The 116,782-nt window shown below is 40.0% G+C and overlaps 1 protein-coding gene, 2 long non-coding RNA genes and 2 pseudogenes across 6 annotated transcripts; all 5 read right to left on the bottom strand.

The window, feature by feature from the left end:
* Nucleotides 1-5,169: 5,169 nt before the first annotated feature.
* Nucleotides 5,170-30,451, bottom strand: LOC308630929 (aldehyde oxidase 3-like; annotated as a pseudogene). Its single transcript has 6 exons — nt 30,415-30,451; nt 28,245-28,351; nt 23,627-23,691; nt 21,626-21,810; nt 10,077-10,295; nt 5,170-5,591 (listed from the first exon to the last, which is right to left on the bottom strand). The product of its transcript is annotated as an aldehyde oxidase 3-like (transcript).
* A 7,409-nt stretch (nt 30,452-37,860) lies between these two features.
* On the bottom strand, nt 37,861-45,357 carry LOC308630928 (aldehyde oxidase 3-like; annotated as a pseudogene). Its single transcript has 5 exons — nt 45,210-45,357; nt 43,469-43,644; nt 43,045-43,274; nt 38,831-38,926; nt 37,861-38,034 (listed from the first exon to the last, which is right to left on the bottom strand). The product of its transcript is annotated as an aldehyde oxidase 3-like (transcript).
* A 30,656-nt stretch (nt 45,358-76,013) lies between these two features.
* On the bottom strand, nt 76,014-77,185 carry LOC308630787 (26S proteasome non-ATPase regulatory subunit 4-like; the record flags this gene model as incomplete). Its single annotated transcript, XM_081261429.1, is given in 2 exon segments — nt 76,014-77,113; nt 77,116-77,185. Coding segments are annotated over 2 exon segments (1,056 nt in total). The 3' UTR covers nt 76,014-76,127.
* Nucleotides 77,186-79,739: 2,554 nt separating this feature from the next.
* Nucleotides 79,740-85,142, bottom strand: LOC308630789. The gene is made up of 3 exons (XR_014018028.1): nt 83,629-85,142; nt 82,693-82,781; nt 79,740-80,828 (listed from the first exon to the last, which is right to left on the bottom strand). It is a non-coding gene; the product is annotated as an uncharacterized lncRNA (long non-coding RNA).
* Nucleotides 85,143-86,000: 858 nt separating this feature from the next.
* LOC308630788 lies at nt 86,001-114,452 on the bottom strand. Of its 2 annotated transcripts, XR_014018026.1 has the most exons (10): nt 114,218-114,452; nt 112,246-112,467; nt 111,088-111,242; nt 109,653-109,783; nt 108,648-108,807; nt 100,136-100,216; nt 92,220-92,312; nt 88,958-89,106; nt 87,756-87,833; nt 86,001-86,079 (listed from the first exon to the last, which is right to left on the bottom strand). It is a non-coding gene; the product is annotated as an uncharacterized lncRNA (long non-coding RNA). The 2 variants fall into 2 exon arrangements; XR_014018027.1 differs by lacking the exon at nt 111,088-111,242 and having other exon boundaries at nt 86,008-86,079.
* Nucleotides 114,453-116,782: the final 2,330 nt, after the last annotated feature.

Raw genomic sequence — 116,782 nt, 5'->3', positions numbered from 1 at the left:
GTATTGAGCTGACCGTGATAGGATTGGATTCAAGTTTTAAGAAGACTGCTTTGGCTGTCGGTGGGGAATAAAGGGTGGGGTAAGTGTGAGACAGACACGAAGTTGTGACCCTGGAGGAATTAAGGGATGAGAAGGCATGGACTAGGAGGAGGGGGGGGGGAGGCAGAAAGGGGCCAGACTGCTGGCAGATTGCCTGTGGTATGGTAGGGGAGTCAAGCAGCTGGATTTTCTCTGAGGAGTCTCTCTGGTGCTTATTTCTTCCATTACTCTGTCCTTTTCTCCCTGCCCTGCATCTTTCTGGTTTCCAGACACTGCCTGGCACAGGGAGCGCTATCAACAATCCAACCTGCTGCCAGGCCAATGAGCAAGACTAGAGACTCTCCTTTGTCCAGGCACAGGTCCTTTTACTTCCTCTTTTCATTTGTTTTCATTATTTTATTTTACTCTTATTAATGTCATGTCACCTTTATATATATATATATATTCCTATGCCCTTTATATATATATTCCCAGTTCATTTCTTATATCATCTTCTCCTTATTTTCCCCTTTAAACAAATCATGTATGATCACAATGAAATTGCACTGGAAATTAATGATAAAAAGATAAACAAAGGATATACTACCATGGCTAAGTTTTAAAATAAGATTTCTAATTTGTTAGGCTCAAGAAAGGAATAAAAAGAAAAAATATAAAATATAGAAAATAAAGACAGTACTATGTATATATCAAAGAAATCTATGAGATGCAACTAAAAGTATATTTGGGGTGAAATTTCATAGCTCTAAATGTTTTGACTAAACTAGAATGATTTAAAATAAAAGCCCCTCAAAAAGGTAGTAGGAAAAAAACAAATCAAGAAAAATTAGAATATGTACAAAACGAAGACAAAAGTAGAAAAAAAATTAATAAAATGGGGAAAAGAGTAGTATTGAAGAACAAAATAAAAATTTCTTGAAAGTTTAATAATAAAAATAACAAATGTGATTAAGCAAAAATAAAATTAAAATAAAATTAGACTAAGAACTAAGATGTAATTATAACGTTCTACTTTATGCCTATAAAAATCATTTCACATATACTACCAACTTTGTAATAGGATAAATGCGCTTCAACAGAAAAAAATAATTGAATGTCATATATAGGTACCATGGAAAGCAAGTTTGCCCCTAAGGTAATGAGGACTTCCTCAAAGTATGTCTCAGAGGGCTCTGGCCCTGGAGGCATCTTCTTAGGGGGGATCCCTCAGTGTTACTTCCCTCATCTCCCTGTTTAGACATCTTCCTTTGACCCATCCACCTTGGACTTTTTCCAATCCTCTCTGTCAGTGTTATTGGTCTCCTTTCAGTCTTAATATTTTTGTTTTTTCGAATCATCAAATCCAGGGATTCTTCCATTGAAAGCTCTTGACCACTTGGCAGTCAGTTTAAGAAGGTTAATTTCTATGTGGTTTACATATGTGCATATGTTCATGAAATATAAAACACAGTTCCTGCCTTCAAGAAACTGACAAGTGTGTTTGATGATTCAGTAAAAAAATGCAAAGCAAGATTAAATGCACAGACATAAAGCTGAAGGTCTACTGTGTGAGGCTCCAAGGGAACAGAGGATGTGGAAATGGAAACTGGAAAGATGCCACAGTCTGGCTGGGCACAGAATCACGAGCCACTCACAGCTTTGTAGATTCAAACAGCAATTCTTTATTCCCGAACTCACACCGGCCCTCTACAAACACGTTCTGGGGAAAATTACGTTCTGCCGCAAAATTCACTTACTCCACCAGGATTTGAATCCCAAATACTTTCTGAATCCCGTGAGAACTCAAGGGAACTCAGGCAGCAGGATATGCCCTATTCCCAGCAGGAATAACCTTAAACCTGGAACCGCCCTAAACCCAAGGAGCAGGATACTCCCTAAACCCTGATCTGCCCTAATCCAGTAGGATTCTCCTTAAACCCGGATCCACCCTGGTCCTTGAGCAGGGTCACCTTTCTCAAACACACATGCAATGTCACTTCAAATGTCCATTTCCACGAGTCCTTCCTCTAAGCAACATGGGGTACGCTGGCAAGGAAATTTCGATGCGTCATTCCTACTTGGCAATGGCTCTCAGCAGAAAGAGACATGCAAATATTGACTATTATTATGTACTATTTTTATTGCTGTAGTTCCAACAGAATGTGCTGAGAGCCTGGATGATATAAAAATTACCTCCCTGATTTCCTATTCCTGCTTAGCATGACATCCTTTATTTTCTTCACTTGTCACACAAGTTGTTCCTACACTGAAATGTCAGGGATGAGAGGGAGAGACACCCCAAAAGGGAAAGGTGAGAGGGAACAAGTGGGAATCCAAAAAAGGATTTATTGAAGTGAGTGGACTTGTGCTGCCATGTGCAAAAGCAGCTTGTTGACATTCATGGCCCCTAAAAAGTTTATATATTTATCAGTTGGACAAAAAGAAGTCTCTATTGTGCATCATTCAGTATTTAAACATGTATATTAGAGTACTCCAGACCAGATAAGTAGGTTTTGAACACTGAAAATATTGAGTGTTTATGTCTTTAGAACCTAATCGGTAGGCATATTGAGTACAGTTACTTGGTCATTTTTACCTGAGCAGATTTATTTGGGTCATTAAAGACAATCAATCCTCATTTTGAATATTGTCATAGAGGAAAAAAATTCAATGAAGAGAAAGAGGCTAAACATTGCTTTGTTGGCATTACAGTGGCAAATCTTAGAATCAGTCTGTGAAACCTAAAAGAAAACTTCAGAAAAAGATTAAGAAAAAAGGTTTAAAAATATTTTAAACTACTCAAATAATTAGCAACAAAATGGTTTATTTTTTAATAAGATTTAAACTATTCTTCAACGATTATTTCACTTGTATAAATGATTCCTCTTTCTAAACAGGAATTATTAATTTTTTGATAAATAAAAAAGAATTTCTAATTCTTTAACAAACTAAAACAAACTAAATTTCCACAACAGTCTGGAAAAAAATTAAATATGTAATAAAAAAAGAAAAGCTAAATACACCAAGTAAAATAGAATTTATATTTAGACTGTCAAAATTTTCTTTTAACAATCTTTCATTTAATAAATTAAAAAGAAACAAGAAGATTTTTTAAAAAAAAATTTAAATGTTCAAATCATGAAAAATATTCTGATTTGAAAATGTTTCTTCATGTTTAATCTTCCATTTTAGATCTTCTGTTTTCTGTGTGGTCTTATAAGCATGCATAAACTGCAACCAGCTCAGAAGTAAAAGTTCTTGAGCATAAGTGGGAAGTGAACTTTAATCAAAATTGAAACAAAGAATGGTTGGAGGGGAAGTAAGGGGACATGGGGTAATTAATGATGGTGAAATGTGATGATCTTTACAATCCAAAGTACATGTATGAAGACACGGAAAAAAAAATGAAACAAAGAAATAATTAGGGGCATAGAATAATCCTCAGGTGCATCATATTTATGCATAATGATTATTCAAAAATTTGTAGAGTCTGTTTAAAAATGGTATATAAAACAACAAGGAAATAACTCATAAAAATCAATGTGAAGTTGTTGTTTTTTTAAGTTCAAAATTGAGTTTTTGCTGCTAAGGAAAGCTAAAACAAAGTTAAATTATCATAAAGTCATAGTAAGTTTAAAATGAGTCTTTTTTTAGTTTCAAAGAACCAAAAAGTATGTTATCATTGAAAATAGGCACCCACTGGCATATGGAAACTGGAAAAAAATTAAATGTGTAATAAAAAAAGTAAAGCTAAATACACCAAGTAAAATAGAATTTATATTTAGACTATCAAAATTCTCTTTTAGCAATCTTTCATTTAATAAGAGAAAATTTAAAGATGGATAATTTTGTTTCACTAATATTCAGGAGGTAAAAATTTATCTAAGAAGTAAATTCATATCTATTGCATAAAATAGAATTTCCCATTTTTTCTCAGTTCGTAGTCAGTTCTGACAAACCAAAAAGCATGACACATTCATAGCATAATTAGTTTAAAAGACATTTTCTTTCTTTAAATGTTTTTCTTACACATGTAAAGAAACATGAGAAGAATCATTCAGAGGGTGTTTTGCATTACTAGTCATCTCAGTTTAGTTGTTTTAGTTGGAGGGGTCATTTAATTTAAAGCAAGCATAATAAGTTTGCAAAATTCCAGTAATGAAATACTGTCTTCTGTATTTTGTGGCTGAGAATCACTGGTAGTTTTCCTTTCTGGTGATAAATTCAAGCAGTTACACACAAAGATCACAATTTTTCTATCCAAGGCCAACATTGCTTATAACACAGCTTGCTTTTGATACTTTTCAGAGTGAGGATTTGATTTCTAATTTTCTAAATTCATTTTCGGCTGCAAGGGAAAGAGGGTGAATATAATCTGAACACCGATTATTTTATGTGGCAAGCAAACAGATGAGTCATTGGGCTCATTCAGTTTCTTGCTAGTAAAAGAATTCTAACAATGTGTGAAATTAATTCCATCCACATCGGCAGCACTCACCACCCCGAGCAGCTCAGCTCCTCATGCCATATACTCTTTAAGTTCTTTGTTGGTTTCCTAGATCCAGCCCTGCTGCTTTGTTCTATCCAGAGCAGTACTTTAAAACACAGGACACCCTTGTGCAGTAATGAAATACTGCACCCAATATTCTCAGAGAGGTTAGGCTGCTGGTGATATAGTCCTCAATTGAACCCTGGCACATTTTTGCTCTGCGTTAGTTTCAAGGGCAAAAATATCATATTGTTCCCACACTTGAGAAACCAGGTGTCTGCTTCGGTGAAACTCTTTTACCTGCATACAGCAGGCACTAAAGGAGGATGTATCCATTTCTTAAAATCACAATATACATCCCTTTGTACTTGCATCATGTCAAGACAGATGACTTGTATAATGCTATTTACTGAGGTTTTTGAAACTCATCAAGTTCTTTGAAGCCATTTTTATAAAGGGCACTTTCCAGAATGATTCCTTAACTTTGCATCTTTCTTTACCAGTTTTCCACACTGGAGCAACTGGAGAAAACAGCCAGAATGACCTGAACATATTTTGTTTGAATTCTTCTGTTCGTCCGGAGAGCCCAAGAATAAACGCCATCACTTTCGCCTTGCAAGGATCCCCTGCAAGGAGAAATTCATGCTGCTGGGCTTTGTCGGTCACTGCCACCAGCGTCCCTGGATTGCGGGGGTAGCTGCGCTGGGACATGGATATTGCAGGCCTGTGGTGCCCTCAACCACCGCCGTGTCCCCGCGAGTTCCTTTGGGCCACCCTGTGCTGAGGGGCCGCGTTGACTTCCGCGAGAGCCGCGACCTGGGCGCAGGACCCTTCCCACCTGCGGTTTCCCCCAAACTCAGTTTGGGGCTGATAGTGGCGGCAGGGGTGGTCACAGTCTGTCTTTGTGAAAGCGAAAATTCTGAATCTCCCGAGTCTCGCACTGTGAGCAGCGCGCGTGGCTTGCGGGAGCCGCTATTGAAGTTCAGGGCAAACCCGACTCTCAGTTGGTGGCGAAATGCAGGGTGCGTGATGCTCTGACGGGCTTGCGTTCTTGGCTGGGGTTTGGAGGGCAGCTTCTGAGTGGCTGAGTGAAAAAGGCCGTTTGCATCAGGCCAGAGCTATTATTTGCGGTTCTCCAGGTTTGGGCACAGTGGTTTCTCAGGCAGGCAAACAATTTTAATCTGTGCACATTTTTTTTTTCCTTGATGGTCATCAAGATGTATCCACCGCCCACTCACCCATTTCTTGTGACCTCCGTTTCCTTATGTTTAGAAAACCTTCTATCTCTGCTGTACCGTCCAGGATGTGGAAGCCAGCAAGGGAGGGAGCGGGGAAAGGGGCTTCTGGGCACCAGGTGGCCCCTGAGCACTGCTAGATCTGGGGGCAGAGTAACTAGAGGCCTCTTATTTGCTATCTTCGCGCCCATCAGGGTGATAATGGTGTGATTTTCAGGCCAGTTAATTTTTAAGTAGGTGTGCAGGGGATTGAGGTGGGGGTAGGGTTCAGGACCTTTAAAATCGCTGACCAAAGGGAACCTCCTTGCAATACAGGTGGCTTGCTCTGTCTGAAGGTACCCAGAGTGCACGGAGTCCAGGGACCCCTAACTCACTTTCAAGGTGTTCTGTGCCTGATGCCTCCCATTCGGCTCAGATCTTTCTTCCCATTTCATGTTCCCCACCCTCCTGGCCTTGCCTCACCCCTTCCTCTCTTTCTGCTCTTCATTTTTTCTTTCTTCTCTCTCTCCCTTTCTCTCATCCCCTGCTATATTTTCCTCTTTCTTTCCTCTGTGTAATTTCACCCTCTGGTGAGTTTTATCCAGTTTCATGTCTCTAATTACCAATTTAATTCATGAATCATAATCTGCAGTGCAGACCTCTTGCCAATCTGGAATTAACTCCTTGCTGGATAAATCCCTTGGCTGATTACCAGGCTAAAGTGAATTTGCCACCTTCCCTCAGAAACAGCTCCACCTTTTTGGTAGCCTTTTTCTGTTGTCACCATCCTCCTGCTCTGCCTGAGCACAACCTTGGGTTTATCTTGACTCTTTGTCCTCACCCCATCTTCTCCAGCCCATCCAATCAGGTAGCACATGCTGTGGCTTAAATCTGTCTTTCCTCTTCATTGCTACTAGCATGGTCTTGCTCAATCCTTTGCCATCTCTTGACTATTACAGAGGCTTCCCAACTCTTCTGTCTCAAGCTAATTCACCTTATGCAATCTGCCAGATTAAGCTTCTTGATTATGCCATTTCTATGATCAAATTACCTCCAAAGACCTGCCCGGTGTGCAGAATAAAACCTGAAGGCTTTAATATACGTTTTTGTCTAATATGTTCTAGTCCAGGCTAGTTTCCTAGTTTAATCCCCAGATTTTCCTCTTTGGTTTGCTTTGCAGACAAACCAAATTATCTGTGTTCCAAGATGCACCCCGTGATTCTTTAACACCCACCTTTGCATTAGCTTTTTCCTCTCTCTGGCATTCCTTCTCCCTCATGTCCACTTGTCTACATCTCAACCATCAACTAGAGGTCATCTTCTCTCCTCCTCACCTTCTGTAGGCCTGCATTTGTGCTATATCCACTAGAATACTTTCTACTTGTGTTGCTCTAATTAATAGTCATTGCTAACATTTATTCAGCTGTTCCCATGTGCCAGCACTGTTAAATAGTTTTAGAGCTAAGCTTATTTAGCATTCACAAAGACACAACTGGATAGGTGTTATCACTATTTTAAAGGCATACAATAATGGATCAAAACTTGCCCAAGGTCACACTTAGAGCTAGTTAAGTGGCAGTGCTGGGACTGATTCAAACCTAACCATCTGATTTCAAAGGTAGCACATCACTCTGACCTTTTCTAATTGGTTAGCATTTTGTGAGTGTTCAAAGATGAAGCAGAAATATAACATGCTAACTATTCTAAAGAAGTCAGCCACCCAGCTGGGGAAACACTTTGGATGTGTAAACAGCTCTCAGTTCTTGGTGCTGTCTCAGTGTGCTGGTCCCTGCACTGGGTGGTTTGTATAGTAACCACCTGTTTCCATTGTCTGTCTCTGCACCAGACTTTGAACTCCTTGGGGCAGGAACTGTTGTTGTTTACTGTGTTTCGGCCTCAGCCCAATATAATGCCTTGTACCAGGTACATAAAACCTACTTAAACTGAGCTAAACAAATAAACAGATGGGGGTGGCCAGAAGACAAATATAACAATATCAGGACAGATGTGAGCTGCTCAGTTGGACTGGGGACATTAAAAGGGTTCAGGGAGGAAGAGCCACTTGAAGGATGAATCAAGTTCAGGAGTACTTCCTCTTACCCCCTTCCCCTTCCTCATCTCTCCTCATCCTCTCCTCTTCATTTCTCCCTGGTATGGACTTTTAATTCTCAAGCTTGTGAAAGCTTATTTTTTAAGCAATGAGAGGATTGATCACCTGCCCTGGCTTCCCACAGCCCCTAAATCACTTCCAACTGCCAATACCTCTAAGTCTAGTCATTTTGTTCTCAGGTCAAGATACAAAAGGGATTGTCCATAGTTTCAGTAGTCTAATAGAAATGCAATGCAAGGCACAGATAAAAGTCACACATAAGTTTTAAAATTTTCTGGTAGCCACTTGAAAAAAGTAAAATATGTTGCCATGGTTTTGTTGTGGTTTGCCCTTTAAAGTTTCAAACTGTGTTTGAAGCTTGATGCCCAGTGTAGAAGTGGAAGATGGTGTAGAACTTTTAAAAGGAGGGGCTTAGTTGGGGGTACTTAGGTCATTAAACTAAAAAGTTTTTTCTCAGCAAGAGAAACAATAAAAGAAGTAAATAGAGAGCCTACATCCTGGGAACAAATTTTTACCCCTCACACCTCAGATAGAGCCCTAATATCCAGAATATACAAAGAACTCAAAAAATTAAACAATAAGATAACAAATAACCCAATCAACAAATGGGCCAAGGACCTGAACAGACACTTCTCAGAGGAGGACATACAATCAATCAAAAAGTACATGAAAAAATGCTCACCATCTCTAGCAATCAGAGAAATGCAAATCAAAACCACCCTAAGATACCATCTCACTCCAGTAAGATTGGCAGCCATTATGAAGTCAAACAACAAGAAGTGTTGGCGAGGATGTGGGGAAAAGGGTACACTTGTACACTGCTGGTGGGACTGCAAATTGGTGAGGCCAATTTGGAAAGCAGTATGGAGATTCCTGGGAAAGCTGGGAATGGATCCACCATTTGACCCAGCTATTGCCCTTCTCGGACTATTCCCTGAGGACCTTAAAAGAGCGCACTATAGGGATACAGCCACATCAATGATTATAGTGGCACAATTCACAATAGCTAGACTGTGGAACCAACCTAGATGCCCTTCAATAGATGAATGGATAAAAAAATGTGGCATCTATATACAATGGAGTATTATGCAGCACTAAGAAATGACAAAATCATAGAATTTGCAGGGAAATGGATGGCATTAGAGCAAATTATGCTAAGTGAAGCTAGCCAAGCCCTAAAAAACAAATGCCGAATGTCTTCTTTGATATAAAGAGAGCAACTAAGAACAGAACAGGAAGGAAGAGCATGAGGAAAAGACTAACAGTAAACAAAGGCGAATGGGGGGAGAGAAAGGGAGAGAGAAGGGAAAGCATATGGAAATGGTAGGAGACCTTCAATGATACACAAAATTATAAGAGGTTGTGAGGGGCAAGGGGGAGGGAAAAAAAAGGGGAGAGAATTGAACAACAGCAGAGGAGGTAGAGAGGGAAGATGGGGGAGGGGAGGGGGGATAGTAGGGGATAGGAATGGTAGCAGAATACAACAGTCACTAATATGCCATTATGTAAAAATGTGAGTGTGTAACAAATGTGATTCTGCAATCTGTATTTGGGGTAAAAATGGGAGTTCAAAACCCAATTGAGTCAAATGTATGAAAGATGATATATCATGAGCTCTGTAATGTTTTGAACAATCAATAAAAAACCCATCAATACACATATAAAATTAATTTATAATGAGTTAACTTCAACTCAATATATCAAAATATTATTTCACCATCTTATCAATATGAAATCATTAAGGAGGAATATTATAATCTTTCTCTTTGGTAATGCAGCTTCAAAGTGAAGTGTGAATTTAGCATTTAGCACTGTGACACATCTCAATGTGAATTAGACTTTTTCCAGTGCTCAGTGGTCACATGTGGCTTGTGGCTATGGTCCTGGACAGCACAGTTGTGGAGCCACAGATGGGGCTGCCCAACCTTCTCCAGGTCATGCCACATGTAGGAAATGACAGTATTGTGCAGCGCACCTGGGGCAATGGAGGAGGTTGGGTTGTGGCTGAAGGTTGCTAGCAGCAGAAAAGATCAATAGTTGGTCTACTACAACCCTTTCAGGCCCCAGATGGGAAGGAACATTACTCAACCCTTAAAATCCATATACCCTATGATAAACATAAAAATCCTATAGCTTTCTATTTGCAAATTCAAAATAGGGAACTTTCATTTTTCTAAGTGAAAATGTTATTCTTGGACTATGAATTTACTTTCAAGTTGACATATGCTCTCTGCCCCACATGTACCAAGAAGCACTGATGGGTTCCAGAGATTTGCAGACAAGGTAGAAGGTCCCATTCTGTCTGTAAACTGATCCATATAGACCATTCGAATCAACTCGGGTGTGGTTGGGCTGTTCATCCCAAAATTGGGGCTAAGCCTGTATCCCTGTGAGCTACAGCCACAGCATCAATTCTGGTGAAGAACACTGAAGACCCCAGGAACATTCTGGATTCCCCTGAACCATGGTGGGAGGGGGAGGAGACAAAATTAAAAGAGAAGATTTTTAGTAAACCTCGCCTAGGACATCTGGCCCATGTGGTGTTGGGCAGGGGTGGGCACAGTGACCAATGGACTAAGCTAATGTAGAAGAGCATCTAGAGGGTCTGGGTCATGCAGGGGATGGTGAATGTTGAACAAACCCACTTATGGTTGAGCATGTGTGGGCTCTGCCTGATAGTCCCTTATCTCTCCCAAATCAGTACCTACCTACCTGGGCTCATTCTCTTTTCAAGATATGGTTTTTCCCAACTGTCCCTTAGGATCTCCAGGACAGCTCTGAGCTCTGCTACAGGACTTGGTTTCCATTTGTATAGGCAACTGGCTGGTCCCTGAAGGAGCTCTGGTTTGGAGGCAGGTAGGCCATGTGGTTACCCACAAAGTTGGTGAAGCTTGCCAAATGGTGAGAGACTGGCAGAGGCCTGGTGTGCTTATGCTTGAGGGAGCCACGTGGGTGCAGGCAGGGAGGCTGGCCATAGTTTCAGGTAATCCCCACAGTTCCACCTGAGTTTCTAAAGGATGAGGAGGACAAAGAAATGTCTTGGGTTTTGGCTGACATTCCCAACTGGGCCTTTGCCAAGGGTCTATCTTTCCTAGTATGAATTTTTTTTAAAATTACAGGTCTTATAAAGCTTTCCCAAGTTATAAACTGAGAGTACCATAGTAGGTCAAAGCTTTTTTAAAGACACTCATGCCCCTTCCAGGAGATTCATGTCCTCTTGGTGTGCGGTGCCTGCCATTGAGTATCTCTGGGTTAAATGCCCCCTAGGGTAAAATCTAAGTTTCCTACCACCCAGGTCCTGTACCATTGTGTCAAGGGCACACTCATACATCCTGTCCTGCATGAAAAGTGTTATGTCACACACTGGCACTCTTCTGACTGGTTGTACAGGCTGATTCCTGCACATGAGCTGTCGGACCATGAGGTGACATTTAGACCACTCGCTACTTACCAGGTTCTGATCTGTGAGGTGCTCATCCACCTGGAGGGAGGAAGTCTTTCTCTTCTTTGCCTCAAGATGCTCTCTAGGCCAGAGAAGCCCTGAAGTGGTGACCAGAGCCTATGTAGTCCTGCTCTGATGAAGTGAGGTCGAGTAGGAGGGGAATGCCAAGAGGAAATGAGCTGAGTCACAGAGGAAAAATCAAAGTGCTATGAGACAGGACAGCCAGGGACATCTACATGACCTGAGGGGCAGAGGAGGTGACATTTACACTGATATCTCAGGGGTGAGAACTGACAGTCAGGTGAGGGTTAATCTCAGGCAGAAGGGCAGGTGGTTATGTGTCAGCTTGATGAGGCTAAGGAACCTCAATGTTTGGTCAAACAGCAGTGTAGGTGTTGCTGTAAAGCTGTTCTGTAGATATGATTAACATTGACCATCAGTTGACTTTAAGGAAAGTTACCCTTGAGCCTGTGGGTGAAGCTCATCCAATCAGCTGGAGGCCTTAAGATCAAACCTGAGGTTTCCCTGAGAAGAAGGAATTATTCTGCCTCAAGGCTTTAACCCAGAAATGTACCTGAATTTTCAGCCCGCTGGTCTGCCCCACAGCTTTTGAACTTGTCACCCCCATAATTGAAAGAAAATAAATCTGTGTTGTATATACTCACACACACATATGTATATATATATAGGTATGTATACACATATGTATGTATCATGCATACATGTACACATAAACATACATGTGTAACTCATTCACATATGTACAGGCATATACACAGGTAGTCCCATTGGTTCTGTTTCTCTCGAGAACCCTGACAGATGCAGGTGACATGGGCAAAGAAAGAGAAAGGCTGAAAGAGAAAGGCTGAAAGAGAAAGGCTGGGCCCATGCAGGGACTGAAGAAGGCCATGTGGCTTGAGTGCAGAAATCATGGCACCAGGAGCCCTGGGAAAGGTCAGTGGGTGGACTATGCAGGATTTGGAAGCCTTGTTGAGGACTCTGTGTGTATCATTATCTCACGGGGAACCAGCAAAGGGCTCTTACTGTGAATGACTTAACTTTCTTCCTCCTTATGTACTTCATAGCTAATCCGTTGCCTTAATCGATCAATCATGTCTTAACTCCATAATTGGCTTATGAAAACCCTCAGACAGTGACTAACCCTGGAAATGAGCAGGAGCTGGTGGAGTTATTTTGGCCCAGAGAAGCTTCAAAGACCTTTGTTGACATTATCAGTGGCTCACTACTGCACCTTTACTGGTTCAATCAGGTCCTGCAGCCCTGCCCTCCCCAGCAGCTGGACTCATCTGAGGTTGGAGGCCTGGATCCACACCCCATGTCTCTGTCGTCAACAGGCCAGAGTGCCAGAGACAGGAGAGAGGGAAGCCATGGCTATAGTTTTTGTATACAGTCATATGTTGCTTAACAATGGGGAACATTGGAAAAAAGCATTGTGAGGCAATTCCCACATTCTCCAACTACACAAACTAAGACAATAATAGGGGATCTAGGTGATATCATCTGATGGGTCCACCTTTGTATATATGGTCTGTCATTAACTGAAACAGCATGTGACTGTACCTGCCTTCTGCCTTCTGCTGCCAGCAATTTTCCACATACATTAGACTCTGAATCCTGTCAATGACCCTGGCAAGTGAGGTCCCTGCATTATAAGTGTCCTACCCAGGATTAGGTGACTAGAGGTGATAGAGTTGGGCTCTGACCCCTGCACCTCAGTTGCTTGCTCCTGAGAGTCCCCTGGGCAGCCTGGGCAGACCTGGAAGGTTTCACAAGGGAAGAGGAGCTGATGATCATTATAGTCTGAGTTTACTCCTTAACCCAGCAGAAACCTACCAGTATCAGGGCTCTGCAGTTGATTGGCCCTAGAAGACTACTCAAGCTCTCAAGAGACTGATATATAAATTTGTTCCATTACATTAACTTACAAGCAGAAACCAGACTGTATAGATGGAGCTGGGCTGGTATCTTCCTGTGGACAAATCTGAAGCGAAAGCAAGCTGCGATCAAAGGCTCCTGAATAGGCTTAGAATCCATCGGTGATAGTCACTCTGTCCATGAGGAATGGCTTGATGAATGATGCCACCAGCTTGGCCTAAAATGGGGTCATGTCAGTCCTATCTGAAGCTGAACTGTCACATACAGGTGCTCAATGTAAATATTTATTGAATGAGTAAGTGAATAAGTCAACACCCATCCAGAAGAGCTTATTGAGCAGTTATAACAATAGCATAAGTAACATCAGCAGAAACCACAATCCTCAGTTAACTCTGCTGAGCCTTGTCAAGCCCTTCACATGGGTTGTGTCCTTCAATTCTCACAATAATTCTGAGGGTTAGGCCTGGCTGTTGTCCCTTTTTTTGTTGTGGAAACTGGGACTCAGAGCAGTTAGGTAACTGCCCAAGGCTGCATAGCTGGGATTGGACCTAACCTGATGGCACTCCTGAACCTTAAATCCACAGCTATTGTGATTCAGCATCACTCTCCTCTGCAGGGTGGTCACATTTACCAACTGCTACAGCTTGAATGTGTCTCCCAAAGTTCATGTGTTGGAAATTTAATCCCCAGTGCAAAAGAGTTGGGAGATAGGACCTTGAAGAAGTGAGTAGGTCTTGGGAGCTCTGCCCCTGCCTCTCAACACTGATGCCTTGGGCATTGCGCCAAATGAGCTAAGGCCATTACTGTGGAAGTGAATTCTTTATTGTGAGGGTGGATTTGTTATAAAAGTGACTTTGGCCCTCTCTTGTTGTCTCTTGCCTTGCAATGCCTTCTGCTATGTTTTAATGCAACAAGAGAGCCCTTCAGTCTTGAACTTTCCAGCCTCCAGAACTATGGGTCAAATAAACTTCTGTTCATTTTAAATATCCCAGTCTCAGGCATTCCAGTATAGCAGAACAAAAGAGAAGACACTGATACCTGTGACTCTTCTGCTGTCCCATCTCTTTTTCTGCCAATTGGCACTGAGCAGTATTATAGGTGTCAACCTGTCCTTATGTAGAGTTTCCTTATTTTACCTTAGAAGAAGTTTCCCCTTTTTCCTGGTTGGCATAGAGCAACTATATAAATACATAATTATATAGAACAACTATGAAATTGTACCTCTGAGTACCGTCATGGGCTGCATAACAATGTTTTGCTCAGTGACAGACAGAATATGTGATTATGGTTCCTTGTGACTAAAATGGAGCTGAAAAATTCCTGTTTCCTGGTGATGTCGTACAGTCTAACATTATAACACAGTGCATTGCTCAGATGTCTGTGGTGATTCTGGTGTAAACAAATGTACTATATGTCAGTTGTATAAAAATATAGCAATACAACTAAGGACAGCACATAAAACTTGGTAATAATAATAAACAACTCTATGGCTAGTTTATGTATTTACTATTTTTAAAAATTATTTTAGAGTGTACTCCTACTTATTTAAAAGAAAGTTGACTGTAAAACAATATTCTGTCTTATGCTGGCAGCATCTCACACACCTCACTTTTCCTGGCCATGTTGAGTGACAGACATACACCATTGAGGTTTCTGTAAGTGCACACTGTGATGTTCATTCAACAATGAAATTGCCTAATGATGCATTTCTCAGAAAAGCAACACTTGGTTGTACTGGACTAGGGAAGAGGCACCCAAGACAAGCAATGAGTCCTGGTCCAACTGCACATAGGAAGTTCCAAAATGCTGCGATATCTGAGAAGATTGAATGCTTCCAGGGCAGAGGACTACGTGACAACTTGATGATCCTAACTCCAGAGAGGTTGTTCCCACTCCCTTAGATATGTGGCCCAGATGAGTATAGTGTGGGGTGAGGAAAAGGGGAAAGCTGGGATACCATGGCATAGTTTGTGCTAGGACAAGTCATTTCTTATAATCTGTGTTTTCATTGAAAATAAGCATCTTAAAAAGGCAACCCATTGAGACAGACTGTGAGGCAACATTATAGTCTTTCCCTGTGTGGTTCTGAAACTGCACAAGGTGATACTTTCCCAAGTAACCGTCAGCTAGACAAGTTGTCCCAGGGTTTCAAAAAGCCACAATCATTGAGAAGGAGATTATACCACCACACATATCCTTAATTCTAGGGTCTGGAATAGGTACCTAACTGTCCCTCTCATCATCCTCTGGAGGAGGTGGAGTGCAAGGAGCTGTGTTTAGAGCCTGAGTAGTGCCCGCTGTAGCTCCCTGGTGGCATGTTCATAGAATTCCATAGGATGGTATCTGTCTAGAGGTCCTGTGGCCCATTCCACAAAGAGCCATGCGTTTCCTGAAATAGATTATTTGATGCTATGAAAATATATTCTGGAAAAATATATGGTGATCTGTCAGAGCACGAATCTCCAGGATATATAAAGAACTTTAAAAACTTAACACCAAAAAAACCCCCCAAAAACAAACAAACAAAAAAACCAAAAAACAACAAACCATCTATCAATAAATTGGCTAAGGAGCTGAACAGACACTTCTCAGAATATATACATTTGATCAGCAAATATATGAAAAAATGTTCAACATCTCTAATCATTAGAGAAATACAAATCAAAACTACTCTAAGATTTCATTTCACTCCATTCAGAATGGTTATTATCAAGAATACAAGCAACAATAAATGTTGTTGAGGATGTGGGGAGAAAGGCACGCTCATCCATTGCTGGTGGAACTGCAAATTGGTGCAACCAATGTGAAAGCAGTATGGAAATTCTTTAGAAAACTTGGAATGGAACTACCATTTGACCCAGCGATCCCACTCCTCCGTCTATACCCTAAAGACTTAAAATTGGCATACTTCAGTGACACAGCCACTTCAACGTTTACAGCAGCAAAATTCACAATTGTTGAACTATGGAAGCAACCTAGATGTCCTTCAATAGATGAATAGATAAAGAAACTGTGGTACATATATACACAATGGAATATTACTCAGCATTAAAAGAGAATAAAATTTTCAGGTAAATGGATGGAATTGGAGAATATCATGCTAAGTGCAATAAGCCCATCTCAAAAAACCAGGGGCTGAATGTTTTCTCTGATTAGTAGATTCTAATCCATATTGGGGGGGGCATGGGATAAGTGAAGGAACTTATGTGGCAAAGGGGAGGGGCAGTGGGGACAAAGGGATAGGAAAGATGGTGGAATGAGATGGACATCATTACCCTAAGTACAAGTATAATTGAACAAATGGTATGATTTTACTTCATATGTATCCAGAAAAGTAAAAAATTCGGCTCCATTTGTGTACAATGAATCGAAGAGCTTTCTATTGTTATTTATAACTGATTAGAGCTAATAAATAATTAAATTTTAAAAAAGAAAGAAAAATATATGGTGACCTACTTATTTTTTATTTTGACAACATCCTGTTGAAATAAGAAAATTTTGAGCTACAACATGAGTCCCTCATTTTTGAGTAGCCCATCATTTTATGAAGTTTTATTAAAATGAAAAAAATAATTATTCTGAAACTTACTCTTAAATGGATTTAAATTCATCATGCTCATTAGGGCTAAGGAGGGCAATATTAACTTACATCATTTATGAGACAGACTATGCCAGGATTATATTTGATCTGGATAGGACATGAACACTTCTAAGCAGTGTCTCTCAAACTTTTTATTTTATTTTTTTTTATCATAATCCACTGTAAGAGCTACATGTCACATTTTTCCCAATACACACATGTGGGCAACATGCACACATATGCAGACATCTAAGAAAAAAATATTTTTCCTTATTACATATAAAACATATTGATATTTTTCTATTATTGCTTAATTAAAATGGTGGTTATGACCTCATAAATTAATTTTATGATCCTTTAATAAGCCATAAACTTCCAATTAGAAAATGATACTCCAGGACTTAACTGAGAAAGTATATACAGCAGGAGAAGGGCAAAAATGACCTCTCTCTCAGAAGTACAGTGTCGTGACCATCACTCTCTTTTAGGGGAAATATATGTGTTGATGGAGTGGGTCTGGGGATTAGCCACAGAGAAAACTAGATTAGAGATGGAAAAAAAATCAATTCAACATGTCAAATATTTTTAAGTATCCCCCAGGTTTATCTACTGTCTTATGTCTGAGGGAGGTTACCTAGGACTTGTCCTCAAAATGCTTACGGCTGTTTACTAGTGGATAAGATCATGTAGGGAACGTTTGTAGAATGAAAACATTGAGGTCCCAGGATGGAGTTCTGAGAACATCAACATTTAAGGACTGGGCAGAGAAATGGGAATCTGCAGTAACAAAAACCCAGAAATAAACAGAGAGGGAGGAGGAATATCAGGAGAGTGAAGCATTGCAGGAACCAAGGAGAGAGATTTGAGGAGGAAGCAATCAGTGGCGGTGAATCTGCTGAGAGGTCAGGAAGGTTAAGGGCTAAAGAGGGCCCATTGTATCCGATAGTAGCACTGAGATCATGGAGACTTTGGGGACACTTGCTTTAGTGCCATGGTGAGAGCAGAGGGCAGATTACAGGGCTGAGAAATGAGTAGGTTATATTCCATATAAACATTTATATCTAAAATGTTTATATCTAAAAAATAAATTTATATCTAAAAAAATAAATTCATATAAACATTTATATGTAGAGACAATAATCTGAAATTGACTGTGGTTTGGAGAACTTTGGCTTATTACCATTTCTTATTTCTATATCCCCTCTCTAAACGTGTGTCAAAGCTTTGCCATAACATGAGCAGTGACCAATTCTGTAGATTGAAAGGGTGTTATTGTTGAACAATGTTGTTATTGAAAGAATAATGTTCAGTTCAGCCTCTTTTACTCAGGTATTCAGAGCATATTTGGGGTCAAGATAATGATGTCCATATGGCCATCTTTAAAACTGGCTAATCATTAACACTTTAAAACTCTAAGTTCCACATATATTAAAAGGAAAGCTCAGGTCTCAATTCCCTCTTGTGACATTTAAGTGACTACATAAAACTTTCTGCTGCCCTTAATTGGAAAATGAATATCACAAAAATTTCTGAGAAATGGAAGTGTAGTTGGCTTTAAGTGGGAGGAAATGGAGTGGGGTCCTGGAAAGTCAGATGAAGTAACAAATCAAATCATCCGCCCACAGGAAGTGTTTATTATTTTGTAGAGTGGGTGAAGATTCATGTATATGACATTGTAGAATTAGACTTGAGATAGGGTGTCCAGGTACACATTGGAGGGGCCAAGGAAGTTCAGGGAATCTTCTTATGACTCTTTTTTTATTGTAGTTGTTTTTGATATTTACTTTTTAGTTGTAGTTGGACACAATACCTTTATTTTATTTATTTATTTATTCAAACCCAGGGTCTTGCATATGCTAGGCAAGCACTCTACCGCTGAGCCACAACCTCAGCCCTTCTTGGGTGTTTTATGGGTGTTGGGAGAGAATGGGAGGAAGAATCGACAAGGATGTTGGGCTAGCTTTCTGCTTTAGCACCTGAGTGTGGCTGGCAAGGATGCCCCGCACTGCTACTTTCTCATGTTTTGGAATGTTGGGGTAGCCCTCTCACTGGTGAGTATGGGTTTGGGAGGGAAGGCTCATGGGAGCAACTGTGTAATGACTAGAACTTACCCACCTTGTGGGTTAGGGGTGGTGTAGTGATGGGGGTGTAGAAAGTTCCTCCATTTCTAACAATGTGAACAAGTTTTACAGGAAACAAGGGCTGAAGGGACTCCTGAGGACTTCTCCTTGCTGCTGGTCTCAAGGTTAAAGGAATTCTCAGAACATCATCTGCTGGTTCACTGGTGTCCCTGTAGGAGATACACAGTCCTAGCTGTCCTGCTGTTAGATGTTCTGGAATCTCCAGAATGAATCAAGACACAGTGACTGTGAAACAAATTCTTGAAGCCTTATTTTGAGATTTTTTTCAGTTTTAGGTGACCTACTGAATCATATACATATGATTCAAGTTCAAGAGTGGAGTGGGATCTTTCAGCCTTTTAGGTATCCTTACAAGTAGGCTGTTAAAATAATAGAGTTTGGGAAATTTTCAAAGGTTTATCATAAAGGGATTTGACAACACTTAAAAGAAAGGGAGACTTAGCTAGGATGTGGAATGGGGAATGTTGGAGTCTTTGATGAGCATCTTTGCCTGACTTCTGGGGACAACTCTGCCCAATCAATGCTTTCCCATCTCCAGAATTGAGGCCTGTCAACCTTTGCTTTCCCAGTATTTCCTCACCTACTAGGCTGAACCATATAAAACTACCATATTTGTAAGTAAAAAATGGTCAAATATATCACCAGTTTTGTATGATTCGACCTAATATCAGCTAAGGACATCTACTGACAAAATCTACTCCAATGTCTAGTAATGTTGTGTCCTCTTTTTCTAGTAGATGCATGGATTTATTTAATTTTGGCATTTGGTAACACCAGTTAGGTGATTTTTGATATTTGTCTTTAACACTTGAGGAAGGACCCGTTTGATATCCTTGGGACCAAGAGGTTAAGTAAAGCTGGAATCCATCTGGAATCCTGCTGGTTCTCATGGTTGGGCTGCTGTTAGCCACAAGAAGGGAGCAAAGGAGATGCAGATGGCATCAGCAGGCCCTCTCCCTTGCCTCTTCTGATCTCAGTCAAGGGATGGAACTGTGAGGGGCAGTGAAGTGAGTCTGTTTTATCTTTTTTAGTTTTTTTAAACCCTTGGTTCCAATGCAGCCCAGTGAGTCAGGCTTGAGAGGAGCATGGGCATGGCTGAGTACTCTGGCAAGGACAGGCATACAGACACCATCCCCTTCCCCAGATTTTGCAAAGGATATTCTATTTTATCTGCCGCAGTCTGGCTGGGCACAATTCAGGAGCCACTTGTCAAAAGAAACTAACTTTATTTTTAGAACTACAAACGCCAAACAAAACAGCTCCTCAGGAAAAAACCCTCAGAGCCCAACTGCCACCACCGGCTTCCCCCAAGCCTCTCACCCCCACACAAACCTCACCACCTCCCACAATCCTCCTGCTCTTGAGGCTGATTGGCTGGGTTGCGTGGGCGGAGCCAAAGAAGTTCCCCAATCAGCAGCTCCGTGGAGGAGCCAATCAGCTAGATGTTGCTGGGGCCTCTGTGAGCCAATCATCAGCTGGCTGTCTGAAGGGCAGGGAAACAGCCAAATGAACATCACCACAGAGGAGCCAATCAGCTAGATGTTGCTGGGGCTGCTGTGAGCCAATCATCAGCTGGCAGTCTGAAGTTTGCTGGCAGCTGGAAGTTTGCTGGGGCCCCTTTGGCTGTGGCTCTCAACATTTATCAAAAGACCCTAAGGGGTTCCAGATATTGAGATAGGTGCTAGAAAACTCTCTGAGTGTCACAAGCCATCTGTGGGCTGTGTATGCGAACTATTACACATAGTAGCCAAGTGAAGGGATAGGCCTGGCACTGTGAAGGGATTGATCCCATGATGCAGGTGCACTTCCCCCTCTAGTTCTGCCTAAGATCCCACACAGCATCTGAGATGGGTGTGACTCTCCAAGATGTCAATCAATCTGCTGACCACAACATCATAAAGCATGACTCCACCCTTGAAACCTTATTCCTCTCTGAGCTCTCTGCTATTAAATAAAGGAATGAGGGCTCATGCTCTCTTTCCAGAGCTATCTTTCTAGTGTGGAAGCTGACCCTTAAGGTCACAAAGCCAGCCTGTCCTTGGTTTAAAAACTACTCTCTGTGTTGTGTGATTTTGCACCGCTTTCTTAGCTTACTGTTGCAGCCAGCTGTTTTAAACCCAGTTCATCTCATCTGTAGGGGTCATGGTGGAGATCTGGGGACTAATTTTTTTTATTGGTTGTTCACAACATTACAAAGCTCTTGACATATCATATTTCATACATTAGAATCAAGTGGGTTATGAACTCCCATTTTTACCCCAAATACAGATTGCAGAATCACATCGGTTACACATCCACATTTTTACATACTGCCATATTAGTGACTGTTGTATTCTGCTACCTTTCCTATCCTCTACTATCCCCCCTCCCCTCCCCTCCCATCTTCTCTCTCTACCCCATCTACTCATTGTTATACAAAATTACATATAAGAGGTTGTGAGGGGAATGGGATAATAAACAAGGAGGGAAATGAATCTGGGGACTAATTATAGCAGAGAGCAGCTGTAAGCCACCCTTTCACCCTTGCATTATCTTAATGCCATCTCTCTTTTGTTCTCACTCATGCTTTTCATTTCTGCGTACCTCTCTGGGCTATATTCTCAGCAAATCCCTCAGTGTGATTTTTAAAAATCCTAATAGATCACAGATTGGGCCACTCATCCATCCACTCATTTGTTAAAAGGAAAAAGGAGCATATACAGGGGTCAAATTAAATAAAGACTGTAGATGCTTACCTTGGAGGAGTAGCTTGCTTTTGGATTTTGTTTGATGTCCTCAGGGACATGTGGAACTCCTCAGGGATGTAAGCAGCCGAAGGAATGTTGTACTCTGGAACAAATGTGTATGGGACTCCTTCAGGAGAATATTTCAGTTCCTCTAAGGCATAAAATCCAAGACCTTGAGTAAATGTCCCCTTGATCTGAGACAAAGAAAGAAATGAATCTCACTTTTTTCATGCTGTTTATGAATTTCCAGTTGATCATCTAAAGCTCTCACTCACTTAAAGTGACTGATTCCCTCTGGAGTCCAGGTCTCTATAGCTCTCCATATTCTACTTACAGATACAAGCAATGACTTCTGAAATTCTTGGGTAGGTTTTGGAAAGATGCCCAGACTTTCTTGAAAACACAATAATACTTATTTTCAATGGTCTGCTAAGTTATTTGCTTAGCAGTGAATTTTAGAAACAGATGCCTCATTCTCCTGGAACAAGATCTCTTCACCCCAAAGACATTTTACCAATGAAAGGATAACTTATAATTTTTTCAAAAAAGTTCTTCAGTCCCTTTTCCAGTTATCAAAGGGTCTTTCCAAAATCTGAGGATGGTGTTCAAGGTCTCGTGTTTGTTCTTTCTCAGGAATGTCCCAGAAAATTTCTAAAGCAGTAGACCCATATCCCAGCATCTTCCCCCTTCTTTCTCTCATTCCAAGGGCTAAATTTTGACATAAGCTGATTATATTTTAAATTTAGCAGCTGTTTAAATAGGAATTTAGGCCTACAAAAATGTGATCCAAAAGAAATCAATGGTAGGCTAAAAGAAATGTTAGGGGGCTGGGGATGTGGCTCAAGTGGTAGCGCGCTCGCCTGGCATGCGTGCGGCCCGGGTTCGATCCTCAGCACCACATACCAACAAAGATGTTGTGTCTGCCGAGAACTAGAAATAAAATATTGAAAATTCTCTCTCTCTCTCTCTCTCTCTCTCTCTCTCTCTCTCTCTCTCTCTCTCCTCTCTCACTCTCTCTTTAAAAAAAAAAAAAAAAGAAATGTTAGGCTAAAAGAAACTTTTGTTTTCTTTGTTCATATTTGTAATGTGCTAAAATATTTGGGTTACATAAAAATGTTAACAAATACAATTGTGTGACTTTTCACTGTGGAGTTAAAGCCTTCAAGCTTCCAAGCTCATATTCTCTCTTTCTCTCTACCCCTCCTTCCCTCTCTGTCATGATCCTAATTCTCATGTGATTTCAACTAATACTTCTACTTGGATCACTCCCAAATACACACCTTCTGCTCTGAGGTTTGGACTTGGACTTTCAATCTTTTCCTTGACATTTCTGCCTGGATCTCTCACAAGCCTACTTGAGGTTAACAAAGCCAAGCTGAGCTCATACTTGTAAGTGTACACCTCTATGCCTCTTTGTATTTTCCATCCTTGGAACTACCATCAACATTGGATCTCCATGCTGGAAATTTGGGATTCCCCCACCACCGTTGTCTTTTTTTCTTCTAGTTCTGGTCAATTGATAATTTTATCTCCTAAGTCTTTGTGAACATCTGTTTCCTCTTCCTTATTCTTCTTCCCATTGCTGGGTACATCTTTTGTCTCATCCCTGTAATGAATTCCTAAATGATTCTTAGGCATTGGTCTGTGGTTCCATTATCCATCATGGGTGTCACAGTCTCTTAGAAATTGTAGAAACACAAGATTTCTGGGACCCTCTTGATTCCCTGGGTCTAGCAGGGCCTGTATCTATGCAATCCATAGACGTTCATGGAATAAAAAAACAGAATTCAAGAATTCTATTCCTATGTTGTTACATGTAAATGAATAGGAGGATGAGAAAGAGGAAATAATTTTAGCCAACAGAACAAACTAGTTAATGATACCCAAAAAATAGAAGAAAGAGATTTGCTTCTTTCAGCCTGTAGTTAGAACAGGTAAAATATTGATTAGTATGTAAAAAATTCATATATTAACTCACTGACAATTTAGATATAAGGTATAAACATATACTTGTCTATATCCACAGCAGGATTTATACTAAAGGAAGCATCCGTGACAACATCAGTTCTAATGTTCTTTAGGGAGTAAAAACCAAACAGATGGTTATAGTACATATTCCACTTTTAAACAGTAAGATTATTTTCTCTTACCAAGGATTTAAAAGGTGATCATAGAATGCCATGGCAAAGTTCTACTTTTGATAAAGATCATAAAAATACCAAATATTGCCAGTTAAAATGTTTCTTGGAATAAAAAAAAAATTAGAGGTTATTGATCCCAGGAAACATTTTGACTGGCAATAGTTGGTATTTTTGTATGGTTTTATTTTTTTATTTGGTATATAATATGTATATGCTATCTATCAGAACTTTAAAAGTTTATTAACATCAAGTACTAGTCTCTCTTCCTATAAAATCAGCATCACAATTTTTACCTTAATCAGTCCCAATATTATATAGCCATTTAAAATAATGGTTATGGAGAGAAATAATAATGTACCAAATGAGTATAATGGTATATAAAGTAAGAAAAATCAGGCTATAAAATTAAATACACAGATGAGAATATGTATGTAAAATTTTGTAGAAAAATACTAGAAGTCAATATGTCTATTTTAAGTTATATGCTATTTTAAGATAATAATATTGTGAAAGAGTTTTAGAAGCTATAACTTTTATAATGAAAATATGTAGCAGGGTTGTCTTGACTCAGGTTTAATGAATAGGCATCACTTATTATTTACTTTGCATAAAGCATGTTGCTAATAAACAGAAGGATATTGAATTTACAAATATGTCAACGTTACAAAGCTTTTAATGCATTTTTTTCTTTCAGAGGTTTGCTTAATTATCTCATTCCTTCTTTCTGTTTATTTTTCCCCCCATGAAGATTGGTGATTGACAAACCCTTTCAGTTTCTGTCAGATAGATATAGATATTTATATATCTATCCCAAGTTCACTGAAACTCTAGGTTGATAGTTATCTCCTCTTAGTCTTTTGAAGATAACACTCCATTGTTTTTTGGAGTCTGAAAAGCTGAAAAGAAGTCTTGTGTCAACCTCTTAAAAATAGTATGTCTTTACACTTTTAGCTTTTTAATATTTTCCTCATCTTTTATCCATTACATAATGTGTCTATATTTGGATTTATTTTTAACTATCTTGCTGGGTATTCTTTGAATTTTGTATCTCTTTCGATTCTAAATAATACTTAGCTACCATTTCTTTGCCATTTCCTGTATTTTATACTTTTTATTCTCACTCTTATTAGAAATATACTAAGGCATTTTAGTTTGTCCTTCATGTCTCCTATTGGTACCGCTGTTGACTGGTGACGAGTCCTTGCTTCCCCAATGTTGAAGTATAACACCAGAGAAGCACGCGGAGGCAAGGTCAGAGTGGAAAATAGAAGTTTATTAAAGAAGAGCAGAACAGACTTCTCCAGGAGAAAGAAGGGGACCCAAGAGATGGAATCTGTGGAAGTGATAGTTCTTTCAGTGATGGAATGTAGGTGGGAAGGCCCAAGGGGTGGGACACAGGTGGGTCAAAGAAGTAATCTAGTCAGGAAGGACTTCTGAGTCAGCACCTTCAAGTTTGCTGGGGGCTGTTCATTAACACTTCTTTGGGATGGGCTATCTTCATGTTTGCTGGGGCTGTTCATTAACACTTCTTTGGGATGGGCTCTGGCCTTGGGCTTTTTCCTGAACTTCATTAACATTCCAAGAGTTGTCCTGCATTTCCTGGAATTCATTCTCAACATGGCCTCCATTTTAGATCTTACTCGATATTAGACCCGATTTACCTAACTACACTGACTACTTAACTTTAAATCTGGCTTCACTATTTCTCCATCATATTTTTTATCTCTGTATCTTGCTAGGCTAAATTCTCAATAAATCCCTCAATGTGAGTTTTCAATTCACTAATTCTCTTTTTGACTAGTTCTGATCTCAAAACTTCTAGGTTTAATAACTGTATTTTTAATTGTCAGGATATTTTATTGGTTCTTTTCATATATACTTATTCTTGATAGTCATCAACTTTTTTCATATCCTCCTGTTTTTGAAAACAACAAAAACAAAACCCAGACATTTCTTTGAGGATCTTAAACATGTTTATCTTAAAGTAATTTCAATTTGTTATATTCATTCCATAGCAATAAATTATCTTATCACATTTCATGGTGTTAGTTTTTCCTTGTGTGCTTTCAAATTTTTAGTTTTCAAGCTCATTCTCTGTGAAGTTTCTTTTATTTTCTCTCCCCAACCATTCATCCCTGGGTTGTGTGATTGCTCCCACCTGGTTCCTTGGTTTAGAATCAGATCTCTGTCAGTAATTCTGGGTTCTTTGCTCATTGGGATAGTGCTTCTGGTTGGACCATTTCCTAGTTTCCAGGCAGCAATTGCAGTTTTCCTCAAACTCAGGATTGGTCAGTTAGGAATCTCTGACTTAGCTGTTATTTTTTCATAGTGAACCAAGCTGCTCTCCCATTGTGGTGAGGATGGATTTCAGTCCCCATTTCACAGAAAGAGTTGAACTCCTGGCTGCTTTTGTTTGTTTTCATCTGGAACCTGGTGGACCTAAGCTTGGCCTTCACTATCTAGGAATTACCATTCCACAGATGAGGGAATTAAGGCTTAGAACCTTCATATATCTATCCCAAGTTCACTTGGCTAGTACACAGCACCTGACAGCAGACCTCTTACTGGATTTCATAGCTTGGGAGAGGGTGTTACCAGTATACAGAGGTGGCAGGGATCTGAGCTAGTAAGACTTGGGTCAAGTTCCAAATTTCCATCAAGACACTCACTTACCAGCCAGATTTTTTCCCTCAGGTCCAGTCTCACTTGTTTCTACTGTGAGCCACAGTTATAAACTTTTCTAGGGGGTTTCCAAGTCTCTGAGTCTAATGCCAGAAGAAATAAGAATAAGAGGTCTGTGGCTTTCTCTCTAGCTGGGATAGAGTGACAAGGAGATTTGTTATATCCAGCTCTTTGGTAACTTGTTCTAATGTACATTAGTATATCAGGGATGAACTGAACAATGATTTGTCATTTGGGATGGTTTATTTTTTCATTTATTTTGAAAAACCTTTATTTCGAAAAGAGTATGAAATTTAAGAGTCAGAAATTTTGCCTGGTGTGGTGGCAAAATCCCAGTGGCTTGGGAGGCTGAGGCAAGAGGATCTCAAGTTTAAAGACAGCCTCAGCAACTTAGCAAGACGCTGTCTCAAAATAAAAAATAAAAAATGGGCTGGGATGTGGCTCAGTGGTTGAATGCCTCTGAGTTCAATTACTGGTATCCACTCCCCCCCCACCAAAAAAAAAAAGAGTCAGAAATTCTGATTATTGAATTTTCACAATGCTATTTAGTAACTGAAACTTTGATCAGATTTCTTAATCTGAGGGCTGGGGATATGGCTCAGTTGGTAGAGTACCTGCCTAGCATGCACAAGTTCCTGGGTTCAATTCCCAGCACCACCGAAAAAAAAATTCTTAATCTGAGTCTCAGATTTCTCATCTGTAAAATGAAAATATCAATAATAATACCTAGCTCATGGAGTTGTTATGTAATTAACTAAGTAATTTCCCAGAAAGATCTTTACTAATTGCAAAGGGGTATACAAACACCAGTGGTATACAAAACAAATTTTTGATATAAAATTAAAATAACAATATAATATTATTATTCTACAAATAAAACTTAAAAATTCACAACTCAATGACCACTAATTGAGCACCTATTATGTGCCAGGCTCTGGGCTAGGCTCTGAGAAAAAGAAAACTGAATGAAACAGGGGTCCAATCACCTAAGGTAGGCCATTGCTTTTTCCTTTTCCCTTCCTCAGTATTCCATCACCAAATGACATCCACCTTCAATGCGGTATGTCTTAGATCTACCCCCTTCTTCTCATTCCTGTGGCTTCTGATACAGATCCTCATCCTCTTTTGTTTAGGTTATTGCAGAAGCCTCCCTGCCTTCTGGTTCTGTGCTAGTCATCTGTTTTCATCTACCCAGTCACCAGACTGACCTATCTAAATTCCAGATTTAACCATGACTTTTTTCCCCCCTGCTAAAAACCCTTGGTTGGATCCTGATTCCTGAAAGACACTGGAAGTGTCAGTGGGTTGCCATATGTCCAAGGTCCCTGACTAGCTCCCCAGCTTCATCTCTTAGAATCACTTGCTGTGGCCCTTCTGAGTGGTACCACCTGTGTGGCCCAGACACAGTATGCCAGCCCTGCTGCTTTCTCTGTAAAACCCACAGTTGTCACCTATTATGCCTTTTTCTGTTGGTAGGACTTATCTGCCTGGTTTCTTGCTTTCCCTGACCACCTTGGTACCTCTTCCCCCACCTGGGGGTGAGTCAGGAAGAATGCCTAATAGTAGTATTACTGACTCAGATTATACGCACAGTGTGAGGATGTTTGATGTATCTTTCAAGAAAGGCTAACCCATTTGAATAAATTGGGACCAACATGGGATGAGAGTACTCATTTTTTTTCGATATACTTGCTGGCACCCAAATTGTTATTTATTAAATATTTGCTAGGCAATGGGCACAAAAGGTCAGTCTCAGCACTTTCATTAAAAATTTACCACGGAGTGATATGGTATCTGCCACTTGCCTTGTGAGCACCTGTCAGACAGTCAATTTTAATCTCAGAACAGGCAGCTCCACAAACAAAATAAGGATAAATGTCAATTTCTCCCTTCTCCCAGTCTATGTGAACTTCTTAGCACCGACAAGACAAAATACTCTCTGTAGTCAGAACACGGATTAGCAGCAGAGTTTTCTCTAAGAAATGAAAATGAGAGAAATCAGACCGTCTTCAGAGTTAACTTACATCACAAACAGAGTGTGGTGCTTCTCGAGGATTCACCAAGTGCCTAGAGCAGACAACAAGAGGCATGATCCTGCTGTGAGGCATATGGTCCACCTCACATGCAGGATTTCAACAAGAGGCTCCACTTTTAACTTTAAGCAAAAGTAAAATTTTGAAGCATCTACTCCATGATACATCCATATTTTTAAAATACTCCCAAAACATTTAAAACATTTGCAACTTGGAAAAGAAGGAAAATCCAGAATAGTTTTCTTTTTTACACTATCTTGTTGGTTGGTGGTAAGGTACAGTGGCACTGAATATGCATTTGTCAGAAAATAAGGCTAAATAAACTCAGATGACACATTTCATGAGATCCAGCACTTAGATGACGGCGATCGCTCCTCTTCCACTTCTTGCTGTGGTACTTTGAGATCCCAGACCCACACACACTTGTGATACAAGTGGCATTTTGCTTGACAAGCCATGTTGGGAAGATGTGGAGCTGAAAGGTTCATAATTAAATGATGCTGTCATTTGATTAGAGGGACTCTTTTTAGCAACATCTTTATACTGTACATCACCAAAATTTCCCTACGATGTGAGTTTCACCTTCCTATGTGATTTTAAAATTGCTCTCAATTTTGAAGTGTTTTCTTTCATTTTGTGCTTCTAGTCAAAATTTCCACTAGTCACAAACATTTTGGTGATTTTTTTCTTTTAAATTGCAAGCTGGGATCACTTGGACAAAGTTTCTCATATAAATAATTGATAATAGTTTTGAGGAATTGACTTCTTACTTCTGACTTGATCAGCTAATAAGTGAGACATCTTTTTTCCATAAACTCTCCATGACCTTCCTTCTTTTCTTCCTCTCTTCTTTTCTATTTCCCTTCTTACTGCCTTCCTTCCTTCCCAGACACTCCAACTCCTCTTCTTCCAACCCACATTATTCATTCATTCTACAATGTTATTATATCTGTATGAATTGTATATATTCTATGATATTAGTGTTATATGTGGATAGTACAGATTATATTTTCTGAGTATGACAAGTCTTCTTTTACCATTTTTCTTGTAGAGAAATTAGTCTTGACCTATATGATTAAAAAAGTTGCACACTATTTGTATACCTGTCAGACAGGTATTTCTGTTAACATATTAATCAGAAGAAGAGTTCTGATTAATACATTAAAACATTAATTATGATATTCATCTCTATGTTAACATATTAATCAGAAGAAAAATTGGGGAAGTCTTATGAGATTGAGAGACAGAAAGAAACAGAGGCCAGTGTTAGCATGCAAGGGAACTCCTGTGAAACTCAGGTATTTTCCAGTGTGGTTGGTAGGAGATGGATGTGAACCTAGCTGGAATATTGCATTGAAAAGCCAGCTCATCAAACCCCCCTTCTGAATTCTATGCCCTTAGGAAAACTTCTGGTTCTGAGTTGACTTCTTGTGTAGACCTGTCATGGAGAGAATGTGTTGGCCATGGAGACTCTGGGTCATCTGTTCCCTCTGCAGTTTTTATGATTTTTCTTCTGCAACTAGGGAGAGTGTAAAAGTAGGAAGGGCTTTTTGCTGATACCCTGGCTTCACATCTCAGTTGAATTTCAGAGAAAAAGCAAAATAGGCCACAGGTCAACAGCAGAGTAGAGTGAATTTGAGAAATAGGATGCTGTGAGTTCATGAGAGGACTAGGAGAAGCAAAGATCAGGAAGCAGTCTCCTGCTGGTGGTATCTTGGGACTCCTGCTGGAGTTTGGAGGAGTGCAGCAAAAGAGTGTCCAAAGAAGAGTAATAAAAATGACTGCAGTACAGGAGAATTGCTCTTTTAAACAAAAAGCAAAAATTCCTGACTAGTTTGGCCAGTTGGAGCCCCTTGCACCCATTCTGTGTCCTTTTGACATGTCCTTGTCCTTCTCAGGACTCTTCCTTGTATTATGGCACAATTCACTATTCTAGGCTCACCTTTTACTTTTCCTGTCCTAGTCCTGGAGTCATCCATTGTGATGACTCAAGCATAAAAATAAATGATAGTAAATAATAGTAAATGAATAATGTGAGCTGGGGATGTGGATCAGTAATACAGCATTTGCCTAGAATACACAAGGCCCTGAGTTCAATCATCTGCACCAAAAAAAAGTAAGTAAATAAATTATCACTCACTGAATAATATAGGAAACCATGAGTCCATACTATTCTAAATAAATAGGAAGTTTTATGAGAGACATATATTTACATAGTTCCAAAGTGTCTCTCCATGCAATAGGTATTAATTACAAAAGGAGAGAAACAGCCTCACAGCAGGGAAGCCTAGTAGATACCATCTTAATCAGGTGGGACACACTGTAATCATGTGTCACCCAATGGGATGCAATGAAAGGAACATGAAATCACTTTTGTAATGTGCTGACAGAAATGCATAACCTTGATTCAATCATGAAGAAACATCAGACAAATTGAAATTAGGAGACATTCACAAGATACCTGGCCATGATCTTCACAAGTTGTAGTCCAAGTTGTAGATGTCTAGGAGAGATGGAAGACCTGATCCCAACTGAAATATACCTCAGAGACAGGACAATTAAATGCAAAGTAAGATTCTGTGTTGGATCTTTTTGCTATATAAGACTTGACTGGGACAACTGGCAAGTCACACATAGGGTCTGATGGTTAGACATTCGTAACATACCATGGATTTTTATGGTTATATTGTATATTGAGTGATACTAAGCACTAATGTGCTCAGGGGCAATAGGGCAATTCATTCTCAAATGATTCTGCAGAAATAAAATTCTCTGTATTGTGCTTCCAACTTTTTAAAAATAAATTTGTGGTTGCTTCAAAATCTAAAAAGGAGTTAAAATTTTGGTGATAAATTATTCTTGAGAAAAGAAAATGAACTGGCCAAGTAATTGTATTCAAATGCATGGTCACTTGCTGTGGAAAGGATCTTTTTCATCTGCTGAGAAATTTAACTCATGAGAGATTCATTTAAATACAAACATTTAATTTAGTTTCACTTATAAGGAGCCTCAAATGAGCCTGTTTATAAAATGATTCCCAACAGATACAGATGCAATAATCAAGACATTAAAATAAGAGTAACCGATGAGAACCAAGAAATGAAATAGAGTGAATCATAAAAGACTAAGGATTTACGCATAATAAAACTAAATTAAGCATAAAATTAACTTCAAGCTTCCTGGTGGCCAAGGCAAAGAAATAAAAAGAAAGTACTTAATATTTATTAAACAACAAAATATAAAGAATAGCAGATCACTAGGAAAAGAAATTTTTCATGCTTGGCTCTCTAAAAAGTAATTTATAATGCAGAAATTTAAATGGACATTGTCAAATAAGTAAGTTGAAATATGCACTTTATAAAAAAAAATTCTGGAACTCTTTAGATAAACCAAGTTCTTATATCTCAGTAAAAATTAAGAGAAGAGCATGGAATTATAGTTCTGTGTATGTATTTCTAATGAGAATGACAGTAACATAATCCAGGCATAAAGTTTGGTTATTTGATTTGATAGCTATGTAAGGCTTAGAGAATTAAACTAGTTTGAAATTATGCAAAGTATAAGAGCTTAGGCTAGTTTAAAATATTGTCTACTGTTTAGTCACTGGAAAGAGGGAGCTCGGTGTAATGATGAGGTGTTGGGTCCCTTAGAGGGGCTTGGCTCTCCCACCCAGAATCCTGGCTTTCTTCTTTTTATCTGTGGACCTCAGGCAAGTATTTGGCTGCACTAAGGCTCGGTTCCTTGCTTCTTATTCCATGCTTTTGTGATGATGTCAAAATGTATCTTAATGGTTCATATATATAAAACTAAAAAGAATCAATGAAAACAACAACAACAAAAAAAAACAAATAAATAAAATGGGAAAGTCACAATGTCTCCTTGTAGAATTTTGAGACATAATTAGGGGTAGTTAGATGATGTCTGGCATATTAAAAGAGCTTGATAAATGTCCTATTTATTGCAGTTAGTTCTTAATATTATCACTTTATTATTAGTTATTATTATTTCTGTATTTTGCTAAAAGAGCATTAACTTCCATTGGCCACAAAAAGAAGGGTTAACAGTGTAATGAGGACATGGGGAAAAAAAAAGTTAACTAGGAGCAATAATCCTGATTGTCAAGTTCTGCTGCTTCTCTTGAGTGCACCACCTCTATTTTGAAAGTAGTTAGAAGGGTGGTGGAATGAAAAAGGCAAGCACATTTGGGTCAGATACATGGGTCCAGGCTTTGCTTATTGCCAGCTGCATGACTTCAGGGAACCACATAACCTATTTGAGTCTCAGTTTCCTCAGTTATGAAAAAGGTCGAGAATCTTCCCCTTGCAGGGTTTGAGGAAAATTAAATGAGATAATATAAGTAAAACCCTGTCCCCAACTGCCTCCCACCTCTCTCCCTGGACACTCATTCACCCAACACAAACATCACTAATCTACCTCATGATTCTTTCTGTATGGCTCAGATCTGGCTCCAAAATGCTTGGCAAGAGTTCTGCAGGCAGTCTTTATCCCAGCTAATCAGAAATGAAATCCATTTGGCGCCCTGTGAATTAACTATACTACATATACAATAGGTTTAACTGCCTACATAATAAGAAACAGCTTAGTAGAAATAATTTTACTTCTTTAACAAGAGCAAGGCGTTAGAGTACTGTGGAGAGGCAGCCATTTGGGATGGATTAAGAAATCAGGGTGCTGAGTGCCCAAGTCAGACTCACCTTGCAAAGTGAGGCCGGGAGAGGAAGCAGAAAGACAAAAATGAAACTATAACTCAGTGCAAGGGTGGGTACAGCATGGGTGAGAGCAGGCTTCTGTTCTTTGTTGTTCTTTAATTTTGTAAAATAGGTTAGGGCAAATTGAGCATATTGATAAAAGGATGTTAATGAATTAAGGGAAAGATGCAGAGGGAAGGGATGATTGATGGGGCGGTTTCAGGGGAGACAGGATAGGACAGGACTGAAAGACAGTTAAAAGGTGTGTCTTGGAAGGAAGAGGAGGAAAGGACGGGAAATGAGGTGGCAATGCAAAATAACTGCAAGTGGAGGGAAGCAAAACATGTGGGCTGGGTTCTTGGCTTACTGCTGTTTCTCCATCAAGAACAACGCCTAGCACATAACAAGCACTCAATAAATATTCATTCAAAGAATAAAGCATGGAAATAAGCATTTTGAGTTAGTGAGAGGAGTTGTCAAAATCTGGATTTTAATGCTTTCTCATGATTTTACTTTTGGATTCAAGATTTTGGGAAATTGCTATTGGAGTCTTGGTTCCATTGACTTTGGTATTTTCTGCAGTAGAATGAAGAGAGTCAACATGAAGAAAAGGAGAAAGCAGAATGAATTCCAACAGCACAGGAGTGAGCTGTCCTAACTCCCTCTCCTGAATTTTCCCATCTTCTCTAGGTGGGAACCTTCACCTTCAACTCCCTTCTTTCTGCTTTGGAACCATCCTGTTCCCTGGCAGGGGAAACACTAGCAGCCCTACTCAACATGTTCCTTATTTGCTCCATGCGATCAGCTTGAATTGTGGTACATATGTGGTACATATGTCTTATTAAATACTAGGACTGAAAAGCATAAATGCTAAATCCATGCTGGCTGGCACTTCAAATTTTACAAATATCCTTCTATCCTGAGCTGTCCACCCTATGCACAGGACTATTAACATGGCAGGTGGGAACTTGTGACTGGTTTATATATAATAAGGCATTGTATGTAGGAAATTTGGGGACTCATCTCAATATTACCTACATTCCTGTCACGATAAACATTTTTTTTCCTAGTGAAAACCTTTCAATGAAAATGAAGTAAAATAAACAAGAATAGACAAAATAAAAAATGTAAACAACCAAGTACCACTTTCCAAAGATCCTTTTATGTTCTAAAAGAAACTAATTTTAGGGCAGCATTAGATATCTCTTACGTAAAATATCCAGTGGCAGAGAGACTAATGCTTTGACAAAAAGCTTCACTGACCAGCAGAAGAGCAATATTTTTAAAGGAAAAATAAATAACTGGATAAAAGAAGCAAAGCATGAGAAAACAGCCATTTTTTGACTGTCATACTCTTCCTTATTATTGGAATATTATTTTGCTGAATGAACAAAAAGCATATTTCCCAAGCAGGTTCTGACATATGCTCAAGAAGTATGACTGCCTGTCTGACTTCCCCTGAGGAGGGCAAGTCATTGCTTTGGTGGATCCTTTTAAAGAAAAAAAAAAAAAGGAAAAATGATTAAGGTAGATGTCTGTGGTGGAAGTTCAAATTCAGGACTGCCAAGCAAAATCTGTCAAAGGATCTCATGTCTTCCTGTTGCCATCCCTGGGGAATTGGGCTGAGGGTGGAGCTATGGCCATGGCATATATATGCACATATATATTTAAGTTTCAGAGAACCCAAGTGAAAACTTTGATAGATCACGTGATCCAGTCACTCAAGCCTGTTCCATCCATTGCTGCATCACAAGGTTTTCTCATGGAACTTCAAAAAAGTCACTTTTCAACAGCGCTAATAAGAGGCTTTGCAGAACCTCTGCTCCTTCACTTTCTGGATCATGTTCTCATATAAAAACCTTCATTCTTAGAGAACAAAAACTACCATCCAGATAATACTTAGCCAGTTTTCCCCAAGAGTGCTTGAATTGACTATGTGGAAAGTGGCAAGTATCTGTAGCCTTCACCAAAGATGCTTTTCAAGACTTGATCCAATATAACAGCTTCTCCAGCAAGAGCCCCCATTAACTGATTGCTATTTTCTTTTCCTGCAACTTTCTAAAAGTGAACTGGATGGCATAGGCTCTACTTTCCTTGGTTAATAACCAGCTACATATGAAGTTATATTCAAATAAGAATGACATTTAGTGCCTCTGATCTACTTCTCCCGTAAACCAGATATTTCTGTCCAATAGGATCTGGTTGCAAGGTACCTTGTTGATCTATATTTGTCCTTTACTCTCTTGCTGCTTAAAGCATGGTCAAGCAGCACAGGAGTTACATGGGAACTTGATAGAAATGCAGACTCTGAGGCCTATCCAAGACCCACTGAGCAGAATCTGCATTTTAACAAGGTGCCCAGGTAATCTGTCTGCTCCTTGACAATTGGGAAGACCTGCCCTGTACTGAACGGTGCTTTAGCCAAGTGACCCCCAGGAGCTGTGTGGCTTTGGCCACATCTGGTATTCACCCACCCTTTCCAGGTGCCATTATAACTCTGGCTGATGATGGGTTCCAGGCATCCCATGAAGGTCTGTCAGGCATTCTACAGGTTGCAAAAGAAGAGCAACAGAGGATTGGAATGTGAGGACTTCCAAACGCAGTACTTCCTACACGGGTCTCCGTAATCTCTGCCTCCCTCAGGTATCTCCCTTGTGGTATGTCTCCAATCTGGAAAAGGGTCAGGGCCTGTTTTACCTTATGGAAATGCTGCTAAGATAGAACCTTGGGGCCACCTTTCATGAGGTGAAAGAGTAGGTCAGAGGGTGGCCAGACAAAATGCAAATCCCACCCACCTAGTTCAGCCTAAAAAGTACTTCCTTTGTTCCATGTGTCAACATTTTATTTACAATTTCCCAAATATTTAGTAAATCTATTGAAACCACTGTCCAAGAAAGTGAACCCAAGAATTCAATGCAGTGTGTAAAGAAATGTGCACGTTGATGCTGTATGTCCCTGGGATTGAATAGCTCCGCTTCTTCTCAGCATTGAAGTGACTTTTATTCTTCAGGCATTGTTGACCTCATCTGTGACATGAAGACCCTAGCACTAGGTGGCCACACAGTCTGCTTTGCCCGGATCAATCTCCATTTATACTCATTGTCTTTGCATTTATGTCATGTTCTCCAAAGTGCTGTGGTGCTGAGGGCCATGGCCAAGTAGGAATGACGCATTGATATTTCCTTGCCAGCGTACCCCATGTTAAATGGACTTGCCTTGGAATTTCGCTGTTGACATTGCATGTGTGTTTGAGAAAGGTGACCCTGCCCAAGGACGTGGGTGGATCCAGGATTAGGGTGTATCCTGCAGTTTGAGGAAGTATCCGGCTCCTTGGGTTTAGGGCGTTCCCGGTTTAAGACAAGTTTAAGGCGTTCCCAGTGGAAGACAATAGGGGTTTTAGGGAAGTTGGAGGTTGAAGATTATTGCTGCCGGGATTAGGGTGTTCCTGCTGCTTGTTCCCCTTGAGATTCAAATGGGATTTGAAAAAAAGCCTCGTGGAGTAGGTGATTTGGGTGGCAGAGAACTGGGATTGCCCCAGAGCGTGTGTGGAGGCCGGTGTGAATTCGGGAATAAAGAATTGCTGTTTGAATCTACAAAGCTGTGTGGTGGCTCGTGATTCTGTGCCAAGCCAAGACTGTGGCACTGTGGTTTGGATGATATCACCCTATCTAGTACCTACCTTGAAGGGTTTTTGAAAATATTAACAAGACCAGGTAACCACAAAACTCACTATTATCTCAGTTAATTTACTCTAGAATCACTCATTAAAGCTGTGTGGAAGAAGAGCCTGGAGCCTGAGTGGCTACACAGTTGTTGGGATTGAGTAAGTTACTCTTGGCATTGGTATCAAGTTCAACTGACCAAACCAGGAAAGTCTGACCCCTCCCTCCCCCCCTTCCCCCCCTCACTCACTTACCTCCTTTCTTCCTTCCTCCCTCCCTCTCTCTCTCCCTCCCTCCCTTCCTTCCTTCTTTTTTCTAATACTAGGGATTAAACCCAGGGATGCTCTTCCACTGAGCTATATCTCCAGCCCTTTTTATTTTTTATTTTGAGACAGGTTCTCTCTAAGTTGCACAGGCTGGCCTTGAACTTGCAATCCTCCTGCCTCAGACTCCCGAGTAGCTGGGATTAAAGTGTCTCCTTTCAAAGTAGCATACTTGCCTTTTTCCAGACACCAGAACCCTTAGCTCAGCAAAACTGCTCTCTATCTGCTGAGAAGGCATCTGAAACTATCTTTGTTCTCATATAAGGAGGTCTTCAATGTAGGGGCTTGTTATAACTTTGTCCTGCTTGGGCATAGAGAGTGGAATGGCAAGGGCATAGGAGTGGTAACAACTACATTCAAAGCCTTCAAAGGGGTAACCTCCTTGCACTTTAATACAGAACTGAATATACAGTGATCTCACCTAAGGATTCTCCCTGAGGCTCTGCCTTCTGTGGGTCTTATTATATTCTGTATTTCAGGTAATGCTTCAGGAAAAGAGGTGATGTTGCCTGCCTTTGTGAAGGTAGGGTCTTAGGGTGTTCTTAAAATATATTAAGGAAAATTAGAATTTATGTTGCTAAGCAGTATTCTGGTGCCTACTACTTTGGGTGGTACTAAGGCACATTAGGAGATGGCGTTTTACTCTCTTATCTCCAGGGCTCATGTGGAAAAGCACCAGGAGAAATTTGCCAGGCTAGAGAAGGCTCCTCTGGCTTTGAGATGGAGAAGGATGGGAGTCAGTGAAATTGTCACTGGCACAGTTTTTCCATTGACGTTGCACCAGGGAAGCCACAGTGCTGATTGTGTTGGACACCATCATTTTGTTCTTCTTGCTAGGGTTCGGTATCTCTAACTCATGGCTGGCCACCTGCCCAGAAAAGCAAACAGAATGTACCAGTCCATGGTGAAACTACAACTAGTAAGTTATTTTTTTTTTTTCGTTTTAAAAAGTTAATAAGGAGATTTCAAAACCTACAATTTGGGTAAACATACAAATCAAAACTTCCAAAGAATTTTTAAAATGGTAAGTGCTTCTTTCTACCCTAAACCCATCAAGTGACTGCAGACAGGAAAGATCCCCTGATGTCATATGGCAGGATTTAAAGCAGGTTTTATTGGGGAAGGGGGACTTTGCAAGACATAGCACAGATCCTCCACCTTTTCATCACCCACAGAGAGGCCTGCTGGACATGTGGCAAGGAGGCTACATTCTAGAAAAGAGATCCCTAGACTTAACCTCAACTCCCTATCTGTAGAGTGAGAAAGTAGACTTGTTGGTAGGAAAATGAACAGGTTCTCTGGCATCAGGAGGTTTGAATTTATTGTGCTAATTACATTCAGTTGTTGTCTGGGAAGCCTGGTTCCCTAGCAGCTGAGTTTGGGGGCCCATGAGAAATTCTAGCTGCTGCAGCCAAGGGTCAAAAGCCACTGATCCCTTGGGACACTGAGTTCTGATGAAGTCCCTCCAACCAGAGAAGGAAGGTGAAGCCCTCTTTCAAAATTCCAGTGGATTCCTTTCCAGGAAGTCCAAAATGAGCTCCTAAGGGTACTGTGTACAGGTGGTCGCTGCATCATGAAGTCCAAAGTTCATATAATACAGAGTATGGGAAAATTTTATAAGGTCTACTTTTGAATGATGGCAAAATTGAAACAATCTCTCTCACCTGTATCATTTTGGTGTTAATAGTTTGTCCTGGTTCAACTTCACCATGAGCAAACCAAACAGATCTATCTGTGTAGATGTGAACCAGAGCAGCAGCCTGACAATAAAGGGAGAAATTTGCTCTTCCTGCCATCTCTCCTTGAATCTTGGACAGTGAGACAGTCACAAATCAAGTACCCAAAGCCAATTGAAATAAAGCCACGGTTTCATTGCTACCTGACCAATGACTTCCTTAAAAATGTTCCACCTGGGGTGGGGGCTGTAGCTCAGTAGCAGAGTGCTTGCTTAGCATGTATGAGGTCCATGAAAACTGTGAAGTAAGGTGAAACCTAAAAGCGTATCTTGTTGTTAGAACACGTCAGGCGCTGTCACTGGATCCTCTCACCATTTCCTGCAGCATTGACTAAGTTACACTTTGCATGCCTGATGGGCATTGTCCTCCCTTTTGCGTCTGTTCTAGTGTGGAGTTGAATTCAACAAGAAGCTGCTCACTCTGCAAAGTAATAACGAACTGACTCAAGTTGTTACCAATCAGAAGAATCTAGAGTTCATTGTTCTTTGTTGGGTTACAGACTTTCTCAACCCTTAGTTGTCACTTGGGGATTGACATTCTATTCTAGTGGATACTTTCTCTTTGTTCCTCCTGGCATATTATTCTCAATTGCTCTTAGGGAGTCAAAAGTACATAGAGAATTATAGAATAAGATACAGCAAAGTATAAAATGTGTCTACAGTCTCACTCTCACATACTGTGTTGTTATAAGAAAAACTGATAAGTGCTAATTTAAGTTCACAATCCTTTACCTGCAATGCTAAATTCCAAAACCCCTGGTGGAGAAATTTCACCAATCTCATCCAGTGGGGTGAGATTCAGAGTCTTTTTTAAAATATCACTTAGCGTGAATAATCAGAAACTTTGCTGCAGAGATATATATCATCACGCCTAAATGGGATGTGTTGCCCAGACTCCACGAAGGATTTCACATAATACATGGAATTCAGATAATGATCTTACATCTGGCCTCAAGGGTTTCATAGGAGGGGTGACAAACATGTACATGTACCTAGTTAAAAATGCAAAAGGTACAAAATAAAGAATGAACACCTCCCTGCCCACTTGTTAGCCCTGTCCCTGTTCTTAAAGGAAACCAATTATCAGTTCCTTACAATTCTTCTTCAGAATTTTTTTTTTTTTTTGTGTGTGTGTGTGACTATACCATCATTTGGTGATGAGCTTTTACAAAAGGTTTAATAGCATAAACACCATTCGGCTCTTGATTTTGTTTACTAATAATCTATCTTGAGTATTTTTCTCTATCAGCGTATATAAGATCCATTTCATTTGCTTTAATATCTGTACAATATTCCATTATAACTTATTTAGGAGGTTTCTAAGTAAGGAATGCTTTGTGCGGGTTTCTGTTTTCTGGTTGCACTCTTGTAGGAATATCTTCCAACAATGAACATCTTTGCATATATATGTTGGAAAACAATTTTTTTGAAAACGAAGCTGATGCCATCTGTGTGTCCTTGGAAACCTTGTCATTTACCCTCTGCTCCGGAACTGAAATGATTCTATCTGTGTCCCTTTCACATCTTTGAATAACATTTCATACTTTCATTAAGGGCTGCCTCATGCTTCCTTTATCTCTCACACTAACATGCTTTGTAACTTAAAAATATATTATCTCATTTAGTCCTCATATCAATCCTACGACATCAGTCCCATTTTACAGATGAGGAAACCAACATGGGAATTAGAGACCTGTCAGGGTCAGTTATTAAACAGTCAGGTACAAAGTCAGACTTCCCCTCAGCAAATCCCCTGACTGCAGCCCATCGCCTGGGTGATGGTGTCGGTTACCCAGGAGGTATCAGCAATGGTGTACCGAGATGACCAGGCTCTGGGTCTTCTTTCTGAACTCAAGATGACTGAGGTGGCTTGACAGGGGATGTGTCAAGTGGAATTTTAAAGGAAGCAAGAGGTTTTACACACCAATCCCACCTCTGCCTCATTAGTTTTCTTGAAGCTACTGCTTTTTCACTTGATGTAAGTTGGTTTCCAGGTGTTTATTCATCAGAAAGGTGGTAAGGGGTAGATGGCAGGAATATTCTCACACAGTGATGTTATGATGCTATCAAACTTTTGTTTATGTGTATGAATGTTTACTCACGATTATAGGCATAGGGAGAAAGAAATGGGAGGACATACCCTATACTGCTAAAGATGGTGACCTGATGACTGGGGTGGAGGGAGAAGGCTGGGGGAGGGGAGGAAGCAACATTCCTGCTAAACTAAAACAAAACAGAAAAATGTTCAAATGTGTCTACAACTAAACATATATAAAATGACCTCAATAGTGTAAAATTATATGGATATGTGTAGGAATGCATAGAGAGGTATAGAAAAGAATATTAATAAAACATTCATAGCAGTTTTCTTGACTTGGTAGACTTCCAGTGGATTTTAATTTTTTTCTGGAATCTTTTTGTATTGTTTAATTTTTTGAAGTAGTTAACATATATTATTTATATAAGTACAATGGAATAAAATTATTTTCATTGAGATAAAATATTTATCTCTAAAAACATATTTAAACAATTTTCTTTGAAAGGAGATGTGTTAGTAGCACCTGGTGGTTGGGTGTAAATGGTGCTTGGAGTTCCTTGTCCAATGGGGCAGTGCTCTTGGTGACATCCCAGGTTCCTACACCAAGAAAACAAGGAGATGTAGACACCACCTCTAGGAATCCCTTATTAAGAGATCGATTTTGCCAAGTGGAAACAATTTGTGATCACAGGTTACCTTCTTTCAAGAGCAGAGCAGAGAATGTTTGAACACAGAATATTGGTCAGGTAAATTTTGAGAGATTTTATAGGAATATTCTGGAAGTCAGGGTATATTAGAGGTAAGCAACTCTTGACATGTTAAAAAATATATATCTATGTATTAATTTGAATTTTAAAAAGCTAAACTAGTCATTGTCTTCCCTGAGGTTCGTGATTGCTTTAAATCGAAATTTAGGGTGTGGCTAATTAAACATCTGAAAGAAACCTGTTTAAAAGGAAGGATGTTTCCAAACCATCCATTGGCAACATATGAACAGCGCTATTGATGGAGGTGCTAAAGTAGACAAACCGCAGCTCCAGCCAACCTAGTTCTTTGGAGTGGCTCCCTCTCCCACAACCATCCATGGGAAGGTGTTTACTAGAATCTTAAGAAGTAGCTTGAAGAGTCTCATCTCTCTTAGACAAGGAGCCCATAAATATTCAGTGTAGGAATGTTTAGATATTTTCATCCATTTTTTCTTCTAATGCAACACTTTATAGTTTTATAACTCCACTCTTGTAAAAAAATGTTCGAAAATCCCAATAAAGATGATTTTCAGGGATCTCTCTGCCTGATTTTGATGGCCCTGATTGAAAAAGACTCATGGTTATCTCTGGCTATTGCAACACTCCCAAGGGAAAAATGTATTCTTTGGGAAATCTACAGAAAGTAACAACGAATCACTGACAAAAACGTTTTCTCTGTACTATCCAATTCCACTGTGGCTTTATAGAAAGGACCACATAACCCCAGTTTATTTTCCTAGAACTTGTAGAGCAAATTTAAGGAAATTATAAAGGAATACTCAATACTCACAAAAATTCTTTCTCATTCATGTAAAACTGCATTCATTCATCTACATCTATTATCCATCTGATCCATTACCCACCCATTCATCCATCCTTCCATGCAGACCTGTATACCTTGTGCTAGGCAAAGAAATAAACAGTGACCAAGATAAGTGTGTGCTTCTGTGTGCCAGGAATGATGAGCCATAAGGTAAATCAATAATCTTAAAATAGTGTGACTGTGTTAGAGTTAAGAATCGAGGATGGGTGGTGCAGGGCAGGTGTTGCAGGTCAGAGATGCTTTCCAGAAGTAATGTTTAAGGGATACACAAAAGCAGGTCAACAAATGTTAAATGAGATTGTGATTTAAGACACTCCCTAAATTATCTGTAAATTAAAACTTGATTTTCTCCTTAAGACCTTCTTTGTTATCAACAATTATTCATCAACCAACAGCCCCATAGCTCTAGCAAAGGGAACTAGTACCAAAACTAGTACCAAACCCTCTGGAGCTGCTGTTATTTTCTAAAAATTGGTATCAATCGGTCTTTTATTCTAAGCCCTTGGAAATTTTTTTTCAGAATTCCTGAAAATTACCTGATGGTAAAATGTCTTTGGATATCCAACTGTGAATTTCATGGGGATAATGGCATTTCCCCTCTTTCTCCAATAACTCTGTTGGTTAAATTCCTCTGCAACTTTTTTTTTTCTTGCTGTAGTGTAAAGAATTTTCCATGCATTTCTCCCAGCATTTTATCAGACTCTTTGGATCAAATTCCTGTGTGTGGGTTGTCCTATCAACTGTTTTGTACATGTTTAATTCTAACCTGGTGACTAAAAATGCCAGACTTCACAACAAGATCCACAGAGAGTGAGTCCCTAACAGAGGTTTGCTGTGGAATATAAAGGAACCAGCATGAAAGAACACATGGAAGATAAATTAAGCATTTCAGAAAATGTGATTTTGAGAACTGAAAGACTGCTTCTATCTAAAGACCTTTTTTGATGATCAGTTTGTTACCTTCTCTGGTGGTACATTGGCTGCCACAGTTGTCATCCAGGTCTCTGTTATATATCCTCCTTGGGAAAACCAAACCCCCAGAAGGATGTATTGGATGGAGAATTGGTGTTGCAGGCTCAGTCTTGGACATACAGTTTGGGGATCTTATAGGCATTTTCAAGTCTGAGCAAAGCATGCTCAGTGTTTGAGTACACTGTAAAAAGTTCATTGAAATAATGAAATATGGATTGATGTCATCCTAAGTAGGCAGTAATCAAATTTCTTGTCAAGGAAGGAGAAGTAATTTCTGAGATATATTTCTTTGATTCTCTGCATCACTGTAGAGAGGAATCTCATAAGTTCCCTAGTCACCTATATCTACGTGAGTGACCATCTACTTAATTTTAAATTACATGCACTTCATACACACACACATACATACATACATACATACACATATACACACACATACACTCACTCACATGTATGTATGCCCATGTTTATATGAATGGATAAAAGATATTTCTGGGGCTGAGGATGTAGCTCAGTGGCAGTGTGGGCTCAGTATGCATAAGGTCCTGCATTTAATCCCCAGCACCAGGAGGGGGAAAAAAAAAGAAAAGAAAAAGGTATTTTTAATTTATGTTCTGAATTTGGTAGGAATGGAAACAACTTAATGCTAGCTTTAAAAAAAATTCTCTGATGCCCCCCAAATGTTATGAGTTTGTGAACCATCAGCCTTTTATTTTTTCTTTAGACTGGAGACTTCAACTTCTTTAATATTTCCTGGGATAATTTCCATTTTTTTTGAATACTTAAAATATGAAATCTTAGCAAATCCTAAGGTTTCTGATAATGACCCAACAAATTATAGTCAGTCCTTCACATCTGTGGGTTCTGCATCTGAGGGGTTTAACCAACCTCAGATCAAAAATATGTAGAAAAAAGAAAAATTGTACTGAACGTGCATAGGCATTTTTTTCTTGCCATCATTCCCTAAACAATATAGTATACAGCATTTATAATGTACTTGGTGTTATGAGTAACGTAGAGATGATTAAAAATAGACAGGAGGATATGTGTAGGTTATAAGCTATTGCTATGCCATTTTATATCTGCATCTGCAGATTTTGGAATCCTCAGCGGAACCAATCTCCCACAGACACTGAGGGACAATTGTGTTTTGATATTTATGGCACAGAATGACTTTCCTGAATCACTGGTTATGACTCCAGGTGGAAAAAAATAATAGAGAGAACAGCTCTGCCAGATGGGTAGAGGAGACACGGGGAAGAGTGTAGATAAGAGGTATCTCTTGGCATAGCAGAGGAGAGACTTGCTCAAGACAGGCCTAATGCTCCCTCCTTCCAGAAGTCAAAGATGTCCTTCCTTGATCCCTTCTGGTCTTGTGTAGGGTCAAGGTGGTAGGAAGGAAGAAAGGGAGGGAGGACTGGGCTCTGCATTGTGGAAGTTTTCTGGGGGGCAACCTTGGCCTTCATCAAAGGGTCACACCCCAACTAGAGCACAGCAAAGGGAAAGTGAATATACTTTCTGGGCATTCTTGGCGGGGTAGCTTCCCAGCTGCCTCGGAGGGCGGCACAGACCTAGAACTTTCTGAGTCATTCTTGCTCTAATTTACATTCCATGCCTAGTAGGCATGGGTGAAGTGACACAGCAGACCTTCTAAGTCTATACTCTAAGAAACCAAGCCTAAATTAAACCTATCAACACAATAAAACAGGATTCCCAGATGTGTTTGCACATCACATACCAGTTCAGAATCTTCTGAGTGCAGCCTCCGTTGATGTGATGTTCAATGTCTGCTGCCTCGATTTCCCATTATTCATAAAGCCAAGCTGTGAGAGATGAACAGTGTGTGCTTCTGAGTATGTGACATGCAAGTACTGCATCCTGATCATTTCAACAATGCAAAGGGAGTTTCCTCTAATCCTGCCTGAGTGTGGACTGGGAAGTGAACCTACCCACGATCAAACTCTGGTTCTACCGCTGACTACCTGAGTGAGGCTGGGCCACCAACACACCTTTCTGTACTTCAGCATCCTCATGTGAAACAGCAGGGACAAAACTATTAATTGACCCTTGGGTTCTCAAAACTACATGTGCATCAATCTCTTGGACAAGTTGGTAAAACAAAAATTACTGGGCCCACCTTGGAGTTTCTGATTCAGTACTTCTGGGCCTGAGAGTCTGCTTTTCCAAAAAACTCCCAGATGCTGCTGATGCTGCTAGTCCACAAACCACACTTTGATTACCACTAACCTCACTCATGGGATTGCTGCCAGCATCAAATGAGAATTCCCATGAAGGCAAGTGTTGAAAGCAATTAAATAAATTAATGTTAGCTATTTATTTTCTTTGTTGTCAGGAAAGACTCTGCAGCCAGAAAATTATTGTCACTCTTGGTTAGGAGGGGTACTGTTCTAATGTGCTACTATGCTTTTTTTCCCCTAGTAACTATAACAATGATAGTGATTTTCTGGCTGCTGAGTCTTCCCTGACTACAACAGCACAGGGGTCCATATCTTCTGAACTCATGGATAGTATGCTTGGCTGGTAATCAAGTGCCACCAGTTAGTTATGAACTGCCATTTGACTTCCTCATGTGCACATGCTGAATCTCCAGCTGGATGGGTGCCAGTGTTTTATATTTCTTCCAAAACTCCTAACATAATGCCTTGCATACACTGATTGGAGTTGGAAAGAAGTTAAGAGGTCATCTGTTTCAAACTCTTCCATGGCAGGGCTTTCTGCAGGAGTTATACCTGTGTCCCAAGCAGTTCCTAGAAGTTCAGATGCAGGGTTTCTGGTTGAGGCACAGGGATCTGCATTTTTACAAACATCTCCAAGGCTTTAACATATGTGCTATTTGGCCACCCTGACAGAAATCCACCTTGTTCAGTGCCTTTCAAACTATTTCATTAATAAGTAATGAAATCAATTGATTCAGTTGGAACTGGCATATTTAAAAGAATAAATGAAAGAGAAGGAGAGTGGAAGAAATAGGGGAATAGAGGAGAGGAGAAGAAGAGAGAAAGATAGAAAGTATCAGAAAGTATTACATTTATTAATTGTAAGTGTGTGTGTGTGTGTGTGTGTGTGTGTGTGTACTGGGTTTCATCATAACATGTATTTTATGAGTCATGGTAAAACAGTTGAGAGGTGGCCTATAACATCCCTCCTGTTGGCCAACAGGAAGAGCATCAGGGAGATAGCTGGTCCAGCACTAGCCAGCTCTCATAGGGGATAGAGCTCTGTCTTCCTCTTATGTCCACTTTTCTGGCTGTTCTTCTATCATAACAGAAAATGGTTCTACACCCTCCTTCCACAGGTCTTCAGAGGAGGAGTTGCATCCTGGTTGTCTGGGCTGTCTAATCAGGCATCAGGAAGTGGAAGAGGGGGCTGCAGTCCCAGTCAGTGTTGTGGAGCTCTGGTGTGTTTACAGCAGCTGTGGAAGGGAGAACCCAACACCCAGTGAACCCCAGCTTAGAGGCTGCAGGGAGTGGGCAGGAAGGGAGAGGAGTCTGTCCTAAGTTGACCAGTGATGTGTTTTCTTTTAGTCACCCACATGTCCAGCCCTCTTTCCCTGGGGTACTTTCTTCTCTGGAGAGGGGCTCACCCTTGCTCCTTAGCTCTTTTCTTCTTCAGACTAAACATACAAATTTCTTCCATTACTTTTAGTGACAGTTGGAAATCCCTTCGTTGTTTTGGCTGACATAACTGATGCTCTCTGATGATCTTATTAAAGGACCCTGCACAGGGTATTTATCTATTGAAAGAATTATCCCTCCAAGGAAAGCAGCTTACTTGACCCTCATCCCGCCTGACCTCCATTCCTTTAAAAGTGTCAGCTGTCACCTGCTTAATTTTGACATGTATTTTTAGAGCATCTTTTATATACTAGATACTAGGAGAATGGAAATGCAAAGACCGAAACCTTCTTTCCATAGAAGAAGACAGTAGTCTAATATGGAGATAGGCTTATCCCTGGTCATTTGATTCAGAATGAGATGTCTAAGGCTAGAGGTCTGTGTCAGGTACCCAGGCAGGAATGAGCCAGATGCAGTGGCACATGGGAAATGTGCTACAGTTTGTGGTGTGGATGGAATTGAATCTGTAAGGACTTGGGGCTTAGCTGAAGAGGGTGATATCTGAGCAGGGGTTTGCTTCTAATCCACAGCAGAGTGAGAAATGACCCAAGCTTCAAGTTAGAGTTGATAAGACTGTGAGAACCAAAGGTCCTCTCTTATGGGCTGAAATCCCTAGGGCTTAGAGTTGGAGCCTTGTGATGTTTATTTTACTGCTTATTTCTTAGCAGTATTTTTTGTTCCCTTCTAGATAACAGGCTATATTTCATGAGATTGAAGCTGCTAGAATACTATCCTTCAAAGATATGGAATCATGTCTATAATTAGATCAATGAATGCACATGATGAACTAAGCTTGGACAAGTTCACCACAAATCCTAACATATTGGTATTCCAGAGGTCCCCAGAAATGAAGAGACCTGTAGCTGCCAGCTTCTGCTCACACTCTCGTCTTGCTTTTGGCCTTTCTCCCAGTCCCTATATTAGTATTCCTCTTTTATGCACAGTGACTCAGCTGTCACACTGCATGGCACCAAGACCTGGTAAAAAGATCCATCAGTTACATTCACAGGACTGCATGTTTCTGAAGCTGCAAGTAAGTGGATTGCTGAATTTGCAAATGTGTCCCATCCAGTGACCTTATATTTCCCCTTAGTGGGTAGTGTCCCCAGTTATCAACATGTCATCCTCACACTTTAGAATAGATTGGGCAGCCAGTCCTAGGGAGAGAGAAAGAGGGTCACAATTTTAAGTGATTTGAGATTTTGAGTTCAGGTTTGTGGAATGTTCCAGAAACCAATGTCACCCATTGGCCACACAAAAAAGACTCAGAGCACAGTCACTCCCAGAAAGAAAAGGAAGCACCAAGTTTATTGCTGCTTCTTGATAAATGAGGCAGTTAGGATGCTCTGTGTATGTTTCAGGGTTTCTTTTCTATTGATCTTTCTTAGGTGCCATGATTGAGCAATCTTTTGTGGTTGTTTGGGGACATGATTCATAGTTTTTAAGAGTAGTCAAGACCTATTCATGGGATTTTCCTCTTGGAGTAATTTGGGACTTTAAAAACCCTCTGAAGTTAGAGCTTTCTGTGATTCCTTAATTAATCTTACTGACCAGATTCCTCATTTTATTAGTGGTGTCAATAATTAGCATATCTGCAAGTTCGGTTTTAAGTCTTAATTTCTCACATTCTTCATCTAATACCAAATCATATTCAAATCCTGCCAATTATTTCTAGGATCTAATTCTCCTCTTGCAACAGCCACCCCCTGGGCTGAGCCTTTATTTCATTATATCCAGATAACTGTAGTGACTGCAATTCCGGAGTCTTCTCTGGACTATTTCCACCTTCAAGAAGCCACCATCTAAGGAAACATTACTTTGATTATGACCTATACAGAAAAACCTGAGGTTGTCCATTCAACAGACTGACTCAACCTTCCCTTCTTTCAATATGTCAGTGACATTACCTCATTTATGAAGCTCTCATGCTCACTATCAACCTGAATTTGGTTGGGACTACCAAAATCAAACACACATCTCATGTCTTTGCATTTGTGTCCTTTTCCAGAACTGTGTGTGTGAGTGTGTGTGTGTGTGTGTGTGTGTGTGTGTGTGTGTGTGTTGGTCCATGACCCCTAGGTAACTATTCCTAGATGCTTGTTACATGAGAACAGATCTGGTCTGCTTCAGAGAGGCAGAATTTATCATCTGATCCCTCCCGCATTATAACAGCACTCTTTACTAGCTGTGTGCATCAGTAATATCTGTAAATAATTTATTTTTTGTGTAAGTAATACATGCACATGTCACACAGTTCAGAAAGTTCAAAGGGTACTTAATGAGAACTGCAGCTCCTGCTCTGGTGGTCTAGTTACCTAGCTCTTCCAGGAAGCACAGCTGTCAGCAGTTTCTCAAGAGTTCTTCCAAATATATTAAATTTTTAATGTATGGTCAGGTGTCCTTGTCCTTAAGAAATAGTAAGCCACCCAAAGGCAAAATATTAATATCCTTTTTTGTCTTACTTTCTATATTGGTGAAGTTTTGCTCATAGCTCAATAAATACTGTCAATGAATCAAATTGTCTCTTTCATTTATTCTTATTTCCTTTGCTGTGCAGAGATAGGAATGAATACAGGAAAATAATTAGATCAGAATCCACCCAGCACTGTGGACTCAGCTGGAAGCACAGAGGGTGTCCAACTCTTCATGCTACAGTGGCCCTCCTTCATTAGTTCTGGAAGGGTAGCAGCCCATTGGCCTTTATCCTCATGTGTTGTTGGGAAAACTCTGGGATTTAATAGGAATGGAGGACTAAGAACTGGAATACAGAGGACCCAGGTTCGTGTGAGCGTGGCTCACAGATAACACTCACTTGTGTGCTCAACTTCCCTCCAAAGGATCCATCAGCCCTTTTCCCATGGCAGCTGATCCTGTTCTTTGGAATGCCCAAGGTACAAACCACTGTTTCCTGTGGGTCTGGAGTTGTTACAGAATGTTACACAGTACACACATGATGAGCAAGAAGTTCATTCACAGGAAAAGAAATTTCCTATCATTTTCCCATTTATTAGAATAAAAATATATTTCTTTATCTATTTGGGGAGATGACTTTAGAAAATGCTATAGATGCCTGCAAAGTCACAATTGAAAGAATAAATTAATATTTCTTTTCAAAATGTATTAGTGATAGATCACAAAAGTGATCATACTGGGCTCCTCATTGTCCTCTGCTCAGCAGCCCCCAGAGTCCCACAAAGGGTCGCTGAGATGCTTAGAGATGAGCATTAATATCTCATATAAATGAGCTGCCAGAAAAGACAGTCAGAGGGAACTCTGCATCACACAGAGAGAAATAATAAAGATGATCCTGAGTCAGTCAGGCAGAGCTGACCAGCCATCCGTGTGACATGGAGATAAATCAAGGCCTGCCACTGACCCAGGGAGAGGCAGAAGTGGAAGCCAGTGGGTTGGAGGAAAGCTGGTAATGACCCCTACCAGCAGGTGAGAAGTGATGATATGAATCCTGCAGCAGCTGGGCAGAAAGAAGTTTACAGAAAGACACTTCAATTCTTTATGTTTATCTATGTTTCTGCTCCATAGAGGATTTATGTTTAACACAGACATCAATCAGGAAATAATTCCTTCTGTCACACTGGGCAGAATGTGGCCACCAGCACAGAATGCTATGGAGAGCTTGTACTTGGAACAGAATGGTGGAAAGTAGGGCTGGAGGGCGGCTGGGAGAGAGGTCATGGGCAAAGCTGGAGACACCCTCTGCAATGAGCAGCAGGGAAGTATCTCTGAGGAAACATGATGATACATAGATTCTGTGTCTGTGGACACTGAGAATAATCTGTGTGCTTGGAGAAGGGCCTGAAATCAAAGATGTGATGTCCACAGAGCTGTGTAGGAGTAAGAAAGATACTGGAAACACAGAAATACCATGGAATGGGGGCAGAGAAAGAAGAAAAAGACCTTAACTACAAAGGGCCAAAGATTCACCAATTCTATTTGCACCACCAGATATAATTTCTATTTTGTTCTCTGTGAGTACCTTTAAGTTATATAAGATTTTAAATGATTTCTAATGGCTCATGAATGCATAACAAATTCTTGATACATTTCTGGGAGAAAATAAAGGTTCTTCTATAGATTTATATCAATAGCCATTTGAATTGGGAGGCAAGCTGAGAATCTTGTGCCCAGGATTTGCAAACCTGATAAGTAAGCTTCTCCTAAAGCCATACATACATATATATGTATGTATGTGTATGTGTATGTGTGTGTGTGTGTATGTGTGTATGTGTATGTGTGTGTATGTGTATGTATATGTATGTATATATATATCTCACAAAATTTTATGTTGGCCCACACCTAGAATTTTGATCTCCTTAGTCTATAAAGGGGAAATAAATATCAGCATTTGAAGAGCTCCTAGGAGATAGATTGCATATGCACCAGGATCAGGACCCCTGGTTCCTTTCCAAAATGGAATTAGCTGAGTCATTTCTGCCTGGAGCTGATGTGAATCACAGGAGCACCCCAAATACCATGGCCAGGGCTAAGGGGAATAGAAATGCAGATTTAAAACCCCTGGATCCCAGCTTGTAGCTCATATTTGGTGTGTGTGGTGGGGGTAGTCACACCTAGATAATTCATGGCAGGTAGGTGGGCAGGAGATGGTACATCACAATCTCCAGTGTGCAAGGATACTAGGGAAGAGCAAATTACTAGTAATATTAGTGAAAACGCTGGGATCCATGAAGAAATCCTTATAAAGTCTGAAGGCAATCACAAATACTTTAGAAGTAAAAGACCAATAACTGAAGCATTATATCCCACCATTAATATTTATGAAGGTGCTTTAGGTAATAAAAATATTGAACTACAATGGGAAAATCATCTCAAATTGAATATAAAGAGAAAAAATGAACTCAGCTGTGTGTAAAGTCGCCACAAAACATTAAGCCAAGTAAACTTTGAATTCAGTGCTCTGTGCACACTGTCTATCCCTGGGAAATGTTATAAGAATATAAAGAAAGCTTAAATGTGACTTATAGTTTGTTGTTTGTAGTATTGGAAGTAGTGATTTTGAAACTATTTTGTGTGTATTATAAGATTGAGCAAATGAATAAATATAAAGTATATTGTTGGAAACCAGGGTTCTTGCTGTGGGTGAAGGGAGACACAAATATGGAAAGGATGAATAACAGAGAGAAACTTGGAGTGTTGGAATGGAATTGTTGGATCAGTATGGTCTTCTCTTTAAAATTTTTTTGTTCTATTTGTGAACACTGAGAGAGCCTAAGAGTACTGATACCCCATGAGCAGTGAACACACTTAGCACCAGATTTGGTTTCTAAATACCATTCTCCCTTAAAAGTAACAAGGAGAAAGTTCTGAAAAGCTGATAGATTCTAGGTCAAAATATTGAAGAAAGAAAGCGTGAAAGTGTTCCTACTGGCCAAATTCAGGGTAATTTGAGGATCAAAAATCATGATAACTGGAATGCATTGTAACATCAATTTTTAAAAAAGAATCTTCAAGTCCACATTGATACAAAAAGGTTTAAAGCTCTTTTTGGAAGAGTGCTGAGTAATAAATGCACATGTATAATGGAATTGGAATCTTCAGAGAAGAATCATTAGTGACATTAGAACCACTGGGGAAGATATATACACTCAGTCTTGAACTAGCAGTCCACAGGTTGCTTCATTACAAAGGGGCAAAGGTACCTGTACTCAAGAAAAACCTGACAGTACCATTTTCAACAAATGACCAAACTTAACATCCCTAGTAATGGGCCACAGCAACATGGTGTGCCTGCCTCCTGATATGACAAGCTCAAAAGACATTCCTGTAATATTCACGCCAAAAATGTTCATCCTGAATCTAATCAGGAAGAAAACACCATCAAGTCCAAATTAAGGAATGTCCTTCTTGACTCTTCAAAAATATCTACTCTGTGAAAGAAAACAGTCTTAGAAATTATTTTAGAGTAAATGAGACTAAAGAAACAGCAATGCATGAACCTGGATTAGATCTTAAATCAGAAGAAGACAAAAAAAAAAAATACAAAAACCAGGACATTAGTGAGTCAATTGTAGAAATTTGAACATGATCCATAGGAAATAAATAGGGCTTGTCAATGTTAAGTTTCCCAAGGATGATTATGAAGGAGACTATTAGAGGAATATATGTATTGTATATCCTCACTATATGTTTAGCATGTTTTATTTCCTTCTTATGTTTTCCTATTTAAATTTTTATTTTGGAAAAGTTCAATCATTCATCATGAAAAGAAACTCGGGAGAGTAGCATCTGAAAAGTCAGGAGCATGAAGAGTGTCAATGCCCAAGTGGTCTTCAGTGTGGAAGGCAGCAGGGACATCCAGGAAGAAGAGAAGAACATCTTTTAGATTTGAGAAGTAATAGGCAACTGGTGACTTTAGCAGAAGCAGTGAATTGAAGCACAAATGAGAAGCAGCAAGTGTAGGCAACTGTTCTAAAAACTTGTTTCAGAAGGGGAAGAGAGAGAAGCAGTAGCCACCAGGTTCCTTGATCAGACTTGAGTTTATGGATTGACAGGGAGAAAGTGGGACCAAAGGTGCAGGTGTAAAGACTGTCCTGGAGGGGAAGGAGGACCTCTCACCTGCAGACTGTGCATGTGATGAGGATGGGGAGAGATGGAGACTGGGACATTCCAGAACTGATGACCTCAATTTTTTTTCTCTAATGAAGTAGGAGGCTGTCATCATCTTAGACAAAGTGGGGGATGGGTAGAATTTTGCAGAACACTAAAGGAAACGTAAAAATTGGGGCTAGGCTTGGCCCCTGTCCTGATGTTCAGCCTTTAATTAAACATTACCTCATTATCTTGGTTATACAGCTATAAATCAGAAAAAAATGACAATGCCTCATTTAGAAGTTCTACAGCTGTGATGCCAGAAGTCGTGACTGGAAAGGAACCCACCTGTGTGAACACTGCATTCTGGCTTGACCCATATATGTCCATTTCTTTGTCCTTTGTCTTTGGTGCCACACATACACTTTGAGTCTCCATATAAAAATGTTCCTGTTCACCAAAGTGCACTTTCCCTTTTAGACACAGCAAAGCACAGAGATGCTTATCTTTAGAGGAACTTAATTTGTATGTATTCAAAACAGAATGTAGTATATTTCACTAAATGTTAATATTATTTTATTTCAGTTCATGGGGACAACATTTTGTGTCCTAATTTGATTTACAGTAATCCTTATAATTTGGCCAACTGTTCATTGGTAATTTATTATATGCAAGATAATTGAGCAATTACATTCAATTTCAAAATCTCCCGTGCATCTGGCTCCATTTGCCTGCCTTCCCACATTAGTATGTTCTCAAGAACTAGAAATTCATTCTTATTGACTTGAGCAACAAATCTTTTTTTTTTTAATTATTTTATTGTTGGTTGTTCAAAACATTACATAGTTCTTAATATACCATATTTCACAGATTGATTCAAGTGGGTTATGAACTCCCATTTTTACCCCGTATACAGATTGCTGTGTCACATCAGTTACATTTCCATTGATTTACAAATTGCCTTTCTAGTGACTGATGTATTCTGCTGTCTATCCCATTCTCAACTGTCTCCCCTCCCCTCCCCTCCCCTCCCCTTCTCTCTCTCCATCCCCTCTACTATAAATCGTTTCTTCCACTTGTATATTTTTCTCCTACTCCTCCTTTCCTCTTATATGTAATTGTGTATAACCCTGAGGCTCACCTTCCAATTCCATGCAATTTCCCTTAACTCTCACTTTCCCTCCCGCCTATCATCCCTGTTTAATGTTATTCTTCTTCTCCAGCTCTTCGTCTCTACCCTGTCCTTGGTTACTCCCCTTATATCAAAGAAGACATTTGACATTTGTTTTTTAAGGATTGGCTAGCTTCACTTAGCATAATCTGCTCTAATGCCATCCATTTCCCTCCAAATTCTATGATTTTGTCATTTCTTATTGCAGAGTAATACTCCATTGTGTATAAATGCCACATTTTTTAATCCATTCATCTATTGAAGGGCTTCTAGGTTGGTTCCACAATCTTGCTATCGTGAATTGTGCTGCTATGAACATCGATATAGCAGTGTCCCTGTAGCATGCTCTTGTTAGGTCTTTAGGGAATAGACCGAGAAGGGGAATAGCTGGGTCAAATGGTGGTTCCATTCCCAGCTTTCCAAGAAATCTCCATACTGCTTTCCAAATTGGCTGCACCATTTTGCAGCCCCACCAACAATGAACAAGTGTACCCATTTCCCCGCATCCTCGCCAGCACTTGTTGTTGTTGGACTTCTTAATGGCTGCCAATCTTATTGGAGTGAGATGGTATCTTAGGGTGGTTTTGATTTGCATTTCTCTGACTGCTAGCGATGTTGAGCATTTTTTCATGTACTTGTTGATTGATTGTATGTCCTCCTCTGAGAAGTGTCTGTTCAGGTCCTTGGCCCATTTGTTGATTGGGTTATTTGTTATCTTATTATCTAATTTTTTGAGTTCTTTGTATACTCTGGATATTAGGGCTATATCTGAAGTGTGTGGGGTAAAGATTTGTTCCCAGGATGTAGGCTCCCTGTTTATCTCTCTTATTGTTTCTTTTGTTGAGAGAAAACTTTTTAGTTTGAGTAAGTCCCATTTGTTGATTCTGGTTGTTAACTCTTGCGCTATGGGTGTCCTATTGAGGAATTTGGGGCCTGACCCCACAGTATGTAGATCATAGCCGACTTTTTCTTCTATCAGACGCCGTGTCTCTGATTTAATATCGAGCTCCTTGATCCATTTTGAGTTAACTTTTGTGCATGGCAAAAGAAAGGGATTCAGTTTCATTTTGATGCAAATAGATTTCCAGTTTTCTCAGCACCATTTGTTGAAGATGCTATCCTTCCTCCATTGCATGCTTTTAGCCCCTTTATCAAATATAAGATAGTTGTAGTTTTGCGGATTGGTTACTGTGTCTTCTATTCTGTACCATTGGTCCACTCGCCTGTTTTGGTACCAGTACCATGCTGTTTTTGTTACTATTGCTCTGTAGTATAGTTTGAAGTCTGGTATCGCTATACCGCCTGATTCACACTTCCTGCTTAGCATTGTTTTTGCTATTCTGGGTCTTTTATTATTCCATATGAATTTCCTGATTGTTTTATCTATTTCTACAAGAAATGCTGTTGGGATTTTGATTGGGATAGCATTGAACTTATAGAGAACTTTTGGTAATATCGCCATTTTGATGATGTTAGTTCTGCCTATCCATGAGCAGGGTATATTTTTCCATCTTCTGAGGTCTTCTTCTATGTCTCTTTTTAGGGTTCTGTAGTTTTCATTGTATAGATCTTTCACCTCTTTTGTTAGGTTGATTCCCAGGTATTTTATTTTTTGGGGGGATATTGTGAATGGAGTAGTTGTCCTCATTTCCGTTTCAGAGGATTTGTCACTGATATACAGGAATGCATTTGATTTATGCATGTTGATTTTATATCCCGCCACTTTGCTGAATTCATTTATTAACTCTAATAGTTTCTTTGTAGACCCTTTTGGGTCTGTTAGGTATAGAATCATATCGTCTGCAAATAGTGATAATTTAAGTTCTTCTTTTCCTATTTTTATGCCTTTAATTTCTTTCATCTGTCTAATTGCTCTGGCCAGTGTTTCGAGGACTATGTTGAACAGAAGTGGTGAGAGAGGGCATCCCTGTCTTGTACCAGATCTTAGAGGGAATGCCTTCAATTTTTCTCCATTCCGAATGATGCTGGCCTGTGGCTTATCATAGATTGCTTTAACAATGTTGAGGTATGATCCTGTTATCCCTAATTTTTCTAGAGTTTTGAACATAAAGGGATGCTGTACTTTGTCGAATGCCTTTTCTGCATCTATCGAGATGATCATATGGTTCTTATTTTTAAGTCTGTTGATGTGGTGAATAACATTTATTGATTTCCGTATATTGAACCAGCCTTGCATCCCAGGGATGAATCCTACTTGATCATGGTGTATAATTTTTTTGATACGATTTTGAATCCGATTCGCCAGGATTTTATTGAGGATTTTTGCATCTAGGTTCATTAGAGATATTGGTCTGTAGTTTTCTTTCTTTGAAGTGTCTCTGTCTGGTTTAGGTATCAGGGTGATGTTGGCCTCGTAGAATGTCTTTGGAAGTTCTCCCTCTTTTTCTATTTCCTGAAATAGCTTGAAAAGTATTGGTGTTAGTTCCTCTTTAAAGGTTTTGTAAAACTCTGCTGTATACCCGTCCGGTCCTGGGCTTTTCTTAGTTGGTAGTCTTTTGATGGTTTCTTCTATTTCCTCTATTGTTATTGGTCTGTTTAGGCTGTCTATATCTTCCTGACTCAATCTGGGCAGATCATATGACTTAAGAAATTTATCGATGCCTTCACTATCTTCTATTTTATTGGAGTATAAGGATTCAAAGTAATTTCTGATTATCTTCTGTATTTCTGAAGTGTCTGTTGTGATATTGCCTTTTTCATCCCGTATGCTAGTAATTTGGGTTCTCTCTCTTCTTCTCTTCGTTAGCATGGCTAAGGGTCTGTCAATTTTATTTATTTTTTCAAAGAACCAACTTTTGGTTTTGTCAATTTTTTCAATTGTTTCTTTTGTTTCGATTTCATTAATTTCTGCTCTGATTTTAATTATTTCTTGCCTTCTACTTCTTTTGCTGTTATTTTGCTCTTCTTTTTCTAGGATTTTGAGATGATATATGAGATCGTTTATTTGTTGGTTTTTTCTTTTTTTAAGGAATGCGCTCCAAGCAATGAATTTTCCTCTTAAAACTGCTTTCAATGTGTCCCATAGATTCCGATATGTTGTGTCAGTGTTTTCATTTATCTCTAAGAATTTTTTAATTTCCTCCTTGATGTCTTCTATGACCCATTGATCATTCAGTAACCTATTGTTCATTCTCCACGTGATGCATGATTTTTCCTTCCTTCTTTTATCGTTGATTTTCAGTTTCATTCCATTATGATCAGATAGGATGCATGGTATTATTTCTACTCCTTTATATTGTCTAAGAGTTGTCCTGTGACATAATATATGATCTATTTTTGTGAAGGATCCATGTGCTGCTGAGAAAAAATTGTAACTACTTGATGTTGGGTGGTATATTCTATATATGTCAATTAAGTCTAGGTTGTTAATTGTGTTGTTGAGTTCTATAATTTCCTTATTTAACTTTTGTTTGGAAGATCTGTCCAGTGGTGAGAGAGGTGTGTTGAAGTCTCCCATGATTATTGTATGGTGGTCTATTAGACTCTTGTACTTAAGAAGAGTTTGCTTGATGAAAGTAGCTGCACCATTGTTTGGGGCATATATATTTATGATTGTTATGTCTTGTTGGTGTATGGTTCCCTTGAGCAGTATGCAGTGTCCCTCTTTATCCTTTTTGATTAACTTTGGCTTGAAATCTATTTTGTTTGATATGAGTATGGACACTCCTGCTTGTTTCCGCAGTCCATATGAGTGGAATGATTTTTCCCAGCCTTTCACCTTCAGTCTATGTATATCTTTTCCTATCAAATGCGTCTCCTGTAGGCAACATATTGTTGGATCTTGTTTTGTGATCCATTCGACTAGCCTGTGTCTCTTAATTGGTGAGTTTAAGCCATTAACATTTAGGGTTATTATTGAGATTTGGTTTGTTCCTCTAGTCATATTTGTTTATTTATGTTACTAAACCTGATTAGTTTTCCTCTTTGATTACTTTCCCCCCTTTACTGTCCTACCTCCCACTGATGGTTTTCAATGTTATTTTCAGTTTCCTCTTCCTGTAATGTTTTGCCAAGAATTTTTTGAAGAGATGGTTTTCTAGCTGCGAATTCTTTTAACTTTTGTTTATCGTGAAAGGTTTTAATTTCATCTTCCATCCTGAAGCTTAATTTCGCCGGATACACGATTCTTGGTTGGAGCCCATTTTCTTTCAGTGTTTGAAAAATGTTATTCCAGGATCTTCTAGCTTTTAGAGTCTGTGTTGAGAGATCAGCTGTTATCCTGATTGGTTTGCCCCTAAATGTAATCTGCTTTCTCTCTCTTGTAGCTTTTAAAATTCTCTCCTTATTCTGTATGTTGGGCATCTTCATTATAATGTGTCTAGGTGTGGATCTCTTATGATTTTGCACTTTTGGCGTCCTGTAGGCTTCTAGGATATGGGATTCTGTTTCATTCTTCAAGTCTGGGAAGTTTTCTCGTATTATTTCATTGAATAGATTGTTCATTCCTCTGGTTTGGAGCTCTGTGCCCTCCTGTATCCCAATGACTCTTAAGTTTGGTCTTTTAATGTTATCCCATATTTCTTGAATGTTCTGCTCATGGTTTCTTAGCAGTCTTGCTGAACTGTCTATGTTCTTCTCAAGTTGAAATACTTTGTCTTCATTGTCTGATGTTCTATCTTCTAAGTGATCTATTCTGCTGGTAGTATTGTCAATTGAGGTTTTAAGTTGGTTTATTGCTTCCTGCATTTCTAGGATTTCTATTTGTTTGTTTTTTATTACTTCTAACTCCCTGTGAAATTGATCTTTTACTTCCTGGATTTGTTTCTGTAGTTCCTTGTCAATGTGATCTTTCATTGTCTGATTTTGCTGTCTCATGTCTTCCTTGAGAGTCCAGATCATCTGAAGCATGTATATCCTGAACTCTTTATCTGACATTCCATCTGTTGCAGCTATTACCTCTTCTAGAGTTGAGTTGACCTGCATTGCTTGTGGTCCTTTCTTTCCTTGTCCTTTCATGTTGCTTGCGTTTCTTTCTGCTTCGTGAAACTGTTGTGTTTTTGAAATTTTTCCCCCTGTTTATTTATGTTGCTCTTGTATATTTGGGATATCTCTCTTGTAGGGCGGGTAGTGGCTGTGATCCTCCTCTAATCAGGGTGATCTATCCACTACGCTGGTTGGTCGTAGGTCTGCCCGCCCTGCGGGCACGGGTGGCTGCTCTACTCTGCCCCCACTCCAATTGCGGTGACGTTCCTACCACGTCCTCGGATCGTTGGTCCTGATCCGGATGTGGGCAGCAGCTCTTCTCCACCCCTACTCCAATTGATGTGACGTGTCTACCACACTGGTCGGCCTCCAAGCCTGTTCCGCTGGTGGGTCTCAGATCTGTCCACCCTGTGGGCCTGGGCGTCAGTTCTGCTCAACCCCCACTCCCAGTGGGGGTACCTAACTGCCTCTCCAACGGGTCTCTGGGCTCCTTCCGGACGCTGGCGGCGGCTCTGTTCAACCCCCACTCCAACCAGTGTGACGTGACTGCCTCGATCCTACTCGTCCACCACACTGGCCGGCTGCCGAGCCTGTCCTGCCAGTGGGACGCAGGACTGCCTACCTTGCAGGGTCAGACGGCAGCTCTTCACGGCCTCCACTCCAAGTGGGTTGACTTGGCTACCCTGCCGTCGGGTCGCTGGTCCTGTTCCAGGCGTGGGCGGCTACTCTCCTCGGCCCCAGCTGCAGTTGGGGTGTCGCGATACCACACCGGCGGGACCCTTAGCCTGCTCTGGGCACAGGAGGCAGCTCCACTCTGCCCCCCAGGCCCCCGCAGCACCCAGCAGGACCCGGACCAAGAAGCCGTCCCTGTAGGATCCCCAACCCTGAGCCAGAGCCGCTTCTGGAGCCAGGAGCCGGTCTCTCCGATCCCCACCACGTTCTGCTAGGAGCAGGCTCCTCAGGGCAACCGCCACGGGTTCCCCAATCCCAGGCCAAAGCCGCCCCGGGAGCCCAAGCCTGGCCGCACCAGACTCTCCCTGCTCGGTGCCCAAGCCTGGCCGCACCAAACTCTCCCTGCTCGGTGCACGCTCCGTTGGGAGCAGAGTCTAAGACGCACTTCCCGCGGGCTCCCCAGCTCCGGGTCAAAACTGTTCCAGGAGACAGAGTCCCGCTGCCCCTTGTCGCAAGTTTCACTTGTGGCTGGCCTCAGCTCGCGGTCCCCGCAGGCTCCACGGCCCTGGGCTCAAGCAGCCACGAGAGCCAGAACCCAGCCTCTCCAATCCCTGTCACACTCTGCTCGGAGCAGGCTCCACAGAGGTACCCCAGTCTCAGGCCCAGGCAGCCCCGGGAGCCCGAGCCTGGCAGCTCCAACCTCTCCCAGCTCAGTGTGTGCTCAGACAGGGGCAGGGTCAAAGACACAGTCGCCGCGGGTTCCCTAGCCCCGGGCCAAAACTGTTCCACTTGTAACTGGCCTCCGCCCGGAGTCCCCAAAGGATCTCCCTCCCTGGGCCAAAGCAACCCGGGGAACTAGAATCTGGCCGCTCAAAGCCCGGCGCCCGCCTTGCCAGGGGTGAGGCCTGAAGAGTATTCTCCTCAGAGTTTCCAATCCCGAGCCTGAGCGATCTGTCTGCGCGACGCAGGCAAATACCAGCCTGGAATCACCTGTTCTGTAGTTGAATGAGCTGAGATCAGTAGAAAACAGGGATGATTGCATCAGCTCTCCATGATGGCGGCTGCTGTCCTCCTCCGTGTTCCGACCGGTGTCGGGAATCGAACTGGACCGATTCTCTCCCCTATTTCAAAGCTGGAATTCAGCACTCAGCGAGGCCAGTGTGCCACTGGCAGGAGCCTGCAGAATCCGCTTCGCTGTAATCCCTCTCTGGTACCTCGCGGCTAATTAACTCGGGCGCGTCCCAGACTCCATCCACGGGGCGGTCCGCTGACCAAGTACTGCTTCCCTCCCTGTGGAGAATCGCCCGCGACCAAGCCCCTGCAGCCGAATCCCGCGCGCTGGAATTCTGTCCTCTAGATTCTGGAGCACCTCAATTTCACTGGGGATTCCCACCAAGGTAGCCTTCAGCCATTTCACCTCGTGTTTCTCCCGCACAGTGGCGCAGCGTACTGGTGTGCTGCACTCCCTTCGCCGCCATCTTCTACCAATCTTCAGCAACAAATCTTGATCATCAGGGAAAAGCAAAGAATGAGATGTTTTCACCTAAGGGTAAAGCCACCTCTTTAATGTAACTGCCTGGGGGCAGAATTGACTTTACACAACAAACAGAAACTTGTACAACAAGTGACATTCTACCCAACATAATTTTTTCATCTGTTTGCTGGAAAGATTAAAACCCAAAACCACAACTCTGCAGCCACTGAGTTGAAATCTCTTTCAACTTCATTAAAACCCACAGCGCAGCTGGGAGTGTAGCTTAGCAATAGAGTTTGCCTAGCAAGTGTGAGGTCCTGGGTTCATCCCCAGCCCCACAAAACAAATAAACAACTCCATAGGACTTGATGTATGAAAAATTAATGGGTGCATGTGAGGGAGGAGAAGGAGAGAAGAAGTAGAGGAAAAGTCTCTCTCCCTCTTTTCAGATTTCTCCCAAGTGGAAAGTAACACTTCAGAGCCTATGATTAATCATAGGTTTTCAAAGATAACATTTGTCTCCATTCAAGAAGGAGGAGGTGGTTTAGAAAAGCATTGAGATAACTTAAAACATTGTTGAAGATTTAGTGAGCAATTCATAGATATAAATTTTGAAATCATTAGTATCAAAATATATATGGGCAGCCTTGATTCTAATCCCCTGTGTCCAGGAGCGACATCCTGGACTTATTGGTTCATCCAATTTTAGTTCTCTAGGTAACAGAAATTTGCAATTTAATAATAACTCTAACTGCAACTGCCAGTAAAGATTCTGTCTTCAGGCATTCTCCGTCTTTCCCCACCCCCTCCTTCTGCTATGAGTTTGGTGGCTGTAATTTTCATTAACCAATCATAGCACTAGGTTACACCAAATTTGGTCTGAGGGTGTCTACATACTTTGAGTCTCTACGTAATGAAATATAACCTAACTTAGTACATCAACTGAAAGACTAACTAGGGATATTTAAATTTGTTCTTCTTTTTGTTTTTTTAACAGGTAAGTCTTAGACAATCACAGAAACTGAAATTCAGCCAATCATAGGCTGCCAATGATTAGGTTGTATCCAAATAAAGACAGCCTGAGATGTAACCAACTGAGCTGTTTCTGGACTGTTTCTGTTTCCTATCTATAAATATCTGCCCACATTGTGGGCACAGCTTTCTGAACCTCTTCCAGTTCTGAGGGCTGCCCAATTGGAGGATCATTCTTTGCCCAATTAAAGTCTGGTAAATTTCGTTCAATTAAATTTATTCTCTCAACAATAGCAATTTTCTCTTCTCTCCTCCCTCTTGATATCAGATTTCAGTATTAGCTTATTAGTCTTTTTATCTGAGAGCCATATATATATATATATATATATATATATATATATATATAATTTTTTATATTTTATATATATATATATATATATATATATATATATATATATATATATAATTTTTTTCTTTTAAGTGGATGTTTGGACATTGTTCTCTTCTTTGGTAACTTCATTCATTTTCATGGGGTCTTCCAAACTCCCATCTCCAGCCCCAGTATTTCTCAAAACTGCCTGTGAATAACACCCATGAACACCTGCTGGCCCCTGGGACCCCCTCATCTCTGCCTGCCTTCAAATATGTTATAATGTCCCCAGGTTGTTAATGATATCGTCTCTCCCCTGTTCATCAAATCCATAATTTCAGAGTCCTCTGAATGCTCCTTTTGCTCTTCATACCTAGTCAGTACCTGACTATCTCTTGCACCTACATTTCCTGCCCAACTGTATTGCAACAAGTATGGCACGCTATAATGACCTTTGACTCTGTTCTCTGATGGGCACTCTCTTCCCATTCAATCCAAACTGCACTTCCAGGTGCATTCAAGGGCAATTTTGACCCTGTCACCTTCTTTTTCAAAATCTCAAATGGCTTCTACAATCTATAGAACCAGTACAAATTATTTCGTAAAACTCCTTCCTTCTCTCTGAGTTTGATTCTGGATTGTTTTTCTTCTAATTTTCATGAGAAGAATTAAGATAAATAAGAATTAAATAAATAAATATAGAAGTAATATCATTAAAGTAGCATCAATATGCCCAAAACTCCCATGATAAAAAGGCGCTTTAGAATTCACCTTCAATGATTTGACTGACACATTGAGATGTTTCCTTGTCATAGTTCCCTCCCGCTCCCCGTGCCCTCTAGGTCCAATGAATGATTTATGTTGTATTGCATCCTCTGAAAGGTAATGAAGAATAGGTATTACCAATGTGGACAAGTTCAAGATTTCTGTCTTTGGGCATCTTCACAACCCTCATGCTGAAAACTACATGTAATGTTAACAATTCCCTAGGACAGTGCAGATTTCAAACATGACTTCCTAGAGCCTCCATGGGTTCTGCACTTTTCAACTATATTTCCTGAGCTGGCACATTTCAGAACATAGGTTCACCATATAATGGAACCTAGTCATATTCATCCTTCATGGATTTGGACTTCTCTTTCTCCTTTATTCTCACAAAACACACCTATTATGGAGGCTTAATATTAGATTAGTCTAAACCCTGTAGGCAAACTTCAGAATTCTCTACCTGTCTCTCATTCCTAGTTAGGATTTTGATAAGTATGTTACAAAGGAATGATTTCAATACGTAGACCTCCACAGAAACATAACCTTTGTTCCTTAGTCAAGTTGTTCTCAAACTCTAGTCTGTTTATGTTCTGCACCTTACGATTAAACGCAGGGTCTCATGTACACTAGGCACGTTCTACCCCTGAACTACACACACCCTTAGCCCAGATTTATCATTTATTTAAGGGATTTTTCAAACTTACATTTAAAACTTCTTTTTCAAAATTAAACAATGCATTCCAGTGGTTTAAAAATGAAACAGAATCTGAACGTATCTGATGAAGAGTCTTTGTCCCTCCATCTGTTTTCCAAAGAAGATCACTATCATTAGTTTCCTGTGCATCTTTTCAGAAATTCTCTATGCAAATGCAAGCAAATGTAAATCTATATTACCACACTCCCTGCTTTATACACCTTTCTGCATTTTTTTCTTTTGCTTATCTGAATAACTTGGAGATCCTTCTATCCCACAGAAGGTAATAAATAACAGATCTTACCAATGTGTCCAAATTCAAGATTTCTGACTTTGGTCTCCTCCTCATCTCTCACATTGAAGTGTGAGAATGTCCTCAATTAAAAAAAATTACATATGCAGCCACATTGAATTCCCTTATATAAATAGATGGACACTCGATTTGTTTCTAGTATTTTCCTATTGCAAACAATGGTACAAAGAAAAACTTTAAAAATATGTTATTTGGCAGGTGAACAAGCTAAGCTGTAGGATAAATTCCCAGAGCAGGGTTGCTGGTTAAATGGCATATACATTTAGAATTTTCATAGATATTGCTAAATCTTTCTTCATAGAAGTTGTTCTAGTTTGTATTTCTATCAGGAAGATAAGAAGGCAACAGAATGTGGTGTCAAACTTAATATACTTTGCCAATTTGTACGCTAAAAATGGCTTAAAAATGTAGCTTTTCATTTAGGAAGGGACTAAGCATCTCTTCCTACCTATAAGGGCCCTTTTTTATAATTTACTCCTGTGATCTGTCTGCTGGCATTCTTTGCTTATTTTTCTAGCCTTTCCTTTTCATTTCTAGGAATTCTTTATATAATTAAGAAATCAGGAACAGTTAAGAAACTGGTGCCTATGGTATGGCAACTATTTTCCACTTGGTATTTATTCTTTGACTGCTTATATTTTTCCTTTGCTGAAGTGTGCTACTTTATATAGTAGAACTGATAAATCTTTTATGAAAGTTAGAATTTGAGTCATACTCAGAAATACTATTGAGGAGTTCCACTGTGATTTTCTTGCTTGCTTTTTGGATTCATTTCACTTTTGACCTTTTAATTTTAATTTTTTTATTTTTTTATTGATTATTTAAAACATTACAGAGCTCATGATATATCATCTTTCATACATTTGACTCAAATTGGGTTTTGAACTCCCATTTTCACCCCAAATACAGATTGCAGAATCACATCTGTTACATATTCACATTTTTACATAATGGCATATTAGTGACTGTTGTATTCTGCTACCTTTCCTATCCCCTACTATCCCCCCTCCCCTCCCCTCCCCTCCCATCTTCCCTCTCTACCTCCTCTGCTGTTGTTCAATTCTCTCCCTTTTTTTCCCTACCTCTTGCCCCTCATAACCTCTTATAAATTTATGTATCATTGAAGGTCTCCTACCATTTCCATATGCTTTCCCTTCTCTCTCCCTTTCTCTCCCCCCATTCGTCTTTGTTTACTGTAGTCTTTTCCTCATGCTCTTCCTTCCTGTTCTGTTCTTAGTTGCTCTCTTTATATCAAAGCAGACATTTGGCATTTGTTTTTTAGGGCTTGGCTAGCTTCACTTAGCATAATCTGCTCTAATGCCATCCATTTTCCTGCAAATTCTATGATTTTGTCATTTCTTAGTGCTGCATAATACTCCATTGTGTATAGATGCCACATTTTTTTTATCCATTCATCTATTGAGGGGCATCTAGGTTGGTTCCACAGTCTAGCTATTGTGAATTGTGCCGCTATAATCATTGATGCAGCCGTATCCCTATAGTGCGCTCTTTTAAGGTCCTCAGGGAATAGTCCGAGAAGTGCGATAGCTGAGTCAAATGGTGGATCCATTCCCAGCTTTCCCAGGAATCTCCATACTGCTTTCCAAATTGGCCTCACCATTTTGTAGCCCCACCAGCAGTGTACAAGTGTACCCTTTTCCCCACATCCCCGCCATCACTTATTGTTGTTTGACTTCATAATGGCTGCCAATCTTACTGGAGTGAGATGGTATCTTAGGTGGTTTTGATTTGCATTTCTCTGATTGCTAGAGATGGTGAGCATTTTTTCATGTACTTGTTGATTGATTGTATGTCCTCCTCTGAGAAGTGTCTGTTCAGGTCATTGGCCCATTTGTTGATTGGGTTATTTGTTATCTTATTGTTTAATTTTTTGAGTTCTTTGTACATTCTGGATATTAGGGCTCTATCTGAGGTGTGGGGGGTAAAAATTTGTTCCCAGGATGTAGGCTCTCTATTTACCACTTTTATTGTTTCTCTTGCTGAGAAAAAAACTTTTTAGTTTAAGTAAGTCCCATTTGTTTATTCTTGTTATTAAATCTTGGGCTATGGGTGTCCTATTAAGGAATTTGGAGCCTGACCCCACAATACGTAGATCGTAGCCAACTTTTTCTTCTATCAGACGCAGTGTCTCTGATTTGATATCTAGCTCCTTGATCCATTTTGAGTTAATTTTTGTGGATGGCGAGAGAAAGGGATTCAATTTCATTTTGTTGCATATGGATTTCCAATTTTCCCAGCACCATTTGTTGAAGATGCTATCCTTCCTCCATTGCATGTTTTTAGCCCCTTTATCAAATATAAGATAGTTGTAACTTTGTGGATTAGTCTCTGTGTCCTCTATTCTGTACCATTGGTCCACCTGCCTGTTTTGGTACCAGTACCATGCTGTTTTTGTTACTATTGGTTTGTAGTACAGTTTGACCTCTGGTATCGCTATACCTCCAGATTCACACTTCCTGCTTAGAATTGCTTTTGGTATTCTGGGTCTTTTGTTTTTCCATATGAATTTCATGATTGCTTTGTCTATTTCTACAAGAAATGCCGTTGGGATTTTGATTGGCATCGCATTAAACCTGTAGAGAACTTTGGGTAATATCGCCATTTTGATGATGTTAGTTCTGCCTATCCATGAACAGGGTACATTTTTCCATCTTCTGAGATCTTCTTCTATCTCTCTCTTTAGGGTTCTGTAGTTTTCATTGTATAAATCTTTCACCTCTTTTGTTAGGTTGATTCCCAAGTATCTTATTTTCTTTGAGGATATTGTGAATGGAGTGGTTTTCCTTATTTCCATTTCAGAGGTTTTGTTGCTGATATACAGGAATGCCTTTGATTTATGCGTGTTGATTTTATATCCTGCCACTTTGCTGAATTCATTTATTAACTCTAGCAGCTTCTTTGTAGACCCTTTTGGGTCTGTTAAGTATATTATCATGTCATCTGCAAATAGCGATAATTTAATTTCTTCTTTTCCTATTTTTATGCCTTTAATTTCTTTTGTCTAATTGCTCTGGCTAGTACTTCGAGAACTAAATTGAATAGAAGTGGTGATAGAGGGCATCCCTGTCTTGTTCCAGATTTTAGAGGGAATGACTTCAGTTTTTCTCCGTTTAGGATGATGCTAGCCTGAGGTTTAGCATAGATAGCTTTTACAATGTTGAGGTAAGTTATTGTTATCCCTAGTTTTTCTAATGTTTTGAACATAAAGGGATGCTGTACTTTGTCAAATGCTTTTTCTGCATCTATCGAGATGATCATATGGTTCTTATCTTTAAGTCTATTGATGTGGTGAATAGCATTTATTGATTTCCATATACTGAACCAGCCTTGCATCCCAGGAATGAATCCTACTTGATCATGGTGCACAAGTTTTCTGATATGTTTTTGTATTCGATTCGCCAGAATTTTATTGAGGATTTTTGCATCTATGTTCATTAGAGATATTGGTCTGTAGTTTTCTTTCTTTGAAATATCTTTGTCTGGTTTGGGGATCAAAGTGATGTTGGCCTCATAGAATGAATTTGGAAGAGCTCCTTCTTTTTCTATTTCTTGAAATAGCTTGAAAAGTATTGGTATTAATTCTTCTTTGAAGGTTTTGTAGAACTCTGCTGTATACCCATCCGGTCCAGGGCTTGTCTTGGTTGGTAGTCTTTTGATGGCTTCTTCTATTTCTTCCTTTGTTATTGGTCTGTTTAAATTGTGTGTGTCTTCCTGTCTCAATCTGGGCAAATCATATGCCTTAAGAAATTTATCGATATCTTCACTATCTTCTATTTTATTGGAATATAGGGTTTCAAAATACTTTCTAATTATCTTCTGTATTTCTGTAGTGTCTGTTGTGATATTGCCTTTTTCATCCCGTATTTTAGTAATTTGAGTTCTCTCTCTTCTTCTTTTCGTTAGCATGGCTAAGGGCTTGTCTATCTTATTTATTTTTTCAAAGAACCAACTTTTAGTTTTATCAATTTTTTCAATGGTTTCTTTTGTTTCAATTTCGTTGATTTCTGCTCTAATTTTAATTATTTCTTGTCTTCTACTACATTTGCTGTTGTTTTGCTCTTCCTTTTCTAGGTTTTTGAGGTGTTGTGTGAGTTCATTTATTTGTTGGTTTTTTCTTTTATTGAGGAATGAACTCCAAGAAATGAATTTCCCTCTTAAAACTGCTTTCATTGTGTCCCATAGATTCCGGTATGTTGTGTCTGTATTATCATTTGACTCTAAGAATTTTTTCATCTCCTCCTTTATGTCTTCTATAACCCATTGATCATTCAATAACATATTGTTCATTTTCCATGTGATGTAGGATTTTTCCTTCCTTCTTTTATCATTGATTTACAATTTCATTCCATTATGATCAGATATGGTGCATGGTATTATCTCTACGCCTTTATATTTACTAAGAGTTGCCTTATGGCATAATATATGGTCTATCTTTGAGTAGGATCCATGTGCTGCTGAGAAGAATGTGTATCCACTTGATGATGGTTGATATATTCTATATATGTCGGTTAAGTCTAGGTTATTGATTGTGCTGTTGAGTTCTATAGTTTCTTTATTCAGTTTTTGTCTAGAGGATCTGTCTAATGGCGAGAGCGGTGTGTTGAAGTCACCCATAATTATTGTGTTGTGGTCTATTTGACTCTTGAACTTGAGGAGAGTTTGTTTTATGAACGTTGCAGCTCCATTGTTTGGTGCATACAAATTGATGATTGTTATGTCTTGTTGGTGGATGGTTCCTTTTAACAGTATATAGTGTCCTTCTTTATCCTTCTTGATTAACTTAGGTTTGAAGTTGATTTTATTCGATATGAGTATGGCCACTCATGCTTGCTTCCAAGGGCCATGTGAGTGGTATGATTTTTCCCAACCTTTTACCTTCAGCCTGTGTATGTCTTTTCCTATCATATGAGTCTCCTGAAGGCAGCATATTGTTGGATTTGTTTTTTTGATCCAAGTTACTAGCCTATGTCTCTTGATTGGTGAGTTTAGGCCATTAACATTTAAGGTTACAATTGAGATATGATTTGTACTTCCAGTCATGCTTCTTTATTTATTTATTTTAGTATGGCTAGGTTTACTTTTTGGTTATTTTCCTCCCCCTTTACTGAGATACCTCCTGCTGTTAGTTTTGGGCACTATTTTTCAATTCCTCTTCTTGTGGTGTTTTGCTCAAAATGCTTTACAGAGCTGGTTTTCTTGCTGCGAATTCTTTTAGCTTTTGTTTATCGTGAAAGATCTTAATTTCATTGTCAAATTTGAAGCTCAATTTTGCTGGTTACAGCATTCTTGGTTGGAATCCATTATTTTTCAGCGTTTGAAATACATTGTTCCAGGATCTTCTCACTTTCAAAGTCTATGATGGGAAATCGGTCGTTAACCTAATTGGTTTACCCCTGAATGTAATCTGCCTCTTTTCTCTCGTAGCTTTTAATATTCTCTCCTTGTTCTGTACATTGGCTATCTTCATAATTATATGTCTTGGAGTTGGTCTATTATGGTTTTGAATGTTTGGGGTCCTGTAGGCTTCCAGGATTTGGCAATCCATTCCATCTTTCATCTCTGGGAAGTTTTCTAGAATTATTTCATTTAATATGCTGTCCATTCCTTTGGTTTGAATCTCTGTGCCTTCTTCTATCCCTATGACTCTCAAATTTGGGTTTTTTTATGACATCCCATATCTCTTGAATAGATTGCTCGTGGGATTTAAGCATTTTTTCTGTGTTGACTATATTCTTTTCAAGTTGATAAACCTTGTCTTCATTATCTGATGTTCTGACTTCTACTTGATCAAGTCTATTTGCAATATTCTCGTTTGAGTTTTAATTTGGTTTATAGTTTCCTGCAATTCTAGGATTATTGTTTGATTTTTTTTAAAGATCTCTATCTCCTGGTAGAGCTCGTTCTTTGCCATTTGAATTTGTTTGTTTAATTCATTTTCAAAATATACTTTTATTTCTTGGACTTGCTGTCTCATGTCTTCTCTAATATTCCTTTCCATTCGAGTTAGGAATGCCTTGAGTTCTTTCCCTATCCCTGCTTCTGATGTTTCTATGTCCTCCTGTAGAATTGAGTTGTCTTGCATTGTTTGTAATCCTTTTTTCCCTTGTTTTCTCATGTTGTCCACGTTACTTTCCAGCTCTATTTGATTGTCGTGTTTCTGCTCTCTTCTATAGATTTGTTTTGTTTCTGTATTACTCTGATGTCTCTCCTTTGTGTTGTTAAACTATGCCTGCTAACGTGGATTCCACTGGGAAGGAATTCCGACGTCCGAGCTCCAGTGACGACACTACTCTGCTATGACGGGCCCCAGTCTCCTTGCTGGGGTGTCCTAATGGGGGGGTGTGACTGGACTGTCTCTGGTTTCAGCTCCCGGTCGCGGCAGGCGGGCGGTCTCCAGCCGCCCAGTATCACAGGCCGCGGACAGGTGATCAGTCGCCAGCGGGCGGGCGTTCTCCTACCGCCCAGTTACGCGGGCAGTGGGTGAACTGTCACCGGCGGGCCTGCAGTTTCCAGCCGCCCAGTCGCGAGGGCCTTGCCTCTAGTCCCCTGGTTTCTCCTGCTAGTCTTGGTTTTTCCTGCTAGACCAGATTTCCCCTGAGTGATGGTTCTCGGCAGTTCAAACTGTACTCTGGGCCTGCCGTTTGTTGGGTGTGGAGGGTGGCTATTGGGAACCCCGGCACTCTATCGTTTTGTTTCCCTTGTGGGGGATGGGACTGTACCGCTTCCTTCCCCGTCTGAAATCCGGAACTCAGCCTGGGGATCAGTGCGGGCTTGGCTGGCGGGATTCCACCGTGTCGCAGCCACTTATCTCCCTGCTTGCTAGTTAATCCCTTCTCTGCGGCGCCACGCCTTCTGTAGCCGTGGGGCAGGCTGCGCGAATCAGACAGCCTGGATCTCCAGGGTCACACAGTTGGCTTTTGGGATCCCCGGCACTCTATGGTTTTGATTTTTTCTGCTTGCCCCTCCCCCAGCGCTGGCTAGACAGATTTTGTTTTGGCTGCTGATGGGAGGGGGGTTTGAAGGTCAGGTGCCCCTAGTTTTCCCTTAGTCTTTATGCAGACTCAGTTTCTAAGTCTTGAAGGCAGATGAGTAACGAAGGTTTGGGCTGCAATGCTCTTCCCATGGAGGTCTGCATGATCATGAATTATATAAACAAGTTTTTAAAATGAAAGTGAAGTCAGGCTTGGTAATTCCAGTGACTCAGGAGGCTGAGGCCGGAGGATTGCAAGTTTGGGGATAGCCTTGGCAAATTAGGGAGACCGGTTTCTGAGGTTTCAGTCCATAGTTGTCTGGCTTCAAGGTGGAAACATCATGGAGGAAGGGTGTGGTGGAGGAAAGCGGCTCAGCTCATGACAACATCTCCTGCCGCAGTCTGGCTGGGCACAGAATCACGAGCCACTCAAGCAGGAACAAAACTTTATTTTTGAAAATGCCGCCAATAACCCGTAGGCGTCCGGCAAGCAAACCGGTCCACCCATGCAGACGACCTTTTAATTTTTAATCCTTTTATCTTGTTTTATGTTGATGTCATGGGGTAGTATGTTAAAATTAATTCTGATCATTCCTTTTTTTTCACTTTGAACCTGACCTCCAGTGAGAGCAATTCCATGGCATTTATCTGTGGACAAATTTTCAGCTTCTCTCCTTAGAAGGAGCAGAGGCTGCCAGGCCTGGCCAATGTAATGCAAATGATTCCTCTCAATGTCCCACTTCTAGGCAATGTTGCTATGTCCCTCTGCAGTGTATCTATCGCAGAATACACAGAAGGCATCACTGTAGATTTACCTTGGAACCTGGCAAAAAGTGAAGAAAAGCCCAGGCAACAAAGGCACATTTAATGAGGACTGAGCCAGTTAATGTGGGACAGGACAAAACTTAAGGGCAGTGAAGGACCTGAGGTGTTGGAACCTGGGACAGGAGCTAAGGGAAATAAATTTCAAATTTACAAGTGTTAAAATCTACCTAAAAAGCAAAGGTTTGAACTTTGTAGGACTCAAATGTCAAGTTGGAATTTGAGACTTTCCCTTTAAGAAAAACCAGAAGCATTTCAGGAGTACTTAGACACACAGGGCATGATTAGAATCTGCGGTGGGCTAGGAGGACACATTTCCAAATGGAAGTACCTGGTGGTAAGAGGAAGGAAAATTGAAAATTTCAGGACAAAATAAGTTTTCCAGTTTGTGTTATCTCCATAGCAGATGGAAAACTCAAGATTAAGGGTTTTCAGGAGTAAAACAATATCCTTTGGAACTTTCTGGAAAGACACTTCCAAACTGGCTAAAAGCCAAGCAGATACTGACATTACATGAATACTCACAATCACAGGCTTCATGTCTTGATACACAAACTTCATCATTTTTGTGGCCTGCTTGTCATGGGCATATGAATCTGCAACCACAGCACAGACAATCTGACCCATGCAAATTACCTGCAGAAAAAAAAAAAAAAAACAGACCAAGGAACATGCCAGGAGGGAATGAAAATGTGCACTGGAAAGGCTTTTGCCAACTGGGGTTGGGGGAAGACATGCCTGGAATGATGTGTGGGTGACTTGTAGCATAGAGATAGGTCTGGGTTCTCACTCTGGCTCTGCCACTCAGAGCTATATGGCCCCGAACAGTTTGGTAAGACCATCTAAGTTTCCATGTCTTCATCTTAAAATGAAACAGTGTCAACTTAACAGGGGTCTTAGCTGCCTTAAATCTGTTCCAAGACAAGGCTTAGTACAAATAAGAAATCTAACGTTACGAGTCGGATTGTATATGGTCATGTGTTCAAAGTCACCTGGAAAATAATCAGTTCCAAGGAAGAGTAGCTGCTGTAAGAATGCTAGGCACTGTTATGGTGCTACCTCGTCCTGGGCGTACAGTCTGCCTTCTTCACTGCCATTGTCACCAGGAACATCAATTCAAGGATACCAGGCCATGCCAGGGCCTTGGACGCATCAATGGAACTGGGGAAAAAACAAAGCCACTTGTGTGCTGAAGGATCACATGGTCCTCTTCTGTGTAAATATGCAAATCCAAAGAACCACACTATAATTCACATGGGCCAAGCAAGTCCATCACAGGAAGTGTGTTTACTTTATACTGACACTGTGGGAAGTGGGGCACATTGGTTTCACTAGGTGCAGAGGCAAAGAATAAAGGGGGGGAATCTTCAGGAGAGCATTTGGTATTTTTCCCTTCCTGGGAAGGTGTACCCTTGAGTTTCCACAACACAATGTTCAATTGGTGACACTTTTAGGAATCCAGGCTCCTCTTAAGACAGTCTTTCAAAGAAAAAAGGGAGAGAGAATCGTATTTCTTTGGGTTTTCATGAGTCAAGGAAATTGTTCTTGACACTTTTCATTCTTAGATAACAATGGTCAGCCCTGCAGTTACCAGATCCCTCTCTTGACAGGAGCTTATTAATGTATTCACACAAAATCAGTTTCTTAACTTCTTTTTATTTTATTAAGGTATATCCTGAGATGTGTGTGTGTGTGTGTGTGTGTGTGTGTGTGTGAAGTACTTCAGCGTGCAAAGTTGAATTGATTGCTGATGGATAACTGTGCCCTTAAGTGCTTCCTAGGCATTACTGGGTTTGCAAGTCTGCCTTGTCACTTACACAACTCTAGCATGTGGCCTGATGCAGGTCACCACTGCCAGGAAGGGTTCCTCTGCCAAGGCAGGCATGTCATCACAAAACACTGCCTTCCCTGTGGAGGGGTGAATGCCAGACTGATGAATGATGGATCTTGCAAGGGCTTCTGGGGATCTATGAACTGGGTTTAAAAAAAAAAACAAAGCACAAAGCAGATTGGTGTTATGAGTCAAAAGCAACCACAAAGAAATGGGTACATCTTTGTCTACTCTAAATGCCTCAAGCCTGTGTTCAGCTCTAACTGGAGTTTTCTTCAGCCTCACTGTTTATCCGCATGACACTATAGAGGGTACATATGATGAGGATGAGGCAAGGTGGGGACTGGACCAGAGGGAGATTGATTGTGAAAGAACTGCATATGGGAAATTCTACTTTTATGAGAAAAACTACATAGTTTAAACAGTTCTTCGTGAGATACCACTTGAGGTACAATTTCCCATTGTTGGCATGTCTATTAGGGAGCCTGTGTGAGGTTCCCCTTAAGTCAGGGAGGCAGTGCTGACTAAACAAGCATCAGTTGGGAAACTGGGAGACACAGTTCTGGATCCAGAACTGACATAAGTAACTTTGGGCAGAAGTTTTTGTTTGCTTGCTTATTTATTTTCAAACTCTTCAGGCTTTCGTTTCTGAACCTCAAAAATCATGCTTTTAGCTAAACCAACTTTTGAACTTGTAAATTTAGAGGCTTTTTTTGGTACTAGATATTGAACCCAGGGGTTCTTAACCAAAGAGCCATAGCACCATCCCTTTTTAGTTTCTTTAATTTCAAGACAGGGTCTTGCTAAGTTGCTGAGGCTAGCTTTGAACTTGTGATCCTCCAGCCTCAGCCTCTCAAGTCACTGGAATCACAGGCATATGCTACCATGCTTGGCAGACTTTTTTTTTTTTTAACTAATCTGGGTCTATGAATTTAGAGCTGGGGTGCGGATGAAGTTTACTCTTCCTTCATTGAAGGCAAATTTTATAACACAAGAGTGAAGATCTTTAAGAAGTGTCAGTTCTCGTATTCTGTAATTTCATGTAATTGAAGTTACCCAGTGGATATTCCTGTCCCTTGAAGTTGTTGCATGGTGCTCCTGGGGATGAACACCAGGATGTTTTCCAAATAACAGTTTCTTTTCTTCATTTGGTAAACCTCCTTAGACCAACAACCAATCCAGCTTCAGAACATCAGTTGATGTGAGAGGGAAGGCCAAGCTCTTTTTTTTTTTTTTTTTAATTTGCCAAGCTTTATTTAGGTCGTAGTTGTTACAGATAACATATCTAACCCTATATCCCACCCCACCCTATACAGTCCCCTGGGCAGGCTAGCCACCCTTTCCCTCAGTCTCACTTCTTATCCTCCTCCTTCTTGTCTTTCTTGCCATCCTTGGTGGCCTGGGAGGCCAAAGAGCCCATGGCATTTCAAATGGCTTCATTATTAGAATCCACACCTGGAAGGTTCTCTAGGACACTCTGAAGGAACTCAGGGTCCTGCATCACGTCATAATCATCCTCCTCCTTGGCTGGCTCAGATGTATCCAGGGCTGAATTGGCATCGAGGTCAGCTGATTCTGCCTGGCCAAACTCTGCTCCCTGCAGGGACATCTGCATGGCATAAGCAATCTGCTCTTCCTCAGTCATACTGCTTAGAACAGGGAGTCCTGTGCGGCCAAATTCCTGCTGACTGATGGTCATCTTCAGCAGAGCATCATCTGAGTCTTCGGTCCCAGCCGCAGCAATCCCAGCCTCAGCAGCAGAGGCTGCTGCCGCCCACCGTGCCTCTTCCTCCTGCCTTTGCCGCTGTTCTTCCATGGAAACACAAAGAGCCAGGGCCATCTCAGGATCAGCACTGGGATCCACTCTAAATTCAAAGTCACTGGCACCAAGACCCAGCATGGCACCACCTTCACCAGCCAGAATCGGAGAACTGATGAGACCATCAGCCAAGCCGGGCCCAGGAGGCACTGTCACCAGATGAGAACCAGTTCCATCTTTGCCATTCAATGTGTTTACAAAGGCCGTCAGCTTTTCTGTGTTCACCTCCTCTTCCCCAAAATTGATAATGTCAACATTCACTTTCTCTTTCTTGAGGCGTTTAGCCAGTTTAACCAAATCCTTCTCATTGTCTTCTACGGGGCTCCCCACAAAAGCAATGATCTGCATCTTGTGATTCTTGCCCTGTCGGTGCTTCAGAGCCAGATGGGCTATGTGGATGCCAGTGCAGAAGGTGATCTTGCCCTTGGGTTGAACGGTGTGGAGCTTGGAGAGGATGCGGCCGGTGTCAGGGGTGAGTGTGGTCAGCACTTCACAGTCATTGGCCAGTGTGATGAGGCCCACGTTGTTCTCAGGGTTGCTTCGGGTCTTTGAGTGACATACTATGTTGACAGCATCCTGTTGGGCCTGTAGCCAGTGGGTAAGAAGTCTCCATTCCGCATATACTCACTGTTGTCCACACAAACCATAGTGCTCTCCAACACCATCTTGCCACCTTCCTCCCTCCCGGCAGGTCTAGGAACTCCAAGCTCTTTATTTGGGAAAAAAATCTAGACAATTGTATTAGTCAGTGTTCTCTAAAGGAATAGAATCAATAGGAAGTATAATTATAAGCAGGGGATTTATCAGGTTAGCTTATTCGACCAGAAGCTGGAATAGTCTACAATGGCCATCTATAGGCTGAAGAACTGAAAGAACCAATAGCTGCACTGTCCAAGAGGCTAAAGCTCCAGAACAAGAGGGATTAATGGTGCTACCCTAGTCCAACACTGAAGGCTTCTGGAGAAACCACTTTGGAACAGTGAAGAAGTGAGAGTCCCATATCCTCAGACGATTGCAGCTGCAGTCAAGAACCCATTGGAGAAGAATGGAGCTTGCATCTGCTTCTACTTCCTTGTTCTTCCAACTTTCATCCCATCCAAGCCACCATCCTATTGTAACCGCTGTTTACCAGTGACGAGTCCTTGCTTCCCCAAATGCTGAGGTATAACACCAGAGAAGCACGCAGAGGCAAGTTTAGAGTGGAAAGTAGAAGCTTTATTAAAGGACAGCAGAAAAGACTTCTCCCTGGAGGAAGAAGGGGACCCAAGAGGCGGAATCTGAGGAACGGAGAGGTCTTCCCTTTTTTATAGCTAAGGTCTTCTTTCAGCTTTCCCACACTCCTGTCCTTTGTTTTCCGTTATCTTGCAGTGATAGGAGGCAGGTGGGAAGGCCCAAAAGGTAGGGGATAGGTGGGCTGAAGGAATAATCTGGGCAGAAAAGGCCTGGGGCAGCTTTGATCAGCATTTCCCTGTTTGCTGGGAGCTGTTTCATTAACAGTTCCTTAGAATAGGTTCCAGGCCTTGGGGACATTAACATTTCAATTTCCCCAAGTGTTGCTCTGGTTTCCTGGACTCCATTCTCAATAATGGCCTCTGTTTTATTTATCTTACTTGATATTAGACCCGATTTACCTAACTACACTAACTACCTATCTGTAAATCTGGCTTCACTATTGGATGGTGCTGCCCACACTTAGGGAGGGTCTCCATTTCAGTTGGCTATCCCACATGCCAGTCATTCCTAGACACACTCTCATTGACACGCCCATAAACTCCTTAATCTTGGGCATATCTTAATCCAATCAAGTTGAAAATTAAAATTAACCATTAGAACACTGCTCTCTCCTCTCCTGTGGCCCTCTGTGTACAGTGGTGGGTTAGCCTGGGGTGATGAGGGTTGGTGTACACTGGTGGGTTAGCCTGAGGTGATGAGGGTTATGTGCAGATGACCTTAAATCCTCTTTCTAGCTATAGGGCAAGTGAAAAACCCTTTCCTAATATTTCCTTCAGGTTTCAGCAGCCCTTTGGGTATAATTTTGTCCTTTAAATGTATCTTTAGTTTTCATTTTTATGAGATTTAATCATATAAAAGCAAAATAGAACTATAAATGGCTAGTGAACATCTGAAAAAAAGAAATAGTTTCACTAATAAAGTAATGCTAATCAAAATAACAAAATACAATTTTTCTCTAAATTGTGAAAGATCAGAACACATAATACCCAATGTTGGTAAGGTAAGGGCTGCTGAAATGGGAAACAATCTCTCCAGGCTCTTTTTAAGAACCTATGACATAGAAATTCTACAAGTAGGAATCAGTCTTAAGGATATAAATGGAAATATGTGCAAATTCATGTACTAGAATATTTGCTAAAATGTTGTTTGTTCCCCCAAATGAGGATTGGTTAAGTAAATAAGAGCCTATCCATTTGAATAAAAACCTGTTTCAGTTAAGAATCCCTTTTTGAAAAATATTTAGTGACATGAAGAAAGGTTCATGATAGTGCTATTTTGTAAAAACAGAGGGATGTCAGATTATAGATACAATATGATACTCATTTTATTTTTATTTACTTATTTATTACACCCTAATAACTCTTAAGATTAGAAGGAAATCTATCAATATGATAATAGCATGTTTAAAACATTATTCAAAACTTGGAGAAAGATAAAAGAAGATTTCATGTGCTTTTAATGAACACAGTCCAACAAACCTGTCAATGGTTACCTTGTTCTTTAGGGGATCATTTTTTTTAGGACTTTTTATTTAATAATGATTAGGCTGAAATTCGGTTAAGTTACATAGTAACATGTAGTTTATTTTTTTAGTAAAGAATCAAATGATTCCTTCCCTTAGAAATGATAGCCTCAAAGATTACAGCTTTATTCCCTCTAAGATATTTACCACTTCTGTTATCTGTATCTGCTACGTCTTTCATTATTCTTTCAGTGACTTTATACTCAATCTCAAGTTCATTTTCATTCAGTTGAATCATTTCACTGGTCCCCTCATTAATAAGCTAAATAGGTCTCTGACAGAGAATAAAATTATGGCATTTGCAGGTAAATGGATGGAGTTAGAGAATATCATGCTAAGTGAAGTAAGCCAATCCCAAAAAACCAAATGTGGAATGTTCTCTTATAAGTGGATGCTGATCCATAATGGAGCGGACATGGAAAAAATGGAGGAATTTTGATGGTGCAAAGGGGAGAAAGGGGTGGGAAGGTGACATGGGGGCAGGAAAGATGGTAAAATGAGATGGACATCATTACCCTAGGTACATGTATGACTGCATATATGGTGCAATGCTACATTGTATACAACCAGAGAAATGAAAAATTGTGCTGCAATTGTATACAATAAATCAAAATGCATTCTGCTGTCATATATACCTAATTAAAATTAATTAATTAATTTAAAAATAAAAAATAAGTCTCTGACACATGCTTACTTTAGATTTGCCTGAGAATTAGGATTTTAATATTTGATTACTTTAATAGTGATTGTATGTGTATGTATGAAAGGTTTCCAGTAGATTTGGGTTTTCTTTATATTTTTCTATATTTGTCAAGTGTTCATTACAGGGAATTTTACTTCTATCATAAGAAAGTGCAAACATGCATGTATATGTATGAATTCATACATTCTATATTGATTTCTCAATCCACATTTTCTGTAATCCTGTACCTGGTGAGGACACAGCACACCCAGGATTCCTAAAGGTGTCTTTGCAGCTGACAGGACAGATTCTGACTGTGATATGGAAAAAAAATTTTCTCAAGCTTCCTGCTCATGTGTTGCAGTCTTGGTTTTCAGCCTATAGTGCTATTGGGAGGTGGTGGATTTTTTAGGGAGTGGAACATATTGGAAGGAAGTCACTAGGAATGTGCCCTTGCAGTGGCTATTAGGACTCCCATATCTCTCTCTCTCTCTCTCTCTCTCTCTCTCTCTCTCTCTCTCATTCCTAGACACCATGAGGTAAGAAATTCTGTTCTACTGTATGCTTTTTGCCATGAGGTACTACTTTGCTACAGGCCTCCAAATAATGGAGCCAACAGACCATGGTCAAAACTTCTCAAACCATGAGCCAAAACAACCTTTCTTCCTATTAAGTGGATTTCCCCAGGTGCTTTGTCACAATGATGGAAAGCTGACTAACATACTCCCTGAAACTTAATCTGCCCTGCTGGATAAGTTCAGAGGTGTCCATCATCACAGCCATGTGAGTTGGACATAGGGCTCTCTTCTGCAGTGGAAGACTCCAGTGTGAATAGGCAGCTCCTTCACTGATGGAAACTGGAGTCTGAGTCCTGTGGGAGAGAATGGGAAGCACAGGAGGCTCTGAAATTCAAGGCCGAGTGAGGGCTGGAGCAGATCAGAGGAGGAAATGAACCCACATCATGGGAAAAAAACCTGAAGGCAGGGAAGGGAACAGGGTCAACCTACTTCCTGCCTTCATACTCTGATTTTCTCTTTCATCTCTCCCTCTCAACCCCAAAGCCATGCAGCTCATATAACTAGGGTCCCTGGTGTTTCCTTAGTTATGCAAATGAGAATTGTGACAGTGACAGTGTTTTCTTATTGGTTTCATTGTTCTCTCTTGTTTATTGACTGGAAAGGACTCTTAGTGAAATATTCAGATTTGAGTGTCCACTCTTCAGATACCAGCTTCCTCGGGAAACATCATTGTCCCACTCAGGACAAGCTAGGGACAGAGGTGCAGCAACCCACTTGCTGATGGTGGGTTTGACTAGATTCCTTGACTGGAGCACACACATCCTGGCATGGACACATCGTGGCCTGGTGAGAAGGCCTTAAAGATAACATCGAGTCAGCTGCCACCTGATTACTCACTGTCACCAAGAAGATGACAAGAACTGAAAATACACGTCCCTTCTTGCTGAATTCTGCCACTTCAGAAACTGAGACAGTGGAAGTCACTGAACACAGAGACAGCAGGAGAGCTCTGCTGCCCCCTGTTGCTAGGTCCTGGTAATACTGGCCATTTTAACCAATATGCTATCTAGCTTCAGTAATTTTATTATATAAGGGAATAAGATTATAGGCAAAAATCCAAATTCAATAAGTCTTGGCTATTACCAACATTTTAAATTGTTGCCAGTCTTAAGATAAAAGTTCTATCGCGTTGCTTAAAATTTGCCTTTTAAAAATACCATGTGAGGCTTTAGAAGTTTAATGGTTTTATTTTCCCTGTGATCTGCCAGTAGGAATGCTTTTCTTAGTTTTCCTTTATTCTTATTAACGTATAAAAGTTTTTGTTGCATATTTTTAAAATTTATTTTTCCCTCTTCCATAGTCAAATTTGTCAGTCTTTTCCTTTATAGCTTTTGGGTTTCATGTTGTACTCATAGAAGTCTTCCCCAAGCTATGGACTTAAAAAAATAATAATCATGCATATTTTTCCTAGAAATTTCCTGCCTTTGTTTTTAATTTTTAAAACTTCAATCAATCTAGGATTTATTTTCATTGTAAGGTGAGAAATAAGACAGTTTTATGTTTCTTTCTTTGTCTTTGAAAGGGTTTGTTAATTGCATCAATTATCTCTGTTTAAATACTCCATCTTATTACTTAATTAACATGCATTTTTATTTCTCATGATACCCCATTTTCTGATCTATTTCTGAACTCTGTGCTGTCCCATTGGTCTTTCAGTCTCTTCCTGTGACAGTATCTATAATGTTTAACATCTTGAGACGTGTACTATATTTCAGAAGTGTATAGGGCTAATTTCCCTTTGTTACTACTATTATTTTTCACAATGTCTATTTTTATGTTTTAATTTTATGTCTTCCTAGCTAAGGACTGCATCTTTCCCTTTATCCATGTCTTTTAAAATTATTATTAGACTGTTACAGTTATACATAGTAGTTGGGTCCATTCTAACAAATCATGTCTCATTTTAAGTTTAATACTAGTTTAAAACTTCTCTTAATGTGTAGGCCCTGCACATTCTTATTGATTTTATCCTCAGAGATGTTTCTGTTTGCTGTTGTTAAGGGGAACTGTCATCCCACTGCACTTTCTGATTATTGCTTGTGTGTAACATCCCATAGCTGAGCTTACAATAGTGATTTGAAATTCAAAAGGAAAGCAAGGTTAAAGGACAGCTGTATCCTTATTTGTCAGTTCTGTTCATTCAAAAAATGTACTGACCTCAAATGACTGAGTCCCCAGAGGTATGGTTAAAGGAAAGTCTTCTAGGATGCTGGTTTCTTGGAGATGTTGTGATATGCACAAGGGTCCTGAAATAAAGACACTTTTATTATTTTAATGGAAAGTATTGATTGTGAAGATCTAGTTGACTGATATAAAAACCGTTTTTTAAAAAAACTGCATGTTGCTGCATGGTCTTCAGATTTTTATTTTCATCACTTTGGGGAAGTTTCTATAAATTAGAGGAGTTCTTTGAGTTTCATCCATTAAGGGACCTCGGAAACACAATTTGAAAAAGAGATCAAATAAACACGTGGTGCTTATTGAAACGTGAGAGAGGCTGGAAGCACCTGGAAAGAGCTCTCTTCCCTAGAGTGTCCTAAAGGCAAACTCATCTTTACCCTCATCTTTAATTGCTGCAAAACATCTGAGTGGAATTAAAGAGAAAGCTGATCATGAAAGTTCTTCAGTATTCCACCATTCCTCTGCAGGGGAGATGCTGGGAGGGTGATTTTAGCTAGAATCAGCCTGCAAGCTTCATTCAACCCCAACATCTAGATTAAAAAGAATAAGGAAGGAGGAGGAGGAAGAGGAGGAGGAGGAGGAGGAGGGAAAAAAGAAAGAAAGAAAGAGAGAAATCTAATCAGTTCAGTAAGGAATACAAAGGTGTGTAATATTTACCAGAAAATGAATTTTAAAAACACAAAGGAAGGCTGCTAAAACTATTTTTCACATAGGAATATCATAACCTACACATGGGCCCTGGTGCACACTTGTTTATTTAAAGCATTGTTTTAAATAATCACATACATCTACTCTAAGATGCTATGATGCTACAGAGAGGGAACATGGGACCCCCTTTGAAAACCATGTCAATTGTCACTGTTTTAGGAGCAGCAGACTTTATTTGGTATGAGGTATAGGTTTAGAAATCACCTTCCAATAAACTGCTGACAGGACCTATTTGCACTGAACGTAGTAGGGCCACTCCTCCATGGAAGATGCCAAAGTCCATAATGGTGATGATTATGCTATCTTTGAAAAGGACTCTCATTCCAGCATTCACAATTGCAAGGGAATTTTGCTGATGTGGACCAGTCTGAAAGCTGACACAAACTCCCACTGGAAAATAATAAGAATCTTTTTTTTACTCTGGAAAAATTTCTTGATATGTACAGACATATCAAGAGTAGCACAATAAATGCCTTTCACCTAGGTTTGCAGATTCACCAATGGCTAACATTGTACCATATATGCATGTTCTCACTGTACTGCACACACACACACATGCACACATGCACACACATGTTCCATCTAAGAGTTAATCACAGACATCATTGACACTCATCCCTAAATATTTCCATATGTAACTCCTAAATCCAGGGTTGTCTCCTGTATAACCATTGACCAACACCATTGTCATAATAATAAGCCTTATTAATGAGAAAAGATTCAATACTGCTATTTAAATACAGTTCATGCTCAGATTTCCTCAAGTATACAAGAAGAAACTTTATGGTTACCCCATGAGAGCCACAAAGGTGTTGTCTCCACCTCTCTTAGCTTCTTTATCCTAGAAGAATTTATTTATTTATTTATTTATTTATTTACTTACTTACTTACTTACTTACTTATGAGAGTCATAGTCAGTTGTTTTGCTGACTACCCTCAACTGGAGCTTATCTGATTATTTCTTCATGGATTGATTTAGGTTGAACTTTGGAGGGTGACAAGAACACTATATAGGTGATGTAATGTAGAATCTGCTGCTTCATTTACTTCAAAATCACCCCACTCCCTGCTATAGACACCCTAATGGAAAGTCATGAACCCGGGTTAGGTTCCATTCTCAGAACACCATCTCTCTTCTCATTTGGCAAAACTTTTCCTGAGTCTCAGCATCCTTAAAACGAACCAGTCATGAATCTGCATGTTGGGTTCTGAGGATCAGTGACAAGTTATCAATAGCAAATCTTAATTTCATTTCATTTTCCCTATACTTTATTTTTCTGTATTTCTGAATTTTAAAGTTTTTTTTCTGTAAGCCCTAGGGCAGAGAAGACACCTATTAACATTTTTAGCAAAGGGTGATGACCATCTGTCTTTGACGCTCATGTAGTGCCCAGCAGACTTTCAAACTCTGAGTGGGTGAATAATACCAGGCGAAAATGCCCACAAAATAGATGTTCTGCTCTTCTATGTTTTGGTGTTGGAAATTGATTTTTATTTACTGGCTCAAGTGATCTGAAACACAAGAACTGAGATTCAATAGTAACATCCACTTTTGACCAAGTTTTCAATTGGCAAACAGGTATGCCATCAAAGAAAGAGCAAGTCAAAGGTAGATTCTGCCCGTTGATGAATATGGAATCCTCCTATACTGACAGTGTCTTAGATTATCAGAGCTCAGTTGGTTGCTAGCTCGTATCCTTGTAGTCCTCATTAATTGAAAGAAAACATTAGTCTTGGACAATAAGACCTAAATGAAAGATTTTATAAATTATTTTTTACTTAACTGTCCTGAGGCTGATGGTGGACTTTAGACCTGGTTCTGTCACTCATTCACTGTGAATGAACCTTTGTTGAAAAAATTAAACTTCTTTGGACTGCAATTTCCACACCTATGCAATAAGGATATTGGGTTATTGGTCCTTTTTAATTACATGAGTTGTGATTCCAAAGATCCTGGGCTTTTAGAGCATTTGAAGAAGGGTAAGAAAATAATGCAATGTCCTAGAGTTTGCTAATGAAACTGGTTAATGTTAAATCTGCCATTATTGCTTATACCTAGGCATGTGCAAAATATTTGCTACAAATTCTATTTTTTTATTATGCTGAGTTTAATTCAAAATAAAAATAAGGCAACTAAATTCAAACATAGAAGTGGATATTGTAAACTTCATAACCCATACCTTTCTAGAGACAGAAATGAAAACAGAAACTAGGATTTGTTCTGGTTTCAGGCTTGCATTTGCTGCTCCAGCAAGAAAATGATCATTTAAAGGAATTTGCTGGATTCCTTCTATGAAGGAGGAAAAAACATTTATTCCCAAGTATATAGTACTGAAACTTACTTTATTAAATCCAGTCATATTTCTATTCTGAAAACACATTGTAAAATTAAAATTAAATTGAAAAATTGCCACATGTAACGTCATGACTATCCCAAGATTTCGTTTGTATCCAGATGTACTGGGGACTCTGTCTTGGAAAAACAACCTTCTACCTGTACTAACAGAGCAGGACTCCTGTGATTTATGGGAAACACTTGCTAAGCTTACAATGCGTGACTTACACGGCAGAGCGATCCAGATCAGTGGACAAATGTGACAATGGCAGACAGATGAGTGGATGGGGAGATCATGAGCATGTGTTGGAAGGGCTGGACTGTCCAGGGAGGAATGGGAATAAGCATGGGCGCATTACTCACGAGAGCAGTGACATCCACAATTAAATACCAACGACAGCAACAATCAATACATGAAACAATCTTAAGCCTATGTGATTCTTTCAAACCCACATCGGAAAACATGGACACTCAAATCAATGTCACTCTCCATGAAACAACCACCTTGGGAGAAAGGACAGGTTTAACCTAAATGGTGCTGTCCACCTGTGATGTTCTGGGAACTCTGGAGGAAGGTGCTTGGTGGTGATAAATCTTTATCCGATGAAGGTGAGTCTGTCTTTTGTTTCATTACACAGGGGCCACTTCCCTGGTCTGCTGCTCCTACTGGAAATTTCCTTTCATATAAGTCTGCCTGACAAGGTTGGTATAAAATTTATACCAGCATGATATATATATATATATATATATATATATATATATATATTCCCTCATTCATAACGTAGAGCTTCTAAAATCCTTGTAGGCAAGAGTATTAGGAAAATATTTTGCTCTAATATTGGTTTTTGATCTGGTTGCTCCTAAAACCTTTGTAATTTCCTGAGTGATATGAGCATCTGAAACAGTTCCTAAGTTCCTTGGAATCCACAGGTAAATAGGAGCATCATTTGTTCTGATGAGGTGACTTTTGGTGGGCATCTGGACAAACTCAGGTTAGGGGCTGGTTGCCAGGGAAACCAAACAAGTGATTAGAGGATTACTGCTTTTAGCAGAGGCCAAATGATGTCTTCACTCATGCTTATATAATGAAAATTCCATAAAAATTCAAAAGGACTAGGGTCTGGGCCAGCTGAAGATACCTGGAGATAAGGCTGGGAGAGGGCACACTTTGCCCTACTCATGTCTTCTACTTGGTGTTCTTCAGCATCCTTCCCAACATCCTTTATAATGAATGGGTAAAGTTCTGTGAGCTACTCTAGCAAATCAGTGGAAACCAAGGGAAGGGTCATAAGAGTCCCAATATATAGCCTGTTGGTCAGAAGCTCCAGAAGACTAGAATTATTGTTGGCATCTAAAGTGGGGACAGTCTTGTGGACTGAGCCCTCAGTGTGTGGGATCTGATTTTATCTCCAGGTAGGCAGTACCACAATTGAGTTAAACTCAGTGAATGTCTGATAGAGAACAGCTTGGTGAGTGAGGAAAATCTTCCCACTCTGATGTTAGAAACATTGTAGGTTAAGACACCTAAGTGCAGGACAAAGAGTAAGTCATGAAGCTCTTAAAACAAAATTGCTACTAAACTAAAACTCTATGCTCTGTTCCTTTATAGTCTTGCTCTAATACATAAATCAATGGCAGGATTTTACTTTCTTGGTGTTTTCTTCACGGTTTTATGGTGCTGGGGATTGAGACTATGGTCTTGCCCCTGCCAGGCAAGCACTTCACCACTGAGCCCCAACCCCATGGGTTTACTTTTAATAATAAATAGATAAGGAGATAGACAAGTTGAGATGTGTTCACTGGTGCTCCCTGATTGCTTGAAGTGCCATTTCCACCCACTGTTCTTGAATCTGTGTGCTTTCAGGTCTAGTCACAGCCAAATGAAAAGTCAGCACTGCATCCAACGATGTCAATGAGGAGTTCATATTATCTTACTACTCTGTGTTGATGTTTGTAAAATAGACATCAGTACCTATAAGGGAATTCAGTGACTCACCTTTGGAAGCAACTTGGAGGATGCAATTACCCACACCCAAAATGTTGGTAATCTGCTCATCATGTAACCACTTAAGGACTAAAAGAAAGATGAATAAGCAATCTCAGGGCTTTTGTTGTTAAATAAATTGTGAAAGGGCTGAATTAAACAAAGAATGACATTTCTTTTCAACCTAACTCAGCAATTAGAATTTTAAAAATGCCAGCATGGATGAAATTTTCTTGCAAACCCTAAAATGTTTTTCAGGAAACATTAATCCTTTTACTTATTTACTAAACAGAAATCGTGAAGACAAATGAAAATGAAAGTGAAAATTCACTTGAATGCCACTGCTAGAATTTGGCATGGAGGTGTGAGATGGAGCAGAGGTGAGATGGCCTCTAGGCAATACACAATAACAACCTTTGGATCTGGGGAAGCAAGCTTCTGGGAAAGGCCATCCATGAGGATCCCATTGGTGAAGAATTTACTTCCAACAATGAACTACAGATAGCATGACTGAGATTACCATTGCTGGTTAAAGGCCCTCAAGGAAAGAAAGTACAACCATAACAACTCAGGAAGCCTGGAATATGAACACAGAGTCCTGAAGAGGCCAGCAGAGACAAAACCATCATAATCAAAGAAGAGAATTAGGACTGGACTGCAGAGATAGTCTGGTAATTCTTTCATGCAGAGGGATTAAAGGTTAACAGGCATAATGCTGCCTGGATATTACTTATAGTTTATACCTATTTACATGTATATTATATTTATTTTAGTATTTTATAGCTCTATATTATATATTATAGTTTTAATATAGAATTACAATATGATGTTGAATAAATTGTGTGGTTTGCATTCATATTTGTTATCAAGTCAGTTCTTCTCAATAAATCTATCAGCTGTCTTTATAAAGTAACAAGTTGAAGCACTCCTTTGGGAGCTGTTAATGATAGACCTTTTGGGACTGGGTAGATCCTCAAGAGACAGTTGTAGACAAGTTCAGCTGGGTGGGTGAACCAGGAAGACATCTCCCCCCTACCCCCACAACAAACCTGATCACTTAAATGGATTTTGCAACAGGGTTTGAAATTGGCAATGCATGATTCAGTTATGTGAAATACATAGATGGACACAGCAGAACATGGTAGAAACAGAGGATGATACAAGCTCTCCTTCCTGCAGGACCCACACTCAGGTGTGGGGTGCAGGGAACCTACTGCCATGTTCCTGATCTGTTGTTCAGCCAGGGTTCTCAGATGCTTCAGGAGAGCATAATATATCTGTGACTTCTCTTTGGTGAACTTGGTAACCACATCAAGGATGTCCTTCACCTGAGTCAGGCTGAGGCCAGCATCCAGGGTCAGTTCTGAAAGTAAGACAGCTTCGTTAATATTCTGCAAGCCTGGAAAAGAAGAAAGCAAGTAAGGAGAGAAGACCATTGTGGGTATATGGTGCCACCTTTCTCAGAAATGCTCCATTTTGCTGATTATTAAAGTAACACATACTCACAGTAGAACAACTTATGAATACAGAAAAGTGTGGAAAAGAGAGCACAAATAATACAGGATCTCTGAGAAGTAATCACGATCCTTAGAACCAGAGAGTGATAGCTCTCTGCTGCATGGATAGAGTGCTCCCTCACCAGGCACTACTTGGCCCGTCCCCACCTCTCCTCTCCCAGCAATAGGTGCTGTTTTCAGCCTCTGGCCCTTGGTATATGCTACTCCCACTTTCTCTACCTAATCACTCCACTTGCCTTGTGACTTCAGCTTGGCAAAACCCTCCCTAACTCCCAGGGAGGTTGGGCTGACCTGTTATCTGCTTCTCTAACATTTGCACCTCTCCTGTATAGCACAGGTTGCAATTGCAATTTTGCATTTTATTTGCATATTATTTGTGTGAAACAGATTATGAGCTTCATGATGGCAAGGTCCAGACCTTTTTCTTTAGACTCTTTATCCTCAGTGCCTATCTCCGTGCTTGTTTCCCTATCTAACTTCAAGCCCTCCCCATATGAAAGCTGAGTTTGAATTTCACACCTTTCACCATGCTTTCATGGTTCTCTCATTTCTCTATTTCCCTATTAAACTTGTTCTATGTGATTGATTGGTACTGAAATGTTCTCTAATTGAACCATGACCCTAAGTGCCACTGTGAGTAAACGCTCACTGGTCTCTTTCCCTCCATCCATCAACCCAACACCTACTGTGTGCACTGTTCTAGGGACTAAGAGCACAGATAGGTCTCCTCTCTATCAGGAAGTCAGCATTCAGCAGGGGAAGATGGTTATAACCAGGCAAATGAATAAATGATGTATTTCAGATATGAGAAGTGCTGTGAAGTACCAAAACCAAGTAATAGGGTAGGTGTGAGAAGGGAGCTTGCAAACCCCTCCCGTAAACTCATTTCAGTGGTTATTAAGCAATGCCTTATCCGCTTAGGAAATCTTGTCTTGAAACTGAGAAAGTTCAGCTAATGAATTTTTACCTTCAAAATTGCTTTTCCTTGCCTTTCCATTCCACCCTGCACTATAGTCATGAGTTCTTAAAGAAGAAAAATATTATAATTCATAATCTCTTATGTTTCTAAGACCTGAATGGGCTGATAGGGAACCCAGGAATGTTCTGGATTTTGTTTCATCAACACAGACTAACTCAGCAGGGGGAGCTCATGCTTTAATTTTGGGAAGTTAGACAGAAAGGACTCTTGTAAAAAGAAACTGAAGTCAGCATTGGGACTCCTTTAAACAAGGTTTGCTGGCAGTGCTGCATGGAGCTGAGACCTTTGGTGAAGCAGGGCTTGACTTTCACTGGGATAAATAGATGGAATGATGAATTTGTCTCAGGGTGAAATTTCTTCAACAAGATTCTGTTATGCTTACCCAACTGGCTAACTGAACAGATATCCCAGCTCAGGAATCTAAAGGTTTATCTAGAAGGTAACTGTGCACACGTCCACATCTCCATAGCTTTTCATATTACATTGTGAACTTAGGTCATGAACTTTTTTGACCTGTCTTAACATGGCTGTGATTTGTCATTGAACAAATAGCGATCTGTGGCCTTGAGATTATAAAACATATTTATTTAGACATCAAAGGATGTTTAATTGCAGGTTCACTACAAGGTAATCCAAGTTTAGAGAAGAAAACTAAATAAAGATTGAAAGAATGAGTTAATTTCTTACAGAATCAGAACTGTGAGGGTGACTCAGCAATTTTGAAACCACAGATGAAATCAACAACACTAGCAGTTCTTGTGCATGTGAGTGTGTACACTTGTGTGTGTGAGCCACATTTGTCCAGTTATTCAAAGGACTCTAAAATACCAGAGAAGGGTGTTTTAGGTGTGAGCTTCCCTAGCATTATACATCCTTTTGTTTACTAGACATTCTACAAGATAGAAAGCATTTTTAAAAATGTTCTCTTCTTTCTACTTATCCAAGACAAACAGATGTGTTCATACCAGGAAAGTATTAAGAAGAGCATAAAAAAAATACACACAAAATATTTTACCTCATGTTTGCAAATTTATATCTGGCTTTAAATCAATGTATGCAGCATTTTAAATGGGTATTTTTTCACCTTTTCTCCTTAAAAATCCCCAATTCTCCTTAATTAACATTTAAAAATCACTATAACTGAGATAAGCCAAACACAGCACCATCTTAAAAGCATCCATTACAGCGTGGAAGAAGATTTCACTATTGATAACAGAAAATATTAATGTCAACTATTGTTTATTCTACCATTGTAGATGCATAATCTCCTTATGCATCTAACATTCCCAAGATATGGTTAGTTCTTGGGAAGAAATCAAAGCTTTTTCAGGAGGTTGGTTTACCAGCAGGCAATCCAGGGAAAAGCCTAATAACCATTAAACTAATCAATAAATAATTGTTTAATAGTTTTATTCCACATGTACTTTTCACAGAATGATGTTAATTTAAGGAATCAACTCCACTGAGTCCTAAATGATGGAGGAAAACCAAATCATACCTTTCCTTATTGGGTACTTTGGGGACAGCCACTGAAATTGGATCTGCTGAGCTGGAGAAGGAGGAACTGGGGGCATACGTAGGCCTGCCTCTGGCCTGTGAAAATGCCATGGGCTATTAACAGGGAGCATGATAGCTGTTCTTCTCTGTTGCTAAAGGAAAGAAATAAGCTAAGCATTCCCTGAACAATGGAAATATCGGAGATAGCTGAATGAATTTCTGGATGAATCAACAAACATTTGTTGAACTCCAGCTTTGTGCAGAAAATTGAGTTTCAAGAGAGGATATGTAATCTTTACTGGGAGTTTCTGAATTTAGGAGATATTCTTTTCAAAAGATTAGCTGTGGTTCAGCATTATGGTGCCAAAAATGATTTCCTCCAGCTGCATGGCCCCGTGATTTGGTTAATGTCAAATAGCCTTTGCTTTCTTCAGCCAAACCATCTGCAATATAAGGGCGTTGTTATAATAAATGAGAACACACCTTCTTTTGTGTTAGTCACTGTGAATGATTCCAAGGGCCTTGCAGGAGAGATGATAATTGGATAGAAAACTTCTTTGAACTTCATATCAGGCCCTAAAGGAAAAAGAATTATCATTAGTAGAGTAAGAAGCCAGCTAGATTTCATTTTGCAAATAACACTACAACTTAGAAGTGATTCTTATAGACCTAATGAATAATATGAAATAAAACTATGACAAAGGAGGCTTGTCTTCCTCCTTAGTCATTTTTCCCATATTTGAGCTGAATCTGGCCCAAATAGTAAGCCAGAATTTCATACTCTAGAATTTAGTAAGAGGAACATCTATATTGCTATTGATCGATGCTTCAAAAAAAAAATGGAAATATTAACCCCAGAAAAATCTAATCATATTCTAGAGTTGGAATGAGAAACCAAATTGCTTTTTTAGGAGCCAAAGAAATTAGTCATATAACAAGATGAGCCAGGCAAAAGGGCAATCGAATCACTAGGTATGTATTTTGATCTGCGAGTAGATGCCACACTTACACCTCCTTCCACAAATTTAGATTTTCAATATAGGAAGTCAGAATTGGGGTCTCCTTGCTACCCACAGAGGGAAGTGTGTCCCAATACAAGAGAAGTGTTGGGATACTTCACTGTCAGTTCCAGAGGTCTTTTAGGGCTCCTGGGGCAATCCAGGTAGTCCTCTCCCCACAGAAAGTCAGAACCTTCTGTGGGGGATCCTCTGCCATCCTCTGCAGTATTTACATTTATAGTCAGACTTAGTGCTCATGTCCATAACAACACACACAGACTTCTTTACAACACACAAGCTGAACAAGAATGAATGGAACCTCCATGGGTAACAAAACAAAGAAACTTGTCAGAATGGTGGCCTAATCAATTCATAATTACATTCACTGCTTTGCATATTTATTTTTCCATCTGTTATAGTTTCAAAAAACGAAGTGGATTTTAATTAAATTTTAACTTATAATCATTTAAGAATCCTATGTACTGGGGATAAAACTTCAAATATCCAATTCTCAACTGAAAAATAATTATTGACTAAGTTACAAATGATAATGGAACATCCACAGAGAACTGACTACATGTAGACTGGGGACTGTGAGCTATTTATTATCAGGCAAGCATGGAGAATGGAAATACACTAAGTAAACCAGGAATCAGGGGAACCAGGTTCTTTCCCTATCTGGGCACTAAGTAGCCAGGCAAATTTAGGAAAACCTGGAAACTCTCTTGACCTGGCTTGCTTTCTTTGAAAATCAGGGATTTGACTAGATGATCTAGGAAGGTCTTTTGGCTCTCAGAGGTCAACTGAAGTGTGGGGTAAGACTGGCTGTTTTATTGAACAGCAGAAATTCAATAAAAACATAGAATGTCAAACCTATTAAAGCCAGTGGGGACCTTTCTCTCACATATGATTATTGTTTCCTAAGCAAGATTCAAAGGTTTCACAGCTACATTTGAAAATTGGATTTTTCTCAATTAGCAGTAGTTCATGGGCAGAATTTCTTTATGGTTTCCTTCAGTCAATTTCTCTAAAACCAACTGCTGTGATAGGTAACAATAAGAAGAAATGAACAAGTATGAAATAAATATTTATGAGGATAATTTGCAAATATTGACCATGTTTAATCCAGCAGCCTTTTTCTCTTCTCTTCTTTTTAAATGGATTTCTGTGGTCTCAGTTTTGGTTCAATACAGGAATCATTTAATACGCTCATATTTTCTCTAAAATTGTTCCTATTTCACTGAGTCTAATTAAATTTGTCACTATTTCCAGCAAAGAATATGACATTGAAAGAAAAGTCCTTGACTTCCAATTGCTCCTTCACTTGAGTAAATATGGGAATCACTGGTCTAGTTTAACAGAAGAAAAAAATGGAGGCCCAAAGAGGAGAAGTGACCTGGTCAAGGTGACACAGATGGTTAATGTGAACAGGATCATGAACCCAGGGACACCAGGCTCCTTGCCCAGAGCTCTCTGAAACTGAAAGAGTTCCATGCATCTGGAAGAAGCATTGTTTAAATAATTTTCCAGTTAATAATAAACAAGGGAAGCTTTTTTCAAGCAGGAATTGAATTGTTTAATTTGTTTGAAATTATGATGATACCCTTGCAAAAATATTTTATGAAAAACTATTTTGTTCTTTTTTGGGAGCATCCAAAGGACAGATCTTTTGGTGGAATTTCCATGCTTTCATAGATCATTTCACTCTGAAAAATGTAAACAATGAACAACAATCATGGCAAAGCCTGCTGCATATAAGCAGTAATTAAAAGCAGACTGGCTAAGTGAACTTCTTTTTATCATGAAGAGTCTGTAAATGTTGCATTAAGTTATTAGTGTTAGAAAGGGTGACAGAGATGGGAGTCCCTGGGAATGAATGAAATCTCTGATTAATGAGATAATTCACATGTCCTGATCAGGTGAGGCTTGCACCTCTGAAACTATAATGCAAGGATTTCTGGGGGTCCTGAGCCCTTTTTAGGGGTCCCAAGGTCAAAATGATTTCATAGTGAAGGATATTACCTGCCTCCTTCCTTCTCATTCTCTCAGGAGTGTCCAGTGAGTTTTTACAAAGGCTGTGTGATGTATGGTATTGAAACCAGCTGAAGGCAGAAGCCAGATCTGTGAGCCTAGCTGCCTCTTTTATTGGAGGGGGGATAGTAGGGGTTGAACTCAGGGGCACTCAACCACTGAGCCATATCTCCAGCCCTACTTTTGTATTTTATTTAGAGACAGAGCCTCACCATTGCTGAGGCTGGCTTTCTCCTCACTACTGACTCAGCTTCCTGAGCTGCTGGGACGAGTTGCCTCTTTTTAGCTAGCACTAAATAGATTTACACATGTGTAAAACAATGCCACTCTTCTCGTTGATTTTCTTTTTTGGAAAAATATAGGTTTTTCTTTGTGAACAATGGATTTATGCTAATGTGTTTTTTCTTATTATTTCTAAAGACGTGAATGAGTGAATGAATAGTTAAATACTACAAATGCCAACAGATATAACACATATAAACAAAACCTCACTAAGGTTATTAGTGATTTTTTAAAGATGTGAGCAGCTCTGAGACCAGGATGCTGAGGAGCACTGCGTGAGGCAGTGGTAAGGAACCTCAACACATCAGCTCCTTCTGCACGGGCCGGATATGCACTCAGACCTGGTGAGCACACCCAGAGCTACTGGCATGAAAATACTGGATGGGTAAGGACAGAGCTCTCTGGGGCATAGGAAGCCCTCCTCAAATTTGGAAGGTTCATGAGCTCTTTGAAGCAGGAGGTTTGTCTTTATTTTTTTTTTTTTTTTGTATCCCAAGTGCCTAGTTCATTGCCTGACATTTGACTTCTAACAGAAGTTTTTGAAACAAATACAAGTGAGTCCAAGAGAAGTCAAGAGGAACAATTTTTTAAAATGGAAACAAATTTTTAAAATGAAAAATTTTAAAATTTAAAAAGGAGGCTGCTAGAACAGGGAGGAAGAGCAGGAAGAAAAGATTAACATTAAACAGAGACATGAGGTGGGAGGGAAAGGGAGAAAAAAGGGGAAATCACATGGAAATGGAGGGAGACCCTCATTGTTATACAAAATTACATATAAGAGGTTGTGAGGAGAATGGGATAACAAACATGGAGGGAAATGAATTACAGTAGATGGGGTAGAGAGAGAAGATGGGAGGGGAGGGGAGGGGGGATAGTAGAGGATAGGAAAGGTAGCAGAATACAACAGTCACTAATATGGCAGTATGTAAAAATGTGATGTTTAACCGATGTGATTCTGCAATCTGTATTTGGGGTAAAAATGGGAGTTCATAACCCACTTGATTCTAATGTATGAAATATGATTTGTCAAGAGCTTTGTAATGTTTTGAACAACCAATAAAAAAAAGAAAAAATATAAAAAAAAAAAGGAGGCTGCTAAATTCTTTAAACGTATGTCAAGATTTTAGATAACATGAGACAGGAAGTTTGTACGAGTCTTTGATTATAGTTCATATCCTGAGTTTTTCTCTATTTTAATAAAGATACTTGTGTGTCATATGTGATGTCCTACCCTAGACACAGGAGGGAGAGGAGATTTGCTACACGGACGATCAGGGACAAGTTGAGTTTGTCCAGGAGCAAAATCTGGAGAGAAAAATTCTTTTATAGGTCTCTGAAGAGGACAATGATACAAAGTTACCCAAAGGGGCAAATGGTGGCAGAGACACAACTGGGGATGAGCTGATGGGAATGTCCTTTCTCTCAAAAGTGTCATAAACAAGAACAAGAATACACCATCAGTTCAGGGGGAAATATAAATTCCTGAGTTGCGTCCAAGGGCTGAAATTTTTCTTTTTCATATAGTTTGTACAAACCTTAAGAAAAAAATGTTTTAGTCTTTTTGACAAAAACAAAGTCAAAAGTTGATCAGCTTCATGATCCCTAGCAGCCAAGTCCTGAGTGTCTCCTGTTTGATTGGTTTGGACTGTGGACTGGGGATACAAGGCAGTGAGACACACCAACCCTTCATTTCTGCTTTGGCTAGAGCAGGTTGACAGGGGGACTAGGAGCAGAAAGAAACTGGCAGCTTTAGTTAAGTGATGACTGTGTGCAGGGGCTAGGCCCAGCTAGGGACAGCTAACTACACTGAAGGACAGCAGAAGACAAGTGTCAATTCGTGGTATAAGGAGTAGATTCCGGGGTGGGAATGGGGGTGGGAGCAAGTAGTTGCTAGGGTTTCCTGGAAGAGGGGAGAGGGGACAAAGGAGCTGGCAGATTCAGTTGGGAGGCTGTTCACAGGGTATAGAGAAAAATCACACAGTCAAGTGAATCCTCTTGACTTCAGGGGAGAGGTTAGTAAGTGGGAGGCAGAGTGAGAGGAGGGTCAGAAGGAGCTGCCAGGAGTCTTCAAAGCAAATTTCACATCTAAGACAGCACTCTGGGGCCAGAGGGAGCCACTGACGATTTCTGAGCCAATTTTCTGGGAGATTTCTTTGACTGTGGGTCTGCAGTGGTTCTCAACTCCAGACCTGCAGACAGACTGCATCTGTCCTCTGAGGAGGTTTGTAAAAGTTCAGAGCAATTTCTAGGCCATACCACAAGAGGGTCTAATCTGGAAAAACACTTTCATTTTTAAAAATCCTTCTAAGCAATTCTGCAAAATTTGGGAACCCTGCCATGAGTTGAGTTGAAGGGGACATGTTGGAAGGAAGGTGACCAGGTAGGGAATTTTCCACAATAATCTCAGCATGGATGAAAATGGTCTTGGCCAAGTGAGTACTGAGTGCAGATGAAAAGGGATAGATGAGCTTGAGGGCCAGTGAGTGTGAGGATCATTAGGCCTTGGCTCTGGGGGAGGGAAAAAACGTGATGGTATCTTTAGCATAAATATGGAAGTCAGGGGAGAGGGGTTTATTGGAGTAATTGGGGAACATGATAAATTCAGGATCAGGAGTTCAGGGAAGGATCAGGAAAGATAACAGAAGCAGAAATAGATTTGGGAGCCATTTATGGAGATGTCATGTGGAGTCTCAGGGATGAACAAGGAATTAAGTGAAATAAGTGCATGAAAAGTACTTACCTAGAAAGGAGAAAGGAAGGTGAGTATGGAGAGGTGGAGATGTGAGCGGGGCCACTTCTATAAGAAGGGCAGTCTCAAAGATGGGGGACAGGTTTCCCCAGGGCTATCCCATACATGGAAATTACAAGAAAGCAGAACTCAGCTCAAAGCAAGATGTGGCTTTCTAACAGACCAGCCAGGGGTCACTGACTAGCTCTAGCTATCAGCTAGCCCAGCTTCAAGAGGGTTCACTGGTCAGAAGCTTAGCAGTTCCAACAAGAACTCATAGTGATAGGGAAAATCACATGTGAAGAATTAGCAATGTAGTAGTAATAGCTTGAAAAATAAGTAATGTAATAATAGCTTGAGGGATTAAATAGGCACTGTATTAGATTTTATAATGTTATTTTTATGTATCTGAAAAATGAGGCCTGCCATCCTGGAGTATGTTCTTATTTATATTCTATTGATATCAGAAGCATCAAATTGGCTTCAAGGAGCACTTTCCCATATTGCTTTTTAGACTCCAGATCACTGGGTTTCTGCTCTGGCCCCGACTCATGCCCCTCCACAGGGACAAAGAGACCCTGGGGTCAAGAAATATTCCACTCATATCCTGCACCTCATCTTCTAGCCATAGGCTGTGAATACCCATGTGCTCAATTTTTTTTTTTTTTTTTTTTTTTTTTTTTTTTTTTTTTTTGCCCCAAAGGCCCCAAACCTATTCCAGGGCCCATGTGGTCTTTGCTCCAGTCCCTTCTCTCAGAGAGGTCAGGTGCTTGAGCCATGGCTAAGAGATAGCTGACTGGAGAGTGGGAAGTGGATGGAGCTTGAATTGTGAGCCAGGTATCCAATCTGTGACACCAGAAGTGGGAAGAGAATAGATATCCCACTTGTATTTTTGCTTTGGGTCTACAAATGTCAGGGTCTGGCCAGACCTTTCTTGTCACTCCAGGAAGTGGTACTTGCTGGCCACTTGATAAACAGCTTAAACTGGCCTAAATTTTCTTCCTCTTTCTTCCACTCTAGACTAGAAATCATGCCAAATTTGACTTTTAAAGGGAATTGTGTTTTTGCTGTAACTACTATACCATCCTTAAGAATTTCTTTTTGTCCAAAATTTGTGTGTGTGTGTGTGTGTGTGATTATAAAATTAATGCTCATGTAGAAAAAAATCATGTAGAATTACCGAAAATTCTATAGAAGAAAAAATGACTTTGAAAGACAATTGTGAAAAGATAATTACCATTATGTTAAGTACATTTCCTTCTACTCCTTTTTCTTGGCTTTGTATATTTATGCTTATGTTGTATTTACCAATAATAAATTTTCCTACATATTCAGTGTCAAGAGTGCTCAGTTTTTAAATTTTTCACTTCAAATGTAGCACTTTTATTTTCAAATGTTACAAAAACAAAGATTTTTCTAAGTTTCAATTATATAGTTATGCTTTGATGTATTGAATGATCCCCTAATGTTGAACAGTTAAGTTATATCCAATATTTTGTTATTATAAACAACATTGTGACAAATGCCTCTGTATATAATAAGTATTTGACCTATCTGTAATTATTTTCCTGGGGCAGATTTCCAGCAGTGGAATTGCTGGATCAAAGAGTACATAGAAAATTTTAATTCCCTAGACACTCTAATTTCTTCTTTTTTAAAAATTTTGTTTTAGTTGTTGATAGAACTTAGTTTTATTTATTTATTTACTTATTTATGTTATTAAGGTATTATTTATTATAATAATTAAGGTATTTATTTATTTATTTATGTGCAGTGCTGAGAATTTTTCCCAATGCCTCACACATGCTACGTGAGTGCTCTACAACTGAGCTGCTACAACCCTAACCCAACACTCTAATTTCTATTGCCTCTATGAGCCATCTCATGCAAGATTGGCTCTAAGGGTGATTCTGGACATCAGTTATTAGGGAAAGTGGGCATTTAATAAGCAATTGTTGTGTGCTTGTTACTCTACTTGAGGTATAATATATATCCTTTATGTCTACCATTTATTCTTCCCAACAAATTCTTTGACTTATGATACCATTATACTGAGGAAAAAAAATTAGACTTGAACTAAAAAGTTAACAGATCTGGGACTTGAACTAGGCCCTCTTTTTCCTAAGCAGTCATCACCATGCTGGTGCCATCTTTGAATGATTACTATTCCTTTCAGGCCCAGTACAGGGAACCCTTTCTACAAGGTAGATTTGGGTTGGCAATGATTGAGAGTTTGGGAGAATGACATGGTGTTTAGAACTTCTCATGCCTGCTCCATCAGCACCCCAAGCCCTGTTAATCAGATTGATGAGACACACTCAGACCAAATATAAAAAGCTTCAGGAAATAGAAAGTCTTACATTGTCTTTCTTCTAAGTTTTGTTTTCTTCTTGACCCAAACAACATTTCCCTTCTTCATTCATTTGATGGCAAGAGGAACTCTATAGAAGAAAATAAAAATAGCAAAATTGGAAAATCATAGAATTGTCAAATATCAAAAGAGATGATGATGGTGGTTATGGTAGTGGTAGGCTGTGGTTTCAACATTTGTCCCCTCCAAAACTCATGTTGACATTGAATTGTCATTGGGATGGTACTGGGAGATGAGTTCTTTAAAAATGTAGAGCCCTCATGGATGGACTAATGCCATTACAGCAGGGGCGGGATCCTATTAGAAGGATGAATTTGGTCCCCTTTTGCCTCTCTCTCACTTTCTTGCCCTTCCACCATTGTGATGCCTGCTGCCATGTTATGATGCATCAAGAAGACCCTTGCTAGACATGGGCCCTGAATCTTGAATTTCCCAGCTTCTAGAACTGTGAACCAATAAATTTATGTTCCTTATAAATTTCCCAGTCTGCAGTATTCTGTTATAGTAGCACAAAATAAACTCAGATATGGTGGTGGTGGTGGTAGTAGTAACCTTATTAGTTGTAGTCTAGGTTTTGTTGAGCACTCAGTGTGCTGGGCATGATGTTTTATGCTTTGCAGATATGATGTAATTTAATCCTTGTAATCATAATCCCATTGTACAGATAAGGAAACAAATACTTAGAAAGGTTTTGCAATTTATCAAATTATATAGCTATAATATAATTTAGAGAATAGTGCAATCAGAATTTGAAGCTGTACTAATCTGATAATAGGATTATTTCTTGCTTATACAACATAAATTTATATTCCCTCCAATTTTAAATAAATACCTATAATTTCTTAGTTGTCTACCATAGTCTAGGTATTATGTTCAGTGCCAAGGTATTTAGGTCTTTAATCCTCAAACAACCTCTCCAGAGAGAAAGGAGCAGGGACCAGGTTTCCCAAAGAAGAGAGAAAAGCTGTCTTTTGGAGCCTTCAAAGTTAGGACAATGTCATCTGGGTTGCCACCAAAACTCAAGAATTGGGCTCCACTGAAGAATTTTTGCCTACTACTCAAACTATGGCGACGCATTCTACCCTGGATATCAGGCATGGGTCTTTTCTCTATGCTTATCTGATCCCAGTGATCTAGCTAATTAAACTGATTCAAGTGATCTTTAAAAACACAAGGAAACTAAAAATGAAACACAGTTGATAATGAAAGGTACTAGAGTCTATAATATATGATTTCAAATAATGAATGAATGAATTGAATTGAATTGAAAAATGAATGAACAAATAAATAAATCTTATTGTTATTTGTCTTACTTTTCCAGCTCAGGTAGATAGTAAAAATAATAATTATAACTGCCAGATATAACAATAAATATTTTACATGGCTCATTCATGTCAGTTTTGTTTATGTAGCCCTCTAATCTCCTTTTAAACTTTCCTTTAGATGTATTTCCTTGCATGTCCCTTTTGGTCATCATCCTAATTTTTTCTTACTTTTTCACATTTTTAAAATAATATAGACATTCAAATATCTCTGTATATATAATTTTGTAGTTTATAAGGTATATCTTTGCAAGAACAAGAATGCATTTTTAAATAAATGATTTCATATAGTCTTTCTTAGCCATTTACAATAGTGGGGGTGGCGGGGGGAAGATAGAGTATAATAAAAGCATATTGATCTTTGTCCTTGGTTCCTGGCACAGAGCTCCTAAAAACCTTGGCTTTCCCAAGTGATAGGAATGTCTTTAGATACTCATGGTGAGGCCCTTTTGATCATTCCTGAGTTTATGTTGAAGTGACTTAAGATGAAGACCCTAGATAGCCTCAGGATGGAGCTGGTCAATGGAAAGATCAAGTGATTAGAGGCTTGGAAGTTTCACCCCACCCACCCACCTCTGAAGAGAGAGGCTGCTAGAGAGGTCTGTAAAAACTCTTGAATAGGGGTGGGGCTGTGGCTCAGTGGTAGATTGCTCATCTAGCATGCATGAGGCACTGGGTTCGATCCTAAGCACCACATAAAAATAAAATAAAGATATTGTGTCCACTTAAAACTAAAAAACAAATATTAAAAAAAAAACTCTTGACTAGGAGACTTATAAGCTTCTGAGTTGATTACCCCATCCATGGGCCAGGAAGGCAGTGTACCTCAACCCCATGGAGACTCAGGACCCTTCTTGTCCTATGCACCTCTTCATCCAGCTATTCATCTACACACTTTAAAACAGTCTTTCTAATAAACCTGTGAGCAAAAGTAAGATGTTTCCCTGAGTTTTCTGGATCTTTCGTGCAAATTGTCAAACCCTAAGAATGGGATGTAGGAACTGCCAACTTATTGCCCGTGGATCAGAAATAGGCCTAGACTTGCCACTGGCAGGTGAGGTGGGAAGTGGTCTTGTGGGACCAAACCCTTAACTTATGGGCTGTGACACTAATTGTAGGAAAAGTGTCAGAACTGAATTAAACTGGTAGAGTTGGAGAATTGCTTGGTGTGGAAAAACCCGCACATCTGGTGTCAGAAGCTCTGTGTGTGAGAGTGGAAGAATAGTGTGTGTTTCTTCAGAAAGGGGGTTGTGGAGGGGGTGGGCAGAGGAGAGTCTGAAGCTTAGTAGTTGGGCTTAGTAGTTGGATGTTGTTGGCAACTGATTCTATACAATGTGAAAACTGGAAATGGCCTCTCCTCTCTTCTCCTCTACCTTCAGTATTAATCAAAGATGGAATCACATACAGAGAGAACTCAGGCATTTATTTGGTGAAAATGTCTCACTTTGGCTATGACTCAACAAAAAGTGCTGCTGAAATGGCAGTATGAGAAATAGACTCTTTGCTTTTCCCTATCACAAAGCAAGATGTTAGGAGGATGGCCTAATCCATTTTCATTTAGAATATGCTATTTCATAAACCTTACCTTCAAAAAGTCTATTAAGGTGTCACTGTGTGCATTACAAGGAAAAAAAATCTAGTTCCCCTTACTGAGATGGGTAAAATGGTAAAGCATCTTTTTCTATATATAATATTGAGCTTTCCTTGAAAACCAATCCTGTGGATGTGGGATATGAGGAGGGAGTAGGCAGGGAAGGGTATGATGCTTTGCTATAGCCCAGGACTGCTGGCTCAGCAGCCATCAGTTGTTGCACACTTACAGGACTAAACATTTTTCCACTCTCCACAATGGGTCCACATCCAGTACAGCAGCATAAATTATCTGGGTAGAAAGGAATATACAATGTTTCAACCCAAAGGCCATTTCTCTGCCCTTGATATGTCTCTTTCATTCATAACTTGGTCTCCTTTTATCTTCCCACCAAAAAGCATAAAAAAATTCCAGTAGCTTTTCTAGACTGAGCTAGAGCTTTCAGAAGTCACTTAGGATACATTTCTGGGATGCAGTCTTTGGGAGGATGCAGAACAGGAAATCGGTGAAGAGAAAGGACAGAAAGAACTCTAGAGGGGATACAAGTCACATACCAGAGATGTGCATATCTTATAAGCAGAAGAACTAATTGCTTTTGGTCCAGATTATCTTTTCAAGGATGTTTCTATAGTGAAGAGCCTTGAAAGAAAAAGAGTGTCTCTGTAAAGGAATGAGCCGAAATACTTATTTCCAGAATACTAAAAATAATGAATGCCACTTTCTGGGAAACTAATCACCCATTTGCAAGACTTGAGTTCCTTATATTCAGGGTTTCTCTCCTGAATACTCAGGCACACTTGGGCATCACTGGTCTTTTTCACATTAAATTGTGGAAACTGGTGCTAATGATACTATTGTAGCTATTGCTAGTGCTGTGAGTAATTAAGTCCTTTGTCTCTGACCCAGGAGTCTCATGTCTTCTATCAGCATCTGCCAAACTGTGACAGTCTAACTTATCAACTTGTAAGTAGTGTAAAAAATCTCAGGCCTTCTGCAGTTCCTGGCAGTCACTAAATGGTGTTAACATATAATATTGAAAGGACTGACCCTGACAGAGAGAGAGTGTCTCTTACAACAACTAGGAAAGTATGTCTGGGAATAGGGCAGGGCAACTAGATCTAATCAGGATGTTACTGAACTGTTCTGTATCTTTTTAGATTACTGACTTTCACTTTTATTGGAGGGGTCATAGAGTCTTTGAGAGTCTGATGACATTTATGTTCTGTGAATATACACACAATGTTATGCACAAAATCTGTAGGCTTATGAACCCCTTATAGAATTGACCCTGAATTAGAATCCCTGTTCGGGACTGATTCTTCCTAAAGTTGAGGACTATAAGCATACAGAACATTACAAAATAGGTGGTCATTAATGTTTATAGAGGGATGCATGACTAAATAAATCAGTAATTTAGAAGATTAAAACATAACATAGGTGATACTCTACAACATGAAACCAAAGAGAAAAATAGTTCTACTGGAGGAAAGTAAAAATAAAGAAGGTCTTGATAATTCCCTTGAGAAATAATTCCCTCTTTCTCTTCCTCTTACCCTCTCAAGAAAAAATGGTTTGGGAAAAAATAAATAGATTCAGACAAGATAAATAAGAACATGGATCCTACAACCAAATTACCAGGGTTTAAGACCTGACTTCTCCACTTGCTAGTTATACGATCCTGGGCAGTAACTTCACCCTTCCATACCATTCTACATATCAGTTTCCTCATCTGTACAATTGGCACATAATGCTTAGCTTAGAATAATGTTTTGTATATAGAAAGTACTGAAAAAAGTTGGCTGCCATGATGGAGTCAAAATATCAAAGTACAGCCAATCCAGGAGTAAGGAGATAAAGAAACAGTGAAAGTCATGGGGCAAAACTGAAGATTAAGTTCCTTCTCTTCTCTGAAAAGATCCATTCTCTCCCATAAGAGTGTCTCCCTTCTCTTTTCTAATCCCTTCAATAAATTCATACCTGTTCCTCTGCACACCGGCCTGAAATCTTCCTGGCATGGTTGCAAGAATCAGAATTTGAAGAAGGTCTTTTGCCTGACTCAGCCTTGTAGCTGATCTCTGACTTATAACATCTGGAATTTGCACGAAGTTATCATTGGTTATCCTAATTCTTTTCTGGTTACTTTCATTCTGCTTTTTCTGTACCTCTATTCTTCACCTCAAATTTTTGGTGACTAGAGGAAAAATCTTGAGATAATCCATGGTTCTTTAGTTAGAGCACATTCTAGTAAGAACCAAAAGGCCTCTTGATTGGAGCTCAGATACTGTAACCCTTAGGAGTAAAAGTTGGGGCTTTCACTCTCAGTCCATTTGAAGGGCAATGCTTACCTATGGCAAATGAAGGATTTGAGGTGAGGGTAACACCCTTGTAGAATCTGAAGTGATCATGAGATTTGAACCCTGATGCCTGGGAGAGTAAAGTCACCTCTCTCTCTTCCTCTTACCCTCTCATTTTTATCTCCAGAACTTAATGGAACCGCACTCAAGGGTAAGATCAGTGAGAACTCTAATTCATGTTTAAGCATGATCCCTGCCTTAAGTATGCCTCATCCAGTCATCCATCAAATGTCACCATGGATCTCTGGACTATCCTGATGTTACTTACATTTAACTGTCCATGTCTCACCTGATAGAAAACAAAGACTTTGGGCTATACCCCCCAACTTTGCCCTCTTTCAGAAGGAAGCATCCAGACTGAATAGATTCCCAAATACACTAAAAGAATTCAGGAACCCAAGTCCTTAAGTAGGGGAATGTTAGGTAGCTAATCAGCCATGAATCGATGAACAGGGAAAAGACAATGAAGGGTGACATGAAACTATAAGAAGCCTTATCTGACAGATAAGCACCTGGAAGATGGGAGGCTAGAATGTTAAAACCTCCCCCCTGCCATAATTACCTCCTCTTTAGAAAAATTACTGCTTCAAGATCATGTCACATCCTACCAGGTGACCTGGACCCTCCTTTATCATGAAACTATCACAACTCCCAATCACCCCGATGACCTGGGCAACCAAAACATCAAGACCCTCACAAAGAAAGCTTGCTGGGGGCTCTTCAAAGGGTAACAAACAGATTAAGTGGGGAGACAATTGAGGCAAAAGCAGGGGGGACCCAGTTTCCTTAAAATCTCCAACTCTGTGAGCAACACACCATCCCCTCTTGGAGGCAGTGCATGAAGTTCCTATGCTGTCAGTCAAAAATTAAAAGGTAGACCTGGGCAGGATTCTCTGGAAACTTCCCTAGGACTCCCAATAAAACTGGAGGGCAGAAGAGGCCTTCTCTCTGAGAGGACCCTCTTACCCTTGAAAAAGTTCCCTTTCTCTTTTCCTATATCTTCAATAAACTCACGCCTGTTACTCTGAAGGAAAAAATAAACTAAAGATGAAGGGGAAAGTGTGTACAGAGCAATATTAAGTTGGCTGAACACCAGACTGAGATAGATTTTGTGGAAAATACCATCAACAACAAAATGTATCAAAGTGAGAACAAACACATTGCTCAATGAAGATAGAGTAGTATCAACAGACTATAAGAGAGAAGGCAGAACTATCTCGTTCCTATTTTTACTTCCATATTTTTCACCACAGGAATGTTTGGTGAACTAAATGCATCAGACAAGCTCAAGAGGAAATTGGTCCCTAAAGGAAATTGGGTACTCAATACAGTTACCCTCCCCCCTTAGGGGATAAGATTCTAGACTGACCAATACCGTAGACCAAAGCACAAGAATTTCACAAGGCATTTGACACATCTGTGCTCCTCTGTGGAGAGGAGAGACAAATGTAAATCATTATACATGGAAACAATAGTACAGTGTTCACCGTGATCCCATAAACCTCTGCTTATCTTACCCTGTTCAATATTTTAGCCCACAACTTACATCAAGACAGAAGGCAATGTTTATCAGATTTTCAAATAACAGAATAGAAGTTAAAAGGTATCTAGACAGAGTAGAATAGTATATAAAATTTTAAAAGAATTAAAAAAGTCTCCCAAAGGACAGAGGGAGAGAAATGCCATTTTTCAAGTCTTAAGGCATTCCAGTTGGATGCAAGTTCATGAGTCACAAGTGATTTCCCCCTTAATTCCTAAGAGTCGATGATTTCATAGGCATTAATCACACTTCAACCATGACCGAAGCAGCAACAGCCACAACAACAAATAAAAGCAAGGTCGCTGCTTCTTTCAGCTAGCTCTAAGAACATAATTAAAAGATTCAAAAGTCCTAATATTTCCAAACACCATTTCAATAACATTTCAATTGCATCAAAGACACCCACACAAAGCATATGCCATCCAAATATATATTACACTAGCTTTACCAGAAACAATTGCTATGGTGCCAAGAATGTAACAGTCATATGGAAAATTCACTTTACTTCCTGTCTGGCTACCTCAGTTTCTCCTCCCACTAAATCAGGATGAATGATAATTGCTACATCTTTAAAAGTATAGATTAAAAGATGAGTAACAGTATAGATTATAGAGATTATAAAGATGAATAAGCCCTTTGGCCTAATCCCTTAGATGAAGTCCCTTTAGCATCTGTGCTCCTCTTGTTGAAAATAACAACTATCCCACAATTTAAGACACTAGTGACTTTACACTCAAGGTTTCCATTATCTATTCTGTGGAGGGTGTAGACTCATCACCATTCCTGGGGTGCAAAATCCACTCTGGGTACCATGCCTTTAGCAATCCTTTCCTAAAAGAAAAGAACACGGGAGCTTTAGTGTGAAAGTTTAGGGGTAGGAAACTCTTCGAAATGAGACAGAGACCTTTGATTGGTAGGTACAAGCCTGTCAGTGACTGGAAGAGCTGTGAATTCTCACATTTACAGTGCCAAGGAAGCTTTCTGAGGTAGTTGGGAAAGGAGTCCTGAGTGTCAACCCAGCACATAACTTCAAGGGCCAGTTTGGAGTCAGTCAAGACAATGGAAATAGAAATAGCTAATTTTTCATTTTGTCTTCTCATTCCACCACCACCTGGGCGATCCCCTCACCCTCACCCATACAAAAGAATTTAAATTGGAGCATTAATATCAAGGCCTGTCCCCATAAGGAGAGATCCATTTTTACTATGTCTTACTTTTTGTTCTGACCTTGATGGGTACCTGGAGTTTCATTTGTCTTTGGACATTTTTACTAAACTGAATCTTTAGTAGATGAGTTTAAAATCCTATAAAAACTTGGACTGGAGACTAACAACCAGATATGTGCCTCTGATATTGTGAAGGACATCCTCGGGACAAAAGGACAAACAAACCTGCTGGTGATGTTCCTCCCTTCTGACCTGTGGCTCACTGTCTGCCAATAATCGTAATGGAACACCAACTTCTCATGGTGTGGAAAGGTATTTTTGGAGCAAGACATAATCCTTGCCCCTAAAGCAGTTATAACTGAATTTGGGGGTATACTCATCATATGTAGTTTTGATCAAAGACTACTACGTAGCAGCCAATGCCAAATTCATATATCTGGGTCACAAAATTATTTTTTTCTGGCTAGAATTAGCAGCATAACTCTTTACACAGACCATACATAGAATATGCATCTTTGTTTTTCTCACTTTATTACAGAAATGAAGATAAGTGTGATTTTTCCCCCTGCTGGGTCTTTTTGGTAGAACCCAAAACCTTCCTGAAAGGAAGACTCCTCCTTGTGGTCAAGAGATGGTCTGAAGGGACTCAGGCTGGAGCCATGACCTCTTTACCACCTTCTCTATACTTCTGTGGAGATAAAATATAAATAAATAAGTAAATAAAGCTGCAGAAGGAAAAGGAAATTAAGAAAAGGGCAATATTTCTTTTTATAAAGGGGATAGAGGTCTTAGCCTGCCATCTTGAAGTGGCATCCTTTGTCCACAGAAAAGTCTTACCTGGGCTTCTCCACTTAATCTTCACCATGGCTGATTTTAGGACTGTCAGCAAGAGTCTCTGTGAAAGAGTTCACTGTAGATAAACTTCCTATTTTCGTGTTGCCCTATCTTGCTTGGGCACTGGCTAGGAAGAAATCAGCACTCCAGGTGCTGGACACCCCCTTACTAGTCTTCACAAATGTATCCAGTATAGTAGTTTGTAGAAATGTGCAAACAAGGCCTCTGGCCTTGAGATGGGCTTCACAGAGATGTGTATATTTTTAAGATAAGTTATCAATTGGGCTTAATGGTAACAGCTGGCAGGGGGAGGAAAGAGAGGGGAGGAGAAGCTCTCCCCTTCTCAAGTATTGTCCTTGAAGGATTAACTTGCCCAAAAACAGTGGAGAAAAAAAAAAAAGCTGCTTTTATGTGAACTTCTGCAGACTGTGAACTTCTGAGCCCCTCCCCTTACATGCTGAGTATAAAACTCTGAAACTACCTGAACTCAGGGTTCAGGGAATTGATTGATTACAGCAAAAGCTGTGCCCTCTGAACCTGGCTGCAGCCAAATAAAACTGTTTCCTAGAATCTTCGGTGCCTTGCCTCATCTGTCCCTGCAACAATCTGTGTCCTCTAAAACTATAAGCCAAAGTCCAGACAATTAAAGAAGCTACCTAAACCAATGTTTATCCTAAAAGTGTTAAAATATGCTCTTACCTGAACAGGATGAATCCTGCTTTTGGTGCTTCCTGTGCTTTCTACCATAGTGACAGCAGCCCCATAGAGAGAACAGATGGGCACCAGGCAGGCAGCAACAGAGAAGTGACTTCAGAGTTCCCACAGGGAAGCTGAAAAGAATTGGCAAAGACAACAGTGGCATTCGGAGGGAAAAGAAAGAAAAATGTGTATTTAGATGATATATATTTAATTGCTTTGACACAAACATAACTGAGTACAAGTTAAAGCTGAGTCATCACAATGATTTTCAATTTAAGTATGGTCACTTAAAAATAAACTTCTATTACCTGGAATTAAGAAAGCCATTTATCTCCCAAAACTATATTGTTAACAAAATATCTCAGGAATAGAATTTTTATTTGTTCCTATGTCCATTTCAGTTTGTCAGTTGTGATGACTGGTCAAAGAATTAGCTTATTCCCTTCAAACAATCTAGGTAATGTATGATTTTAGAAAGACTCTGGGAGGCATGGGGAAGAAGTTAAATGGGACCATTAGCAAAGCAAATGATCCAACAATTGAGTGCAGGTAACTTTGGTTCTCAGTACTTAGGGAAGGGGTAACTCAACAAATATTGGTTGGATGAACAATGAAGACAACAGGGCATTTCACCAAATTCTCAGAGGGTTCCATGCATATGAGATTCATTGTACCTATCAGGAGGAGAATGAGAGAAATTGAGTTTGGCCCTGAACTTGGTTATCTGTTTCCAGAAGGAATAGTAGGAAGGGTGGGGCAGTAGGCTTTCAAATCTGTCCTTGGCAGACCTTGCAAAGAGAAGAATCTGGGGTTTTCAGTCTAATGGTCTTGGGTTTTATGCTCTCTCACTAGTTCTATAACTTTGGTGAAAAATACAAATTCCCTTAGATCTTCAGTTTCCCTTATTTGTAAAAGGAGATGCCAAGAACTAGTGTCAAGTTTGATAGCAGGTATAATCCTGTCCCTCTTCTCTCCAATTATCAACAAGTAAGATAGTTCATTTTGCTCTAGCTCATAAAAGATGAGATAGTTCAGCTTTCTTTGTTGAGTGGGGCATGGGCCAAAGTGTGCCAGGAATAAAACTCCATGGAAAATCAACATAGGATTCAGTTGCATGGACTAGTCTTGGAGGAAGGATACCGGATCTTCTGGGAGATGTGGTCGCAATTTAAGATCATGGCTGTACAGGTGCCACTGCCCTCCACAGCCATACTTCATCCCTGTGAGTTGGACTGGAAGGGTTATGGTCAAGGAAAAAAGAGGAACTAACTCTGTCCATCCTTAACCTTAAATTTTCACATAGGAGAAAAATGACTTCAGGCCAGGCACAATTTCAATGACTTCTTGAAATACTTTGCTTGCCCTACAAGCATTGGTGCTCAAGTATAAATCAGTTAGAATGTGGGATCTCTTAAGAAACCACATTTTGACCTACCAACCAACGGATGCCAGCCACTTGCCATGGAGGAAGATCTTCAGCCTCAGCCAATTCCAGGTCAGGGACACAGACCTCTTGGCAGTTTGAAGCAGGTCCTGTTCTTTTCTTGGTTTAGAGAGCCTCCTGTTTTAGTCAGCTTTTTACTGCTATTACTAAAAGACCCAACCAAAACAACTTTAGAGGAGGAAAAGTTTTATTTGAGAACTCACGATTTCAGAGATCTCAGTCCTTAGAAGGCTGGCTCCATTCCTTGGGGGCTCTAAGTGAGTCTGACCATCATGGAAGAAGAGCGTGCCGAGGGAAGCGGCTCACATGATAATCAGAAGGCAGAGAGAGCCTCCACTTGCCAGACACAAATGTATACCCTGAAGCCACGCCCCCAAAGCCCACCTCCCCTAGCCACACCTCATCTGCCTTCAGTTACCACTCAATTAATTCCATCACTGATCAATTCAGTGATTGGGTTGAGGTTCTCATAATCCAATCATTTCTTCTCTGAACCTTCTTGCATTGTCTCACACATGAACTCTTGGGGGACACCTCACATCCAAACCATAACAACTCCAATTTTGACTTTTATTCAGGGCTATCCTTTTTTTTTTCTTTCCACACAGAAGAGAAAAAAGTAATCTAAAAGCCATGGAAGTCATTGAGAACAGATGATTCCCACTCTAATTGGATCCTCCACAATACCACCTCTTTTAAACAAGATGCCTTGACTTTAAGTTTATTCTTGACTTGGTGATGGGGAGGATAGAAGGGATGCAGTGAATTAGAGATGGTTTTCTGGGTGGAGCTGGAAAGGCCCCAATGTTGTTTTGGTACATTTACCTCATTATGTGAATGTGAAAAATGACAAAGTGGAAAGAATAAGTGACAGCACACTCAGGATGCTGCCCATTTAGCTTCTAAGGGCATATTTTTAAAACATTTTGGGTATTAAAATACACAAATACACAACAAACAAAAAACAAAGTCTGCCAGGGTCTTTCTCTGCCTTCTGGCTCTCATTTCTTGTGTGGGTGTAGATGTGGTTTAATTTGCCCCAGGGACCACCCTATAGCATATGCTCATCTTTATCCTGTGATTCAAGTTTGGGAATCAATCAGGATAACCTCCAGGAGGCAGATTGGCAAGACATACACTGAGGCTCACCTTTGGGAAACTCAAACTGGTTTCGGCTCTCAGAGCTCCTGTTTGTGAACCTTCAGTTGCATGGAAGGGCAGTCCAGGCAAGGATCATGTGTTCACAGGTAGCCTGGTGTTGGCCCTGGAGACCAATGCTGGAGCCTCAGTTAAATATGATGCCGACCAAGAAGTTGAGGGTCCCCATCAAAGGACATTTCTTAGGATGATTTAACATCCCTGGAAGCAGAGCTGGAAAAATCCATGTTTTAAACACTATCCACTGGTGACCATTGTCCTCACTTAGACTGGGAGCCATTGCCCACATGCCATTCCATTTGTAAGACAAGCCACAGACTTTACTCAATTACAACACACATCGAGATGTTTGTAAGGAAGCATAATAATAGGAAAAAAGTTCAGTTACCAGAGTTTTTAATTTGCTTTGCTTTCCCAAACAAACAAAAGGATATGGTTTTCTCAGATAGAGTAATAAATTTATTCTGGGGTCTGCATTCCTCTCAATGACCTGCGTACAGGAAATGATTTTATAGATTGAGGCAATTTTCTTTTGTCCTATTATTATTTATGAATAGTAAAAATCATTTAGAATATATTTGTTGATCTTATTTGCCTGACCTGATCAAACATCACTCTATAATTATAAAATTACATAATACTGTATTGCTTTCTGCTTTATTTTGGCAGGACAAGTGTTTGGCTTTGTTTCAGAGGATAACCAACAAGAATTTTCATTCTAAAACCACCTTGGTTTCAGGAAAACAATAAAAAAGGTCTGAAATATTGAAGAGCTATACGCTGTTAAAACTCTTGCATTCATACAGTTAGATGAAAGGAGTGGGGAATTGAACTGAATTTTAGCTCTCATGGCCACCTGCAAAATACCCTCTTTGTTCTCTGTTCTTCACTCAGAGTTGACAAGCGAACAAGGAAGCAGTGGACAAACAGAATTATTTCAATACCCAGGAAATCCACAGGCACCTCCCTTTAGTAGGGGATTGTAGACCAGCCATCTCCTTAGGAGATAAGACATGGAGCAGGGGAGAGGACACAAACATTGCAAGCAGACAGATGAAAGCCAAGGTCCCCGCAGTGTTTGTTAGCTGAGTGACCTAGGGCATACTACATGGCCACACCAAGCCTTCATTTCATTTCCTAGTCCGTGTTTGGTGTGCACAGCACACAGTACCATTAAGCTCAAGTTAAACTTTGACTGCCTTTTCCTCTTTGCCAATAGGGCTGAAAACAAAAATATTGGGTTGCACATCACATACAACGTCAAGGACGGTGGAAATCAAAGAACATTCCAGTCATAGATTACACCTTGGCTAAATCTCAAGAACTTAAAAAAAAATTGAGACCAGAAAATGATTTAGCTTCTTCTCTTAAGGGAGTTAAGAATCTCTGCTTAAAGAAGCAAAGTGTTAAAATGTAACCTGTGAAGTTTATCTCTGCCCTTCGGGCACATCCCTTCCATTCTTTCTGGTCAAAACTTGCATCATTATTTGCAAGTGATCTGAAGGTTTAAACTCCTAATTTATGCATGGTCATGTGTCAGCAGTGGTAGAGGGGGTGTAGAAGCTACAGTCAGAGCTGGGGAGGAGGTGGAAAGGAGGGGAAATAGAGTCCTAAAAAAGAAAAGCCATAACCTAACATGAATGCAAACACTCTTACAAAATGTGGTCTAAAGACATTAATATAACCAAGTGCTTTTCCTCTAGTAATCCTAACACATTTTATATATATTATGAGATCCTCTCTTTCTGGCCCCAGGCTTCTCCTTCTTCTTCCTTTTCTCAATTCCTCCCTTCCCCTTTCCCTCTCTCTCCGAGGAACTACAGATAAGGATTGGTTTGGATTTGTCACAGGTTGCCCACCTGAATCTAATACCGTCTTTGGCAACATTAAAAAAAAAAAAGATTATTTCTATCACACTTCCTTTCTCTATGTAAATTTAGCAATAACAATGTAGAACACTTACTTTTCTTCCATTCACAAAGAAAATAAGCTCATCTGAGTCCTTGGAGCAAGACATGATGCCAACAGAGTTGGCTGAGTCTTGTGAGGTTTTCCACCTGCTTCTGTGTCCCCGTAACAGTCTTGCTGAGGGGCTCCCAGTGGAGGCTGAGGAGCCAGATGCAGAGTTTGCTATCTGAGTGGGCTCCTGCGATCCAGTCCTGTCTCTGCTCCCAACCTTATTTCACCACCTTCCTTGATACTCCCACTTTCCCCCTTCCTTAAGCCACTTTGGAACTTCAGTCTCAATTTAGCTCTTACAGAACATGTACTTCTCCTTGTCCCAGGGGTAATCCACTGGAAAAACTTTCCAGCCATAAAAACCTACTATAGTCAGTGAAGTGAAAAGGAATCATGTAAACAAACCACATTCCAGCGAGTTACTTGGTATTGGATATATTTGTCAGTTTCTTTTTAAATGATTTTTTAAAAATGCATAAAAAAAAATAGCCCGGAACAGCAGCATGTGCCTATAATCCTAGCAGTTTGGGAGGTTGAGACAGGAGGCTCTCAAGTTCAAGCCAGCCTCAGCAATTTAGCAATGCCCTAAGCAACTTAGTGAAACCTAGTTTCTAAATAATTTTTTTTTAAGGGCTGGGGATGTGGTTCAGGTGTTAAGTGCCTCTGAGTTCAATCCCTGGTATTAAAAAAAATATATGTAAAGCAAAAAGTAAATATTCTCCTTGCTAATGTCTACTTTTCAGTCATCAAGCACCAAACTCCTATGTATTCAGTCTTCCCACGAACATACGAATGTATACATGCATATATACATTATTAGTTTTTAAAAAGTGAAATTGAACTGTTCATACTAATTTAAAACTTATGTTCTCTTCATTACTTAGGATATCTTACCTTACCTGTGAAATGGACAAAATAATGGTATCTCTATGAGGGTTGTTTTGAGGATTAAATTAACTTCTACATTTAAAGTGCTTAGAATAGTGCCTGGCACCGAGTAAGCTTTCCATAAATGTTAACAGCTTTCATATTGCCTTACTTGTCATGGTATGTAAATCCTCTATTGATTTACAATACAAAGGATTTTCAGTTTTTCACTATTACAAATACATTGCAATGAAAATCCTAGGACTTTTCCTTTGCACATTTGAGCAAGTGCTTCTTTGGGATGAATTCTTAGAGATGGAATTCTAAGGCTTGAAGGGTATACACACTACTGGATCCACCTTATTTTCTTAAGAGATAAATCATGTGCAAGGGAGTGTGCCTCCCAGCCCTCCCCAGCTCTGAGTAGTATTCATACTGTCGTTTTCCAGTATGTGGTGACAGTTCATGGTTAGCATTTCTCTTCTTTTGTGAGGTTATCCATCTTGCTACATATTAGTGAATATTTGTGCTTTTTTCCCTGGCTTTGATTATTTTATCCTTTTTGACTTTCTTGTCTACTTGAAGAATTGTATAAGATGGATACTAACCATAATCTGTTATAAATGCATATCTTCCTTCTGCCAGTCTGTTAACTGTCCACTGGGGCACAGCATCGTAGAGAGTCCTTCAGTTTCAAGTATCTGCATCCGGTGGGGTGGAGCCCATGCTCACAGGCCTGGCTGCCATGCCAGCTGTGCCTCACTATGCCATTCCACTGCTCTCAGACCAGCTGCTTCTGAGAGGTACAGCGTGTGATGGGACAAGTGGGTTTCACGGTCGTGTGCTCATTCCCACTCTGCTGTAAAGTGGGTCCCTTCTGTTTGCTGTGATTTGGTCTGACTTTCATCAAATGGAGCTTTATGCCAGTGGGCTTCATGCCATGTGAGCCCTTAGAGAGGGGAAGGCAATGGTTATCACCATTGGAGGCAAGAAATGTAAACCTTTACCCAGAAAATGTATCATTTCTGTTCAAGTGAATCCCTGCTCCTCCCAGGATGGAAAGGGTTAATGTAGTCAGCCAGCTGGTCTCCTGGAGGGGTGGTGGCAGATGGAGGGAGCTTTGCCCTGTGTTGGGGCAGACAGGACCTCCTGTAGCAGCAGAGCTTGGTAAGTAGGAGCTCCAGCTATTGGATCCCCTATAGCTTCCACCCTGACCTCGACTCCTCACACCCTTGTGTCAGCACTGGGGTAACTTATGACAGAGGTGGCAAGTGGCCATGCCATTTTGTCTACTTGGTTGTTTGACACTTCTTTTCTTTTTCTTTCTTTCTTTTATTTTAATCAAAGTGAGATAAGGATTTAGGATAAGGAAAGAGAAACGAACAATCTTAAGGGGAAAACCCTCAAACCATTAAAATGCAGAATCAAGCCACTGAAATGCAGAAAGCACAGTTGCAAACCTTGGCACGTGTCCTTGGCCCACACCCTTGTAAAAAGAAGGAAATAAACAAGCACAGGAAAACTGGCAAAAAATTATGCAGCTCCAGCCTGGACCCACCTCCAGTCTGGCCCCTGATACGTTTGTCTATAAATATTGGACGCCCAGCCCAAGTCAGCCTGCTTCTCACTCTTGAGACAGCCGCATTCTCCTTGCATGTGTATCTACCTTCCTAGATAAACTTCTCTCTATGCCTTTGTCTGG

The sequence above is a fragment of the Spermophilus citellus genome, assembly GCF_964194105.1.
Source record: "Spermophilus citellus genome assembly, chromosome: 11".
Classification (NCBI taxonomy): domain Eukaryota; kingdom Metazoa; phylum Chordata; class Mammalia; order Rodentia; family Sciuridae; genus Spermophilus; species Spermophilus citellus.
This window is presented reverse-complemented; position numbering and strand designations above follow the sequence as displayed.